Source organism: Acipenser ruthenus, chromosome 19 (genome assembly GCF_902713425.1).
Source record: "Acipenser ruthenus chromosome 19, fAciRut3.2 maternal haplotype, whole genome shotgun sequence".
NCBI lineage: Eukaryota > Metazoa > Chordata > Actinopteri > Acipenseriformes > Acipenseridae > Acipenser > Acipenser ruthenus.
Window position 1 is genome coordinate 15,739,797 of NC_081207.1, and position 144,179 is coordinate 15,883,975.

Below are 144,179 nucleotides of genomic sequence, written 5' to 3' on the forward strand. Positions count from 1 at the left end.
AAAAACAAATAAGCTAAATGCTCCGTGTCTGTCTGTGTAGTTTGAAATTTGAATGTGCCCCACCTGATTGCTCTGCGACGCTCAGCCAATAGGCAGGGACGGGACGTTGAAAAGAATTGTGGGAAATGTCGTTTTAAGACCTTGAAATATACCTTTGCTTCTATGCCTCGATCCCTCCAGTACTTAAGAACATTATAATGTAATATCATTTACGGATGAGGAGGCCATTCATCTCATCAGTGCTTTTCTTCTACCTAGTAGCTGGTTGATCAAAGTCAGATTGTAAAGGAAACCCATGGTGTCCCCTCATCCCTCTCTGTGTAAAGAAGTGTCTTCTGCCCTCTGTCCTACGTCTGACTCCACTTAGTTTCCATCTGTGTTCCTGGTGTCTGTGGTTCACTTAAAGTATGGGTTGGGCTAACTTTATCAACTCCTTGAAAAAATGTAAAGACTTCCTTCAAGTCCTCCCTAATGGGGTGTGGGTTTGGGGGTGTCAAGAGGAAGCAGTCAAATGGTGGATTGCCAACCAATTTATTTATTATTTTGCTAATAAATATATATCTATATCTATATATATATATATATATATATATATATATATATATATATATATATATATATATATATATATACACACTACCAGTCAAAAGTTTTAGAACACCTCAATTTTTCTAGTTTTTATTGAAATTTACGCAGTTTAATGTATCAATGTACTCTGAAATTAAAGCATAGAACAAATAAACAATTGGAGATAAAAAAGAAATCACGGAATCGTTTTGTTTAACAAAATTTAATCTAAATTTTTGACTCATCAAAGTAGCCACCTTTTGCAGATATAACAGCCGAACACACTAGTGGCATTCTTTCTACAATGGAAATCAAATATTGTTAGGAAAGTTCTTCCCAACACTGTTGCAGAAGTTCCCACAAATGTGTTGCACTTGTAGGTTGCTTTGCTTTCACCCTTCTGTCCAGTTCAGCCCAAACCAGCTCGATGGGGTTTGAGTCTGGAGACTGTGCTGGCCATTCCATGATTTGAAGCCTACCGTCTTGTTCTTTTCTTCTAAGGTAGTTCTGACATAGCCTGGAGGTATGTTTTGGGTCATTATCTTGCTGTAGGATGAACCCCTGACCAACTAGGCGTATACCAGAGGGTATTGCATGGTGCTGCAAAATGCTGTGGTAGCAGTTTTGGTTCAGGGTGCCAGCCACTCTGTGCAAGTCGCCGACTCTTTATCCAGCAAAAGAGCCCCAGACCATCACGCTTCCTCCTCCATGTTTGACAGTTGGTGTCACACACCGAGGAACCATCCTTTCGCCTACTCGACGGCGTACAAAAACCCTGCGTGATGAACCGAAGATTTCAAATTTTGATTAATCGGTCCATAAGACCTTCTTCCAGTCTTCAGTAGTTCACTGGCGGTGCTTCATGGCCCAGGCAAGCCTCTTTTTCTTATTTTGCCATCTTAGCAATGGCTTTCTTACTGCCACTCGACCTGTCAAACCTGCAGCTCGAAGTCTTCTCTTCACAGCTGAAACTGAGACTTGCTTACTTCGACCAGTGTTAAGCTGTGCTTGAAGCTGTTGTCCTGTGAGCCGCCTATCACGCAAGCTGTTGACTCTCAGAAACTTGTCTTCTGATTCTGTTGTGGCTTTGGGTCTGCCAGACCTCTTCCTGTCAGAGTTTCCTCCAGTTTCCAAGTGCCTTTTGATGGTGTAGGAAACTGTACTCACTGACACCTTGGCTTTCTTTGCAATTTCTCTAAAGGAAAGACCTACACTTTTAAGGGTTATAATGGTTTGTCTGTCTTCCTTTGTTAATTGCCTTTTTCTCGCCATTATGAGAGCAATATACTACTTCCTGCAGTACAATACTGTCCAAATAATGCGTAAGAGGGTGTAGTAACACAGTCTGTTCCAATACTGTTTTTATAGAGACGGAGGGTTTGTAAGTAATCAACAAAAGTTGGGACACCTGTAGGAATTGTTAGCATCAACTTTCAAGGCTTAATTTACTTCCATTGCTGCAGAACAGCTGTAAGTTGTTAACCCATTACTTGTTCCCTGAAAAAGGCCTTTTTGTATAACTCTGAAATGTACATTATTTTTCAGTTTTTGGTAACCTAAACTTTTTTTTTTAACCTCTGGCAGTTTACCACTTACCTTTGTACCATTTCAGGTTATTCACTGGACTTGAACTGCTTAAATTTCAATAAAAACTGGAAAAATGGGGGTGTTCTAAAACCTTTGACCGGTAGAAAAATATATATATATATATATATATATATATATATATATATATATATATATATATTGTATTCAAAAGCAAATTTATAAACACCAAATACCCACTGATAAAACACTGACACCCAGAGCTATCACAGGTTGATGATCAGCGTTTTTATGTGCTCTGCAAATATTCAGTGTTGCGTCTATCTTTGCAGTGACCATGGTAGAAATAAAAAAGCAGCAAATAAATAAATAAAAATAATTCTGCATTGCTAGTAAATGGATAACATTAGGGGTGCAACTGCATTTTGAGAGTTCAAATACTGCAGTGACTGATGATCACAAGAGACTCCTGTTCACACAGAGCAAGCAGCCAAATTGTTCTCTAGAATTACTTGCAGCATGGGTGGGTCAGCCTCTACATCAGCTGAGCTCTGGTATCCAAACACCAAGATCATTTTCTTTACTATGCGAGGATATGGGGCATCCCTGACGTGGGACTTGATCCCTCATTTATAATGTCCTTGGGAGTGAAATCCAATGCTGGGCTTGTGAGTCACCACCTAGCTAGCCACAAAGCTCTTGCTGATAAAGCTAGCAACTATGCTACAGCAGCTTTGCCAGTCTATGGGATTATTCTTGACTCCATCCCTGTTACACTTAAGGAATATTTTAGGTTGGTTTTTGCAGAGGAGAAAGTGTCCAAGATTGGCAATCTGATGTACACCTATTGCAGCAGGTGCAAGATGTTCGCAAACGACTCTGCCCATGTACTGAGTGAGACACATCATTCTGAGAGCCTGCTGCACCATCAACTGACCTTGGTGAAGAAATCTATTCTGAAAGATGAACAGGTCCACCACAGAGCAGTGAAGCACTGGGCGAATGGGGCAGCTCTGCATGTGGGCATGTTGATTCACATAGTTAGGCTGGAGAGCAGAGACAGGGCCCCAGTGGCTGCATGGGTCTCGACTTACCAAACTGAGTACCAGGACATTATTCAGAAGTACAGACAACACAAACTCAGTGTGATCGATGTAATGTTGTTGCCTATTCTCTATTTGCACGAGATACATTTTCTCTTCAAGGACACAGAAACTGCAATTTCAGTACATTTAGTAAACCCTGACTTTTCAATGAATAATTACATGAACATGTTTTTTGGAGTGCAGCCATTCATCAAGGTAAACACAATATTTGAGGAAACGTCGAGAAACCTGGGTGTACTGGTCAAAGAAAAAGAAAAATTCAAGTTGGGATAGAGTAGTGAGTCAAAGTAAATGAGCTTGGAGCCTGCCAATTGCTTAATAAGCAAGCCAAACCTCAGGTTTTATTTCTGTGTCTTGTATCTGTTTGTAATCCTTCAGAATGATTCTTCTTGCAATTACTCAAATACTGGAGTTCAGGAACTGCTCACCAGTTCTACTTGCCTGCCATAGACACATGTAACATAGGCTAGATGAACCAAATTGTCTTTAGGTCCTTAGGTCAAAAACAAGTGGGCATTCTGAATTGTATTTACAGTTTTGAATAACATGCATGAAAACTGTTTTTATATTAAAATGGGTGCTTGGCAAACCTGTCTAAAGTTAATGTAATACTTGGGTATATACTAAGTACAGTAAATACTGGCCAAGACTGTGCATTCAGGTTAATGACCTGCAAACTACAGGATTAATATAATCCCTTTCTAATAGCACAATTTTATTCAACAACAACAACATCTTGAGCTTTTATAGCACCTTTCACAGCCAATGCCGCCCCAAACACCTGAAAACATTCATTGAAAAGTAAGTCCTAAAAATGACAGGAATTTGTAAAAAAGTAACCATTTAGTCAAGATTTAAACTGTCCACTGAAGCAGAGTTCTCAATACAGAAGGTGGGTGGTATTTTACAGTCTGGAGGAATTAAACAGGAAAACCCCGCCCCCTTCAACTGTGGATGGAGAGTAAACCAAGGTCAGAGTAGCAAGATGACCAAAATAAAAAGTTATTTTTTTTTTTTTTTAAATGAGTTAATAAAATTTATATAATTTAGCCAGCAGATGAATGAATTGTTCAATTATTTTTGCAGAATAACCCTTTTTTCAACTTTGCTTTTTTATGATGTTTGCACAATCTTAACTGTTCTGCGCTTCCATTTGCTGTGTAGTTTTCATTTATAACAAAACTATTACATATATACACACACATACATACACACATATATACACACATACACACACACATATATATATATATACACACATACATACACACATACATATACATACATACACATACATATATATATACACATACATATATATATTATATAAATAAATATACACATACACACACACATATACACATATACATACATATATATACAGCTCTGGAAAAAATTAAGAGACCACTGCAAAATTATCAGTTTCTCTGGTTTTACTATTTATAGGTATGTGTTTGGGTAAAATGAACATTTTTGTTTTATTCTATAAACTACTGACAACATTTCTCCCAAATTCCAAATAAAAATGTTGTCATTTAGAGCATTTATTTGCAGAAAATGACAACTGGTCAAAATAACAAAAAAGATGCAGTGTTGTCAGACCTCGAATAATGCAGAGAAAATAAGTTCATATTCATTTTTAAACAACACAATACTAATGTTTTAACTTAGGAAGAGTTCAGAAATCAATATTTGGTGGAATAACCCTGATTTTCAAGCACAGCTTTCATGCGTCTTGGCATTGTCTCCACCAGTCTTTCACATTGATGTTGGGTGACTTTATGCAACTCCTGGCGCAAAACTTCAAGCAGCTCGGCTTTGTTTGATGGCTTGTGACCATCCATCTTCCTCTTGATCACATTCCAGAGGTTTTCAATGAGGTTCAGGTCTGGAGATTGGGCTGGCCATGACAGGGTCTTGATCTGGTGGTCCTCCATCCACACCTTGATTGACCTGGCTGTGTGGCATGGAGCATTGTCCTGCTGGAAAAACCAATCCTCAGAGTTGGGGAACATTGTCAGAGCAGACGGAAGCAAGTTTTCTTCCAGGACAACCTTGTACTTGGCTTGATTCATGCGTCCTTCACAAAGACAAATCTGCCCGATTCCAGCCTTGCTGAAGCACCCCCAGATGAGTCCAGTTTTCAGCTTTGCCCAACACCTGGTCGTCTAATGGTTAGACGGAGACCTGGAGAGGCCTACAAGCCACAGTGTCTCGCACCCATTGTGAAATGTGGTGGAGGATCGGTGATGATCTGGGGCTGCTTCAGCAAGGCTGGAATCGGGCAGCTTTGGCATGAATCAAGCCAAGTACAAGGTTGTCCTGGAAGAAAACTTGCTTGTTTTAAAAACTTTGTTCATTTTACCCAAACACATACCTATAAATAGTAAAACCAGAGAAACTGATAATTTTGCAGTGGTCTCTTAATTTTTTCCAGAGCTGTATATTATATATATATATATATATATATATATATATATATATATATATATATATATAGTAAATGAACCACACCACTCACAGTTCTTTGCCCCTTTAAAAATGGACCCAGACACAGGAAATTGATTTTTCATGCACCAATGTGATATTTTTAATTCACAAAACACAAAATCTAAATAAACAAAACAAACACCTAGCTCCCATACGAGCACTAACTAAACACACAGGAACCTCAACTATACGGCAGGATGGCTAAGCCATTTACCTGCTACACAAAAACACTCCATTCTTTCAACTTACATTTTTGTCCTTTTAATGACTGCTTAGAAGCAGAGCACCACTTCTGCCTCTTTCTCCTCAGCAGCCCTGAGTAGACTGACTGCTTCATTTTTATAACCTGCACCTGGTCCTAATTTACAATTACCGCCAAGGTGCAGGGGATAATTAAACAATAAAACAATTAACAAAACTAAATTAAACAATAACGCATTCTCACATTTTTTTTTCCTGCAGGGAGGATTAACGCCCTCCCTGCTGTGTTACATTATATATTTGTTTCGAACTTTACTATATATATATATATATATATATATATATATATATATATATATATGTATTTGGCAAAAAAAAGGATCGCACATAGTACATTTCTACTAAGAAAAAAAAAAAACATTTAGCTTATTTTATACATGTTGGTATTACTGTTTCAGAAAACTGGTAGAATTCACGTTCATAGAAAATAATCCCAACTGGATATGGCCATTCTTATATGTGACCCGCTTAAACAGTTCTGCAATTTGAAAAAGGAAAGTTTAGTTCTGATGCAGTTGTGGGAGTCAGCCAGCCACTTTGGGTTGCAACTGATGTGTGGATTGATAATGTACTAACAGTTTCTTCAAATACATTTAGAAAAGTGTCAACAACAAGATAACGCTTCACACATCAGGAGTTGCAAACTTTGCGAAATACAAGTTAGGCTGAATAGTAAAATATATCTATGCAGTTCAATGTGATAGGCAGGATTAATTTCAAATTGAAGGAATATACTGTACCAGGAGGGACCACTTTATACACATTGGTATTACTGTGTCAGTGTGACAGAGATTGAATGGTGCTTGGTGTTAGATCTCCCTCTCGACCTGTGAGGGCACTGTGTAACGGGAACAGAGTGCCCTTAACTAAATGGCACGACAATTTATTCCGTAGGGTAGATGGAAGTTGGTCATTTAGGAAAGGGGCGCAGCTAAGGTATCCAGACTCAATGACCCAGACGGTAAATGGTGTGGCATCTGAGGGTTGGAGGAGCGGATGCGCTCGTTAACCTAGGGGTCATGAGCGAGGATATAAATAGGGGTCATAGCTGACGTGATCTGTTCCTTGGTAAATGGTTAGTGTTGAAAACCTACAAGGAGTCTGTGTGCTGTATTGTGAACCGTGAGTTTTGTCTTGTGTTTGTTAGTGTTTTGTTAACTGTCGTCTGTTTTTTAATAGACTACAAGTTGTACAATACGGAGCTTTAGCGAAAGCCAGCATAAACCTGGACATCTCACAAAGAACTGTATTACACCACTTGCACATACTCACTATCACTAAGAACTGTGTTTTGTGTTTAGTGTTGGTGTGTAAAACTGGACTTTTGGTTACGAGTCAAACCCGGGGAATTACAAATACCAAGTGATACACGCCGCTGTATCACTCCATCATTATTATTTACAGGTGTTTGCCATAAGGCTCTGGACATTGTTAATTAAATCAATAAACACCTTTGCACCTGGAAATCATTGTCTGTCTGTTTTGTATCCGCTCTGCACTGCACTCACCTGTATTCACTCATCACTTTGCCACAGTCAGATAAAGTAAACTGGTAGAATTCACATATGTAGAAAATTACCCCCAACCGGATATGGTAATTCTTATATGCAACCCGCTTAAACAATTATGCAATTTGAGAAAGGAAAGTTTAGTTCTGATGCAGTTGTGGGAGTCAGCCAGCCACTTTGGGTTGCAACTGATGTGTGGATTGATAATGTACTAACAGTTTCTTCAAATACATTTAGAAAAGTGTCAACAACAAGATAACGCTTCACACATCAGGAGTTGCAAACTTTGCGAAATACAAGTTAGGCTGAATAGTAAAATATATCTATGCAGTTCAACGTGATAGGCAGGATTAATTTCAAATTGAAGGAATATACTGTACCAGGAGGGACCAGATGATGTGCTAAATTTTTCATTTATTTTTGTAGAATAAGCATTTAAATTATTTTGTAACTTTATGATGTTTGTAATTCTGCTGAGTGGTTCTGGGTTCTGTTGACCTAATACTGAGTTTTTTTTTTCTTTTTTTCAATATATTTCTTTACTGTCTGGGACTGAACATATTTCCACATTCCATTCAAATCGTGACAAAATGGCCTTTCAGTTTGGCTGGTCACTCCTTCTCACCCTCTGTATATATTCAGAGTAAACTGGGGTAAAGACAAATATAGACAAATGAGTTTGTCTATATTTCAGGAACCAGATTGTGAACATCAGGAAAAGACAAGGGAAATACTAAAGAAATTAATCAAATCGTATTTGAAGCTGTTTGCTTTCATGTATTTGTATACAAGCTATTAACTATGGTGAAGACATTTTACAGCAGCAGTATGGAGTAGTGGTTAGGGCTCTGGACTCTTGACTGGAGGGTTGTGGGTTCAATCCCAGGTGGGGGACACTGCTGCTGTACCCTTGAGCAAGGTACTTTACCTAGATTGCTCCAGTAAAAACCCAGCTGTATAAATGGGTAATTGTATGTAAAAATAATATGTAAAAAATAATATAATTGTATGTAAAAATAATGTGATATCTTGTAACAATTGTAAGTCGCCCTGGATAAGGGTGTCTGCTAAGAAATCAGCTGTGTGGTCCAGTGGTTAAAGAAAAGGGCTTGTAACCAGGAGGTCCCCTGTTTAAATCCCAGCTCAGCCACTGACTCATTGTGTGACCCTGAGCAAGTCACTTAACCTCCTTGTGCTCTGTCTTTCGGGTGAGACGTAGTTGTAAGTGACTCTGCAGCTGATGCATAGCTCACACACCCTAGTCTCTGTAAATCGCCTTGGATAAAGGCGTCTGCTAAATAAACAAATAATAATAATAATAATATTACAGGGCATGGCACAATCTTAACTGCTGTGTGCTTCCATTCACTGTGTACAGCTATGGCCAAAAGTTTAGCATCACCTAGAATTGTAAGATTGAGACATAATAATAATAATAATAAAAACTACATGAACATAATTTAGATCTTTTATTTAACATCATGTAATCAAAGAAACTACAAAATGATATTACAAAAGTCTACTGGAAGCCATAATAGTAGTACAGTATTTTATGTTAGATTTTTAAAAAAAAAATTGTCTGTTTTTCGTTAAGTACATGGAAAACTACAAAGCAGTATGTAATTCAGTAAGTTAACAAAACAATATTCAGCAGGTTTCATTCGATTTTATGAAGCAACATTTTTGGCCATAGCTGTAGGTTTCATTTATAACAAACAGAATATATCATACAGGTATCATACATGTAAAGGAAAAAAAAAAAAAACGATTTAGCTTACTTTATACACATTGGTATTACTGTGTCAGTGTGACAGAGATTGAATGGTGCTTGGTGTTAGATCTCCCTCTCGACCTGTGAGGGCACTGTGTAATGGGAACAGAGTGCCCTTAACTAAATGGCACGACAATTTATTCCGTAGGGTAGGTGGAAGTTGGTCATTTAGGAAAGGGGCGCAGCTAAGGTATCCAGACTCAATGACCCAGACGGTAAATGGTGTGGCATCTGAGGGTTGGAGGAGCGGATGCGCTCGTTAACCTAGGGGTCATGAGCGAGGATATAAATAGGGGTCATAGCTGACGTGATCTGTTCCTTGGTAAATGGTTAGTGTTGAAAACCTACAAGGAGTCTGTGTGCTGTATTGTGAACCGTGAGTTTTGTCTTGTGTTTGTTAGTGTTTTGTTAACTGTCGTCTGTTTTTTAATAGACTAAAAGTTGTACAATACGGAGCTTTAGCGAAAGCCAGCATAAACCTGGACATCTCACGAAGAACTGTATTACACCACTTGCACATACTCACTATCACTAAGAACTGTGTTTTGTGTTTAGTGTTGGTGTGTAAAACTGGACTTTTGGTTACGAGTCAAACCCGGGGAATTACAAATACCAAGTGATACACGCCGCTGTATCACTCCATCATTATTATTTACAGGTGTTTGCCATAAGGCTCTGGACATTGTTAATTAAATCAATAAACACCTTTGCACCTGGAAATCATTGTCTGTCTGTTTTGTATCCGCTCTGCACTGCACTCACCTGTATTCACTCATCACTTTGCCACAGTCAGATAAAGTAAACTGGTAGAATTCACATATGTAGAAAATTACCCCCAACCGGATATATGCATATATGCAACCGGATATATGCAACCCGCTTAAACAATTATGCAATTTGAGAAAGGAAAGTTTAGTTCTGATGCAGTTGTGGGAGTCAGCCAGCCACTTTGGGTTGCAACTGATGTGTGGATTGATAATGTACTAACAGTTTCTTCAAATACATTTAGAAAAGTGTCAACAACAAGATAACGCTTCACACATCAGGAGTTGCAAACTTTGCGAAATACAAGTTAGGCTGAATAGTAAAATATATCTATGCAGTTCAACGTGATAGGCAGGATTAATTTCAAATTGAAGGAATATACTGTACCAGGAGGGACCAGATGATGTGCTAAATTTTTCATTTATTTTTGTAGAATAAGCATTTAAATTATTTTGTAACTTTATGATGTTTGTAATTCTGCTGAGTGGTTCTGGGTTCTGTTGACCTAATACTGAGGTTTTTTTTCTTTTTTTCAATATATTTCTTTACTGTCTGGGACTGAACATAATTCCACATTCCATTCAAATCGTGACAAAATGGCCTTTCAGTTTGGCTGGTCACTCCTTCTCACCCTCTGTATATATTCAGAGTAAATTGGGGGTAAAGACAAATAACAGTTTCTTCAAATACATTTAAAAAAGTGTCAGCAACAAGATAACACTTCATACATCAGGAGTTGCAAACATTGCGAAATACAAGTTATGCTGAAAAAACTTTACAATGCATTAGTAAGACCTCATCTAGAATATTGTGTTCAGTTCTGGTGACCTCGCTACAAAAACGATGTTGCTGCTCTAGAAAGGGTGCAAAGAAGAGCGAACAGAATTATCCTGGGTTTAAAAGGCACGTTGTATGCAGACAGGCTAAAAGAATTGAATCTATTCAGTCTTGAACAAAGAAGACTACGCGGTGATCTGATTCAAGCATTCAAAATTCTAAAAGGTATTGACAATGTCGACCCAGTGGACTTTTTTGACCTGAAAAAAGAAACAAGGACCAGGGGTCACAAATGGACATTAGATAAAGGGACATTCAGAACAGAAAATAGGAGGCACTTTTTTACACAGAGAATTGTGAGGTTCTGGAACCAACTCCCCAGTAATTTTGTTGAAGCCGACACCCTGGGATCCTTCAAGAAACTGCTTGATGAGATTCTGGGATCAATAAGCTACTAACAACCAAGCGAGCAAGATGGGCCGAATGGCCTCCTCTCGTTTGTAAACTTTGTTATTTTCTTATGTTCTTATGTGACGCTACCAGCAATGGTAGCGCACAGAGGATGGTACAAGACTGTATAACACTCAAAATAAAACACAATACAACAAACTATAAATCAAAGGTGCCGTGAAAACGGCAGGCCTTGCAGCAGCCCCGATCACAGTGATCGCTGTGTTTTTATACTGACGCTCCACTGAGACACGCCCACCTGCCTGCTGGAACAGTCGATTGCTTTCAGCTGCTGCTCCACGCAGACAGGTAATCGTCCCCCGGCGGAGCACCACAGCACACAGCAGTTAAACAATTAAATCAATTTATTTACAACATGAACCCAAAAATACAATAAAACTACATATTTCCAATGTGTAGGGCTTCCGCCCTGCCACAATCATACATAGTACATTTTCTGTAAAGAAAAAAAAAACGATTTAGCTGACTTTATGCACATTGGTATTACTGTGTCAGATAAAGGAAACTGGTAGAATTCATGGTTGTAGAAAATTACCGACAAACTGGATTTGGTAATGCTTATATGCAACCCGCTTAAACAATTCTGGAATTTGAAAAAAATTGAAAGTTTAGTTCTGATGCAGTTGTGGGAGTCAGCCAGCTACTTCGGGTTGCAACTGATGTGTGGATTGATAATGTACTAACAGTTTCTTCAAATACATTTTAAAAAGTGTCAACAACAAGATAACGCTACACACATCACAAGTTGCAAACATTGCGAAATACAAGTTAGGCTGAATAGTCTGTGAAAAAAATATATTTACGAAGTTCAACGTGGCAGGCAGGATTCAGTTCAAATTGATGGAATATACAAGCCGGGACCAGCTGATGCATCAAAATGTTTTTGTTCTAAGTGCTGGCTTCTTCACCCAGCCAACATATACTATGCACAAGACTGCTGTTTTTGTAGTATCCCCAATTAAAGATAACATTCTGTGAATTGTGTGCTTTAGCACTACAGTAGGCCTTCCCCTGACCTCAATATATCAGCTGTCTAAACTCCTTCCTGTTTCATATGAGTCTTTAGTCTACATGCCTGCTTGTCACAATCTCTTCACTTTGTACAGTATAGAAGGATTTGGTTTCAAGTTGATGCTGTGCAAGTACAGAAAAGGTAAGAATTCAACAAATTGAAATGTTTAGTTTATTTTATTTTGTACATACAATTATTTTGTCTTGGACAGATAATAGTTAATCCGATTAGAATGTTTAAAATGTATTGATGGCTAATTAGTTTACATAGGAACATAAGAAAATGTTTGAACAAGAGGAAGTAATTCAGCCCATCAGCGCTCGTTCGCTTTCTAGTAACTGATTGATCTCAGAACTTTGTCAAGTTGGGTCTTAAAGGATCCAAGTGTTTCTGCGTCAACAACATGACTAGGTAGCCCATGTTTTATACACCACTCTGCAAAGTGTCTCCTTCCCTTTGTCTTAAGTCTAGTCCACATTTCCACCTGGTTTCTGTACTGCGCTTAAAGTAATGGTTTGGGTTAACTAGGTCAGCTCCTTTTAAGATCTGAAAGGTTTTAATCATGTATTTAAATCATGTACATGGTTTAAATAGATAAACACATTTGAAATATTTATTTTTGCTTTATTATTTTAGAAAATTAAGTTATTTTTGTCTGAATGTGGCACACAACATTTTCAGAATATTTCACACAAAGGTTTGAGGTATTGTTACAAAAACTGTAAAAATTCAAACTCTTTAATGAGAAGAAAGTTTTATATAAAGGCATGTTTAAGAAGATGATTGGGACACAAGTGTTCAAGTTATCATATTGACAAACTTTGGAAATACCAGTTTAAAGGTACCCTAGAAAAATGTAACAATTTAAAATGAAATGGTGTTTTTATTGGTTAATACAGGGGTTCCCAAACTGTGGTCCGCGGCGACACAGTCCCAGGCGAAAAGCAGGCGTTGGCGGCAGCTGTAACTGTAGAAAAATAAAGTGTAGCAAGGCAGTATTAGCGGGCTATCAATCAAAGCAGAAATTCACAAATCAGAGCTTCCAGATTGCCTACCTGTAGGCTGGATGTAGAGCGAGAGCGCTCTGCTGGTCATGTGATCGCTCTGCTGGCAGATGTAAAAAGTGTGTTTAGTGTGTTAATAAAATTACAATATGTAGAAGCCGTTACCAAAGAATACGTTTTGCAAAGTATAAAGAAAAAAGGCAGCTACAGGAGTTTGAATGCATTTGTACCGCGGGCTCAGTTTCGAGGTGGTGGAATGTTTTTTTTTTCTTTGATAGAAACGTTTTCATACTAACTTTTGTACTTGACAACATTCATTTAAAAATCCAATTGATGCCTGGGTGAATACGTGTTTGTGATTAATTACCTATTAACATTTTAAATATTGAGTACTTTGATGTATGTTTCAATATTTAGTAAATCAAGTTATTAATCAAACTGTTAAATCTTACATACCGGTAATTTATTTATTAAAATATAATACATTTTATTGATTACTGGCTCGTTCACAGTCGTCTTAAAATAACTCTAGAATATATCTTGTTGGATAATAATAATAATAATAATAATAATAATAATAATAATAATAATAATAATAATAATAATAATAACTGTTTTTTTTGACTGATTCAAATTTCGCTGCAGATGGATTTAGTTTCAGAAATGTTCTTTTGATTAAGTGGCGCAGCTGCGCTCCGCGAATTTTTTTTTTTTTTTTTTGGGAGGGGGGAATGTTGCCAGCCAACTGAATGTGATTTTGCAAGTTGTATGGTTGTACAGAGGAGTGGCGATAAAAGTAACTTATGCAAGGCTGTTTTCTTCTGTATTGTGCGCATTCGTGTTTTTTTGTGCATGACAGTTCAGCGTGAGAGGTAACGGTTTGAAGTTTTAGTTACACAGTGTTCAGAAATTAGGATTTAAGAATTATGTTTTGTGCACGTTGTACTGGTTTTACTCACAAGTGATTCCTGTTCAGGTATTTATGAATGGGAATAATAAGAGACATGCACTTCTTTCTTGTTTGATGACCAAGAAAAATAACTGCATTTAAAAAAAAATCAAGTATAAAGGTACCTAATATAAAGGTTTGATAAAAACGTCTGTTTAGTTTTTGCAAAATATTTTATTTACTAAAATTAAAGTGTTTCAAAAATGATTTCCACTCAGTGCATATTGTAGCGATCCTGGTTCCCGCAAGCAGGCGCATCACGCAGGGTGAGGCAATTCACACACACAGGCGGAGGGTGGGCTCGAACCCGAACCTGGGACCTCTCGTACTAAAGCATAGCGCCGATACCGCTGTACGAAAGAGCCGGCTCCCTTCCCCCGTGCATGCTACAATTTTCATCTTTCACAATATTTATTCAAATGAATAAAGGACAGTTTAGAATAGGTTTATTTATAATGTTACATGTTTAAACATATACCATGTTTTAATTTGATTATAAAGAGTTTCTATAATAAAGTGCAGATTTATCATTTAAACATAAAATAAATTATTGGACCAACACAAGTTAAAAACATAAGCTATCAAAGCACACAGGTCCCTTCATCAGGTAAAGGGGTGTAATAAAGTGCAGATTTATCATTTAAACATAAAATAAATTATTGGACCAACAAAAGTTAAAAATATAAGCTTTCAAAGCACACAGGTCCCTTCATCAGGTAAAGGGGTTTAATAAAAAACTAGTTGTGATGTAACAGGGGAGATCTGGACTGACTGTCTGGCACATCCGTATTACTGCAGGTAGAGGGCAGCAGTCTCTTGGGATCCGCCTGTCGTCCATGGCGATGACACGGAGAGGTGGGGAAGAGTGTGTGTGTGCTTTCCCTCTCTCTGAGTGGCAGAGGGGCGGGCCTTGGGAGACTGCTCGGCCCATAAAATCTGGCTTGGTTATGTGCTCGGGTGGCCGTGTTGGGGGAAGTACAGTGTTGCTGGCAGAGGAGGCCGGTGTGAAATAAGGAGCAGGCGAGCCCGACTGAGGGGACAGACTTACGTAAAAATAATTTACAAAATAAAAGAAATAATTACCTACCCGAGGGGACGTGTATAGATATACGGGGAACCCTGGCCAACCCCAGTGTATAAGCACAGCGGATTGTAGGACAGAGACCCGTGCTGACCGGCTTAGCGGCAGTGGGGGCATTGCATAAGCAGCACGTTTGTTTGTAGTTTTATTACTGTGTTTTATTTTCCCTTTTTCTTTCGCCTTCTGTTTTCATTATTACTTTTGAGCACTTGAAGGTGCACGGAGTTGGATACCTGTGTTGGTAACCCCGTGGTCCTGGTTTACTGTCGGCAGTATCCAGACCACGGGCAACAGCGCCCTCTGCGGGCTAAAGTAAATAAAACAATTAATAAGAAAAATAAATAAATCTGGGCACCTGAGCGGTGTTTCCAAATAAAATCTTCTGTCTCCCGTGTCAGTGAATTCCCCCACCCTTCCACAGGTGATGATTCATTTAACGATTGAGGAGCAATTAGCTTAGTCTGTGATTTCAATGTTTTACTTGTGCCGTGTGTACAGTCTGTTTTGACAACAAGTTTTGTTTTGGGCCAAGCATAAGTCTTGTAGAGAATCCCCTTTATACTTTCACTTAAAAAGATATACCTTTTATTGCTTTATTGATCTAGTATTTGTTGACAAAAGATTTTGATTTTCGGAGACTGTGTGTATAGAAATGTTTGAATATAACAACATTGTCATGAATAACAAGCTGGCAGAATAAGAAGCCAACCAACCTCAGTTCAGTTTTCAGACACCGATTCAAAAATAACACTTTATGCCAGATAGATTAGTCATTTTGTCTTTTTTTTTCTCGCAGGCTTTCCTATTCACAATGGCTTGTTCACTGAGCTCCACGTATTCATTAGATCCTTCTACAGTGAAGTACCTAGAGATGGGCCATTTAATGCGTGTTTACAAGTACCCAGAGACGGGCCATTTAATGAGTGTTTACAAGCCAAAGAAAGTGCTAAGGACTGTAATGACTGTCAAGGTGATCATGGAGACCAGATGGATTGTATGGCTATCTAAAGCAAACAAGTTTGAAGGAGTGGGTAAGTCAACATTTTAAATCTATATTCTAAGCAAGCACTTGTCCCATGCCATTTACAGTTTAAAAGGGTATTGTAGCGTTCACATTGTATGGAACATATTACCTTTTGACATAAATGGTAATTGCCTTACATTGGACAACATGTTCCTTAAACTAATAGGTTCGGCTTTGAGAAATATGCATTTTAATGTACTAATTGAAATACCTCTGCATCTAGACTACTTAATAATGCAGTGCGGAGGTAGTTTAGGAGGTGACTGGAGCTATCGTAATCACTCTACTAGTGGCTGATGAGTTAATAATACTGACATCATCACAAGACACACACTTCCCTCTCGACTACAGAGCTTGCTCTTTTAGTTGAATGGTAAGATGTTCATCTTTGAAGCCTATGGTTTGAGGTTTGTGTCCAGCACCTACCTTTCCATTCAATTCAGTGGGCTGAGATGCCAATTCATTACACTATATTTGATTTCTTATTAAAGTGGATATCAGAGAAATTCAAGAAATCCGACGGGGGAAGAATTCAAAGGACTTTAACTGTTTAAAACAAGAGCTGTCTGTGGCAGATGGGAATTGCTTCACGATATTGTATGGATCTGAGTTTGTTCTCAAGACCTTAAGCCTTTCAGGTAAGACATATTATCTTATTATCTTATTAGTATTAGATCGCAGGCTGTTCTATAGTTTCTCAGTTCCTAAGGTTCCATGATTTTATAATAAACTTCAAGAACAACTGAAACTTACTGTCGTGATGCCTTTAAAGGAGTTCAAACAAAATAAATGTTTTTCTGATTTGATTAAATAGTTTATATTGGTTGTGTTTTTTGAATTTAATTTTTTTATTTTATTTTAATTGTTGTGTAATATATGCCACCTTGAAAGGAGATTTTGATCTCAATGGGACTTTTCTGATTAAATAAAGGTTAAATACATACATAAATAAGAATGTTTCTTCTACTTTTACAGATGTGTCCTTTATAAAAGTTTATCACTGTAAAAGCATAGCAAAGTGGAATAAAGCATAGTGAAAGTATGGTAAAGCTTATGTAAGCATTGTAAAGCCCAAAAAGCCACGGTAAAGCATATTAAAAATGACAGTGCAAATTAACAGTGTAAAACTTTTCTAAGGGTTCATTCAAAACATTTTACACAAAAAGTGTACGAAAATAGTATAACAGTAGTTAAAGCAAGTCCGAGGCCTTGTGTGTATTTAGAAACTGTAGCTGTTGCTGGATGTGTAGGGCAAAGCTGTAACCCTTCTGACTATAACCAGCGTTTGTTTTGATCTTCACAGTTGATACAAAGGAGACTGCAGAAAAGTGGATAACTGCTTTGGAAAAACTGAAGGAGGAGACTTTGAGGGAACCTACACCTCAAATTGTAAAAAGGTATATAGTTCTGTATTGCTGTATTTAAAAAAAAAATCAGTGTTTAAACTGGGCCATTATTGGGACAAAAAAATCTTACGTTTTCACGTTTTGTGGGATGTTTTCTCTAACATTATTTCTCTACATTTTTTTCCAGATGGCTGAAAAAACAGATGTATTCAATAGACACTTACAGTACCAGGTTAAGATTTTTTTTTTCTTTCAGTGCCACTGATTTTAGATTATAGGAGTTATTCATTTATTCTCTTTTTTAATGTACCGTTTAACCTAAGACAGGGCTGTCTAACTAGAGACTCTTGAGCCATAAGTGGAGGAGAAGACAAAGGGGGACATGTATCAAGATTGAGCAACGCAGAGTGTAAAGTAGCGCTCTGCCACAGCACACAATTTACCCCATCCTGAATGTATTAACTGGCCCAAAATGAATGAGCAACGGCATAAGCTGCCACATTTAAATGTGAACATTCCACTGCGCCGGTGTTCTGAACCTCAAAATGGGCTCCGGTAACACAGGCTAACAAACTAATCTGAAAAATAGTGCCTCCCTTCCAAATGAGCTACCTCAATTGAACAATATCAAGGTCATTTGGAGAGGCAATGACCCGTGTTAACTAAGTGTCTTGACTTTATATTATATTATTATTATATGACAGATACAACCAAATATACATAATGAAAAGGATACAATGAACCAAGTTTATTATACGACCAATACAAACAATTGTAATGAAAAGGATATAATGAACCAAGTTTATTATACGACCAATACAAACAATTATACATAATGAAATAGATGGTATCGAGCTATAATTTCATCCTCAGGGAGATCAGAAAGAGTAATGCAGACCCTATAATCCCCTCTTCTCTCAGTACTCTCCCTCTGTCCCTGGGTTGTTCAGGAAGGTTACTCTCCGTCATAAGAAATGCCCCTGAAAATTCACGATATCACAGATTCATGTATTTGACTGCCTACCATGAAATATATGCAATTTATTTCCCTTACAGTATTTTACATGAGTGTACTCTTCACCTCACCTGTTGATTTCATAATTTTATCAAGTAGAATCAGCGCTACAGTTGCTGTACACGGTCTGACTCAATGCCATAGGCTGAATACACGGTCATTTTAAACGGTATGTCAACATAAGTTTTAATGGTTTACAAAACTAAAGGCTAACTGTTTCAGCCTTGGTTTTTGGCTGATGTTCTTGATGAACTATCAATAATAACACATTTTAGGCAACTTACAGTAGAATATAATTTAAATAGAAAATGTGGTTGTTTGGTTTTTTGAAAATCGGTCTTAATTGTGGACCCTTTTGGGCTGGCACTGCTGTTCTGCCACTTCATAAATCTCATTTTAATATCATAGACTTCATTTACAAATGAGCCCCACCTACAGTTTGCACATGCATATAATTAAGGTTTCTGCTAAGAAATAAATAATAATAATAATAATAATACACCCCTTAAAATGCATGGCTAATGAACAACATAGCGCATTTTGGCAGTGCTAACACAGCCTTAACTTGCCAAAAGTGTCATGATACATACAGGGCAATTTTAAGGGCATCGTAAACTGGGCGTTATGGCCTTAGCATCGTCGCAAACGCTTGATACATGTCCCCCAAAGCCTTCTGGTAATCTAATGCAGGGGTAGGCAACCCTGGTCCTGGAGGCCCATCATCCTGCAGGTTTTGTAGGTATCTCTTAATCATCAATCGCCAAATACCTGGAACACATCGTAATTCTGTCCAATTAAGACAATCATTGAATCAGTTAAGGCTTGGGTAAAACAAAAACCAGAAGTGTCTGTGGCACTCCAGGACCAGGGTTACCTATCCCTGATCTAATGAGTTGATACACTGTTTTGTCCCTCCTTGTTTAACACGGTAGATGGTCTCAGATTAAATGGTCTAAAAGAAAGCTTCAAACTGAAACACAAGCACTGTCTTAGTTGGAGATGATACGGACGAGGGGAAATTTAGACATTCATGGGGGTTCTATGTGGGTCAATTTACATAAGAACATAAGAAAGTTTACAAACGAGAGGAGGCCATTCGGCCCATCTTGCTTGTTTGGTTGTTAGTAGCTTATTGATCCCAGAATCTCATCAAGCAGTTTCTTGAAGGATCTCAGGGTGTCAGCTTCAAAAACATTACTGGGGAGTTGGTTCCAGACCCTCACAATTCTCTGTGTAAAAAAAGTGCCTCCTATTTTCTGTTCTGAATGTCCCTTTATCTAATCTCCATTTGTGACCCCTGGTCCTTGTTTATTTTTTCAGGTTGAAAAAGTCCCCTGGGTCGACATTGTCAATACCTTTTAGAATTTTGAATGCTTGAATCAGATCACCGCGTAGTCTTCTTTGTTCAAGACTGAATAGATTCAATTCTTTTAGCCTGTCTGCATATGACATGCCTTTTAAACCCAGAATAATTCTGGTCGCTCTTCTTTGCACTCTTTCTAGAGCAGCAATATCCTTTTTGTAGCGAGGTGACCAGAACTGAACACAATATTCTAGATGAGGTCTTACTAATGCATTGTAAAGTTTTAACATTACTTCTCTTCCCTTGTATATCTCTTGTGGGTTTACAGTTCTGTTTAAAACCACTTACCATGATCTGTGTTGTGCCCTTGTGTGGCAATGTGCCCCGCCCCTGTGTGCATTTGTGTGTTATGTGTTGTGTGTTGCGTGCGTGTTAATGTTGGTGTATAGATTGGTACACGGGATATAAACGGGTCTGTGTTTCACGTGTATTTAAAAAGTGTAGATTTGTATTTAGGCACGAGGAGGGCACAAATCACTTCACGTGCTGGTTAAATGTAATATGTGAGCACGGGGTTGCACAGAATTAATTCACGTGCTGGGATTCAAGTGAATAATTAATTAGTAATTGAATCCCAGCACAACAGTATATATAGAGACACGTAGCACTCAGTGGGGGTTGGGTGTTCGGAAGAGGAGAACGGGTGAGAGAGAAAGGAGTTAAAATAAGTGATAATAATAATTATAAGTGTTTTGTACTCACCGTGTTTGTTTGTCTCCGTGCACCGTTTGTTAAGTGTTTAGTCGTTTTTTCTGTCTGTTTATTTTGGCGTCAAGTGCCGTGTCCTGTTTTGTATTCCATTGTTCAAACCTTTTATTTGTTAATAAACGCTGAGTGTCACCATTGTACTCGGCTCATCACAACAAACGTCTGTGTTTGAATTCCTTTCTGGTCTGACGCAACCCACTCTGGCCGTCTTTGTGACACCTTGTTATAGTATTAAAGCAGCTGTTTGAGAATACCTTTGCTGTAAAAACTATGCTAAAGTTAAACACGAAGAGCAAGTGAGCTGCTTAAATGTCTAATTAAAATAATTTGTGTCCTTTTTTGATCCCAGCTATGTCTAAAGACAACACGTGTCTGCCCTCCACGTTAATAAATATAGTTTGTGAACTGGATGTCATAAGCCAGCTCGATTGCCCAAAACAGCACAACAACATCCAAGTTGATGCCCTCTCAGAACTGACCAAATAAAATTGCAAATTAACGTACTGATTGTGTTTTATTCGTCTGCATCATTAATATTTAACACAACAGTAAATCCAACACAATTTACAAGAAAGGAGAGAATCTCTGACAGCACGATTCTCCTCAGATTGCTGCTGTCCAATTGAAACTGGCGGCTGAGGTAATCATCCCAGTTTTGCGGGTTGGATTTTGTATAACCACAGATACTCTAACATGGGTTGTGCTTGTTTTGGGCTTGTTTAGAAAGGCAGTGATGCTTTGTTTTCTCGTGAGTCTTGGCAGCACTGGTAACCTTCCCCGTGTGTCTCACGGGCAGCCTGATTCCTGAACACCTCATTTTGTTGTTGATAAGATTTTGTGCAGGATACAGCAGGCAGTGGCAATTTTGGGAACGTACTAATGCACTTCAGTCCATTTCATCAGTATCTGCCACCTCCCTTTCAAGTGCCCAATAGCGTTGTGTTGAATGCTTCCTCAGCAGCTGTCAGCCATTCAGAATGTATTGCCTGAATGAAAGGGATATAACGGTTTTTAGCCATGGTGATTTGCAATACCTGTTGGTCAGTTTCATTTTATACTCATTTTCATTTTTAATTAATGAGTTGTAAGATCAATTAGTTGAAACAGTATTCACTTCTAACGACATGACATCACGCTAATGACATTTGAAAAACAATTTGGGCAAGAGCAGTAAAACACTATTATTAACCAACCAGGCACAAGGTATTTTGCTTTATTACAGCAGCTTAGATTCACTCGTGTACCAGTTATCTGTGCATAGAAACCGCATTTTCACAAAATGCCACTAGTAATCTTGTCACAAAGACGGCCGGAGTGGGTTGCGTCAGACCAGAAAGGAATTCAAACACAGACAGAGACGGTGGTGATGATGAGCTGAGTGCAATGGCTGCACTCAGCGTTTATTAACAAATAAAAGGGTTCAAAACAGCACAAAAACACAGGACACGGCACTGGAGCCAAAATAAACAGACATACAAAACGACTAACACTAAACAAACGGTGCACGGACAGACAAACACGGTGAGAACAAACAAAACACTTATTATATTTACGCTTACGATTTTACTCCTTCTCTCTCACCCGTTCTCCACTCTCTGAACACCTAACCACGAGTGACTAAAAATGTGCCTATTTATACTGTTGTGCTGGGATTCAATTACTAATTAATTATTTCCTTGAATCCCAGCACGTGAATTAATTCTGTGCAACCCCGTGCTCACATATTACATTAAACCAGCACGTGAAGTGTTATGTGCCCTCCTCGTGCCTACATACAAATCTACACTTTTTAAATACACGTGAAACACAGACCCGTTTATATCCCGTGTACCAATGACTATACACCAACATTAACACACGCAACATACAACACATACACAGAACACACAAATGCACACAGGGGCGGGGCACTTTGCCACAAATCTTCAAAAACAGCATGAGTACTTTACGCATAGCTAATTTACATATCAACCCCCACCTTTCCCATTAATTTGCATGACCTCGGGTGAAAAGCCCGGTTTACTCAAGTTAAATAAACTGAGCGAACGGAAACCCAAATAAACATTTTACACAAGATATTTTTCTTGTGTAAATGTCTCGAGTTAAAAAAAAAAAACTCACATGGAAACCCCATGGTTGATAAATGAGGTAAATCCAGGGTTGTCTTATGTCATGTGATTCTGAAAGTTACGACAGGTGTCTTTTTTCCCTCTTGCAGCATCACCTTGAAGGAGTTTAAAGCCATTCTGACTGAAGCAAACTTTAAAGTGCCCAGTATGAAGTTTCTAAAGGTACAATTTAGCTATAACAATGGATGGGACATCAACGGATTATGGATTTGGACTCTAGTGTGGACTTGGACACAGAATCAGACTGTTCATAAAATAACAACTTAAAAAATGTTACTTGTTAGGCCATAACCACTCATGCAGTCACAAGGTTCCGCCATCTTCAGGTAGCATAGATGGAATAAGGTTTCTCTTATAAAGGTTTACCACTGTATTTGTGCATGGTATTCCCATGCTTTTTCCATGGTTACAATGTACTATGCATTTACCATACCATTTAGTTTACCATAGTTTGCCATGTTTTTTAATATGCTTTACTATACCTATCTTGACTTCACAATGCTTACTTATGCGTTACCATGCTTTCACAATGCATTTTTGCACTTTGCTATGATTTTACTATGGGGAAACTTTCATAAGGGTATGTCTGATTATGTCTGACTGATAATATTTTTCACTTGAAGGATTTGGAAGCATCCAAGTGTCTAAATCTTGAGACGCTGCACAATGCATACAACAAGCTGATGTACGAGAGCCAGAAACAAGTAATTCCCTTTCTTTTCTTACTTTAGGTATACTAACATAGTATCAGTTATGTAGAAATGGCATTGATGTTTTGAAATTGAAATAACGGTCCATATTTACTGAACGCCTAGGTAGAATGACCATATTTGGGCTTGAATATGACCACTTTGTGTTTAGCACTTGTAGTTTGGCAACCTTACATCAAAAATTAAAACCCAATATATCTATAGTAAGGCCTTTAGTAGCTGTTTGCAATGATATAACGTATTTTATCGTGGAATGTATTATATGTTTTTTTTATATATTTATTATTTGTTTATTTAGTAGATGCCTTTATCCAAGACAACTTACAGAGACTAGGGTGTGTGAACTATGCATCAGCTGCAGAGTCACTTACAAGTGCGTCTCACCCGAAAGATGGAGCACAAGGAGGTTAAGTGACTTGCTCAGGGTCACACAATGAGTCAGTGGCTGAGGTGGGATTTAAACAGGGGACCTCCTGGTTATAAGCCCATTTCTTTAACCACTGGACCACAGAGCCTCCTATATATAAACAGCACGACCTAAAAAAATAATTGAAAAATGTATAATAATAAATAATATTTTTTAAAACTTGATTTCGACCCCTTTCCATGTTAGATTTCAAATAAAAAATCTGATTTCAAATATCTTCTACTATTGAGGAGCTACAAGATTGTATCCGAGCCATGGTCTGTATGCCAAAATTCCCCAAAACGTCCCTATTTTCAGAACTGTCAGCTATTTTATGAAAGTAGTACAGACTAAGCAAAATATCACAAAGTACATTGCCAAATGTTATGTAAAACCTTTTATCATGGTAATGTATGAAAAAAACAAGAGGAAATTAAGTTGTTTTTTATTAGAAGTAGTTTCTATTTAAAGTTTTGTAATTTATTACCTGTCAATTTATTAACTGTCAAAAATGAACTGTGGGACAAATTAACAGTATAACTAAACATTTATAGAAACTATTTTATATAGCATCTTACCATACCTGCAAAGAAAATAAAAAAAACAATACCTACTGTCTCAGGTGTTTCATCGACAAGCCCAGCTAACTTATCTTGGCTGTCCATTCCTTTTCAACCCAGTCCATCTGCTGCTGTCTTTTTTGACTATGTATTAGTGCTGCGATGTTTATCAGCACCCGGAGACTGCCAAATTTAGAAGCAAGGCCATTCACGAATCATACATAACGTTTTTCCCGTTGCATTCAGGAGTGAAGCATGCAACAAACGTCTTATGTTCTATTTGAGCTGTTCGGGAACAAAGCCAGCAGTTCTTATGCTTCTTTAGGTAGCCAGGAACGTGTAACATATGGAACGATGAGGGAGGATGACTTCATTTGGCTGTTGGCTCGTATAGCAGTACATCGTCATCTATACCTATTCCCACTAGCTGCAGGCAAAGATTTTCTCTAAAATGAAGATGAGAATATTTTTTGCATCTTTCAAAACCAGCTGTTCCCTAATTTTTTTGTGCGACTCTTGGAAGAGAAGGAAACTGTTGGTGACCGCTATGTCAATGAAGTGGTTTATTAGTGGTTTGATAAAGTTTTAAGGAATGTTTTATTATGGGCTGTTTTAAACCCTTTTCAGCTGTTTGAGAGAGGATATATTAGTTTATTCTAATTTTTCAATGCCTTTTACTGTAAACTATGTTCATACTGTCCTTACAAAAAGAGTCCTTAAAACATTCCTTAAAGATATGAGTAGCCTGATAATACATGAAGTTCAGCGACTGTCATATGACTTTGTGATATGAACCCTATCAAGCACCCATGGTTGACTTATGAATCCCAATGTAACTAATAGTGTATTGTTACTACACTTCAGGTGCTATGTGCCTGCCTGCCATGTGTTTATCTTCCTCTATTACTGCTTGATTATTGTTTTTGATTTATTATTTTCAGATTCTTGAAGAAAAGGACTTTTTACTTTATAGAAGGTAAGGAATGTTTATGTTCTGATGCACATCCCTTTCCCACTTTCCAGTTCCAAAGAGTTAACACACCGAGGACCCCAAAAGACTGCCAGTAGTCAGCAACATTATACATGAAAGTTTTTTTTTTTTTTTTTTAAGAATGTACTTTAATAAATCACATGTAGACTGGAAATGCAGTTACTACTATAATGGTTTGATTGATGTTAAGCAAAAAAGGTGTCCTTGAGTGGCTCACTTGGTAAAGGCACAGCTGTGTGTTGTGAAGGGTGATTAACACAGTCAGGGGAGCGCAAGTTTGTGCCTTAGTGAGCGCAAGTGGACACCTGCAAGACTGGCCTTTGTCATCCATAGCCCGGTAGTGGACAGACGTCTGCTGTCCATCTCCTGTCTTGGTCTTGAGATCAGAGGACTCCCACCCACCTTCAGTTCTCCTGAGCTGTTATGGGGGACCGTAGTTAGACATTTTAAATTGGAGATAAAATCGGGCCACCAGAACTGTAACAGTGTATCAATTTCAACACTGCCAACACACTTTATTATTGGTTTTCTTTTTATTATTTACAATCACTTTGAGACCTATTTTATCTTTTTATCCTATATCTGCCTTTACCTGGCTTTGAGCTTGTCTGAGGAATCCTAAGTGCTGGGACTGAATAGCCTTCCTCATTCCATCCAAATCACATGACAGTGTGCCCTTTTGATTCTGCAAGACCCACTAAAAATGACATGTGAAGCTACACACTCTTTAACGATGTGCAAATAAAAAAAAGTAATTTGTGGTCTGCTCTCTCTTAGAAAATCGCCTGGATTTTCAGTTGTAGATCTTGAACATTTTCAGAAATTTCTCCTCTGTGAACAAAAGGTATATTTCTTTATTGTATAATACATAGGACTTTAAGAATGATAATAGGCTTCAGTGTAGGGGTTGTATTATATTTGCAAGGGCTTTGAGAAGCTTTGGCATATGTTGCACTATACATTTAAATGGTCATGATTAGACAAAAGCATTTATTTTATATGCTAAGCTATATATCTATTTATGAAGTAGAACATTCTTTTTACAGGTCAGCTCAGCCTCAGAAAATGAAAAAAAAAAACAGCTCATAGGTCTTGAAAACAGCATTCTGTTGTTATAGAGGTGAAGGTTTCTAGGTGTAGCTGAAATGAAATTAACATTAATAGTCATTATAATTTACTATACCATATCAGGAATTACAACAAATTGAAACAAACACTCATGCCCATGTAAAAGTTTATTAAAGCATAACAAAGTGTAATAAAGCACTGTAAAGTACAGGTAATCATTGCAGACATGACAAACCACGGTAAACTATGGGAAAAACATAGATTAGCCATGGGGAAACAATAGGAAGGATATTGTGCAAAAATACTGTGGTAAACCTATTAAAAAATGCTACCATTCTGATTTATTTTTTAAAGGATGACAGTGCTGCAGACTTGCAGTGGGTGAAGGAGTTGATGCAAATGTTTATTGATGGTAACAGCAAGGAGAAAAGAAAAGATCCTGAATTCACTGACACCCAGGTACATTAGTTCAGCACAGGCTTATGAGCATAACATTGAACAAAAACTATTTTTGATATGTATATGGTATAAAGAAGTGATGCTAAAGGCCTAATTCAATTAACTTTTAGCTGGGGAAAAGGTTTAGGGTTAGGACCGTCCGTTTTGCTCTCTCTGCAATGGCACGTGTATAGAAACCCTTAAAGAGTAAGTAGCGTGGTCCCGAAAAATATTGCGTTATACATCCGCCCCCACGTGCTACTACAACTGTTTATATAACGTACTGTGGCAGGATGGCTTGCAGTTGTGAGGTGTGGTGATGTCACAGACCAGAAACACAGACACACAGCAGCTGCGGGTTAAAACCGAGACGCGAAAGCGCTCGGTTTCTTTATTAAATAATAATGAAAATAAAAGAGTTAAACAAAACACACACACAAAACAAACGGGCTCAAGGGCCAAACAAAACAGTAAACAAACACAAACGGGACGAAATGGACAAACAAGTATCGTGCTGAACGAATAGCAATTGTTATGTTTAGCTTCTCCTCTCTATCTCCCCGTACCTCCTCTCTGTACACCCAACCCCGACTGAGTGCCAATGTGCGTCTTTTATGCAGTTGTACCGAGACTCGATTGCTAATCAATCATTCAATTAGAATCTTGGTACAACTGCATTAATTACGTGTCCTTCCCCGTGCTCACATAGTATTACATTTTAATCAGCATGTGAAGTGATGTGCAACCCTCATGGCTAAATACAAATATACATTTTATCACACATGCTGCACAGACCCATTTATATCCCGTGTACCAATGACTGTACACCAACATTTAACACACTACATGCAACATATAAACAAACAATACGCACAAGGCGGGGTTACACTGCCACACGTACCTGTCATTTTTCTTTTCATTGTTAACATCTTGGCAACTTTTACACTTATAACTTTAAAGTCTGTTTCAAAATGGCCACTCTAGCACACTGGGGTTTGTAATCTGTCACTGAAGGAAGAGTGATAAAACAACAAGTGCTCTGGCTTTTCTGTTCCGTTCCACATCATGGATCGTTATCGCTGTGTTACCTGTTTGACAATGTGGGCAATAATCATTTCACTATCAGTGCACTGGAGCGGACATTTTGAAAAATGCTTTGAAACTGACTTTAAAGTTATAAGTGTAAAAAGTCATGATGTTAATTAACAATGAAAAGAAAAATTACAGGTACATTATTTAAACAGTGTAACGCTATATTTTTCATTACCCCGCTACTTACTCTTTAATGGGTGAATGAACCTAACGCATTCCACAGGATGGTTCTCAGCACAGCAACTTCGCATTTCCATGAGGCAGATGGTCTTAAAGAGCCAGGCAGCATTAGCAGACAAATCGTGATGGGTGCTGTTTACACATAACTCTCACAGGGAGGGGCTAACCCAACCCTCCCAAAGTGATCTAAAACTACCAACATCTACAGTTCACTGATAGAGGCACTAGCCAAAACATTTGTCTGCTTCACTTATTCTTGCAGTTTTATTGTAGCGTTCTGATTAAGAGTTTTGAAGTTAAGGATGAAGATTTCCTAACAGGCTTTTTCCCCCCAGCTAATTGTCAATTGGCTTAGGTCCCATATAGTAATGATTTCTAAAGTTAACTTAGCAGAGTATTTCAGCTTTCTGTTGCTATAATCAGCATGTCAATCAACCTGTGTTTCAGTTCCTCAATTATCTGTTCTCAAAAGAAAACTCCATCTGGGACACAAAGGTCACTGAGTATCGGGAAGAAGACATGTGTTATCCTCTTTGTGATTATTGGATTAACTCTTCCCATAACACGTGAGGCACTTTTCTTAATTGTTTTATTTTTATATACTGCTTGGCTTATGATGAAATGTCAGGTTTAGTATGAGGAAGAAGAATGGCTTTACTACAAAAGTGTTTTGAAACCTGATGATCATAATTTAGATCAGGGGTGTCAAACTCCAGTCCTCTAGGGTCACAGGGCCTTCTGGTTTTCATTCCAACTTAAGCTCTCACATAATTGATCTAATTACTTGTTCAATTGGACATTTCATATTTTTCAAGGTCTTTTACAGTTGATGCTTTAAAAAATGCACTTGATTCAAGGTACACAACCCATGAAACATTTTGATACCTGGAGAGAAGTGTTACATGTGTTCAATTAATCAAATCATTAGACCATTTAAGTAATTGAGAGCTTAGGTGGAACGAAAACCAGAAGACACTGCGGCCCTCCATGAACTGAGTCTGACACCCCTGATTTAGATCTTTTATTTAATCATGTAAAAAAAATACAAAATGATATGGCAAAAGCCTACTGGAAGTACAACAATAGTAGTACAACATTTCATGTTAGTTTTTTTAAATGCCACATTTTTCATTTTTTGTCAGTTTTTTGATAAGTATATGGGAAAACTACAAAGCAGTATGTAATTCAATATGTTAACGTAACGTTATTCAGCAGGTTTCATCCGACTTTATGAAGCAAAATGTGTTCATTCTATAGGTTGATGCAAAACCTTTGGCCATAGCTGTACATTAGCTTCCTTTACATTTTAGAGCTGACTTTAAGATCTTGCTCTTGACCTATAAGGTCAGCTGAACCTCCTGGAACCCCACATCTTGTGTTCTCAGGATGCAGGTTTGCTGCTACTTCCCAAGTTAAAAATGTATACTAGGCGTGATGGCATATTCTCCTACCTACTCTGTTGAGTTAGGACATATTCCTTACTACCCTAGGTCAGGCAATCCAACTGTCCCCACTTCTAACTAGCTGATTAACAATTCATTTTTTAATGCTGTAAAATGACTAGTCTTACTGTATTGAGGATAGGTGCTGTACTGTATATGATTTTTTTTTTTTATTGTAACCATTGAGTGTGGTTTGGGAGGCAGGAGCAGAGGTTCCTCCCTAGTTCACCCAGCACCATTTATCAATTAACCTCCCTATTTAAGCCCTGGGTCGAACACTCATTCTCTGTCTTGTATTTTGCAATATCACAATCTCATCACGCCGCGCAATCTCATCATGTCTGCTCAAGTTTGCACGGTCGCTGCACTCGCTCCTATTATGTTCTCACTCCTCCTACACAAGCAGCCGGTCTGCCTTCTGCCTCACTCCGTACACCTGCTCCCCTTGCGCAACTGGTTGGTCCTCCTTCACTACCTTCTGCAAGCGAAATCAGGTCTTCCCTTCTCCCATCAACCAGGAAATCATTATATAATTTTTTTTTTTAAATCTTCCAGTATTGATTGTCACTAATTAACCTATGTGTTTTTATTATTATTTGTTTATTTAGCCAACAACTTTATCTAAGGCAACTTACAGAGACTAGGGTGTGTGAACTATGCATCACCTGCAGAGTCACTTACAACAACATCTTACCTGAAAGATAAGGAGGTTAAGTGACTTGCTCAGGGTCACACAATGAGTCAATGGTTGAGCCATGATTTGAACTGGGGACCTCCTGGTTACAAGCCCTTTTCTTTAACCACTGGACCACCACGCCTCTTCACTTTACTAACACTTGTTTCTTTTTTTTTTTTTTTTTGCATTGGTGGCGCAGATGTGGCGAACCTGGGGTTCTCTTCTGGGGGCAAGTGAAGTTAGCTTCCCAACCTTAGGCCCAGCCGAGCTGGCCTCAACCTCCGAGAGGAAGGTTCTCTGAGAGCCAGAGGAGACCCCCAGGCCAAATCTCTTAACAATCTCGCTATCATTCCAGGTTCCCCCTGGGGGCAGCATACTAACAACTAGCTTTCATCTATGCCAGTGTTCCTCTGTGGCCCCTTCTTTGCATGTTCATTTCCTTCTCTCTTTCAGAATTCCTGTCACCCCAAGTGTCTCTGTCTTGTAGGTCTGGCCGTGCCGATCTCCCTAAGCGTAGGTGTTCCTTGTTAGTCAGGGCGACTTCTAGTCTTTTCAAATGTATCCGCTATCCTTCTCTTCATTTTCCCCTTGTGGAAAGTAACACTTGCTTCCCAGCCTTAGGAGGCCGATCAGTTCGGTCTCATCTCCGTGAGGGCGGCTCTCTGCGAGCCAAGGGGAAAAGCATGTCATCTTCCTAAAGTCACAAGCACATAATTCCTATTTCAAGTCCCAGGGCTTACTCCTCGCTGGCCTTGCTCCTGTCCCATAAATTGTTATAGAAATGCCAATTTAAAGTCCTTGACCTAGACAAAATATATTTTCAATATAGAACAATTGGCATAAGAGGACAATTACAGAATAAAAATGAATAAATAGAGAGTAACACAATGTATTTGCAGGTACCTGACTGGAAATCAGATAAGCAGTAATTCCTCTGCAGAAGCCTACATTAGGTGTCTCAGAATGGGATGCAGGTGCATTGAGCGTATGTAAACTTCTTGCCTAAAACTAAAGTAATGGCATTATTTTCACCCTAACTTCAAACATTCAAAGATTTAACCCATGAAATGCTGATGTGTGAGGTACAGGTTGTTATAGAGCATATAAGATAACACATTGTGTCAAAGAGAACCCAAAAAAATAATGAAGAATAAGCATTACTTTGAAGCAAATGCATATATTGTATAGTCTTCTGGGGTATTTAGTTATTGGTTCAAGCATATGCATCTGGGAATTTGGAATTCAAAGTACTCTCCCTTTTAAAAGTTTCAAACAGTAAAAGCATAGCAAAGTGTAATAAAGCATAGTGAAAGCATGGTAAAGCATAGCTAAACGTCATAAAGGGCAGCAAGGTATGGTTAAGCATATTAATAAACATGGCAAACCAGGGTAAACTATGGTAATGCATAATGTAACCATTGAATAAACATGGTACAACTGCAAAAATACCATGCAAAAATACTGTGGCAAGCTTTTATAATAGAGCTCATGTAGCACAGTCATATTGTCTGCTTTACTGAGAATGTGATGAACTGTAATTGCAGACCCAGAAAATTAAGAACATGCATGTATTTATTATATTTATATATATTTTTATATTTTTTATTTTGAGGTAAGCAATAATAGTTTTCTTCTAATACATACTTTTTTTTTTTTTTTTAAATAACTAGAAACTGAAATGGCTGCAAATGTTTCACAGAATACCAAATTAATTGAACTAATGGCAAATTTCAAAAAGCCAAGAAAACCACATTTCTGTTTTTGTTTTATGTCATTTATCTCACTGGGAAGGATTTGGGTTCAAATTAAAAAAAAATAGTTTTGCTAAAGTGCTAAAAGTATCTTTCCGTTTCCATCTATTTTTGCATGTTAATGAAAATATTATTTTTCAGTGGATTGTTATGATGGCGACTTGAAGCCCAACATCACTCATGGGAAAACGTTCACATCCAAAATAACATTTGATGAGGTAGTAGAAGCAATCAATGATCATGCATTTGAAGTCTCAGAGTAAGTACAGTAACTACAAGTCATATATATATATATATATATATATATATATATATATATATATATATATATATATATATATATATATATTAACATATTGACTTTATACTTCATACACAACAATTTACAGTAGTCTAATATAGATTGACCAATATGCAAGTTTAACATCACTTTTATGGGTAAACCAATTACTTATCTCTCATTGGCAACTTTGTAGTAGATCATTACATTTTGAATATTCTATTTAGATTCACTCTCTTTGAAACTGAACTAACTCAAGTGAAAGTTAAAACAGGGAAAATAAACAATGTACAGAAGGATTTTGTATGGCAGAGTCCCTCAGTGGATCCCCCAGTAAAGGCACAGGTTTACTGGCTGTGCCAAGTTGCTGATCTCCATTGGGGATTCCACAATGAGCCTTGCATTAGCTCTGGAGTTCCCATGGTTTAGGAGGCAAAACAGTTTGTAAAGCTCCGGTTTGTAAAGAGGCAGTTGGCTTGGTTGTGGTATCAGAGGATACCCACTGACCTTCAAGTCTTAGCTAATGTGGGTGATGGAACACTATTGGACATTCTAAAACTGAGGAGAAAAACTGGTGGTAGTGAGAGGTAATAAATGTTCATTAATAGATAAAAGATATAAAATCGTTCTAAAGAAAACGTTTTCATTTCATAATTGCATTCTGCTCTCCAGATTTCCTGTGATTCTGTCCATAGAAGAGCATTGTTCTACAGAACAGCAGGGGTACATGGCTAAAAGGTTCAAAGAAGTGTTTAAGGATAAATTATTAACTGAACAAGCTGAAGTATTTGAGACCCAACTGCCATCACCGATGCAACTGAAACGGAAGATCATTATAAAGGTGTGTCTGTTAAAAAGACCCTGATAATGTCAGACAGCCTTATCTGGAATGTCTTTGTACCACATAGTTTATCTCAGACAGCCTGTATCAGATGGAAATTGCATCACAATAAAATTAGCTACACTGTTTAATCATTATTATCTGTATTTAATTATACATTATAAAAAAAATATATATATAGGGTGCTTGTGACCGAGCTGTTGTTGCAGTGACGTGTGAGTAGTGATGTCACGGACCAGGAAATAACAGTAAACAAAAGGCAATGGATGGAATGGTGGAACTGAGCACTACGGCGCTCAGCGTTTTATTAAATAATAAAACAAAACAAAAGGTTTAAACCAACAAAAACAAAACAACAAACTCAAAGACGCGTTGGCCAAACAAATAAACAATAACGAAACAAGTATAGTTTCTATATAGCAATTGTTTCTTTCTCTACGCTGTCTCCGCTCTCCCATACTCTCCTCTGTACACCCCCCTTTGCGCAGATAGCTGCAGGCTTTTTATATTCTGGCCGAGGGGTTAACTAGCTATTAATTAATTATTACCCCTTGGCCACAGTCTGCACGAGTTTAGTAAGGATGCGTGACTGTCAGCTAGTTAAATAAATCACAAGCTGATCAGTCACGCATCCTCATGAGGTTTTTAAACACAAAACAATAACAAATAACAAAATCAGCTTTTGCCGTAATAAACATAATTCATAATAAATAAATAAACAAAGGGGCGGGACACTCCGCCACAGTGCTATATAAGATACAATCTTGAGTTTCACCCACTCAGGACCAGAGCGGACGGTAAGCCCACTTGTGGTACAGCACCCTATATGATATTCTATATATGATTAAAATGTAGTATTTAAATTATGTTATTAATGTTAAAATCAACATATAGCTTCTTTTTTTTTAGCACAAGACAAATGGACTGAAACAAACAACAAGGAAAGAAGGACATCTACAAATTTGGGACCCACTGGATGAGGTATAACGGTCTAAATGCAAGACTTAATGTTCTGGGACTATCCACACTTTGAATAGAACCTGTTGTATAGAGAATTATGTTTCCGTTTGGAGGCTGAATAACATTTTTTTTTATCTGATAGTGGCTTTAATATGCACATAGAGCCAGCAATAATTCCAGTGAATCTTATTTTATATGAATTCCTGTAATTTTGTAGGTCTCATATTTTCCTGTATAAAATAGGCACACGTTATGGTAAAAGTGTATTTGATACATATATATATATATATATATATATATATATATATTATTTATATATATAAATTTATATGGTATTTGTGTCAAAGCTAATTATGAATGTATCTGTTGTTCCTTAAAGATATTGAATTGCTGCACTTCCAGAGGTAAAGGAACGCAGAGAGGCTCAAAATATGTGATTGAAAACAATGATTGGTTACAAAGGAGAGCCTGTTTATGAGGCTTTTGAATTCCTTAATTGTTCTTCAAAGAAAGCTCTCAGTAACCAAACTGTGCTTATGCAATAACGGGAGAGTTTTCAATGTCCATGGAGTCTTCATGCGACTTCCATAAGTGGAGTGCAGGAATGGCAGTACAGCTATCTTCACCCATTGCTTTACATTTGCTGTTGTCCGTCTCTAAGCAATATATAATATGATCATGATTGTTTTGCTATTTTATAATGTAGGAACAATTCAATAATTGATAATTTAATGTTTATCTGGGTTGATTAGTTCTCTTACTAATAATATTTAATTGACGTGTTACAAAGGTCAAGGATTTACTATGAACACACATTCACATGCAGAGACAAGGAATTTTTAATCAATAGTAGTATTTTATTAAGTACACAAATAATAAACAGATATCAGATAAGTTAGAAAGTAAATCTCTTAGTCTCTAAGCACAAAACACAATTCAAACTCTCACTGCCTTAACTTGACTAGCAGGCAATTGAAATATGACACCGCCTGTCTCCTCACACACAAACAGCAGCTTCAACAGCAAGCAGGCTGTGACATAGCTAGTACCTTGCTCACACACACACACACACACACACACACACACACAGGAAATCACAGCCTCAGACTGAAACGATGCAGACAATCTTAGAATATATCACGTTAAGCTTATTAATGGTATATAGATTAAGGATATGGCAAGTTTCCTTTTAAAGAAATTCTTCATACAACAATATGAGGTGGATTACTTATAGTTACTTCAAGTTTCACTAAAAGTTAATTCAGTTAGTTTAGTTCCATGAAAGGAAAATACAACTGGAATTATACTCAACGGTTCCTTGAAGCTTATACTTTTGGTCCGCTGGTTTCAAAACTCAATCTGTTGAAGTGTCCAGTACAAAAACTCTCCTCTCCACAACAAAGTCTTCAATCCTACATTGGATCAAACTCGGCAACAAAGCTTTCAATTCTCGATAGAATCAACAAACAGTTGCAACAAAGTCTTCTTTCCTCAGTATAGGATCCACAAAGCGCCTGTCCACTCTGTCCTCTTTGCTGAATCTTTAGTTACGCCGGTAGCAGGGCACAGTTTTTTTTGGATACTGTGGTTTTAGGTGTACAACAGACCCAGACTGGTTTGTCTGATAACAGTCGCTGTAAGTTTTACGGCAGTCCTCCAGCCGGGCCTCAGTCTCGTTGCTTGTGGTAGTTGACTCGCTTGCAGCTTGCTTCCTCGTCTTGGGTCCTTTTTCAGGCAGAGTCCCATCTTGGTTCTGCTTTTAGGCAGAGTCCCGGAGTTGCAGCTTTGCTTAGCAGAGTGATAGCACCTTGTTTAGCATTCAATGTGGAGTGCAAAATGATCAGTTTTGCTTGGATATTTATAGTCTTTTTCACTCTGCTAAATAGCCACTTTCATGAGGTAATTTGTGTATCTTGCCTTTTTTAACCCTTTGCGGTCCATTTATTAATTGCGTGTCAGGCACGTCAGGTCTAATTAATTTTCACACGCGCAGTTAATTTTAGTCGCGCTGTTTAAAAGTAATTTTTTCCACAGTCAAACGGGTTTAAGTAGCCCTGCATATCAACAAAGCACTCACTAGGCATCTCCAGCCCCGCCCCACCCTTTCGTTTGCTATAGCGTTCACCTATGTAAGAAATAAATAATAATAATAATAATAGTCGTACATACCGATCGATCATCTCCGGATCACTCGTTTTATCACCAAACTCCTCAATAATGCGATGCAAGTCATTATTTTATTACTATAACATCTCAAAAAAGCTCTGCAAATGTCCGTGTTTTCTGTGCGCTGATTCAGTCAGCCAACTTGTTTACTTACGACCGCCCCCGTTATCTGATACCTGATACCATGTATGACTAATCATGAGATACACCTTTTTTTTTGACTTGTCTCGGCTCCTGTCGCTCCCACTCGGCAATTGAATAGTTTTCTCGGCTTTTTCCAGAGAAAAAACGACTAGACACCCATTTATTGCTTTGCTATAATGATGTCGGACCCAGTCCGACAATGGACCGCAAAGGGTTAAACTCACAGTCCTTTGATGTTTTAATGTCCTTTTTCACTGGGACATCGCTAGTTTATGTCTTCCTTGCATCAAAATTATTCTTGTTGGACGTGTGAATTATCTGTACATAATTCAACTGTCCACTCCACCTAATCCAGTTCAGGAGCCGGTCCACTAATCAGTAGGTCACATAGTTCAGCCTGTCTGCAGACCAGAGGCCCCCATCCCAAGTCACACCAGTTTGCCCAGTTTCTCAAAACACAGTTTCATTAATGAATCCAGTTATATATTTTAATACACGTTCATGTATTATCATATTCAGGGAATATGTCCCACAATATCCACACATCATGAGTCAGTTGGAGAATACATACATCTCAAATTTTACTTGGGAACATTCGCTAGGAGAAAGAAAATGTATCTTATAAACATTGCAGTGTATCTAGATCATGCTCTTTCCTAAAACATTGCTGGGTTTCAGTTCCTACAATACAACACTCAGAGCTCCAACATTGTTGCAAAGGGGAACATGATCTGGATTCACTACCATCCTTATAAGATGATCTGGATTCACTATGGTCCTTATGAGATGTTCTGTGTTTACTATGATCCTTATAAAACAATCTAGGTTCGCTATGATCCTTATAATATGATCTGGATTCACTATGATCCTTATCAAACGGCCTGGATTCACTACGATCCTTATCAAACGGCCTGGATTCACTACGATCCTTATAAGATGATCTGGATTCACTATGATCCTTATAAGATGATCTGGATTCACTATGATCCTTATCAAACGGTCTGGATTCACTACGATCCTTATAAGATGATCTGGATTCACTATGATCCTTATCAAATGGTCTGGATTTACTGCAATCCGTATAAGACAATCTGGATTCACTAAGATCCTTATAAAAATACATTTTCTTTTTTTCCTGGCCGCCGCTCCCGAGGACAATTTGAGAAATGTATTCCCCTGTTTTATGACCCATGATGAGGGAATAAAAAATCTGAAAAGAATCAGGATTATTTTGAAAAATGTATGGCTGTGATACAACCAATATAGGATACAGCAAAGCTCAAGTAATGTGTTACTTTAAGATGTAGCTAGTCTGTCTCTCTTTCTTCCTTTGATACAAGTTAATCTTAGTCTTATTTCTTTCTCAGAAATGGCACTGTCATTTCTGCCTGAATACAGATGACAAGTTTTATTACTCTCAAGAAATCGAGGAGGACAGTGCTGAGGTATGTTTTTAAGTTTAAAGACTACAATTAAATAAAAACATAAACCAAAGAGACTGATTTTCACACAAGGGGTCCTATTTGTAAATATTTCAGAACTGTTTTAAGGAATATTTTTTAAGGATCTGTGAGAGGGTGTGGGTGATTCACTGAAACACAGGAGTCAGAAGGTTTTCGTTGAAACGCCACTTTGGTGCACTGATTTATTTTGGGCACAGAAGGGCACCTTTGTGCCATGGATTCAATAGTGACAGCAGCAATTATTTTATTGTACACATTTCCAAGGGGTTTACCAACAATGGTAGTAAGGGCACAGGTGTTGCAAAATAATATTCAAAACAACAATAAAAGTGTGGAAATAAAACACAGCTCATTGCTACCCCTAACTTTGGAAACCGTTAATAAGAGTCAGCTTAGTTCCCTCAATTTATTACTGCTTTACAACCGGTGGCCTGCTCGGACAGTACTGAACAGAATGCAAGTAAACCAGGAATCAGACTGAAATTGCTCTGAATACAATACTAAGGAAGGGTGAAATCTAGTAGTGCCAAAGATTGGTCAGTAATTCAACGACATCTCCAGGGAGGATCTTGTATTTCACATTACACTGGGTTGGGTATGGTTTAAAATCGGAACCCTGCTATGCATACACCATTACGGGCATCTGCTAAAAGGTCTATATGAAATACGCATCTCTCTATCTCTACTCTTCTTCAATCCACCACCCTCTCTCCCTCGTTATCCACCAAGAACCTCTCGACCCCTCACTCTCCTACTCTCAGCACATCTCTACTCTGGCACACTCTATCGCTTCTTCCTCAGCAACATATGCAGAATTCGCCCCTTCCTCACGACTACTCCATGCAGCTCCTAGTTCAAGCCCTGGAACTGTTTCGCTTTGACTACTGCAACTCCCTCCATGCTTCCTCTATCCGTCCGCACCAGCTCATCCAAAACTACTATTCTGCGCCATTCCCGCCACTGGTTCCCCATCGCCATTCACATCCAATTTAAAACTCTTGTACTCGCCTAGCACTGTCTCCTCCTTTCTATTATTACTAGGGCCACGATTCTGTCGCGATCACGAAAAATCACGACAAAACGCGAAATTTTCATTTTTAGGGAGGGTATTGCGAAAACCCTACATAATGTAATAATTAAACATTTAGTCCTATAAAATAATGCTCACTTGTTATGACATATTATTTCTGGGTGCATTTCGTTTTTATTATATGCTTCCTGCCGCTAAGCTCTGGTTAAAGGGAAGTGAAACACTGAAAAAAACAACAACAACAAAAAAAACCCGCCTTTTTAAACTGCAACTATGGCAGCTAGACGTGCATCAACATCCCGCATTTCAGCTAAGCAACGCGAAAAAGATTTTCCTTCTGGTGAGTTTCACTCATCGGATGATATATTATTTTGTTCGGTGTGTAACGAAGCAGTAGACCACAATAGAAAGGACTCTTGTGTCAAGCATCTTAAAAGCGAGAAACACCTGAAAAGAAAACGGCTGCAGTTTGTGCAGAGTGATTATTATGAGACTGGGAAAAAGCAAGTTACTGTTTCAAGTTTGTTCACTGCTCAGACCAAAGCTGGCGAAGTTAGAGACTTGGCTAGATTTCAGCTGACAGAAGCACTGATAAAAGTAGATATCCCGCTAGAAAAGGTAGATAACCCTAGCTTTAAAATATTTTTGGAACAAAACATGAAAACTATGGGAGTCGTACCATCAGCCAACTGGCTGAGGAAACAATATGCGCCCAAAGTTTTTCAAGCTCAGAGGTGAACTTTTCGAGTTTGTTAAAGATGGATGGCTGTCTATATTGGTAGATGAAATGACAGACAACGAAGATCGCTTTGTACTGAATATCGTAGTTTACAAAATCAATCACAAGAATAACTGTCCAGCAGTCAAACTTCTACAATCTGTGTTCCTAGAAAAAACAGACGGAGCAACAATAGCGCAGTCAATTGTCAAACTCTCTGCGAGTACAGTATTGAATGGGAACGAATTGCTGCATGTTTCTGATAATGCTGCAAATATGAATAAATGTTACGAGTCAGTTATCAAAGGCATGGCTGTGAACTCTATTCATGTCACATGTACAGCGCATTTCTATGCACTTATCGGAAACATTTGGCAGACCAAGTTTACCTTTGCCAACCAAACAGTTGCATCAGTGAAAAATTTTTTCAAACAATCAACTGCGGTCAAGTTGCGTTACCGAAAGTACGTGTCAGAAAAAAACAGGAAAGCCACTTGAAAAGGTACCAGGACCTCCAGAGCCAATTGTTACCCGCTGAAAACATGGTTTGATGCGGTCCAATACATCAATAAAAACACAGAGCTTTTAACTGCTTTTCTAGAAATAGAAATGGAAAGTTCTGCTTCCACGATGTGTCAAGATACAGCGGAATTATTAAAATCCAAGTCTGTTCAATGTGAAGTCCGCTACATTGCCGACAACTGTCATCAAATCTGTAGCAGAATTCTGAAAAGTGAGTCTCCCAGTCAGTGTGTAACGATGTAATGGATCTCCTTTCTTTTTTTACTAACCAACTACAAACTTTACCCTTGAATACCGGTAATGCAAAACAATCGTTGGAGCTTTCTGTGCAGAAAATTAAACAGTACTTTGCATTAGATAAGAAACCATCTGATCCTGCTCCCAAGTTCTGCCAGCCTGCTGCTGGGTTTTTTAAAGCTGTCAGGCTTTTGAACCCCGAACCTTGTCAACTTACTGGACAGAAACGACTCGCTTTTGGTTTCCTTACCTGGATATACCAAGGATGCTGTGAAAGAAATGGGAGGATATCGAGCTGCGGCTTTGGAAGTGCCCCAGGACACCAATTCATTGATCTTTTGGTCTTCAATGAAGGATCGTTTCCCTTGCCTACACCAAATGGCTGCACAGTGTCTAGCTGTACCCTGCAATACTTGCGATGTGAAAATAAGTTTTTCAGTTTATGGAATTGTGCATTCTCAGCTGAGACACAGCCTAAAGCCAACAAACATCGCCAAACTAGCAAAAGTGTATATGAACAAATAAATCGAACGGCCTTGTGAATAGTTCCAGTTAAAAACAATACGTTGAACATTGTTCTTTCTTTTCTTTTTTAACAATCAAGTTTTCAACAGCGCATTAGAACAACCAGTTAGGTAAGTACTACACTTATTGATTTAAATTTGAATACACTAGTTATCTTTGTATTCTTTCATATTTTCATATGCATTTGCGGCTGTGCTGTTTTGATGGTATCAGTGTGCAAAGAATGTTAAATGCTGCCTTATTTTATTTTTTTTCCTCTGTCCTGCTCTTATACGCTCTGTACACTATACACTTCGCATTTATTTATACAGTGTTCAACACTAAAATTAGAGTTTGGTAGTAAAAAAAAACAGTTACAAAGAGTACAATGAAAAAATGCGAAAAATTTGCTTTTCCTGAAACGAAATTGCTTTAAGGAAACGCGATAAAATCGGGGCCCTGATTATTACAGACTATTATTTCTCCCTACACCCCCTCTGCTACCGGCATCTAATTAGCTGTACCCCCCTCCCTCCGCTCCCCGGCTTCCAGAGCCCGCTCCATCTCCACCCGTGCCCCTTAGAGGTGGAACAACCTACCCACGGATATCAGGACTGCTCAGTCCCTGACCACCACGCGACACCTCCTCAAGACACACCTGTTCAAACAGTATCTGTAAACCTCGCAACCCCTCGACTATACTGGACTATATGGCACCCAATTGTATGAGTACTTGCATCACCTTGTAGTTACACTTAACTGTGCCACACTGCTGTATTCTACTACTGCTCTCAATTATAAGTATTTTCTGTATCTTGTACTTGATTTTACTTAAAGGTAACCGTATTTACATTTTTTGTAATTGCTCTTAATTGAAATCATTCTTATCCATTTATTGTACTTACTACTTGCTCTTAATGGAATTTACTCGTATAAGCATTGTTTTATTATAAGTTTAAATGCTCTTAGTCAATCACTCTCAAATGTAATTATTTACTGTATTTTTCTTCTTTTGTTGAATTTGCTCCTACTTACTACTGACTTTATTGTATTTTATAACTACTCTTATCTATAATGTGATATTTTGTAACAACTGTAAGTGGCCCTAGATAAGGGCGTCTACTAAGAAATAAGTAATAATGTAAAGGCATCTGGTTTGTTTAAGGAGCTGGAATCAGCGGAGATGCACCTCTCAGAGATTTGGTTTCATGGGAAGATGGAGAACAGACAGGCTGCTGAGCGATGTCTTCAGCAGTACTGTGCAGAAACGGGTGGAATGGAGGGGACCTTCTTAGTTCGCGAGAGCAACACTTTCGCGCAGGATTACATAATAGTCTTTTGGTACAGCTTTCCTCTTCCATACTGTAGAGTTGCATGCACAGTATGTAGCATGTATACTTTTAATATATCTGCTCAAGTTAGTCTAACAACTTATTTAGAAAATCAACCAATGCACATGTTCTGTTTAATCAGGAGGTTCAAAATCAATTGCAATATACAGAACTGTATCGAAAAGCTTACTGAAACCTTACATTAATGACACTGTATTGATACACGTTTGAACTATTTTACAAATAAATTAAATGATACAACATAAAAGTAGACAATCCTAATAATAATAATAATATAAAAAACATTGAATACATATGAAACGGGAGACAGAAGATTGTATTTGCAAACACCGCACAGGTGTCCAGATTTATTTATTTTTATTTATTTTAGCCCGCAGAGGGCGCTGTTGTCCATGGCCTGTATACTGCCGACAGTAAAACAGGACCATGGGGTTACCAACACAGGTATACCATTCTGTGCACCTACAAGTGCTCAAAAATAATAATGAAAACAGAAGGCGAAAGAAAAAGATAAAATAAAACACAGTAATAAAACTACAAACAAACGTGCTGCTTATGCAGTGCCCCCACTGCTGCTAAGCCCGTCAGCACAGGTCTCCGTCCTACACTCAGTTGTCCCTATACAATGGGGTTGGCCAGGGTTCCCTGTATGTCTACACATGTCCCCTCGGGTACGTAATTATTTATTTTACTTTGTAAATTCGTTTTAAGGACTCCTGATCCTTGTTTCACTCTGGCCTCTTCTGCCAGCGACACTGTATTTCCCCGAACACGGCCACCCGAGTGCACAACCAAGGGCAGTTCTTATGGGCCGAGCAGTCTCCCAAAGCCCGCTCCTCAGCCACTCAGAGAGAGGGAAAGCACACACACCCTCTTCCCCACCTCTCCGTGTCATCGCCATGACCGACAGGCGGATCGTACGAGACTGCTGCCCTCTAACTGCAGTCCCACGCATGCGCCAGATAGTCAGTCCAGATCTCCCGTTACAACATATTTCTGAATTGTTAAGGAACAGAAGCATTAACATTTAACTGTTATATGTTAGACACACTCCACACAAACTGTCAAGGAAAAAGTGGCGTGTTATATTTCCACGTTGTGTATTTTTGTTTCTGTTTGTCTAGGAAATCAGGGAAATGTAATCAAATCAGAATTAGATCCAACGAGGTTGGCGGCACTAAGAACTACTTTCTGACTGATAGTCATCGCTTCGGAAGCCTGCACAGTTTAATACAACACTACAAGAAGCGTCCATTGAAATTTAAGCAGTACTTGACTGATGCTGTGCCCAACCTGAACCTCCATGAGTACCAAAGGTCAGTCTACAAAGTCTTGGTGCCAAATACTGGCCAATCAAAATGTGTTTTAAATTAAATGAGCATGTTTGTTCAAATAGAGTAAAATATTAACAAATCAATATATCAATGAAAAAAGTGGGGTCTGTGCAGTTGATTGAAATGGAGGATCTAAATAGCGGCACTAAAGATACTGTTAGATGTTTGATTTTCATCACCTCAGTTCATACATTTGAAATATATCAGTGGCTGTACTTAGTTCCAACCCCATTAAGTCCAGTTTTATTACAATGAATCTTGTCCTTGTTACTGCACTGGTTAGATTGTTAACATTCTGCTTTCAGATGGTTCTACAGCAGCCTGTGTCGAGAGGAAGCAGAAGAAAAGCTGTTCAAGGTACCGAGGGATGGAGCTTTCCTGATCCGAGGGAGAGAAGAGCCGGGTTCGTTCGCCATTACTTTCAAGTAAGGATTTTCTATGACGAGGAACACACACTTACACACATATTGTTTTTTTGGTAAAAAAGTTGGGCAGGTATGGATGTCTCTGTCCTGTTAAATTAGATCCCCTTAGGAAAGGCAAACGGTGTGCTAAGAAGGACCTTGATAGGCTGAACAGCAGCTTCTATTATATTTGTTTGTTCTAATTCAATTAACAGGAAACTCAATTTAAAAGAAATGTATTTCTGTTTTTCCCATAGGGCTGAAGGGAAAGTGAAGCACTGTAAGATACAGAGGGAAGGCAGGATTTATATTATAGGAACATCTGCCGAGTTTGAGAGCCTGGTGGAGCTTGTTAATTATTATAGAAAGACCCCACTCTACCGGAAAATGAGACTGCGCTACCCTGTCACTGAGGAGCTTCTGCAGCGCTGCAGCACGGTATGCAACATTCTTTCTTGTATGAAGCAGCATGCTTTCCTATATGAAGCTAGTGTGTCTTTTCTGTGGGAGGTTGTCAGGTTGAAAGTTTGGTAGATTCTCCGTCTTCTACTAGTCCCCAGTCCTAGTAATAAAACCAACAGAATATAGATGTATTTTGTAATGAGATGGGTGTAGACAACATTTTTTTTAACAAAAACAAAGCAGCCACGCTGTCACAATGAATTGCATTCACTTAATTTGTTCTAGCACCTGTAACTTGATTGTGTCCAGCCTAACAACACATCACTGCTGGTGAAGCTGCTGGTTGCACAGTGTGCACGAGAGACTACCAGCAGAGCTGTGAGCAGCACTCTAAAAGGCTTCTGTTTTTTAATGCTTCATGTTTAATCCATTCATCGGCATTGGAGACGTCATTCAAAAACCTACAAGATGGCTACCATATAGCCCCCTCATGCCTAATTAAGCTGTTTTGTGTGTATTTTCCAAACATTGTTTGCCTTCTTTCCAGGTTTCAACTTTTGTTGACGTCTATGGTACTAAGTATGTGGATCCCTCCGAAATAGAAGCTTCAGTGGTAAGCTTTTTGAACCACTCAAATATGTTAAAAATGTAGCCATTCTGAAATCATAAACATAATACTTCTGGAATGTGTAAAGCACAGTGTACATGTCTGTCATGATGTATTAGAAAGGGTTTAGGCCTATGTGAAGCAATACAAAATAGCTGCACATTTTTACATAAAAAGTGTTAGCGGGGTTCTGAAACATATAGCGTTATACGTCCCTATGTGTTGCTACAACTGTTTAAATAACGTACCTGTAATTTTTATTTTCATTGTTAATATCCTGACAACTTTTTACATTTATAACTTTAAAGTCTGTTTCAAAATGGCCGCTCTAGTGCACTGGGGTTTGAGATCTGTCCTCTAAATCAGTGGTGCGCAAAGTGGGGATTGGAGCGCACAGAGAGTCAGTTAGGAGGCGTGACTATGACTAAAGGGGCAGTTCTGTACATGTTTTTAAAGGATAGAACATTTTAAATAAATACATAAATGACAGCTAGTTAGTCCAAGTTCTTACCTTTCAAATGAGCCATTGACAATCACTCTAGGACTTGTAGAACTGGAGAAATTATGTTTTAAGTGGCGAGTGTGAGTGAAATTGCAGTGAACAGAGACGAAATGACAGCTACCATGTATGGGGCGACAAGTGAAAAAAAAAAAAAAAGGCACTAATGTTTTAACAGGCGTTTCTTTCCCAGATTTAACGTAAATCACGTAGTTTTTCCTAGATTAAACCAAAAAAGGCCAGGTTTAGCTAAATACATAAATATTAACAATCACATTCTTAAAAGTCAGAGTGTGGCAGCTCTGCAGCAATGCCAAATCAAACGGGTCAATGAGCGTGGGCTTGCATGTTAGCTTGAGATATACCAGTAGCTGGGAATATATATATATATATATATATATATATATATATATATATATATATATATATATACACATTTCCTATAGTAAGTATTCACCCCCCCTTGCACGTTTTCACAGTTTACCAGAAGCCCTTACCCAGTGCGACTTAACTCTTGCAGTTGTCACAAAAAATACACGTTTCAAGAATCACAGAATGCCAGCATTGTGCTCAACTTCAAGATGGAATTGTAGCTGTAGGAAATTGTACCCAGGATTTAATTTTGAACAGAACACGATAGTATTGCAATCTGTGTTTTGAACTATGAAAACGACCACTGAAAAATTGCTGGATTTCAAATAAGACGAGCTGTTGTTGAATGCGGTTCTGAAATGAGTGGACTTGCAAGTCTTTTTTTCATACAACACTGGATTTTTAATTTGATGTACAACCGACGGTGAGTCTAAGATTTGGTGTAAATTTATACACGTAGCTTGTGTAAGTGTGGGTATTTATTAAGGACTTCGATGTATCGTTAATCAGTGAAATAGGTTTTATTTAACCCGAAATAAATTCTACCGTCCCATGCAACAACAGTTCAACCTTGTTTACATTGCCATCTTGTGTGTCTGTCTCCACTCTCGACCACAACAGCAAAGCAGGAAGTAACATCCTGTCAAATAATGCAGTAAGTAAACAACATTACTTTTTAGACTAAGTCTCCCTAGCAAAAGCAAGGCTTATGCAGTATTACAAAAATAAGTTACAGAGTCTCTTAAATTATACAAATAAAACATAATAAATGTAGTTCATCTATTACCATAAACTCGCTTTGCTGCTATACTTTGTTCTGCTTACACTAGGATAAACAATTGATAAGTCTATTATTTTTTATTACAGGTTTGTAGTTTGTTATTATTTTGTTTTTTAATGCAGCCCTTGCTTTGTAAAAGAGAGGTAGTGCGTAGCTGGTCTCTGGCCTGCAGTTCTACACTCTGGATCACTCCTCAGCTCGGCTCACAGAATCAACGGGCGACGAACGTTCTAACATTTAACTGAAGTGTGCAACTAACCACACATGCGCAAAGAAAAGTCCAAATATCTCGGTAATTACTTGATCGATTTTGTTGGTTCCACAAAAAGGCACTCCTCGTTAACAAATTTTTACGCCATTCTGTATCTTTAAAACTACCGAACGGATTTTCACAGTCTATTCCAAAAAAAAAAATCTCTGTGACACAGACACCAAGCATGCCAAATGGCGTCTCTGAAACGGCCGAGAAAACATACCTCTCAAAATCGGGTTTAAACAAGAAACTGTCTCACTCTTACTATAACGGCATCATCGTGCCCTTATAATATATATATATATATATATATATATATATATACGGTGCCTTGCAAAAGTATTCAGACCCCTGACCAATTCTCTCATATTACTGAATTACAAATGGTACATTGAAATTTCGTTCTGTTTGATATTTTATTTTAAAACACTGAAACTCAAAATCAATTATTGTAGGGTGACATTGGTTTTATGTTGGGAAATATTTTTAAGAAAAATAAAAAACTGAAATATCTTGCTTGCATAAGTGTTCAACCCCCACACATTAATATTTGGTAGAGCCACCTTTCGCTGCAATAACAGCTTTAAGTCTTTTGGGGTAAGTATGTACCAGCTTTGCACACAGTGTCGGAGTGATTTTGGCCCATTCTTCTTGCAGATTTGCTCTAGGTTGTTCAGGTTGGTTGGACAACGCTTGTGGACCGCAATTTTCAAATAGTGCGACAGATTCTCAATGGGATTGAGATCAGGACTTTGACTGGGCCACTGTAGGACATTCACCTTTTTGTTCTTGAGCCACTCCAAAGTTGCTTTGGCCTTGTGCTTAGGATCATTGTCCTGCTGAAAAGGCGAATTTCCTCCCAAGCTTCTGTTTTTTAGCAGACTGAAGCAGGTTCTCTTGCAGTATTTCCCTGTATTTTGCTCCATCCATTCTTCCTTCAATTTTAACAAGATGCCCAGTCCCTGCTGATGAGAAGCATCCCCACAGCATGATGCTGCCACCACCATACTTCACTGTAGGGATGATGTGTCTTGAGGCATGGGCAGTGTTAGGTTTGCACCACAGATAGCGCTATCTCTAGCTCTATCTTGGTCTCATCTGACCACAAAACCTTTTCCCACATCGCAGCTGGGTCACTCTCATGCTTTCTGGCAAACTCCAGACGTGCTTTCAGATGGTACTTTTTGAGTAACGGCTTCTTTCTTGCCACCCTCCCATACAAGCCAGTGTTATGCAGAGCTCTTGATGTGGTTGACTGGTGCACCATTACTCCACTCCCAGCCACTGAACTCTGTAGCTCCTTCAAAGTAATTGTTGGCCTCTCTGTGGCTTCTCTTACAAGTCTCCTTCTTGTTTGAACGCTGAGTTTTGAGGGACAGCCTTTTCTTGGCAGTGCCTGGGTGGTGTGATGCAGCTTCCACTTCCTGATTATTGATCCAACTGTGCTCACTGGGATATCGAAACACTTGGATATTATTTTGTACCCTTTCCCTAATCTATGCATTTGTATTACTTTATCTCTAACTTCTGTAGAGTACTCTTTGGTCTTCGTTTTCCTTCAGATTCACAGCCTGACCAATGATCCTTCAACAGTGGGGTTTTTTATCCAGAAAATGTGACAGCAACTTTAATGGTTCACAGGCGGAGGCCAATGGTAAGGTAATTGTGTCCTCGTTAGGGCAATTTTATCAGTGTAAACTGGGAGCTTCCACAGCACAGGGGTTGAATACTTATGCAAGCAAGATATTTCAGTTTTGTACTTTTCTTAAAAATATTTCCCAACATAAAACCAATGTCACCTTACAATAATTGATTTTGAGTTTCAGTGTTTTAAAATAAAATATCAAACAGAATGAAATTTCAATGTACCATTTGTAATTCAGTAATATGAGAGAATTGGTCAGGGGTCTGAATACTTTTGCAAGGCACTGTATATATATATATATATATATATATATATATATATATATATATATATAAATAAAAGGCTGAATTGAGGAGCTGTAAAACTTACATAAGATCATCCTGCAGAAAACTGAAAATGGAGATATTCCTTTTTTTACCTGTGTTGCCACAATTAATTGTGGAACACCTGTGCAGCATAATAAGCCTTTTAATTAATAGCCTAAGCTTATTAATTGTAGTTGTGATTGAAATTTTAATAATATTAATGATGATAACAATAAATAAAAAATGGCGTCAATCTTCTATATAGTCAAGATAGTCAATTCCACCTTTTCTTCCGTCCCTGTCAAAGCAGTGCATCATGGGAATCCAGAGTTCCAGTAGCGACTTATCCCCTCTCTGTATAATGTAAAATCTGCCTCATTTCCTATTCAAAGCCTTCTCTTTTTAAAACGATTGTATTTTTAAACACGATTTACGATGTATGTAACATTCTTAACACCCTACACAAACCTGATGGTGAAACAAGCCAATAATCACGTTTGTATTTAATTCTATAAAATCGGAAAATGACTTTGTTTTTTTTTTAAATTTATTTCTCTGCTCACAGAGCTAAAACAAAAAAAAACTGTCAGCACTTTGGCGATAAAAACTTGTCTCTCGCCAAGATAAGCACCAACTAAGATGTAGCTTTACAGTAAACTAATGTGACTCATCTGCATCTCCATCCATTTGTGTTTCTTTCCATCTGATGATGTAAATATCCTTCTGCCTGGTGTTGATGGCTGAAATGTAATGCTGGCTCCAGGGATCAGCTTATTTTGCCTCCCTAGCGCATCAGCACACACAGCGGCTGTGATGCTGGCTCTGGGGATCAACCTAAATGCAGTCTCCCCAGCGCATCAACATCACAACCGTCTGGATTGAGCTAAGTAGTGTACATCTCTGGGGTCTTCAAGTGGGCACCTTCCATCCTCGGTGTTTCATCCACGACACCTCAGGAGGGCTCAACGATGATTCTGGCATCCCACCATCACACCCCTCCGTCCCGTACTCGACTCAGCCCAGCTTACTTTCCCGTACATCAGCGTTGCTTTCTTTCTATTGTGCTTGAGATCCCCAGCCAGAATCTTTCTGTCTCAACCACAGCCAGTTGCTGCTCCTTTCTGCTGCTTCAGATAAGTTCTTCACTGTGCGACTCAACTCTTGACCACTGAACCCGACATCTCTGAGAAACCGGGTTGTAGAGTGTGCGACAAATCCTCGACAACCCACCTCCACTGGGTAAACCCAGACTCTCCATCCTCACTGTTCCACTTCTGCAGCTAGTTGAGCATACCGAAATTTCTTCCTCTCATACGCCTCTTCCACATCATCCTCCCATGGCACTGTTTACTCTACCAGATGAACAAGGCGTGCTGATCCAGACCACAAGACAATGTCTGGTCGAAGGTTAGTGGTGGCAATCTCGGGTGGAAAAATAAGCCGTTGACCAACATCTGCCAGCATTTTCCAGTCTCTAGCAGTTTCCAGTTGTCCTGGGCGAGGCTTGGTTTTAACACCTTTTCTTGGCGGTTGCTCTCCTGGATGGAGGAATATTGTCTTTTCTGTGTAATGCTTTGATGGAACTGGTGGCAACTTATTGGTCATGTTACGCTTGTCTTCCAATGCTAAGGCCAAACATCGCAGCACCTGGTCATGGCGCCAAGTAAACTGTCCTTGGCTAAGAGCCACCTTACATCCTGTCAAAATGTGCCTTAATGTTGCAGGTGCTGAACACAAAGGACATGAGGGATCCTCTCCTACTCAGAGGTTTAGGTTCTGTGGTGATGGGAGAATATCATATGTTGTCCTGATGAGGAAACTGATCCTGCTCTGTTCCATTGTCCATAGGTCTTGCCAGCCTTGTGTTGTTCCACAGTCTCCCATCTCATCCTTTCTCCCTGCTTGGCTTGGGAAACCGCTTTTCCACACCTCATCCTCTCCTCCTGCTTTTGCACCTTGTTGACTACCATCTTCCCCCGTTGAGCTGGGGTTGCCTTGTGCCATGTAGAAGGAGCTGAACTGAGACCAAGACCCCCCTCTTCCATGCTGAACTTGCCCCATAATATCAGATTCGAAGGGCAGCCTTTGCATCTTCCATGGCTTTCTTTGCCGCCCACTTCCATTTTTTAACACAGGTGCTGCCTCCCTTACGCATTTGTTGCATAAATCTACTAATGTCATTTCCAGTCAGACCATGGTGCACTTAAACTCCTCACTTAAAGCAGAGACTGGTAGCTGCAGTATTCCTTTACCATAAAGTCCCACTCTGCTGAGGCAGCGTGGAACTCCCAACCATTTCCTGACGTATGAACTGATTAAAGCTTCCAGCTTCTCAACTGTTCGATATCATCAAAAAGACATAAAAAACAGGTCTCTAGTCGTTTTTTCTCAGAAAAAAGATGAAAAAAACATTCAATGGCCGAGTGAGACCGACAGGAGCCGAGAGAAACCAAAAAAAAGGGGCGGATCTAAGCAATACACTTAGCTCCTGGCACCACAGAGATAACACAGACATAAGAACATAAGAAAGTTTACAAACGAGAGGAGACCATTCAGCCCATCTTGCTCGTTTGGTTGTTAGTAGCTTATTGATCCCAGAATCTCATCAAGCAGCTTCTTGAAGGATCCCAGGGTGTCAGCTTCAACAACATTACTGCGGAGTTGGTTCCAGACCCTCACAATTCTCTGTGTAAAAAAGTGACTCCTATTTTCTGTTCTGAATGCCCCTTTATCAAACTCCATTTGTGACCCCTGGTCCTTGTTTCTTTTTTCAGGTCAAAAAAGTCCCCAGATTCAGATCACCACGTAGTCTTCTTTGTTCAAGACTGAATAGATTCAATTCTTTTAGCCTGTCTGCATACGACATGCCTTTTAAACCCAGGATAATTCTGGTCGCTCTTCTTTGCACTCTTTCTAGAGCAGCAATATCCTTTTTGTAACGAGGTGACCACAATATTCTAGGTGAGGTCTTACTAATGCATTGTAAAGTTTTAAGAGTAATTTGCCATGTCTCTGCCCAGTTCTGAATGCTGTCTAGATCATTTTGAATGACCTTTGCTGCTGCAACAGTGTTTGCCACTCCTCCTATTTTTGTGTCGTCTGCAAATTTAACAAATTTGTTTACCATACCAGAATCTAAATCATTAATGTAGATTAGGAATAGCAGAGGACCTAATACTGATCCCTGTGGTACACCACTGGTTACCTCGCTCTATTTTGAGGTTTCTCCTCTAATCAGTACTTTCTGTTTTCTACATGTTAACCACTCCCTAATCCATGTGCATGCATTTCCTTGAATCCCTACTGCGTTCAGTTTGAGAATTAATCTTTTATGCGGGACTTTGTCGAAAGCTTTCTGGAAATCTAAATAAACCATGTTGTATGCTTTGCAATTATCCATTGTCGATGTTGCATCCTCAAAAAAATCAAGCAGGTTAGTTAGACACGATCTCCCTTTCCTAAAACCATGCTGACTGTCTCCCAGGATATTATTACCATATAGGTAATTTTCCATTTTAGATCTTATTATAGTTTCCATAAGTTTACATATAATAGAAGTCAGGCTTATTGGTCTGTAGTTACCTGGTTCGGTTTTGTCTCCCTTTTTGTGGATCGGTATAATGTTTGCAATTAACATAAACAAACAAGATAGCTGCTTTTGCATCCAGCGCTCAAAGAATATCACATACATTTGCAGAGCTTTTTGGGATGTTATAGTAATAAAATAATGACTTGGATCGCATTATTGAGGAGTTTGGTGATAAAACGAGTGATCAGGAGATGATTTATTGGTATGCACTACTATGAAGAGGTATGTGAAAAATACAGTGAACAAGGGGTGGGGTGGGGCTGGAGATGCAGTACTGAGTGTCCTGTTGATAAGCAGCGCCCTTTAAACCTGTTTTACTGTGAAAAAAAATACTATTAAACAGCGCATCTAAAATAAACTGCACGTGTGAAAATAAATTGGATCTGATGCGCCTGAGACGCGCTGAATAAATGGACCGCAAAGGGTTAATGTTCAACCTTTTATCTACTACTTTACCTTTATTTATAGAGATACTCCTTGATTTGGTGGGCTTGAATTGCATTCGTGCCCATTCAATGTTATTGGTTAATTTGCCCAGTAACTGATTAGTGCAGGCTACTGTTGTAGTCATGGTTGTCATGTCATCCATGTATACTCGAATTGGTGGTAGTCGCATTCAGAAACCAAGCGCTTTTCTCCCACTACCCATTTTGATGCCCTAATAATAACTTCCATTCCCATGGTAAAAGCCAGTGGAGAAATGGTGCATCCTGCCATTATTCCAACTTCTAGGCATTGCCATGTAGTGCTGAATTCTGAAGTTGAAAAACTAAATTGCAAATCTCCAAAGTAGGCTTACACTAAATTTGTTATTGTTATCGGTACACTGAAAAAAATTAAATGCTGCCCAAAGAAGTTCATGTGGCACTGAACCATATGCATTAGCCAAATCCAAGAATGTCACAAGGAGCTCCTTCCTCTCCTTTTTAGCTGATTTAATTTGTTGCCAGATCTCGCTGAAGTGTTCTAACATCCTGGGAAACCTGGAATGCCCGCTTTTTGTACTGAAGTGTCAATGAAGCAATTCTTTAATAGGTAAGTTGACAATCTCTGAGCAATAATGCTGAAGAAACACTTGCCTTCTTCGTTTAATAGGAAAATAGGACAAAACTGACTGATGCTTGTAGAATCTTTATCTTTTGGTATAAAGACTCCACCTGCTCGACGCCATGCTCTTGGTACAACCTGTTTTTCCCATGCCACTTTCATCAATTTCCACAGGACTGTAGAACCAGAAGTACTCTTGTATACTGTGTACGGAACTCCATTAGGCCCTGGAGATGGTGACACCCTTGTTTTTTTTACAGCTTGCTCTACTTCTTTCCACTTATGCACAGTCCTCCATTTGGTATTCTGGTGGATTGATAGGTGGGATGTCTGAAGGAATTGACACAGACTCCTGCCTTTTTGAATCTGTATGTGTTTCCTCCAAATATCTCTCCAGCTCAAACTTAGATGATTTTTGTTTGCCATTTTTCTCACTGGTGAAAAACTTCTTTACAAATTTGAATGTATCTTTATAAAAGTTAGTTCTCGCATGCTCTGCGCAATGTTGCAAGCTTATCTTTTATGACCCTTTATAAGAGATTGAGTCCCTCCTTCTGACTTTGTTCTGCTCTACTCCATTACTTCCTCAGCTGCCTCCTTTATCTAATTAAGCGTTCAATCTCCTGCTGCCGTCTAGACTTTCCAGGAATAGTTTGTACTTTTTCCTTCCTTTTTTCAGCTCCAAACCTCTCGCTTCCAAATGCGTACATGATGTCCCCAAATGTATCCAGCTTCTTTTCAATTGTTCCAATTAACCTTTTCACCGCAAAACAGAAATCTGTGTTTACTGTGTCCCACGCAGTTTTCTCACAATCTTGGCCATTTAACTCCAGGCTTGTGCCCGTTGAGGTTCTTTTCTCTCTACGCTGGTTCATCTGACCAGGTTCACAAGGATCATTAGGTTCATTGCTAGTTGTCCATGCAAGTCATCCTCACGTCTATGACAGGGGTGCTTATATCCTGCAAACTGTGGTTTGCTTCCTGTCAATGGATTTCATTCGACTGACTTGACTAACTTCGTAAGAAGTACTGATCAATGCGAAGCCCTTGTCCCTTCTCCCTCAAGCATTTATTTCTCCCTTGATGGATCTTAAAACCCCTGACCATTGTCGCCTTGCTCCAGCCGTTAAATATATCTAGGTAAATCGTATTTAAAAATGCAATCGTTTTAAAAAGAGAAGGCTTGGAATAGGAAATGAGGCAGGCTTTACATTATATAGATAGGGGAAAAGTCGCTACCAGAACTCTTTGGATTCCCATGATGCAACGCTTAGGCACAGACAGAAGTTCCAATGTTAAATCAGCAGAGTTGACCATCTTTGTCTATAGAAGATCTTTGGCAGCGTATAACCCGAGATTGTTTAAGCATGTTAACAGATGGCTTAAAGGTCCCTTATGCTGCGTACGCGGCGTAGTGGTGTGCAGTTTGATTCTTTTTTCTGACTCGATTCGTTTGATTCAGTTCAGTTTGGTGAACCGGTTCAACAGATGTGTTCTTTTGATTCACAGATTCACTTAAGCAAAATAATTCTGTCTTGGCTGAATCACTGGGCTATTTGAACTGAATCACTGGGCTATTTTAACTGAAAAATGTCCAAAAAGGATCATTGATTGTCTGGGTAGTTGCAGTTTGAAGTGATCTCACTCATTTTTTGCGATAGGTTTTAGAGTAAAGTGTCTAATATACTGAAATCCTGTAGTAATGTACACTGTCTGGTAAAATTACAAATTATTTCAAACAAATCAAACCAGTTAAGCCCAAAGAAAAAGACTACCATGAACTATTATATATATACAACTCAATGTAACCGATGTAGTTATATAAAAAATAAAAAAAAATAAAAACAAAAAGTAAAACGTTAGTACAACATCAGTAGTCGAGATTATGAAACTGACACCATTGTGGCTCCAACATAGAGTCAGCAACATGTACTAAACTAAACAGAAGAGGCGGAGGGGTAGCGCTATACATAAGAAATAGCCTTGAAGCCCAGGTGTTAAATCAGGACAAAGAAAACAATGCAGAATCAATATGGGTCAGAATAATGGACACAAATTCAAAGGGCATAATAATAGGAGCATGCTATAGACCGCCAAATTCAGACGCTGAGCAAAATAATCTGTTGTACAATGACATTCGAAATGCGTGTAGAAAAGGAGAAGCCATACTAATGGGGGATTTCAACTTCCCCTGTATAAAATGGGAAAACCCAATGGGGGGCACGACGGACGAAATTGAAATGGTGGAAATGACAAATGACTGCTTCCTAACGCAATTTGTCAAGGCACCGACTAGAGGGGAGGCATGCCTTGACTTAGTCTTTTCAAATAATGAAGACAGAATAACTAAAACAGAGGTCAGAGAGCCATTGGCAAACTCAGACCACAACATGGTCTCATTTGAAATATTTTTTAAAACCCCAAAAGTAATGACTAAAGCTAAGGTTTACAATTTTAGAAAAGCAAACTACGAAGGTATGAAACAGAGACTAATAGAAGTAGATTGGAGTAAAATAGAGAAAACATCCACAGAAAAAGGGTGGCTGTTTTTTAAAAATGTAGTACTAGAGGCACAAAACAATTACATGCCAAAAGTAGACAAATCTAAATCTAAAACAAAATGGCCAAAATGGTTTAATAGATCAATTAAAAAAAATATTCAGCGAAAAAAGGCACTTTACAGAGCGTTTAAAAGGGACCAAAAACAAAGCACACAGAAAGAGTACTTGGAACTGCAAACACAAGTCAAAAAGGAAGTTAGAAAGGCCAAGAGAGAGATAGAAATCAATATTGCTGAGGGGGATAAAACCAATTCCAAAATGTTTTTCCAATATTATAACAGCAAGAGAACATTCAAAGAGGAGGTTAAATGTCTAAGAGACACAAATGGCAAAATCATAGATGAAGAAAAAAAAATAGCAAATATATTAAATGATTACTTTTCACAGGTTTTTACAAAGGAGGACACGGACAACATGCCCAACATGTCGACCTGTTCCTATCCAGTTTTAAATAACTTTAGCATAACAGAGGAAGAAGTGTTAAAGGGACTAGGAGCTCCTAAAATAAACAAATCCCCTGGGCCGGATGAGATCCTCCCAATAGTACTCAAAGAAATGAAAGAAGTTATTTACAAACCGCTAACCAAGATCATGCAACAGTCTCTTGACACAGGGGTTGTACCAACAGACTGGAAAATAGCAAATGTAATACCAATCCACAAAAAGGGAGACAAAACCGAACCAGGTAACTACAGACCAATAAGCCTGACTTCTATTATATGTAAACTTATGGAAACTATAATAAGATCCAAAATGGAAAATTACCTATATGGTAACAATATCCTGGGAGACAGCCAGCATGGTTTTAGGAAAGGGAGATCGTGTCTAACTAACCTACTTGACTTTTTTGAGGATGCAACATTGAAAATGGATAACTGCAAAGCATACGACATGGTTTATTTAGATTTCCAGAAAGCTTTTGACAAAGTCCCGCATAAAAGATTAATTCTCAAACTGAACGCAGTAGGGATTCAAGGAAATGCATGCACATGGATTAGGGAGTGGTTAACATGTAGAAAACAGAAAGTACTGATTAGAGGAGAAACCTCAAAATGGAGCAAGGTAACCAGTGGTGTACCACAGGGATCAGTATTAGGTCCTCTGCTATTCCTAATCTACATTAATGATTTAGACTCTGATATAGTAAGCAAACTCGTTAAATTTGCAGACGACACAAAAATAGGAGGAGTGGCAGACACTGTTGAAGCAGCAAAGGTCATTCAAAATGATCTAGACAGCATTCAAAATTGGGCAGACACATGGCAAATGAAATTTAATAGAGAAAAGTGTAAAGTATTGCATGCGGGCAATAAAAATGTGCATTATAAATATCATATGGGAGATAGTGAAATTGAAGAAGGGAACTATGAAAAAGACCTAGGAGTTTATGTTGACTCAGAAATGTCTTCATCTAGACAATGTGGGGAAGCTATAAAAAAGGCTAACAAGATGCTCGGATATATTGTGAGAAGTGTTGAATTTAAATCAAGGGAAGTAATGTTAAAACTCTACAATGCATTAGTAAGACCTCACCTAGAATATTGTTTTCAGTTCTGGTCACCTCGTTACAAAAAGGATATTGCTGCTCTAGAAAGAGTGCAAAGAAGAGCAACCAGATTTCCATTACACGAGAGTAGATGTTAAAACTTCATGCTGATTTGAACTCGGCTCTCGCCAAGATAAGCACCAACTAAGACGTAGCTTTACAGTAAACTAATGTGATCCATATGTGTCTCCCTCCATTTACGTTTCCTTCCATATGATGATGTAGATATCCTTCTGTCTGGTGTTAATGGCTGAAGTGTAATGCTGGCTCCAGGGATCAGCTTATTTTGCCTCCCTGGCGCATCAGCACACACAACGGCTGCGATGCTGGCTCCGGGGATCAACCAAAGTGCGGCCTCCCCAGCGCATCAGCATGACAACCGTCTGGATTGAGCTAAGTAGGGTACATCTCTGGGGTTTTCAAGTGGGCACCTTCCATCCTCAGTGTTTCGTCGACTAGCCCACGACACCTCAAGAGGGCTCGACGGTGATTCTGGCGTCCCAGCATCACCCCCCTCCGTCCCCCACTCAACTCAGCCCAGCTTACTTACCTGTCCCCAGCCAGAATCTTTCCGTCTCAACCACAGCCAGTTGCTGCTCCTCTCTGCTGCTTCAGATAAGTTCTTCACTGTGCGACGCAACTCTTGGCCACTGAATCCGACGTCTCTGAGAAACCGGGTTGTAGAGTGTGCCACAAATCCTCGACAACCCACTTCCACTGGGTAAACCCGAACTCTCCATCCTCGCTGTTCCGCTTCAGTGGCTAGTTGAGCATACCGCAGTTTCTTCCTCTCATACGCCTCATCTACAGCATCCTCCCATGGCACTGTTAACTCTACCAGGTGAACAAGGCGTGCTGATCCAGACCACAAGACAATATCTGGTCGAAGGTTAGTGGTGGCAATCTCAGGTGGAAAAATAAGCCGTTGACCAACATCTGCCAGCATATTCCAGTCTCTAGCAGCTTCCAGTTGTCCTGGGCGAGGATTGGTTTTAACACCTTTTCTTGGTGGTTGCTCTCCTGGGCGGAGGAATGTTGTCTTTTGTGTGTACTGTTTTGATGGAACAGGTGGCAACTTATTGGTCATGTTACGCTTGTCTTCCAATGCTAAGGCCAAACATCGCAGCACCTGGTCATGGCGCCAAGTAAACCGTCCTTGGCTAACAGCCACCTTACATCCTGTCAAAATGTGCCTTAATGTTGCAGCTGATGAACACAAAGGACATGAGGGATCCTCTCCTACCCAGAGGTTTAGGTTCTGTGGTGATGGGAGAACATCATATGTTGACCTGATGAGGAAACTGATCCTGCTCTGTTCCATTGACCATAGGTCTTGCCAGCCAATCTTGCGTTGTTCCACACTCTCCCATCTCATCCATTCTCCCTGTTTGGCCTGGGAAATGGCCTTTATACACCTCATCCTCTCCTCCTGCTTTTGCACCTCGTTGACTACCAGCTTCCTCCTTTGACCTGGGGTCGCCTTGTGCCATGTAGGAGGAGTTGAACTGAAACCAAGACCCCCTCTTCCATGCTGAACTTGCCCCATGATATCACCAATTCGAAGGGCATCCTTTGCATCTTCCACAGCTTTCTTTGCCGCCCACTTTCTTCCAGTTTTCAACACAGGTGCTGCCTCCCTTACGCATTTATCGCGTGACTCTACTAATGTCATTTCCAGTCTGACCTTGGCGCACTTAAACTCCTCGGTTAGAGCAGAGACTGGTAGCTGCAGTATTCCTTTACCATAAAGTCCCACTCTGCTGAGGCAGCGTGGAACTCCCAACCATTTCCTGATGTATGAACTGATTAAAGCTTCCAGCTTCTCTACTGTTGTCAAAGAAACCTCGTACACAGTCAGTGGCCACAGCAACCTCGGCAGTAGACCAAACTGAAAGCACCAGAGTTTTAGTTTACCTGGTAGAGCGCAGCTGTCTATGCTCTTCAACCCTTCCAATGCTTGTTGTCTAACTTCTCCCACACGAACTGTGTCCTTTAGATCCCCGTCGTACCATCTCCCAAGACTCTTCACTGGCTTCTCAGACACTGTTGGTATTGCCTCACCATTAATGAAGAATGTTTTATCTACTACTTTGCCTTTAATTATAGAGATGCTCCTTGATTTAGTGGGCTTGAATTGCATTCGTGCCCATTCAATGTTATTGGTTAATTTGCCCAATAATCGATTAGTGCAGGCTACTGTTGTAGTCATGGTTGTCATGTCATCCATGTATGCTCGAATTGGTGGTAGTCGCATTCCAGAAGCCAAGCGCTCTCCTCCTACTACCCATTTTGATGCCCTAATGATTACTTCCATTGCCATGGTAAAAGCCAGTGGAGAAATGGTGCATCCTGCCATTATTCCAACCTCTAGGCATTGCCATGTAGTGCTGAATTCTGAAGTTGAAAAACTGAATTGCAAATCTCCAAAATAGGCTTTCACTAAATTTGTTATTGTCATCGGTACACTGAAAAAATCAAATGCTGCCCAAAGTAGTTCATATGGCACTGAACCATATGCATTAGCCAAATCCAGGAATGTCACATGGAGCTCCTTCCTCTCCTTTTTAGCTGATTGAATTTGTTGCCAGATCACATTGATGTGTTCTAAGCAACCTGGGAAACCTGGAATGCCCGCTTTTTGTATTGAAGTGTCAATGAAGCAGTTCTTTAATAGGTAAGCTGACAATCTCTGAGCAGTAATGCTGAAGAAAATCTTGCCTTCTACGTTTAATAGGGAAATGGGACGAAACTGACTGATGCTTGTAGAATCTTTTCCTTTAGGTATAAAGACTCCACCTGCTCGGCGCCATGCTCTTGGTACAACCTGTTTTTCCCATGCCACTTTCATCAATTTCCACAGAATTCGTAGAACTCCTGAAGCACTCTTGTACACTCTGTACGGAACTCCATTAGGCCCTGGAGATGATGAAGCCCTTGCTTTTTTCACAGCTTGCTCTATTTCTTTCCACTTAGGTGCACAGTCCTCCATTTGGTATTCTGGTGGATTGATAGGTGGGATGTCTGACGGAACTGACATAGGCTCCTGCCTTTTTGAATCTGTATGTGTTTCCTCCAAATATCTCTCCAGCTCAACCTTAGATGCTTTTAGTGTGCCATTCTTCTCACTGGTGAATAACTTCTTTACAAATTTGAATGGGTCTTTATAAAAGTTCGCTCTCGCACGCTCCTTCTTTTTGTAGCGTTTCCGTAGGCGCTCAGCTCTGCGCAATGTTGCAAGCTTATCTTTTATGACCCTTTGTAAGAGATTGAGTCCCTCCTTCTGACTTTGTTCTGCTCTTCTCCATTGGTTCCTCAGCTGTCTCCTTTCTCTAACTAAGCGTTCAATCTCCTGCTGCCGTCTAGACTTTCCAGGAATAGTTTGTACTTTTTCCTTCCTTTTTTCAACTCCAAACCTCTCACTTCCATATGCGTAGATGATGTCCCCAAATTTATCCAGCTTCTTTTCAACTGTTCCACTTAATCTTTCCAATGCAACGCAGAGATCTGTGTTTACTGTGTCCCATGCAGTTTTCTCACAAGCTCTTGGCCATTTAACTCCAGGCTTGTGCCCGTTGAGGTTCTTTTCTCTCTTATGCTGGTTTGTCTGACCGGGTTCACAAGGATCATTAGGTTCATCACTAACTGTGTCCATGCAAGTCCTCCTCACATCTATGACAGGGGTGCTGATATCCTGCGAACTGTGGTTTGCTTCCTGTCGCTGGATTTCATTCGACTGACTTGACTGACTTCGTAAGAAGTACTGATCAATGCGAGGCCCTTGTCCCTTCTCCCTCAAGCATTTCATTCTCCCTTGATGAATCTTCAAACCCCTGACCGTTGTCGCCTTGCTCCAGCCGCAGACACAAACCTGGAGTTCCATGTCTTTGTTAACTGCAGATCTTGAACTAGTCTTTTGTGAAGTACTCTCCATACTCATATCCGTTTCCGTTCCTAAGTCGTTAACCGTGTTGTCCAACGTTGAGTCATCTTCCGCCCCCGCTCTCGCAGACTCTAGGGGTATTTTTCTCTTTAATTTCTTAGAAGCCTTGGGCGGGTGTCTCCAGCATCCTGTAAACACAGAGCTGGATACTGCCGACAAGGGTAGCTAACCCTTACCAGCCCCAATGGGGTCTCTTTCCTCCTGTCAGCTGTCTCTCCAGGCTGTCACAAGGTCTTTCCCTTGTTGCCAGCTGCACTATTCACAGCAGTCACTGGACGTATCCAGATCTTCATGATTTCCATTACACGAGAGTAGATGTTAAAACTTCATGCTGATTTGAACTCGGCTCTCGCCAAGATAAGCACCAACTAAGACGTAGCTTTACAGTAAACTAATGTGATCCATATGTGTCTCCCTCCATTTACGTTTCCTTCCATATGATGATGTAGATATCCTTCTGTCTGGTGTTAATGGCTGAAGTGTAATGCTGGCTCCAGGGATCAGCTTATTTTGCCTCCCTGGCGCATCAGCACACACAACGGCTGCGATGCTGGCTCCGGGGATCAACCAAAGTGCGGCCTCCCCAGCGCATCAGCATGACAACCGTCTGGATTGAGCTAAGTAGGGTACATCTCTGGGGTTTTCAAGTGGGCACCTTCCATCCTCAGTGTTTCGTCGACTAGCCCACGACACCTCAAGAGGGCTCGACGGTGATTCTGGCGTCCCAGCATCACCCCCCTCCGTCCCCCACTCAACTCAGCCCAGCTTACTTACCTGTCCCCAGCCAGAATTATCCCGGGTTTAAAAGGCATGTCGTATGCAGACAGGCTAAAAGAATTGAATCTATTTAGTCTTGAACAAAGAAGACTACGCGGCGATCTGATTCAAACATTCAAAATCCTAAAAGGTATAGACAATGTCAACCCGGGGGACTTCTTTGACTTGAAAAAAGAAAAAAGGACCAGGGGTCATAAATGGAGATTAGATAAAGGGGCATTCAGAACAGAAAATAGGAGGCATTTTTTTACATAGAGAATTGTGAGGGTCTGGAACCAACTCCCCAGTAATGTTGTTGAAGCTGACACCCTGGGATCCTTCAAGAAGCTGCTTGATGAGATTCTGGGATCAATAAGCTACTAACAACCAAACGAGCAAGATGGGCTGAATGGCCTCCTCTCGTTTGTGAACTTTCTTATGTTCTTATGTTCTAAACTATAGAGCATTTGGAGCCAACGTGGCAGATTTGGGATTAAGTTTCATAACTTTCTCAACAATACGATCTAAACCCACCCGGTTACGATGAATCAGAAAGAATAGCAAAAGCAAGACAACCCTGACTATGAAATTTGCAGCGCTCAGAACTATGGGGTGCCATGTGTAAAAAAAAGTGTATGTCTTTTTTCCCAGATGTAACTTAAATGTTGTGTTTTTTCCCCAGATTTATAAATGTTGTGAAAATAAATAATTTTTTTTTTAAAATGTGTACATTCAGATATAATTTATAAATCTAGTTACGTGATTTGATTGGCTCTTGTAATGTTCACATTTGCATATTTAGAAATTAGCATAACAATAGCCAATCAAATCACCTGAAAGCACAAAACAGGCGGGGCTCATTTGCATACAAACTCCTGATTTAGCTGGCCAGTTAAATATTTAGCTAAATGTTAAATCTTGTTAAGATATTTAAGATTTATTTAAATATTTAGCTAAATGGTAAATCATGATAAGAAATTTAATATTTAGTTAACCATTTAGCTAAATGTTAAATCTTGTTAAGAGTTTTTAAGAGATTAAGAGATTAAGAGATGTCGTGGAAGCGACATCGTGGGAGCAGTAAGAGTGGACAAGTACAACGCAGTTAGAAGCAGAAAGGAGGGATTACATCTTTAAATTTGGAGTAGCTTTAATCAGAAAACATTGCAGCTTAAAGCCTTGCAGCTGCATGTATTTTTCTGATAACAAGCTGAAACTCGGAGCAGCTGATTCAAATCCCGCAGAGTTCTGGGACACAGGGGGAGGGGCGGAGCCCGCAGCACAAACACAAACAAAGGCAGCCAGACTTCCCAGTGACAACGTGTGGAAGCGGCATCGTGGGAGAAGTACGAGTGGACAAGTACAACGCAGTTAGAAGCAGTTTGAAAGCAGGTTGACAGCTGCAGAATCTAAACTAAACTTAAAAAAAATGTCTTCAAGCCAGTAATCTGTGACAACTGCATGATGTGGGAAATCCGAGAAAACCCAACAGAGCTCAACCAAGTTTGTGTAAAGTGCCGCACGATCCAGGACTTGCTTCAGCAATTAAGCCTGCTAGAAAAGGAGCTGGAGGAAATGAGACAGCAACAGGAGCTTGAGGAGCTGACACACCCACAATTCATGGAAGTCTGCACCCCTAGCAGACTGAAAGCCACCAGGGAGATGGAAGAGAGTCGAAACAGCTGGGTTCAGATAGGCAGAAGCAGGGAAAAAAAGAAACTTTGTCAAACACAACCACCAGAAATCCAGACATCTAACAAATTTGAGCCACTTCAACATTTAGATGACCAAAACCAACATCAAGAGAATGAAGGACTCCATATTGAGAAACACAGCAAGTTCAGTTCGCAGTTCGGACCCCCTTACTACAACAGTGTGCTGCCTTCCAGGAGCCTCAGTCAAGCACATCACTGAGAATGTGGACAGGCTCCTAGAACGAACAGGAGACGACCCGGTAGTAGTCGTCCACATCGGTACAAACAACATTGGAAGAGACAGGCCAAGATCCCTGCAAAACAAATTCAGAGAGCTAGGAAGTAAATTAAAAGACCAGACCAAAACTGTGGTATTTTCTGGGATACTGCCGGCGCCTAGCAAAGGACCATATGGACAGCTGGAAATACAAAATCAAAATGCATGGCTGAAATCGTGGTACACACAGGAAGGCTTCACCTTTCTTGAACATTGGAGCACATTCTACAGCAAGGACTATCTATACAGGTGGGAAGGACTGCACTTTAACAGAAAGGGAACCAATCTACTCGGAGAAAGGATCCTTGAGGAGGTCCAGAAGCATTTAAACTAGAAAGGAAGGGGGGAGAAAACAAAAAACAGAAGGGAGACCACATCAAAACAAGGTTAACAACTCAGGCAAGACCACTATAAAATGTATTTATCTTAATGCTAGAAGTCTCAGAAACAAAATGTTAGAACTTGAAGCTACTGCACTAACAAGTAACTACGATATGATAGGTGTTACAGAAACTCGGTTGTCTGAGAGTGATGGAGACGAATATAATATTAGTGGGTACACACTGTATAGGAAAGACAGGCAGGACAGAAGAGGCGGAGGGGTAGCGCTATACATAAGAAATAGTCTTGAAGCCCAGGTGTTAAATCAGGACAAAAAAAACAATGCAGAATCAATATGGGTCAGAATAATGGACACAAATTCAAAGGGCATAATAATAGGAGCATGATATAGACCGCCAAATTCAGACGCTGAGCAAAATAATCTGTAATTCAATGACATTCGAAATGCGTGTAGAAAAGGAGAAGCCATGCTAATGGGGGATTTCAACTTCCCCTGTATAAAATGGGAAAACCCGATGGGGGGCACGACGGACGAAATTGAAATGGTGGAAATGACAAATGACTGCTTCTTAACGCAATTTGTCAAGGCACCGACTAGAGGGGAGGCATGCCTTGATTTAGTCTTTTCAAATAATGAAGACAGAATAACTAAAACAGAGTTCAGAGAGCCATTGGCAAACTCAGACCACAACATGGTCTCATTTGAAATATTTTTTAAAACCCAAAAAGTAATGACTAAAGTTAAGGTTTACAATTTTAGAAAAGCAAACTATGAAGGTATGAAATGGAGACTAACAGAAGTAGATTGGAGTAAAACAGAAAAAACATCCACAGAAAAAGGATGGCTGTTTTTTAAAAATGTAGTACTAGAGGCACAAAACAATTACATGCCAAAAGTAGACAAATCTAAATCTAAAACAAAATGGCCAAAATGGTTTAATAGATCAATTAAAAAAAATATTCAGCGAAAAAAGGCACTTTACAGAGCGTTTAAAAGGGACCAAAAACAAAGCACACAGAAAGAGTACTTGGAACTGCAAACACAAGTCAAAAAGGAAGTTAGAAAGGCCAAGAGAGAGATAGAAATCAATATTGCTAAGGGGGCTAAAACCAATTCCAAAATATTTTTCCAATATTATAACAGCAAGAGAACATTCAAAGAGGAGGTTAAATGTCTAAGAGACACAAATGGCAAAATCATAGATGAAAAAAAAAAATAGCAAATATATTAAATGATTACTTTTCACAGGTTTTTACAAAGGAGGACACGGACAACATGCCCAACATGTTGACCTGTTCCTATCCAATTTTAAATAACTTTAGCATAACAGAGGCAGAAGTGTTAAAGGGACTAGGAGCTCTTAAAATAAACAAATCCCCTGGGCCAGATGAGATCCTCCCAATAGTACTCAAAGAAATGAAAGAAGTTATTTACAAACCACTAACCAATATCATGCAACAGTCTCTTGACACAGGGGTTGTACCGACAGACTGGAAAATAGCAAACGTAATACCAATCCACAAAAAGGGAGACAAAACCGAACCAGGTAACTACAGACCAATAAGCCTGACTTCTATTATATGTAAACTTATGGAAACTATAATAAGATCCAAAATGGAAAATTACCTATATGGTAACAATATCCTGGGAGACAGCCAGCATGGTTTTAGGAAAGGGAGATCGTGTCTAACTAACCTACTTGACTTTTTTGAGGATGCAACATTGAAAATGGATAATTGCAAAGCATACAACATGGTTTATTTAGATTTCCAGAAAGCTTTTGACAAAGTCCCGCATAAAAGATTAATTCTCAAACTGAACGCAGTAGGGATTCAAGGAAATGCATGCACATGGATTAGGGAGTGGTTAACAGGTAGAAAACAGAAAGTACTGATTAGAGGAGAAACCTCAAAATGGAGTGAGGTAACCAGTGGTGGTCCTCTGCTATTCCTAATCTACATTAATCTACATTAATGATTTAGATTCTGGTATAATAAGCAAACTCGTTAAATTTGCAGACAACACAAAAATAGGAGTGGCAAACACTGTTGAAGCAGCAAAGTTGATTCAAAATGATCTAGACAGCATTCAGAATTGGGCAGACACATGGCAAATGAAATTTAATAGAGGAAAGTGTAAAGTATTGCATGCGGGCAATAAAAATGTGCATTATAAATATCATATGGGAGATAGTGAAATTGAAGAAGGGAACTATGAAAAAGACCTCAGAAATGTCTTCATCTAGACAATGTGGGGAAGCTATAAAAAAGGCTAACAAGATGCTCGGATATATTGTGAGAAGTGTTGAATTTAAATCAAGGGAAGTAATGTTAAAACTCTACAATGCATTAGTAAGACCTCACCTAGAATATTGTTTTCAGTTCTGGTCACCTCGTTACAAAAAGGATATTGCTGCTCTAGAAAGAGTGCAAAGAAGAGCAACCAGAATTATCCCGGGTTTAAAAGGCATGTCGTATGCAGACAGGCTAAAAAAATTGAATCTATTTAGTCTTGAACAAAGAAGACTACGCGGCGATCTGATTCAAACATTCAAAATCCTAAAAGGTATAGACAATGTCAACCCGGGGGACTTCTTTGACTTGAAAAAAGAAAAAAGGACCAGGGGTCACAAATGGAGATTAGATAAAGGGGCATTCAGAACAGAAAATAGGAGGCACTTTTTTACACAGAGAATTGAGGGTCTGGAACCAACTCCCCAGTAATGTTGTTGAAGCTGACACCCTGGGATCCTTCAAGAAGCTGCTTGATGAGATTCTGGGATCATTAAGCTACTAACAACCAAATGAGCAAGATGGGCTGAATGGCCTCTTCTCGTTTGTAAACTTTCTTATGTTCTTATGTTCTTAAATATTTAGCTAAATGTTAAATCTTTTTTTTAGAAATTTAGCTGGCCAGTTAAATATTTAGCTAAATGTTAAATCTAGTTAAGTGATTTAAGATTTAGTTAACTATTTAGCTAAATGTCAAATCTTGTTAAGAGATTTAATACTGTATTTAGATAAATATTTAGCTCAATGTTAAATCTTGTAATTAGATTTATAAATTATATCTGAATGTACACATTAAAATTATATATAAGTATTATTTATTTAAGTGGGCGCTGCAACTTGAGTTGGAAATTTCAGAATGATCGGTAGATTCGAGATTAATTTCTGAGTCATTTCATGAGTTGTTGGGCTGGTAACTCGACTAATCATGTCATCAGCAGTGTGTTTGATACGGTGAATCAAATGAATTGATTCAAACGGAATTCTGAACCGATTCCTATGATTCACCGTAATGAACCATTCAAAAAGAACGAATTTTCACAAACTTGTCTTACCTAAACATAAACATTAACACATTATCCCTGTAAATTAAGCCATTCAGGGCTTTATAAATTAGCAACAACATCTTAAAATAAATTCTATACTCCACAGGGAGCCAGTGCAAATAGGCCAAAACAGGGGTAATATCTTGTTATTCATTTGAATTCAAATGTCATTAGATTTTTAATATTGTCACTGTTAATGGCATCCTTAGATCTCGGTGAAGGCAGTGTATGACTATCAGAAAAGCCAACCAGATGAGTTAAGTTTTGCGAGAGGAGCCATTATCCACAATGTAACCAAGGAAAGCCAACAATGGTAAGCATTTTTAATTTAAGACACCACATGTACTAGATATGACTGTAAAAATGTTAGATGGATTTTCTAAATATTTTTTAGTGCCACTCTTGCCAGTTTAAAAAAAAAAAAAAATGTTGTTTTGCACTGGTCGTACAGGAATAATATCTGGGGTACCACTGCACCTCAAACTGTTCATTAAAATCATTTGCACATCTTAAAGAGTGGGCAGGTATCTCGACAGGGATACCAACATATTTATCCAGCAAGCACTGTAAGCAGGATTACCACCACTGAGGTACACAACACCGGGACATCCCAACGGACAGGGGTTGTTAAAAATTTAAACCCTCTTTAGAAATCCTATATTCATCCAGAAGGAAACATTCATTACATTACTACTATTGTACTGACAAACAATTAAGAATGGTGTATATAAAGGTCAACCCCCAATCAATATACAGGACCCCTAATAGCCCAAATGGAAATATGCATTCATTTAAACCTGTGATTTAAAGGTGTAGACAAACACACACACATCTCGCACATAGTGTAACCAATACAAACGATTTATGTTTTGTCCTACATGACTTAGTCTTTTAATGGACAAAAGGAACACTTTATTATTATTTTTTATTTATTTATTGAATCCCATAAGTGTGCTGTTTTTCGGTAAAAGAGCTGTCACCTTCATGAGCCATAACTATAAAACACTCAATAGTACTAACTTTAGAAATACTTAAAGGAACTCAATAAATCCAGTGACAAATGTTTCGTCCAGCTTTTGTCTTCAATGTTGAACTGAGTTTCGATTAATGTAATTCTGTCACGGAGTGATGTGGTTACCAACCCCAGCTGGTACAGTGTGAAGGATCTCTTCATGGTCCCTTTTCCATGCTTATGTTGCATGCACTAGACATTAGCAATGCAGTATTGATGCTTCTAAAGATGGCTTGTGAATGGTGTATATGGACCAAATAATGTTTAACATTGAAGACATTGAAAAAGACTTCTAGTTGAATCGTTTGTATTGCTACCTTTCAAGATAGTAACAAAACCAATGTGTGTGTGTCTGTGTGTACCAAGATTACAGGGCACATATCTAACAACTGTAGTGGATTTATAGCTATGGCCAAAAGTTGTGCACCACCTAGAAATTTAGTATTGAGACATCATTTAAAATGAAACAAACATTATTTAGATATTTTATTTAATATCATGTAATCAAAGAAACTACAAAATTATATTGCAAAAGTCTACCGGAAGCCATAATAGTAGTACAGTATTTCATGCTAGATTTCAAAATGTCACATTTTTCAATTTTTGTCAGTTTTTCATTAAGTATATGGAAAACTACAAAGTGGTATGCAATTCAATATGTTAACATAACATTATTCAGCAGGTTTCATTCGACTTTATGAAGCAAACTTCTATAGAGTTAATTCTATAGGGTGCCGCAAAACTTTTGGCCGCAGCTGTAACCAAGCCAACGTCATGACATGTTGTCCATGAAAAGAAGAATCACTTTATCTTCCAGACGAATGATGGCTTTGCTTCCTCCCCTTGCTTCTGCAGGTGGAGAGGAGACTATGAAGGGAAAGTCCAGCATTTTTTCCCATCCAACTATGTGGAGGAAATCACTAAGGAGGAGCTGAGGAAACTGGAGGTAGTTGACTGAAAACAAAATTAAACTTATGCTTTTATCAAGCATCTCGATATGAGAATTTAAAATAATGCCATTAAAAAAAAACAAAAAAAAAAAAACGAAATAGACATATTGTGTCCTTTTCGTATCACATTTTTTCATGAAATTACATTACGCCAACAATGAAGCAGGCAAAAATTCTATAGATCTTACTTGTTTTGCACTTCCATTAGCTAGATAGATTTCATATGTGCAGGTTTGAAAGAAACACATTATAGCAAACAAACACGATTTTCAAACGATTTCTAGTGCTACATTAAGGCCATTAAAGTTTTCATACTTTGACATTAAAAAATCAGTTACACTTGCACTTCCTAGGTCATTTCACCTTAGCTTGTCAAAGCAATAGTGAAGCAGATGGTTGGTTATTGCCAGGAAAGCAGCCGTTGGCTGAAAGGGTGGAGACAATTTCACCCTACAGGTGGAATGACCAAGGAAGTGCAACGCTATCCGAAACCAAGACTTACATCTATGTAGCGAGTATAGAACCAGATACCATGCTTTAAAAAAATGAGACCTACATAACAGGTAAGATTTGTAGCTGAAATCCAGTTATTGAAGTGTTTAGTGATTGACAGGAAAGGTGTAAATAAGTATTTTTATTTTTTAAAGGTGTTGAAGAATAATCCTCTCAAAGGGATGTGCAAAGGCGTGGTGGACCTTTCCAAATGCAGTTTTTGTAAGAAAGCCTCTTTCTCTTGCTGTACAGAAATGCTTGCCAGACACATTGACAGGTTTTCAATAATAATAAATGGATATGCATAGAGTCAGCTGTCACTAAGATATACACAGACAAAAAACTAATCTTATTGTAACACAGGGTTTGGACTTTGAAGAGACAGTACACATGTTAATGGAGAATTTTGAATCTATTAGCAGTACTGTGTAATTTGGAACAGTATTCACCATTGAGTCTATTTCTTATGTGATTTACTTTATTACAACTGCTTTAATTGTTTGTGTTTTGCACTTGAGGTTGATTTTAATATAAAAAAGTATATAATTGTGAGAGGAAAATAGAGACATCTTCTTTGAATATATTTTACTGATTGTTTTACTTACAGCAATTCTACCAGGAATGAAAAATGGCAAGGAATTTGTATTCATGCTGCAGCAGGACGACGCCCCATCTTTTGAAATAGCTGCATCCTCACTGGATTATCTTTATGAATGGGAAAGCATTGTGAACAAATGGGCAGTGAGTTCACACTCCAGAATACTCAACACAAGGGTACAAAAAATATTTTACTGCTATTGCAAAAAAAAAAAAGAAAAATCATATTCATGTTTATTTAAAGGGTACATCAGCACTACATGAAAAATAAAACAAATTATCCCACCTTGCTGTTCCGAATGTATTTCCGTATGCGCCCAAACATCTGCATAATGCCACACTGCTATGTCCAAAATCACTTTTTCTCGAGCATCTCTTCTGAGCCAAAAAACATGACTTCCGCACGTAACCTCGCATGTACTCTGAAACTCACCAGCGCATGCCCACTGAAGCGTTGTATAAGCTGTATCACCTCCGTGTGGAAACACACTAGTCTGTGTGACAAACATGGTCTGTCTAATTTTCCATAAGGATGGAACTTCTACCTACTTTTGTTTTGTGTAGTAGACATCTTTCACACTGTACATGTTTCATTTGCATGTTGTATTTTGATGTATTATTATGATTAATGTTGCATTCAATAAAAAAAATAAAATGTCTTTGCTGTGCAAGTGGTTGTGGGGAAAAGAAAACCCAAGACAGAGTTGTTCTCACCCACAATTATAGCAGCACTGTGTTATTTCAATATACGTCCCCAAAGTCTGAGCTATAGCTCCAGCTGATTCGGAATGTTTGCAGAATGGACACGTATCAAATAAACCAGCAAATGAGATTCGAAAACAGTGTATTTCCTTTCGGAATGAGGTCTTTGAGGATGATTCCGACCTAAAAAAAAATATATATTTCATTTTTTCATCCTTCGTATTTGGTTTTCGTTTGCATTTCCTGACACAACACATGCACAACTGTCTACACACTGTTGAGTGGGAAAGTCGAATTCGGCCACAAATTCCATCTCCCTATCAGTTACTGAACAATCTGATGTTGAAATATTGTCAGGCATAATTTATGTTGCTGAGTAAAATGTGAATTTAAACTGTTAATGACACAACTTCGATAAGTGGAACGTTCTGTTTTTCTGTCCGTTTGTAGATTTTTGCTTGACATCGTAACTGGATCTGTTTGGGTGTTTTTGTTATCAGACACCATGGGGTACACAGAAATCACAAAAACACCCAAACAGAGTGGTTTTGGGTTCTGTTGCACCAATATTGAGTTGCTATAGATATATATTTTTTTCTAAATCTGCTTTTACTAGCCTTGGAACTTGTTTTGCGCTTGTCTTGAAAATCTTAAATGCCAGGACTGAACAGCCTTCCTCATTTTGTTTAAATCCATGTGACAAGCTCAAAGCCAGGTTAAGGCATATTAAAAAATATATATATATATATAACTTCATATTGTAGTTATTATATTGCTTATTCTTTAACACCTTCTAACTATAGCCATATATGATGTTGCATTCTCTGATATGTATTTTGATTAAAAACTTTTACCCACTATAGTTATCTGAAAGGGATAAAAGGAAGAAGGATAAAATTGTTCACGATGATATGCTTGCACTTGTCATCTACTGCAAATCCAAAAGTGGCGAAAAAAAAAAATTTGGTAAGTGTATGGTTTTATTTTTGTAAGCTGTTATGTATCTTAGTTGTTTGAAGTTTTATGATTTGATGATTTGCTCAACACAAATGAATGCAGTAGTGTAGTGGTACAAAAAGTGGGTAAACAAACCTTTTTGGTGTTGCAGGCTGGGCAGTGGCATAATAGGGATGTAAGCGTATGCAGAGATGCTGTTAGTACAGGATCTCCAATCCTGGTCCTGGAGGGCCAGTGTCCCTAAATTACTTAATTGGACTTTAAATTAGCAGCTTAATTGGTCCAATTAATTAGCATACAGTTAGAACAAAAACCAGGAGGGACACTAGCCCTCCGGGACCAGGATTGGAGAACCCTGCATTAGTAGATTACATGCATGTTAATTGCAGTGTTTTTTGCAGAATTGTAACCTCCTCCCCCCTGTTTTGCCCCTGCCAAAATATCAAATCAAACTCCCTATTTAAACCCCATCTCACACCCTTATTCTCTGCCTGCCTTTTTAGTTTGGTCTTGCTTTTCGTTATGCTCCATGCACAGTCCCAATTCTATACCCCCATTTCTTCCATATAGGTGCTGCAACCTCAGCAGCCAAAGTAAGTGTCTGCTTTATCAGAAAAATGGGGCTCTGGTCTTCCACCACAAACCTTCTTACTATTTTTCTCATTTTCTTTTTCCACTGCTCATTCTGTGACTCCCTAGGACAAATTCGATCGCAAAAAATTAGCCCTTTCCTATGATGGTAGATGATAAGGGATGATGGGTCTGAAATTGGTTAAAACCTGAACACCCTCATAAGTAGCAGAAACTTATTTTGGTATTGTGTTTGTTGGTATGTGGAGGACACTGTTAATAATCTCTCTGTCAACAAAGATCAACATTATGAATTCACGGAAGTGCGTTCCTTTGATGAAGAATTGGCTCCTATCGATGAAGAAAAATTTGTTGAGTATAACAGCAAGGCACTCAGCAGAATCTACCCTTCACGTGAAAGGATGGACTCCTCGAACTACAACCCATTGCCTTACTGGCTGTGTGGATGTCAGTTGGTGGCCCTCAACTTTCAAACTCCAGGTGAGTTTTTTAACTATAGATTATCAACTAAGAGATGCGGTCATGTACTGACGAAGGCACCAGCCGAAATGTTTATCGACTTAACATTATAATTGTTTTCCCTTAAACTGAACACGTCTACATTGCTTCTGTGTGCAAATGGATCATTCTTTCCTCATGAAGCTCCTTGAAGTTTTTCCCTTCAAGCAAAATAAGTTTTTAAAATATATCCTTGACTTGATCTTGTGAATTGGTAATATAACTACCTTTACACAGTAGATTCAGGTAAATTAGATTCGTGTTGTTAAATCACTATTCAAGATCTTTCAGGGGGTGGGGGTGTTCTCAAGACATGCACCTCAAGTAGCTTTCCATGTTTACAGCTTTATGATCATGAAAGCTATTCTCAAAGGTTTAAACTTGTTTTCATCTGTATGTATTTGTTTTATTTTCTTCCTAGACAAATCAATGCATGTAAATAAGGCATTGTTTGATCTGAATGGAAAGTGTGGCTTCCTGCTGCAGCCTAAATGGTTAAAAAGTCCATTGAGTAAGCCTTTCATAGACAAAACTGTAGAGCAAACCATTGAAATACGGGTAAGAAACTTTAAAACATTTGGCCAGCGGTTCATTTTGTGTGTTTTTTTTCAAACTTTGAAAACGCAACTGAGTGCGTCCACTTTTGGACAATATATTTAAGTAGCTGATCTCACAGTAAACAATGTATTCCGTCTATGATAGTTTTAGTTCAGTGACCTGAACAGTGGCAGCTAATAAACTACAGTGCCTTGCAGAAGTATTCACCCCCCTTGGACTTTTCCACATTTTGTAGTTTTACAACCTGGAATTAAAATTGATTTAATTGGGATTTTTACCATTTGATTTACACAACATACTTAACACTTTGAAGGTGCAAAATATTTTTTATTGTGACACAAAAGTTAATTAAACAAATAAAAAGACATTTGTTGGTTGCATAAGTATTCACCCCCGAGTCAATACTTGGTAGAAGCACCTTTGGCAGCAATTACAGCTGTGAGTCTTTTTGGGTAAGTCTCTACCAGCTTTGCACATCTGGATCCTGCAATTTATGCCCATTCTTCTTGGCAAAATTGCTCAAGCTCTGTCAAGTTGGATGGGGACCGTAGGTGAAGAGCAATTTTCAAGTCTCAATCGGATTGAGGTCTGGGCTTTGACTGGGCCATTCTAAGACATTCAGGTTCTTGTTTTTAAACCACTCCAGTGTAGCTTTGGCTGTGTGTTTAGGGTCATTGTCCTGCTGGAAAGTGAACCTCCGCCCCAGTCCCAGGTCTCTTGCAGACTGAAACAGGTTTTCCTTTAGAATTTCCCTATATTTGGCTCCATCCATCTTGCTCTCAATCCTGACCAGTTTCCCAGTCCCTGCCAATGAAAAGCATCCCCATAACATGATGCTGCCACCACCATGCTTCACCGTGGGGATGGTGTTCTCAGGGTGATGAGCAGTGTTGGCTTTGCGCCACACATAGTGTTTTGATATGGGTTTTTTTCAGCAATGGCTTTCTTCTCACCACTCTTCCATAAAGTCAAGCTTTGTGGAGCGTCCGGGTTATAGTTGTCTCGTGGACGGTTTCTCCCATCTCAGCTGTGGATCTCTCCAGCTCCTTCAGAGTTACCATTGGCCTCTTGGTTGCTTCTCTGACTAATGCCTTCCTTACCTGGTCACTGAGTTTTGGTGGATGGCCTTCTCTAGGCAGAGTCACGGTTGTGCCATATTCTTTTCATTTTTTAATAATGGATTTAACGGTGCTCCGGGGGATGTTCAAAGTTTGGGATATTTTTTTTATAACCCAACCCTGATTGGTGCTTCTCCAGAACTTTATCCCAGACTTGTTTTGATAGCTCCTTGGTCTTCATGATGCTGTTTGTTTAGATATGCTCTCTAACAAACTCTGGGGTCTTCCAGAAACAGGTGTATTTAATCTGAGATCATGTGACACTTTAATTGCACACAGGTGGACTCCATTCAACTAATTATGTGACTTCTGAAGGCAATTGGTTGCACCAGAGCTTATTTAGGGGTGTCACAGCAAAAGGGGTGAATACTAATGCAATCAAGACTTTTCAGTTTTTTATTTGTAAATAATTTTGAAAAATATGTAGATTTTTTTCCCCACTTCGACATTATGGACTATTTTGTGTAGATCAGTGACAAAAAATCCTAATTAAATCAATTTTAATTCCAGGTTTTAACACTACAAAATGAGGAAAAGTCCAAGGGAGGTGAATACTTATGCAAGGCACTGTAATATTTCCCCAACCTCATTTCACAGCATTGTTATTGCATGCAGTAAAGTTATTAAGTGGGTCTATGTATCACCCCTGGTGGAAATCCCCAGCTGGATTAATACAGAGTTATAGTGGTAGTATTTAGACCTACCACTGTTCAGTTTATTAGACTCTTATGTTTTGTACTTATTTTTTTCATGATGAATATTTGACTCAAGGTTCTTGGTGCTCGTCATCTTCCCAAACCCAGTAGGAACATTGTCAGCCCCTTTGTTGAAGTGCAAGTCTACGGAGTACATGAGAACAACACACTTAAAACAATGGTTGTATGTAAGTATTTAGAACATTTCTAACACAAAACATAATCATTTTACCACCAGCCAACCCCTGTGGCAATTGTTGGTTTAGTCTCCCAATAGTTTTTGGAGAGCAGTGTACAGCTATGTCCAAAAGTTTAGCATCACCTAGGATTTTAGGATTGAGACATACTTTAAAAAAACAAAAAAAAAAACATAATTTAGTTATTTTATTTAACATAATTAAACAAAGAAACTACAACATGATATTGCAAAACTCTACCAGAAGCCATAATAGTAGTACAGTGTTTCACGTTAGATTGCGAACCTGCAACAGTCAGACCTGCATTCAGAGACCACTCAAGAGACACAGGTGGTCTCTTAAAAGAGGGCCCATAACTTATGAATTTACTATTTGTCTCTGACATGATTTCCTGTAATTATGTATGTCTTACATACACTGTAAAAGCCAGACGATGTAATATGAACAAAATGTAATTTAATAACATTAATTTCGATAATTCATTTACAAAACATTTTGTGAAAGTAATGAATGCTTGCCTGTCTCAGGTCACACAAAATGTTTTAAATCCTTTGCTAATTTCAATGCCTGTGTCTGCCTTTAGGTACGTGTTGCTTCATTGCATCCTGAAACCAACAGCAGCATAAGCATAAGATATTTTTCGAATACCGCACACATTGTTTTCATATTCTTATAAGTATGGCTTGAATTTTTCAGTGTTTGTTTTCCTTTTAACGGTTTGACTTCAAGTCTTAGCTGCTACATCCTAATTAAGAGAACATTCCGTTAAATTAGCGGGAAAGAACAACACAACATGAAACAGACACATTGGAAGCTACCTAGTTCCCAGGCAAGTGCGAGAACGAAATGCAAGGTAAAGTAGCATCTGGCGGAAGTGATTAATGTCGTTGCTTGCTCTTGTGTTCGAATAATGAAGGTGAAACAGAATCAGCAAGTCATTCAGGACATCAAGGTAAAAAGAAGCAACTTTGTTTAGTAATTAACAGTTTAATTAAGATATCAAAACACAGTCATGTTAACAAAAATAAAAACCTAAAACTTCAAGCCCTAGTTCTTTCCATTTCACAATGCTGTATTTGCATCTTTCTAGTGCCAAATTTGTCAGCAGTTTTTCTGGCACTTACTGTATTTGCAAGTTTAATAACTTTAATTCTGTCATCTTCCTTTACAAGAGAGCACTGTTGTTTTACTGATTACAGATAAAAGACCACTAAAATGGTTACTGTATTCTTTTGAATTTAGGATATACCATTTAAAAGCATATTTTTCTCATAAAAATAGCCCTGTATAAAAGAGTGCTTAATACAGGTTTGAGTCCGTTGCTGGGCAAGAGAATTCTGACAGGTGGTCGCTTAATACAGTTACATAAAAGCACAAATATCATTGGGAGGAATTTAAAGTGGTCACTTAGACCAGGTGGTTGCTAAATAAAGGTGGTCGCATGAGCAGGTTTGACTGTATATGGAAAACTATAAAGCAGCATGCAACTCAATAGGTTAACGTAACATTATTCAGCAGGTTTCATTCATCTTTATGAAGCAAAATTAGATAATTCTATAGGGTGATGCAAAACTGTGGGCCATAGCTGTACATATACTGGACCCTACTCATGTCACGGTATTAAAATAATAATAAAAAAATAAATGTATTTTGCTCCCTAATCTTCTTATGAAGCACACAGTGTTAACCATGTCCCAGCTGTGCTACTTTAATGAAAGTCCCCCAATTAATATTAATTGGCTTACCTTGTAAGCAAAAGACAAAACTAAATGAAACCCAATGTCTTCAGGAAAAACTATAGACTATATGCAGTCTCCTATTTCAATTCATCCTGAAGGTTACATTACTTAATGCAGTGATGTATGAATCCTTTATGAAGGATCAAACCGTCTATTCATAATTGCATCTTCTCTGCTTATCTTTACTGAAACCAACTGAAGAGTAGTGTGCTCTTGTATGATCATCATGACAACATTCTGCTAAACAATAATTATGCTTGTATGTCCCACAGCTGACAATGGACTCAACCCAGTGTGGCTAGACACACCACAGGCAGTCAAGTTTAATATCTACGTGCCTGAATTGGCTTTCCTCCACTTCTGTGTGTGTGTAGAAGATATGTTCAGTGACCCTCACTTTCTGGCTCAGGCCACTCTTCCTGTCAAAGGAATCAGGAGTGGTAAGTGTTAAGCTGGCCAGGCATCCAGTCTACTCAAGTAGACCCTACTGACACTAAGTTGTCCCGAGTTGTGGAGAGTTGCTACGGTAAGGGAACATAATTGAACATTCTAAATTGTGGAGAACAATGGGGTTAAATAAATGGGCACTCCAAATATACAACTATTGACCAGTAGGATTCCATGGCCCTCCACTCAGGGAGTACCTTAGTCGAAATCAGTATATTCACTCTTTTTTTGCATTCTTTCAATATCAACCTTTACTTCTTTTTAAAGGTTACAGATCAGTTCCCTTGAAAAATGGATACAGTGAAGATATTGAGTTGGCTTCCCTCCTGGTCCACGTCTCTGTGAATGAAAGTGGAGCAGGAAACTGATTGATCTGCACACAGGAAACAAATTACAGTATCTCAAATTCTTTTTTTTTTTTTTTGAGGCGCTACAACAAAGCATTTTGCTATTGTGTTCTGGTCTGCTGTGTAAATGTACAGCAAGACCTCCGACTGCATGCTTTCACTGTTTCAATCAGGGATAATAGATAGATACCTTGGAGTCACCCTGGACCCCTGCCTCTCTTATTCCCAGCACATCTCCACTCTGGCACGCACTTGCCGATTCTTCCTGAGCAACATCCGAAGAATCCGACCCTTCCTCACCAACTATGCTACCCAGCTCCTGGTCCAGGCCCTGGTACTCTCCCGCCTAGACTACTGCAACTCCCTCCTGGCTGGCCTCCCTGCGTCCGCCACCCGTCCGCTCCAGCTCATCCAGAACTCTGCTGCCCGCCTGGTGTTCTCTCTGCCTCGCTTCGCCCACGCTACTCCACTACTCCGCTCGCTCCACTGGCTCCCGATCACCGCTCGCATCCAGTTCAAGACTCTTGTACTAGCCTACAGATGCCTTGACCAGACTGCACCCAGCTACCTCCAGACCCTCATCTCTCCCTACACCCCCACTCGACCTCTCCGCTCCGCCTGCACTAGAAGACTGGCTCTACCTCCGCTACGCTCCCCTGCCTCCAGAGCCCGCTCCTTCTCCACCCTTGCTCCGCAGTGGTGGAATGACCTTCCTACAGATGTCAGGACTGCCCAGTCCCTGACCACCTTCCGGCGCCTCCTTAAGACTCACCTTTTCAAACAGCACCTGTAGAACTCCTCTGTTGTATCCTGGGACACTATCACCCTTCATTTAAATATGCTTTATTTTGCTCTTATCTGCCCCCTATTTTACTGCATTTAATCCTGTACTTCAGAATATTGTAATCTGCCAAGTGTTTAACCTGTAGTATTTTGTACTTAATCATATCCTGATGTAACTATCACTATTTAATCATATCCTGATGTAACTTCACTATTATCTGCTGTATTATTGAATTGTGGTTTGTCACACTTGAACAAAAGTTATTGTATTTCTTGCTCTTATTGTATTACTTGTATTGTAACACTTGAAATGTATTTGCTTACGATTGTAAGTCGCCCTGGATAAGGGCGTCTGCTAAGAAATAAATAATAATAATAATAATAGATAGATAGATAAATAGATAGATAGATAGATATAAAGTGCCCTCCGAAAGTATTGGGACAGCAAGGTCTAACCTGTTATTTTTGCTTTACAGTCAAGCAATTTGTATTGGTGATCATGAGAGTAATATGAATAATAAGTACAATAATGTTTTATTTTTGGGTAATTCCATGAATACATTTTATCTTATTAGAACAAAAACATACTTTGTGTTCAACCCACTTATTTGAATACATAAGTATTGGGACACATTCACTTTAAGTAACTTTCAGGGTGTAAAAGTCAGTATTTGGTTGCATATCCTTTTGAGGCAATAACTGCATGAAGTCTGCGACCCATTGAGCTCACCAAACTCTTTGTGTAATTATTTGAGATGCTTTGCCAAGCCTTTGCTGCAGCCATTTTGAGTTCTTGTCTATTCTTGGTGTGTTCTGACTTTTTTCTTCAGCATGTAAAATGCATGCTCAATTGGATTCAAATCTGGAGATTGACTTGGCCAGTCCAAGATTTTCCACTTATTTCTCCTTATGAACTCCTTGGTTGCATTGGCTGTATGTTTTGGGTCATTGTCATGCTGCATGGTGAAGCGCCGCCCAATAAGTATGCAAGCATTTTCTTCTACATAAGCAGACAAAAAGTTTCTCTAAACTTAATAATTAATTCTGCTGCTGCCATCATTAGTTAGATCATCAATAAAGATGAGTGAGCCAGTTCCAGAGGCAGCCATGCATGCCCAGGCCATGACATTACCTCCACCATGCTTCACAGGTGAGGTGGTGTTCTTTGGAGCATCTGCAGTTCCTTTCTTTCTCCACACTTTAACCTTTCCATCAATTTGGTAAAGGTTTATCTTTGTCTCATCTGTCCATAAAACTTTGTTCCAAAACTCTCCTGGCTCATTTTTGTACTTCGGAGCAAATTCTAAACTGGCTTTTCTGTTCTTGGTGCTGATTGAGTGGTTTACATCTTGCGGTGTAACCTTTGTACTTCTGCTGTGTCAGTCTTCTGCGAACTGTGGATTTGATACCTTCACCCCTGCACTCTGGAGGTTGTTGGTGATTTCATTGACAGTTGTGTTAGGGTTTTCATTGGCAGCTGATAATTTTTCTGTCATCAACTGCAGATGTTGTTCTTGGCCGACCGGGTCTTGGCTGATTGGTAATTATACCTGTGGTTTCTTTCTTCTTCAGTATATTCCAAATTGTTGATTTTGGTATGCCCAATTTCTGTGTTATGGTTATGATTGAGTTTTTCTTTTCATTCAGCTTCAAAATTGCCTGCTTTTCTTTAACAGAAAGTTCTTTGGTTTTCATATTGATTTTCGACTACAGACTCCAAACACTGATGTCAAAGCGAGACAGGTTGATAGGATGTTCACAGCTCTTTTATGAGTGCCTAATTACCCAACAAGAGACACCTGTCAGCCAATTGTCCCAATACTTTTGCTCCTTCAAAATAAAGAGGTTAACTATCAATTGTTTAATTGACCCAAGAGGGTGGAACTGAATTGACTTTATTAAAAATAAAGTCATGTTTTTTTTGTTTTTTTTTTCCAGGAGAAATGATTATTATTAGAGTTGATAGTGAAAATCCCAGTTTAGACTTCTGTCCCAATACTTTTGGAAGGCACTGTGTAATTTGGGCCTTATCAAGCACTATATTCTGCAATTTTGAATACTGACTTTGGATACGGTTTTAAATTTTGGAAACTTTTTTTTTTTTTTAAAGTTTTGGTTTTGCTAAATTGCATTGCCTTTTATGTTTTCCGCAGTTCTGTGCATGGGTAACATTTAGATTTCATTTTACTGTTTGGTCGTTAATGGGAAATGTTACATACTGCTACAGTACGTACCGGATTTAAAAGTATGTGCTGTATTACAGTTAACGTGTCATCTGTTTTTAGTTTTGGCAAGTGATATTTTCAGAATCATGTAGTTCTGAATTAAAATACTACTTCTGTTAAAAATATAGTACTGTACCAACAAAACCAATACGCTACATCTAAAAACACAATCCTTTCAGATATTGTGACAGGGTGTCTGGGTGGTGACGTCATGGCAGAAGCAGGAACTTAAAAACACTGACACCAAGTCTGCAGTTTCCAAATAATAAAGACGCGGCTCGCCGTTTTTATTAACAAAAATAAATAAAATATTCAAACAAAAACACTGTGCTCACAGAGCAAAATAAAAGGGTAAACAAAAATAATCACGAACACAAAATATAAACAAAACCCAGGTCAGGCTGAGCAATTGTCTTCACTGTTCCTAGATTGTTATTTTTTTAAGTTTCGTTTCGTTCTCCGTCTCTCTGCTCGCTCTCTCCTCTCTAACACCCACCCCGAGCTGGAGAGCTGCAGGCTTTTATATTCAGGTGACCATCTCCCGATTAGCAACAAAATTAATCACTTAATTCGGGAGATGGCCACCTTCTGCACGAGTTTATTAATTATTCCTGGCAGAGGACAAGCACCAATCTCGCCTCTGCCAGAACACGTTTTAAAAATAAACAAAGCCGCACGGCATTTCGCCGTCATATTTACAATAAATAAATCATAATACAAAACACATCACACGGTGCCTCGCCATCATAAATATAATAAATACACCATAATACAAAACAATAAATTGCACAGGGGCGGAGGGGAAGACCCTGTTCTAAAAATAAATAAACAAATGAATGTACAGGGCTCTCTACCGCCCTGCTACAGATATGTATTTTTTATATTGTCTGTTTTGTAAGGAACACAAAAAAGATAAACGGGTTGGAATGGGCCAAAATGAAATAATCAGGATATGCGTCACGTGTTTAATCGTCACTGAAGTCAACATTTTATAGGGCCGGATATGTGAGTGCTGACTGTATATCCTAAACAAAAACACATTGGAAATGTGAAAAAACGGCAAGTTATCAAAAGCGCCCAGCCATTTAAAGTAGAGATATCAAAAACACAAGCCAAGTTTCAAGAAACCATTGGGGCAACCTTGCCCAGCATAAAGCAAATAGGCAGAACTGTAAAACCGAGGTTGCCCCAATTGTTTCAACTAACTTGTATCAAAAACACAAGCTAAGTTAGAAGAAAGAATTGGGGCAATTGTTTCTACTAACTTGGCTTGTGTTTTTTATATCTCTATGCCCCGCTTGAGTAATGAAGATTGCCTGGTTGCTATCGGCATTGATTGAAGGAAGCCTGTCTGTGAGAGAAGTTGCCTGGAGGAGATGTTCTGCTTTAACAATCAGCAGACTAGTCCAGAGAAACCAGGAAACCGGCTCTGTAAGGGACAGGCCACGTCCTGGAAGGCAGAGGGTCACCACACCGGCCCAGGACCATTTTGCTGACTGTTGCATTGTTCAAGTCAACTGGCTGCAGCTACACAAGAAGAGCGGCGGAACATCCCACAGCAGTCTACCCAGAGGCTGATCAGGTCTATACATCAACGATGCCAGGATCATGTTAATGCTCAGGGAGGTCATACCTGATACTAACTTTGTAATGTTTTCATTTTGACAGTGTGTTACGTTTGTTTGTGTTTGCATTTGCTGTGATTGTGTTTGATATCTAGGTTTAAAATACCTGATTAAATCCATTAGACCAGAGTGTTGCGTTTGTTTTGTGTGTGTGTACATACATATATATATATATATATATATATATATATATATATATATATATATATATATATATATATATATATAATTAGTAGACAATCTGTGGCACTATTTGAAAATTGCGGTCCACAAGCGTTGTCCACCAACCTGAACAACCTGGAGCAAATCTGCCAAGAAGAACGGGCCAAAATCACTCCGACACTGTGCAAAGCTGGTACATACTTACCCCAAAAGACTTAAAGCTGTTATTATTATTATTTTTATTATTATTTATTTCTTAGCAGACGCCCTTATCCAGGGCGACTTACAATCGCAAGCAAATACAAATACATTCAAGTGTTACAATATAAGTCGTACAATAAGAACAAGAAATACAATAATTCTCAAGTGTGACAAACCACAATTCAATAATACAGCAGATAATAGTGAAAGTTACATCAGGATATGATTAAATAGTGATAGTTACATCAGGATATGATTAAGTACAAAATACTACAGATTAAACACTTGGCAGATTACAATATTCTGAGGTACAGGATTAAATGCAGTAAAATAGGGGGCAGATAAGAGCAAAATAAAGCATATTTAAATGAAGGGTGATAGTGTCCCAGGATACAACAGAGGAGTTCTACAGGTGCTGTTTGAAGAGGTGAGTCTTAAGGAGGCGCCGGAATGTGGTCAGGGACTGGGCAGTCCTGACATCTGTAGGAAGGTCGTTCCACCACTGCGGAGCAAGGGTGGAGAAGGAGCGGGCTCGGGAGGCAGCGGAGCGTAGCGGAGGTAGAGCCAGTCTTCTAGTGCAGATAAAACATAAAACCAATGTCACCTTACAATAATTGATTTTGAGTTTCAGTGTTTTAAATTAAAATATCAAACAGAACGAAATTTCAGTGTACCATTTGTAATTCAGTAATATGAGAGAATTGTTCAGGGGTCTGAATACTTTTGCAAGGCACTGTATATATATATATATATATATATATATATATATATATATATATATATATATATATATACATCTCAAAACGTGCCTCTGCACTTCAGCAGGTAAATTTCAAACAGTACCAGGTGCTCAATCACAACACGACAATGAATTAAAATAGGCTGCTTACCACCGATGACTTCACTAAATGGACTCTCCAGGAAAAGCATAAAAGGTGAGAGCACACTTGGTAGTTTCGCATTGTAACTTTATCCATGTATGTGAGACAGTTATTATGGTCCATACAGAGGTGTTAAAGTTTCGACACTACTAGCGTCTTCCTCAGAGCAATCTAGAGAAAATAGTATACACAGGCACCATATAAACTTTGATTCAATTAGCAAGAACACCATTGGTCATTTACACATAATTGGAAAGACTTTCCATATCAATCAATCAATCTTTATTTTATATAGCGCCTTTCATAGTGGACCACTATCACAAAGCGCTTTACAAGATGCAGTAATAACAAGAAAATCCATAATTCTTTAAATACAGAAAAATGCATAATACATGCTATACAGGGGGGGAAAATGAAAAATACATTAAATACAGTGGAAAGCGCATAATACATGAAATAGTAGCAGCAACACAGCATCTAATAGCAGACATCAGGCTTAAAGAGCATGGAAAGCAAGAGAGAACAGGTGGGTCTAGAGAGTTGAATATGGGTATTAGTGATCTAATTGTCTACAAAACCCAGTGTATACAGGTTTCAACAGGGTAAATATATTGAGATGACTCAATAATAATCAGTAAATACTTACATACTAAACGTACATTAAATATCAAATTTAAATCAAAAAAGGAAAAAACAATACAGAAAAAGGAATACAATAAAATTCAAAAAGTCCCTAATAATCCTGTTATAAGAAACAACATAATTACGGTGATTACTTCAAAAAGTGGTATTGAGAGGAACGGTAGTGCGAGGCAGGCATCCCCGGGCGATGCACGACAGGGCAGCGGCAGTCCCTCGGAAGGCGACGGCGGCAGCGGACCCTTGGGAGGCGATTGCAGGAGGAGAGGTGATTGCAGGAGAGGAGCCAGGACCAGCGGTGGTGCTGGGGTTGGCCCTCAGCCGCGGCGATCCGGCAGTTTTCCCCCTTGCTCAGCTCAGCAACCTATGCAGGGCACTGCGCACCACCATCCTCCTGTCCCGGTCCGTCCTGTCTTGAAGGGAGAGGCAGCAACTGCTCCTCTCCCTCGGGTGGTGGTGGAGGCAGAGGCAGCTCCTGCTGCTCTGCTCTTGGCGAAGGCAGTAGGGACTCTTCCCCTTCTGGCTGCGAAGGCGGCAGGGGCTCCTCCCCTTCTGGCTGCAGCGGGGGAACCAGCAGGCATGCTCCCTCTGCTGATGGCGGTGATGGAGGCAGAACCAGCAGGTACTCTCCCTCTGCTGGTGGAGGTGGGAGCGGCAAGTCGTCCTCCCAAAGCGGTGGAGGTAGAACCAGCAGGTACTCTTCCTCTGCTGGCGGAGGTGGGAGCGACACGTAGTCCTCCCACGGAGGTGGAGGTGGAACCAGCAGGTATTCTCTCTCTGCTGGCGGATACCTGGTCTGTGGACGTTCGGCCTTCCCCCTCTTGGGCTGCGGACGCGCCGACTCCCCCCTCTTGGGCTGCAGACGCGTCGACTCCCCCCTCTTGGGCTGTGGACGTTCGGGCTTCTCCCACTCAGGTGCAGGACGTTCGGGCTCCTCCCTCTCAGGCACAGGGCGTTCGGGCTCCTCCCTCTCAGGCGCAGGACGTGCCGGGTCTGGTCCACTGCCCAGAATCACTCTGCAGCTTCCCCCATCAGACCCTGGTTCCATGCCTCTTCATACTGGAGGTCCCCGTAAGGACAGTCCTCCCCGATGTGCCCAAACTCGCCACAGGCGCCACACAAGGGCAGCAGTGTGGAGTAGTGGTTAGGGCTCTGGACACTTGACTGGAGGGTTGTGGGTTCAATCCCAGGTGGGGGACACTGCTGCTTTACCCTTGAGCAAGGTACTTTATCTAGATTGCTCCAGTAAAAACCCAACTGCAAAAATAATGTGATATCTTGTAACAATTCTATCTAGTAAGTCGCCCTGGATAAGGGTGTCGGCTAAGAAATTAATAATAATAATAATAATAATAATAATAATAATAATAATAATAATAATAATAATAATAATAATAATGCTATGGGAGCCCCTTCCATCCTCCAAAAACAATCGCAATACATTTTTTTTTAAAAAATTTAAAAAATTTGCGGTACCCTGTCTGGCCCGAGTCTTCTGAAGGCGCTGTATCCCACCTCTTACACCACATGTGGCAGGCTGGTTGAGTCGTCTAACGTAACGGCAGGGAAAACACGCAGGCAGATGTTATTGGTGGTGCTGTGCGCTGTTTATTAAATCAAAAAAATAAATAAAAGGTTTTTACAAAAAGAAAACACCCAGAGCAAAATAAAACATGTAAACAAAACAAAATCACGAACACTAAAATAGGTCGGGCTGGGTAGATTGCCTTCACTGTTCCTATGTCTTTTTAGTTTCGCTTTCCTTTACTTTTGTTTCCTCCTCTTACTCTCAAGTCCCTAACACTTCTCAGTACTCCACCCAAGAGCGCAGAGAGCTGCAGGCTTATATGCAAGTGACCATCTCCCGATTAGCAACAAATGAATCACTTAATTCGGGAGATGGCCATCTTCTGCACAAGTTTTTTTTTTAATTCCTGTGGATGGGGCTACCCATCCACGCTACTAAATAAAATAAAGACACGACTACGTCGTCATATCTAAATACAAAACAATAACAAAACCTGCGGCACTTCACCATCATATATAAATAAATATAATACAAAACAAATACAAAATAACACAGGGGCAGAGGGGGAAACCCCATTCTGAAAAAGATTGAACAGAACCCTGTACAGGGCTCCTCGCCCTTACAATGTCATTAATTGATTTGGCTGATGCTTTTATCCAGAGCAATTGATATTTGTATAAGCCTACCCATATAAAAGAAAAAAAAAATCATGTTAAAATATATATATTTATCTACTGTACTTTCTGTGTTTCAACAATATTTGTTTTCTTGGATTTTTTTGAAGTTGTTTTTTTCTTTATAATGTGCACTATTTGCATTTGACTTGGTATTTGTATATTCTGAAATAGAAGCATTTTCATTTGTATTTGTATATTATGGAAAAGCTTCAAACAATTTCAATTTCAAATGCTTTTAAATACTTTTCTATAATAATGCAGATAAGAAAGTGAGAAAAATTGTCATTTAAGTATTGCTGGTAAAGTTTATCAACCTGAAAGATGCAAACTAAAGGACTCCACTTTACACAACTTCATGTGTATTAAACATTACAATCATTACTGCATCTGCTGTTATTGTTCAAACTGAGGTCTCGATTATTACATTCATTCCCCAATTGAACTAACAATTAGTTACTTCATGCAATGTTAGACATAACTTGAAATATCCAACTCTTTTTGCTGGTCCACAGACCCTGATCAGGACTAATGTTGTACTACTGTACCTGTTAACATTAGGTAGTCCAAGATTAGAGCGAATAGCCATTTAAGAGCTAAAAATCATTCAAAAACTCTGATTAGACAATTAGTTCAATTGAGGATTCAATGAAATAATTCAGAGCTCAGTTGGATCAAAAACAAGCAGTCAGTGGGACCCCAGGACCAAGATTGAGAAACACTGTTTTGTGTAACATGATTCTGATATTGGTACATACCTGGAAATTACTATTAACTACGTGACTATTGTGTTTATGTTGCCATTATATAAACTATACTCCTTCTATGTCACCTTGGTAAATGCCTGTGCCAAATTCATGACAATAAATTGCTCAATTAACAAATGTTATATGGCAAAGTATTTGAAATGCATTTAGCATTTGACATATTTGCATTTGTATTTAGTTTGGTTGTACAAACATGACATTTGCATTTGCATTGAGCAAATTCAAATTTTCAAATACATGCAGTCATTTACATTTAAATGTAAATGCATTTGACCCCATGTCTGTTTGTTTCACATTATGCTTATGGATACTCATACAATTATATTAAGGATTATACAGTGCCTTGCGAAAGTATTCGGCCCCCTTGAACTTTGCGACCTTTTGCCACATTTCAGGCTTCAAACATAAAGATATGAAACTGTGATTTTTTGTGAAGAATCAACAACAAGTGGGACACAATCATGAAGTGGAACGAAATTTATTGGATATTTCAAACTTTTTTAACAAATAAAAAACTGAAAAATTGGGCGTGCAAAATTATTCAGCCCCTTTACTTTCAGTGCAGCAAACTCTCTCCAGAAGTTCAGTGAGGATCTCTGAATGATCCAATGTTGACCTAAATGACTAATGATGATAAATAGAATCCACCTGTGTGTAATCAAGTCTCCGTATAAATGCACCTGCACTGTGATAGTCTCAGAGGTCCGTTTAAAGCGCAGAGAGCATCATGAAGAACAAGGAACACACCAGGCAGGTCCGAGATACTGTTGTGGAGAAGTTTAAAGCCGGATTTGGATACAAAAAGATTTCCCAAGCTTTAAACATCCCAAGGAGCACTGTGCAAGCAATAATATTGAAATGGAAGGAGTATCAGACCACTGCAAATCTACCAAGACCTGGCCGTCCCTCTAAACTTTCAGCTCATACAAGGAGAAGACTGATCAGAGATGCAGCCAAGAGGCCCATGATCACTCTGGATGAACTGCAGAGATCTACAGCTGAGGTGGGAGACTCTGTCCATAGGACAACAATCAGTCGTATACTGCACAAATCTGGCCTTTATGGAAGAGTGGCAAGAAGAAAGCCATTTCTTAAAGATATCCATAAAAAGTGTCGTTTACAGTTTGCCACAAGCCACCTGGGAGACACACCAAACATGTGGAAGAAGGTGCTCTGGTCAGATGAAACCAAAATCGAACTTTTTGGCAACAATGCAAAACGTTATGTTTGGCGTAAAAGCAACACAGCTCATCACCCTGAACACACCATCCCCACTGTCAAACATGGTGGTGGCAGCATCATGGTTTGGGCCTGCTTTTCTTCAGCAGGGACAGGGAAGATGGTTAAAATTGATGGGAAGATGGATGGAGCCAAATACAGGACCATTCTGGAAGAAAACCTGATGGAGTCTGCAAAAGACCTGAGACTGGGACGGAGATTTGTCTTTCAACAAGACAATGATCCAAAACATAAAGCAAAATCTACAATGGAATGGTTCACAAATAAACATATCCAGGTGTTAGAATGGCCAAGTCAAAGTCCAGACCTGAATCCAATCGAGAATCTGTGGAAAGAACTGAAAACTGCTGTTCACAAATGCTCTCCATCCAACCTCACTGAGCTCGAGCTGTTTTGCAAGGAGGAATGGGCAAAAATTTCAGTCTCTCGATGTGCAAAACTGATAGAGACATACCCCAAGCGACTTACAGCTGTAATCGCAGCAAAAGGTGGCGCTACAAAGTATTAACTTAAGGGGGCTGAATAATTTTGCACGCCCAATTTATCAGTTTTTTATTTGTTAAAAAAGTTTGAAATATCCAATAAATTTCGTTCCATTTCATGATTGTGTCCCACTTGTTGTTGATTCTTCACAAAAAATTACAGTTTCATATCTTTATGTTTGAAGCCTGAAATGTGGCAAAAGGTCGCAAAGTTCAAGGGGGCCGAATACTTTCGCAAGGCACTGTAATTTCTTTCCTACAGGGGTTTATAGCCAGCCTGAAATACTAGAACCATCAGACAATGACATGAATACCACTTGAACTACCAAAAGGATATGGATCCCAACCACAATTTCAGCAATCTCCAGATCAATCACAGCACGTTGAGAGTTACTATAGCGCAACTGTCCATGTAGCATCTCCTGGCCAATCACAGCCCATTGAGAGTTATTATCGCACAAGTGTCCATGTAACATATTCAGAACGGAATCCGCCCATTCAGGAATACCATCGCACAACTATCCAAGTAAGATCTCCAGAGCGAGGCTCCCGAGTGGCGCATCCGGTAAAGGTGCTCCACGTGGAGTGTAGGATGTCTGGCTGCATGGTGAGTCCGCAGTGTGAAAAAAAAGTGGTCGGCTGACGGCACACGCTTCGGAGGACAGCGTGTGTTCGTCTTTGCCCTCCTGAGTCAGCGCAGGAGTGGTAGCAATGAGCTGAGCCTAAAAATAATTGGCCATTCCAAATTGGTAGAAAATAATAAAAATAATTGGCAAAGGCTCAGTTAAAAATAAATAAATAAAAAAAATAATAAAAAAAAGATCTCCAGAGTGAACACAGCACATTCAGGAATATCATCGCACAACTATCTGTAACACATTCCAGCAGGATCAGCATCGCAATAAACCACAGGCCAGAGCCCAACAGCAGCAGGAATAACATCATTGGGACCAACAACTAAACAGACAAACTCAACAACACAAACAGCCAGATTAGTATTACTTGGAGACGCGGCGCAAAACACAACAGCAGAAAGCACAACTTTATCAAGAACCAGAGCCTCAGAACTTTCTATTCCAGCACAACACCAATCATGCCCCAATACAACACTACACCAGTCATGCCCCAAAGTTTAAAACAGAACAGCAAGGAATTTACAAACCACAGCCAGACCGAAAAACAACAAATGCAGGAACATTGCCGAAATAACCCTGAACCAAAACAACGAAAACAATTACATCCCAACCATCAGGACCCACATATCCAAACACAAAGGCAACAACAACAGCTTCTATCAGAGGCAAAGAGACTTCGGGAGCATGAAAGCTACCATAAAAACTTAGAGGCAAAGCAACTTCAACAGCAGGAACATTACCAACAAAACGCTGTGGCAAAGCGACTTCGGGAACGTGAAACCTACAAACACCACACAGAACCAAAAAGAAACAGTAAAAAGACAAAGCATGCTGCAAATCCTGCTTTACAAACAACTGCAAAGAAAAGACAATACCATCAGAACCCAAACAAAAAACTTTGTACAGACCATATTATGCTGACAAATATATCCTTGTAAGAGCTAAAAGAAGACACAACTACAACATTTGCTAGAAAGTGAAACAATTAGTAAACACATACAAAAGGAAAAAGATTTTAAGACTCCAACGCCAAAAACAATACTATGTCACACTAGTGTGAAACGTAAAAGGCAGGTGTCATGCTTCAAAACTCATGACAGCAACATATCTTGTTCACCTTTCCATCAAGGTCTCTTTGAAAATGCAGAACAACCTACAACGTCTGTTTACTGCACTACAAAGCAGCACATGTGTCTTTCTTAAACAAATTCTCACACAGGACAATGTCTCCCAAAAAGCAGAGATGATACGTGGCCCAAGTCAACACACACCTCACACTGAGGCCTACTTTTGGGAAGCCACAAATAGCACTGTTCTATCATGCATTCCCATTGATGAAAAAGGCCAATGTCATATAGAAACCATTCCTGGTAGCAAACGAAAGCAATGCAACACAACCAAACCAGATGGGACTGTTACAAAGCGACACAATGCCAAGTTTACTGCTGTGCAGAAGAACAAAATTACTGTATACAACAGGAATGACCAATTATCTTCCATTATCATACACCAGGGACAGGGTGTTGATTCAGGACACTGTGTCTGTTCTTGCTGTGGGTGCTACTGGAAAATGGGTGCATGCAAATGATGCACTTATTGAAGTCAAACCATAAACGAAATGTATATGGCCTTTTATGAAACGATCTACTAGCTTTACAAATGCCTTAGCCTAAGTTCATAACACCACTATATCAAGGAGAATAATGTTTTTTTCCAGCATTAAAATGTGTTAGTACGCTACGCTTTAGCACAGACATGCATACAGTGGCTCTCAAAAGTATTCACCCCCCCTTGGACTTTTCCACATTTTATTGTGTTACAGCATGGAATCAAAATGGATTGAATTAGGAGTTTTTGCCACTGATCAACACAAAAAAGTCCATAATGTCAAAGTGAAAAATAAAATCTACAAAGTGTTCTAAATTAATTACAAATATAAAACAGAATATAATTGATTGCATAAGTATTCACCTCCTTTGCTATGACACACCTAAATAAGCTCTGGTGCAACCAATTGTCTTTAGAAGTCACATAATTAGTTGAATGGAGTCCACCTGTGTGCATTTAAGGTGTTTCACATGATTTCAGGTTAAATACACCTGTCTCTGGGAGGTCCCACAGTTGGTTAGTACATTTCCTAACAAAAACTACATCATCAAGATGAAGGAACATTCAAAGCAAATCCGGAATAAGGTTCTTCAAAAGCACCAATCAGGGGTAGGATATAAGAACATTTCCAAGGCATTGAATATCCCCCGGAGCACAGTAAAGTCCATTACTTAGAAATGGAGAGAATATAGCACAACTGTGAATCTGTCTAGAACAGGCCGTCCTCAAAAGCTGAGTATCCGGGTGAGAAGGGCACTAGTCAGGGAGGCCACCAAAAGGCCTATGGCATCTCTAAAGGAGTTACAGTCTTCCATGGCTGAGCTGGGAGACACTGTGCCTACGGCAACAATAGCCCGGGTGCTTCACAAAACTGGCCTTTAATGGGAGAGTGGCAAAAAGAAAGCCATTGTTGAAAAAAACTGACATCAAATCTCGGCTAGAGTTTGCCAGAAGGCATGTGGGAGACTCTGACACCAAGTGGAAGAAGATTCTATGGTCTGATCAGACCAAAATAGAGCTTTTTGGCCTCAACGCTGAGTGCTATGTTTGGCGCAAGCCTAACACTGCACATCATCCTAAGAACACCATACCTACCGTGAAGCATGGTGGTGGCAGCATCATGCTATGAGGATGCTTCTCTGCGTCAGGGCCAGGAAAGCTTGTGAAGATAGAGGGCAAAATGGATGCAGCAAAGTACAGAGAAATCCTGAAGGAAAACCTGCTGAAGTCTGCAAGAGACCTGGGATTTCGGAGAAGATTCATCTTCCAGTAGGACAATGACCCCACACATACAGCCAAAGCCACACTAGAGTGACTTAAAAACAAAAAGGTCAATGTCCTGGAGTGGCCCAGTCAAAGCCCGGACATCAATCCAATTGAGAATATGTGGAAAGAGTTGAAAATTGCTGTTCACCAAAGGTCCCGATCCAACTTGACGGAGCGTGAGCAATTTTGCAAAGATGAATGGGCAAAAATTGTAGTGTCCAGATGTGCAAAGCTGGTAGAGACTTATCCAAATAGACTCATGGCTGTAATTGCTGCCAAAAGTGCCTCTACCAAATATTGACTCAAGGGGGTGAATACTTATGGAATCAATTAATTTTCTGTTTTGTATTTGTAATTTAGAACAATTTGTAGATTTTATTTTTCACTTTGACATTATGGACTTTTTTTGTGTTGATCAGTGGCAAAAAAACTCCTAATTAAATCCATTTTAATTCCAGGTTGTAACACAATAAAATGTGGAAAAGTCCAAGGGGGGTGAATACTTTTGAGAGCCACTGTATATACCTTTTGAACCATTCATAACATTGTAGTTTTGTACCTACATAAATATAAATATATCAATACCTACCAAAATAGACTTCATGAGGGATCTTAGTATAAAGGCTATATATATATACATACGTTAAAGTTATGTGTGCAAAAGTATGTATGTTCAATGAAAGTTTGCAATATAAACCCTGTGTGGGAATCGAACCCAAGACATGCTTCTAATGCAGCACGCAGTACAGACGCCCTAGCTTTCACACCAGTTTGTACTTCCATTTCACAACATTTGCAAGTAGAATTGCAGTAAAGTTACAGTTTTTAGCAAGTAATGAGATGAACAAGATTTGGTAAATAATGACTATGTATTAACCTGATTGTATTGAAACTTTTCATCTGATTTTACAAACTATCATATAAGCTTGATCTATTCATTTAGTATATTGTAACACTTTTATGTTTAAGTAGTGCTCAGGGTAGGGTTGCCACCTTTTCCACAGACCAAACCCGGACATATTTCTCAGTCAGCCTTAGTCTATCAAAACTGCAGTATACTGTAATATAGTTTAACACAAGTAAGCGGGTTGGGGATTCCCAGTCCTTACATGAAATATGCCTTTACCGTTAACAGAATGCATTATGCTGCATGTATTATTTTACTGGACTAATATGAAATCACCGAAACATCATTTATAACATATTTCACTGGGCGTGAGCTTGGGGAAGGATAAGGCAGAAGAAGCAGCAAGGAGCAGTTAGTAGGACAGAATGTGGTTACTGACTGAGGGCGACGCTGCCGCGCATCCCAGGGGCAGAGGACCCAGCAACCGAAACGGGATAGAAAGATGGTCACTGACTGAGGGCGGCACTGCCGACACAACTCAGGGGTGAAGGACCCAGCGACCGAAGACAGGATAGAAAAGAGGTCACCGACTGGGGGCGACGCTGTCGCGCATCCCAGGGGCGGAGGACCCAGCAACCGAAAACACACATGAGGGTTATGACTTGGAAAGCCGCCCCTCGAGAGGAGATGAGAGAGGTACCCAGCATCTGAGGCTTCTGTAAGGGGCGCTCGTAAAACCCCTGATTGGCCGAGACGTCACGCTGCCTGGGACCTGAAAATAAGGACAAAGCATTGAGGTTAGTATAGGACTCGGCACGGGTGACCACGTCCTGAAGAAAGGCAGAATAGAAGAGAGCCTCGAGTGAGATAAGATGAGCGCAGGAGCTGCGACAGGACAGAGTTTGGCCGGGGGTCCACTCTGACTCACGCGGTGAGAACCCCCCTGAAGGTAAGGGAGGCGGCTGCCTAGCCCTGAGGTCGGGGAAGTGAGCCTCACTTGCCCCCCAAAGGATGGACCCCCGGCACCTCACGAAAACTCCCACACCGTGAGACAAACAAAAGACAGCACATGCCAACGCATAACATAAACAAAAGACCAGAAGGACTAACAGGACGAACAGAGGGAGATTAGTAAATTTGTTAGTAGGATGTGACTATGTGTTGTAACCGGTTGGTATTAGTTACGTAATATGTGTAGGATAGCCAGAAGGTGTAGAACAGGGTGAACAGATGGACGCCACACAGGAAATGCAAAACTACAGTGACTTTTATTGTGCTGCTGCTCTTTCTGCGTTATCCACAACACAACATAAAGTGTCCCTGTAGTCTTGAGGGAGTAAATCATACACGTAATATAGTTCAGGATTGTCTCAGGTCCGTCGCTCACCATCCACTTAAACCTCCTGGCGTGGAACTGCAAGGTGAGTAGGTTCAGCTTTCTAGTGGGCACTCCCAACCCTTATAAACCACAGTTACTTTATTCCTGCTTTGCATAATAAAAGAAGGCTTACAGCTTTCCTTCCTCATAAACTGAACTGTGCTTCGTTGTTCAATTTAAAGTTTCCACCGTACGCCGTCTCCAACTACTTCAATAATTTTAATATTGTAGACTTTCGCCGTCTCTACAATCAACACGGAACTCTCCACCGTTCCTACGACCCCCCCTTCTCATTAGCTTCGCCAGTGAATTTAAACCTGCGTTAATTACCCAGTATGCATTGACTGGTCACGCTAATGATTATGGGTTCTGTAGTTCACTCTATCCCTTACTTCTCACAACGGGATTTAAAAACAACCAGCAACACATTCTTAATACATCCCATTTATACAGCGTTTTCGTTATGGTACAACCGTTCTTTTTACTTCATTTATTTTATTGTACCCTCTGTATACCTCATTCCTTCTACAGTGTATACCTGCCGCTCAGTGGAGAGGAAAAAAACCCTTGAGGCCGATTAGGGGAAAACCTCTGGTGGCCCCGGCAGACAGGAAGCCCCCACTCTAGGCATACTAGCAATTTTTAAAAAATAGGCAGCAACTATATGAGAGGAGAATGAATGAAAGAAAGAATCCACTGCAGAAGAGGGCCAGCTCCCCACATTCATGATCTGGCTGTGATTGATGTTGGCCCTTGCAGCAGAGGGGGCTGATTTGGAGGGGGGGGGACATGCTCTGGAGGCGAAGTAGGTTGAGATCCAGTGACGAGTGATCCGAGGAGTGGGGTAGAGTAGAGGAGGGAGGCATGTTCTGGAGGGTGGAGAGGTGGGTTGAGAACCAGTGATGAGTGATGATAGGAGCGAGAGGAATCAATGAACTGAGGGTCTAGGGGCTGGGTTAAGGTTTCTTGCTGGGTAGATACCTTGATGTTGAAAGAAGGGGCAGATAGGGGACTCTACTTGACAGCTGAATGAACTAACCATGCTGAAATTGATCCATCTTTCAGGTACGACCAAATGATGAAGTAAATTAGAAGCAGAAGAAACTGCGAGTTCTGAGGAGACTGAAGAAGGCTGAGATGCAGATGAGATACCTTGACGTTGAAAAGCATGGGCAGATAGGGGACTCTGCTTGACTGCTGAATGAAGTGACCACGCTGAAGTGGATCTATCGTGGAGGTACAGAACTGAATGATGGAGTAAAATTAGAAGTAGAAGAAACTGTGGATTCTGTGCTCCTGAGAAGACTGAAGAGGGCTCAGATGCAGATGATCTCCATAGGTAGATCCTTGTATGGGGCGAAGTGGCGCTTCCAAAGAGTAGAATGAGCAAACGGAGAATGTTCATTGATGTAGACAAGCGGGAAGGTGAGGCAGAAGGGATTGCTCTTAAGAATCCCACGGAGGGTCAGGCGAACTGCTGGTATGGAGAAAATGGGGGGAGAGAGAGAATCCCTACCGTGGACGATGAAAGCCAGGATCTGGTTTTGTTTGAAGGAATAGGATGAATCCGATTCTGGGCACAGAAGGCTGAAAACACTGACCAAGCTGTAGAATATGAAGCTCTCGAAGAAGGGCGAGGGCTGCAGACATGAAATGCGGAGCAGATTGAAGGAGGTTACTGAGAGTAGGATTCAGTCAAATAGCAGCTGGTGAAGCTGGGGAGTCTGGGGGGGGGGGGCACGCACCAGATGGGACCAGCTGACAGAACATGGATACTAAAAGTGGAGGCAGAAGGGGAGCTGGAACTCACAGTTGAGGTAGCAGCTAGAACTGAACGAACGTGTGTAAATCGACTGCTGGGGAAGCTCAGCACACTTTGTGCTCCATTTTCTGGAATGGAGGGCAGAGATGAGATGTTGACTATCCTATGTCAGTTAATACGGGATCGATCTGCGGTCTGCTACTGTCATGTCTGCTTGAAATGGAAAAAGTGAACTCACATTGAGAGACAGGGTTTCACAACTCCAGTTATTCTCCTAGTAGTGGAACTCCTTAACTCATAAACAAGACAGATTTCCAGTCTTACACCGCGTCTCTCACCATGTATTAATGCTGTAATATTTGAGAGGATGTGTGGACATGAATAGATTGCTGAGAAAGTCAAGCACCTCGTATTTTTGATTAGATGGGGATTAGCATTAGCCTTGACTGCGGAATGCTTCCACGATCTGCGTATTGGAGGAAGGCGAAAGCGTTGGAAGATCTGGAGTAGTGCAGGTACAGATTTAGACTGTAAACTAAAGCAACTTGCATGCTATAATAGTGAGAAGATCTGAAGAGGGAGCAGAGATCTGCTGCAATGAGGAGCAATTAACAGTAGAGGACGGGATCTGCTGAACGGTGCAGAGATCTGAGGAAGTAAACAAAGAAGTGCCGTCAATAATGAACGGTGGTCTGCTGTAGAGAGAGAGAGAGAGAGAGAGAGAGAGAGAGAGAGAGAGAGAGAGAGAGAGAGAGAGAGAGATCTGCTGAAGCAGTGATCTGTAATAGTGAATGGTGGATTGCCAGCGGTAGTGTGATGATCTGCTGTAGAGCGCAGAGATATGCTGAATGCGGAGGATATTGGTCTTTGAGTTAAAGTGATTTAGATGAAGCCAGAGATGAAGAATGTATAGAGCTGAGGCCGCTGTAGAACCTAAGAGGATGAAGAATCCGTTGCTCTGAGACTGTTGAAAAGCTATTGATTTGGTCGGGAGCAGTCCGTGTATTGTCTAATCGCAGGATAGGACACTTGACTGAAATGATGATAGTTGTAGTTTTCCGTTTCTGACTGGCAGCTCACGGTAACTTGAAGGTAGAATAAAGTGCCTTGGTGAAGTTTGTCGGTTTGAAGGAGAGGAGCCAGATGAGAAAGCTTGAATCCGTTGACTTGAGTGAAGCAGGGTAGAATCTATTAAGTCATTACGATTAAAATCCTTGTCTATGTAGAACATTTGCTTATTCCTTTAGATTTGAATAATAAATATTCTAGAAATGTTTTAGGACAGTTAGTCATGAATATAAATAAATTAACGCAGTATTTAGATGTCATGGTTCGGCGCGTTGAATTCGTCTCTGCCAGTTGTGAAAGCGCAGCAACAGGAAGCCGGAAGATTACAGTGCTGAGGCGCAGAGGAAGCAGAGCCTGATGAAGCTGCCTGGTCACCATGACAACTTACCACTCTCCGCAGTCACTCAATGAGGGCGTTGCCGTGGTAACCATGGTCTGTGAGGCGCCAGTGGAAAAGTTACAGTACAATAGTGTCGTTGGAGGATGTTGTGACCGGTCAAGTCACGAGCCGCCACTGGTTGAAAATGGAGTTTAGAATGGGCTGGATACGACTTTAAAAGGTTGAACGTAGCTGATGGAGGTCCAGGGCAGAATCTTCTGATGGAACGGTAATTGTGCTGGCTCTGTGGGAGCGTGGGAGCGGGGGAGCGGGGGAGGGGCGTCTGATTGCGGGCGAGGAGTAAAGAAAGATTCTGCAGACAAAACTTTGTGGTAGAATTAAATAGAGCTAAAGTAAGGCAATCGCAGACAACGGGAATGTCGATGTCTTGTCGAAGGAGCTTGAAAGTTTAACGGAGGACCAGACTTTCTGATAAAGTTGCAGACAAGTTGAGTAATGAAGCTGCGCTTTGGACAGCTATGATGCCAAGGTGGAGACTGGATGGAACAGGAAAGAGTAACGTTGGAGCTCTTGAAGCCGAAAAGAAAAGCTGAATGAAAAAGAAAGATCACCTGAGCAGGTAGGAAAAATGATTGATGATATCTTGGCAGCGATGTGCAGAGAAATGACCTGCAGTGAGCGAGACAACGAAGTTTAGATATTAGCGGTGAAGCACGAAACAACGGTGTCTGAGCGTTTGCTACAAAAATGAAACACTAGACAGAAAAGGTGCAGGTGATCAGGTCTTAAATAGTAAATAGATATTAATTAACGGGAGATTAGAAAATTGAAAGATTAGAAGATTAGAGGACCCCCAGCTCCACACCCCCGAACCTCGCTAGCTAACATTTAAAAATACAACAATTGCAAACAGCATCCATCTACCTGTAATTTTAGGCAACATGAACACTGAACTGAAATCTTTATGCACGTACCTTACATTTTGTCAATGCGTGCTGTTTTGCACAGCATAGTCCTTTTAGTACAGTCTCCTTGGCTTAGCTTAACCATTTAGCTGTCACTCGCTGAATTTGATTTTACAGGAAATATACAGATTCTAGTTACTGACGCTTCTAGAATAAAAGTTTATTTTTTATCCCTGTGTAAAGTTATGATACTCTTAGACCAAATATGCCATATACATTGTTTTAATTTTGAGTCTATTTAACAAAAGCTGTTAAAACGTTAACATACGAACAACATAGAAATACTGTATATAATTCATATTAGTATTGTATTTTGTAACAAGGTATTAAAAATGTATTTTTTCTTAATAACATCTACCGGTAAGAACGTTTTCTTAAAAGGAAAAAAGAAACTTGGTCAAAGTGCGCTTGCTCACCGGTGGTGCACAGGAGAGGTCACAAATTCCAAGTATCTGGCACAGCATAAATGATATCTTTCTAATTCCTGTGACTGGAGGAAAAGAAGAACGCTCTGCGGTTGCAAATACCGCCAGTATGTAGCCTGCTGGGGTCACGTGACTGCAACCCCTCTGTGAGAAAGCTACCCCGTGTTTTCCCACTGGTCCCAAAACCCTTCTGATTTATAGTGACATCGATGGTTGCAACTTTCCCTTTGTAAAATAGTTTCAATGGGAAACGATAAAAGCAATATGAACTAAATATACTTACCAATGGGGCAGCTTGTCCGAGCCTGTCTCGGTAGTGAGCATGTACCTGGAAAGGAAAAATAAATAAATAAAAAACAAAGTTAAGCAGTGATTAAAGTGCTGGTTATAATTATTGTTTCTGAGAAAAGAGTATTTTTCTTAAAGTATAGTAACATACCTGTTATTCAGTTTTGATATGGAAGTCTTGTCGAGATTTTGTGATTTTGCTGTGCACTGTTTGGTGGAGGGGGCCGGTCATCATGCAAGTCTCTGTGTACATGGACAGATGGAAGAGCGCGCGCATGCCAATGTAAAGTATAGGGAAATGTAGAATGGGGGCATAGTTAAATATACGGATTGTTAAAATGAACACAAGACTAAAATATAATTAGTATTAGTAAAATGTATTATATATTGAAAATGTTATTCTATATTACTTAGTGTATCGTGTGTGTGTGTGTATATATATATATATATATATATATATATATATATATATATATATATATATATATATATATATATATATATTTGTATTGTGTCTTCTACCTGTGTTAATGGTTTAAACCTGAGGGAGGAGTTAGGTCTCTCAGGTATATAAGGTAACCCCCGTAAACAACAACACACATTCTCCCCATTCACTAACAGCATGACTCGTCCTGTTCCCCTTACAATACATGTAACATATATAAAAGACAGATTAAACAAATTGAACAGACAGCAAGTCCTGCAACAAAGCAATTGTACGGGTCGTTACAATATCTTTTTTAATTTGAAAAATATATGAAAACATGATGAACTTTATGTACAAAATTCTTCACTAATATACAATTGAACAAGGACTGTATTTATTTTCATACAGTATTAACTGTCAGTGTTTATATGATAGTGAAAAAGAAATAAATATCAATATAGAAAAAGAAATAAATAAATGTCTATGTATTAATTTATGTATTCATTTATTTCAATATTTATTAATGTTTTACTTTTACCAAATATGTAGGCTATCCTTCAGCATAGCTAATTCTCAGAAATGTATGTTCCTTTTTATCCAGTGGGGACCACATATAGTTACTCTCAAAATACGGCTTATTTCAACTGATCGTGTAGCACTGACAGTTAACACAATACGCTTGCAAACTGAAGATTTTAGGTTCAAATCCCATGTATATTTCTATTTATATAGAAAGTTTTTTTTTGCAGGCAAATGTTCCAATTTAAAACAGAAATGCATTATTTAATATATGTGATATATACGTCACAACAAGTGTGTTCTCTAGTATATTTCCATGTTGACATTTATTGTCATTAAAATCGGATGCCCTGTAATATACATATGCATGGATAAAAATGCCTGTGGTCTTCAATTTGTTTTGTTTTTTTTGTGTGTTTTTTTTTTGTGTTTTTTTTTTTTTTTTTTGCCTGCAATGCTTGCGACTAGTCCATTTTAAAATATCAATAAATAATTTAATATAAATGATACAGATGTCAACATAAATGTGTTCCCTAGTATATTTCCATGTTGACAAAGTAAGTTAATTGTCATTAAACTCAGATGTCCTGTAATATACATATGCATGGATGAAAGTGCCTGGGGTCTGCAAAAAAATAAGTTGGAAGAAAAAGGGAGATGGACATTTTTACCTTACTTTGGCGACTTATTTATCTTACTGTATGTAAGATAAATAAGTATCTTACTGTTCCTCTCGATATATCGAGAGGAACAGTAAGATACTTATTTATCTTTGTGGCAAAGTGCCCCGCCCCTGTGTGCATTTGTGTGATCTATGTGTATGTATGCGTGCGTATGTTAATGTTGGTGTATAGATTGGTACACGGGATATAAACGGGTCTGTGTTTCACGTGTGTTTAAATTGTATATTTGTATTTAGGCACGGGATTGCACATCACGCACGTGCATTTAAAATATAATATGTGAACACGGGGTTTCACGTAATTAATTCACGTGCTGGGATTCAAGTGAATAATTAATTAGTAATTGAATCCCAGCACAACAGTATATATAGATGCACATTTTCACTCAGTGGTGGTTGGGTGTTCGGAAGAGGAGAACGGGTGAGAGAGAGAGGAGAAACTAGAACGTAAAATCATTAAACGTAAAGATAATAGTGTTTGTTCTCACCGTGTTTGTTTGTCTCCGTGCACCGTTTGTTAAGTGTCAGTCGTTTTGTCTGTGTATTTATTTTGGCGTGTAGTGCCGTGTCCTGTTTTGTGTACCGTTTAAAACCTTTTTATTTGTTAATAAACGCTGAGTGCAGCCATTGCAGTCAGCTCATCATCAACCACTGTCTTTGTTTTGAATTCCTGTCTGGTCTGACGCCACCCACTCTGGCCGTCTTTGTGACACGTGGTGTCATCGTGGGATAGCCGCGCCTCCAAGCGTCAGACCAGGAGGGGTTTTGTTTAAAAAAAAAAAAAAAAAAAAAAAAAAAAGTCAATGGCAGAAGACGCCATCAAACTGCGGGGCTGGTTCCTGGAGAATGCTGGGCTGGAGGCCCAGTCTCTGCCCATAATCGTCCGGGCCCTGTGGATGATGGACAGTGAGAGATGGGAGGCATATCAGCAGGAACACACCCCAAACACCTTGGAGGAGGGTGTGGAGTTTGTCCTCAACTACCTGGAGGCAACCATAAATGGAACAGCAGCCCAGGTAGCAGGACCACCAGCAGAGGAGTACCTGCTGTCCCCATCTCCACCAGCAGAGGGTGAGTACCTGCTGTCCCCATCTCCACCAGCAGAGGGTGAATGCCTGCTGGTTTTGCCTCCACAGCCCAAATGGGAGGAGCCTGAGCATCCACAGCCCAAAGGGGAGGAGCCCAAGCGGAAGGAGCCCGAACGTCCTACGCCTGAGTGGGAGGAGCCCGAACGTCCTACGCCTGAGTGGGAGGAGCCCGAACGTCCTACGCCTGAGTGGGAGGAGCCCGAACGTCCTACGCCTGAGTGGGAGGAGCCCGAACGTCCTACGCCTGAGTGGGAGGAGCCCGAACGTCCTACGCCTGAGTGGGAGGAGCCCGAACGTCCACAGCCCAACAGGGAGGAGTCGGGGCGTCCACAGCCCAACAGGGAGGAGTCGGGGCGTCCACAGCCCAACAGGGAGGAGTCGGGGCGTCCACAGCCCAACAGGGAGGAGTCGGGGCGTCCACAGCCCAACAGGGAGGAGTCGGGGCGTCCACAGCCCAAAAGGGAGGAGTCGGGGCGTCCACAGCCCAAAAGGGAGGAGTCGGGGCGTCCACAGCCCAAAGGGAGGCAAGTCGGGGCTTCCACAGCCCTGGGACCCAAGCCACCAGCAGAGGGAAAATGCCTGCTGGTTCAGCCCCAAGAGCCAGAAGGGGAGGAGTTACAGGCTCAACCCCCTGAAAATTTTTGGGGGGGAGAAGGGCAGGATGCTGGTGTCCCCCAGCAGCCTCTCGCTATGCTGCTGAAGGCAGCACGGCGTGCACATGCCCAGCCGCCACAGCAGAGGGAGCCAGCACCGCCAGGAGCAGAGGAGCTGGAGCTGCCTCTACCTCCACCACCTCCAGGAGCAGAGGAGCAGGAGCTGCTTCTGCCTCCACCACCTCCAGGAGCAGAGGAGCAGGAGCTGCCTCTGCCTCCGCCACCACCACCGCAAGGAGCAGAGGAGCAGGAGCTGCCTCTGCCTCCGCCACCACCACCGCCAGGAGCAGAGGAGCTGGAGCTGCCTCTGCCTCCACCACCGCCAGGAGCAGAGGAGCTGGAGCTGCCTCTGCCTCCACCACCGCCCGGAGCAGAGGAGCAGGAGCTGCCTCTGCTGCCCGTACCTCCGCAGGGAGTACGGTGGCCGGAGCCCCAGAAAGGGGAGCTGCCGGCCACGAAGAAGGGGGAGGAGGTCTGGAGACCACTTTCCCCAGCAGCAGTTTCACTGCAGGAGTTCTTGTGGCCGGAGCCCCACAGGAGGGAGCTGCCGGCTACGAAGAAGGGGGAGGTCGGGGGACCACCTGCCCCCGCAGCTTTTTCGCTGCAGGACAGGACCAGCATGCTGTCAGCCGTGCCACTACCGGCAGGGGTGCTGACAGCATTGCCAGCCAAGGGCCCACTGAAGCCTCCCTTCCCAGCCCGAGACTTTGTCCTGGACTACTGGGTTTTTAAGGGGGGAGGTGGCCGTTGAGGCCATGTGTGCTGCGCACAAGGGGGGGTATATGTGGCAAAGTGCCCCGCCCCTGTGTGCATTTGTGTGATCTATGTGTATGTATGCGTGCGTATGTTAATGTTGGTGTATAGATTGGTACACGGGATATAAACGGGTCTGTGTTTCACGTGTGTTTAAATTGTATATTTGTATTTAGGCACGGGATTGCACATCACGCACGTGCATTTAAAATATAATATGTGAACACGGGGTTTCACGTAATTAATTCACGTGCTGGGATTCAAGTGAATAATTAATTAGTAATTGAATCCCAGCACAACAGTATATATAGATGCACATTTTCACTCAGTGGTGGTTGGGTGTTCGGAAGAGGAGAACGGGTGAGAGAGAGAGGAGAAACTAGAACGTAAAATCATTAAACGTAAAGATAATAGTGTTTGTTCTCACCGTGTTTGTTTGTCTCCGTGCACCGTTTGTTAAGTGTCAGTCGTTTTGTCTGTGTATTTATTTTGGCGTGTAGTGCTGTGTCCTGTTTTGTGTACCGTTTAAAACCTTTTTATTTGTTAATAAACGCTGAGTGCAGCCATTGCACTCAGCTCATCATCAACCACTGTCTTTGTTTTGAATTCCTGTCTGGTCTGACGCCACCCACTCTGGCCGTCTTTGTGACAATCTTACATACAGTAAGATAAATAAGATAAACTAAACTAATAATCGCTTTTACAAAGCTGCTGTCAGCCACAGTTCACAGGTCAACATTCTCTTCTCTTTAGCTCTTTCTCTCTAGCTCTTTCTCTCTTTAGCTCTTTTTCTCTTCAACACTTTAGATGAAAGGGGGTGGGGCCCCAGCCTGACCACTAGATGGAAAAGAACAGGTTGAGTTCTCCCGTTCACTCCAGCGCGCTGACCACGCCCCGACCTGCGGCGTTCACTCTTCCGGGATGTTAACAAGCAGTCAGCGCGCCGACCTTGCCCATCTTACCAGCCTGCCTCAGGACCCGCCGTTACACAGCCCTCCCACTAAGTCCTCATCATCCCAAGAGGCTCTTTTAATCCAGGAAACGGCGGGGTCTCCACCTTGGCCTCTGTGGCCTTGGTCCAATTGCTCTGGGTGAGGTAGCTGGTGGACAAACGGGTCCCACTGATGGCGTTGCTCCAGGGGGCGATCCGCAAGGCTGCTCCACCGGTATCTCTGCGGGCAGGGGCGAGCAAGTCAATCCTGGTGCAGCACCACTTTCTGGCCATGGTTTGGAAACTTCACCTGGTATATTACTTCCCCTAGTGGCTCCAGCACCCGGCATGGCCCCACCCAAGCACTGTCCAGCTTGGGGCAGCCAGACCAGCTCGCCGGCTCGAAATGGCCTTCCTTTTGCCCGAGTATCATAGTTATGCTTCTGGCAGCGGCATCCGCGTTGGTGTTGCGGACCCCGGCCCAATGTTGTACTGTGAAGTTAAAGGGCTACAGCTGCTCGATCCATCGAGCAACTTGTCCCTCTGGCTCCTGGAAAGTCAGTAGCCACTGCAGAGCGCGGTGGTCAGTCCGGACAGTGAACGGAAGACCGCAGAGGTAGTGACGGAACTGATGCCTCCCTGCCACCATAGCCAACAACTCCCGGCAAGTCATGCAGTAGCAGGTTTCCGCCTTGGTTAAACCCCAACTGTAGTAGGCCAGTACCCGCTCTCCTTTTATTATTATTATTATTTATTTCTTGGCAGACGCCCTTATCCAGGGTGACTTACAATTGTTACAAGATATCACATTATTTTTACATACAATTACCCATTTATACAGTTGGGTTTTTACTGGAGCAATCTAGGTAAAGTACCTTGCTCAAGGGTACAGCAGCAGTGTCCCCCACCGGGGATTGAACCCACGACCCTCCGGTCAAGAGTCCAGAACCCTAACCACTATTCCACACTGCTGCTCCTTCTGGTCCCTGTTAGGAGAGGACCATCCTGATCACCAGGTTGCTTACATCAGTGTCAACAATGGCAATCCTGGGTCAGGGGGGAAAGAGTACTGGGGTGTTGGTCAAGGCAGCCTGACAGTCTGGGCTCCAGTAGAACAACTCGCCCTTTTTAAGGAGGCGGTTCAAGGGAGCTGCCTTGTCTGCAAAGTTTGCCACGAACCACAGATAGTAAGAGGCCTATCCCAGGAAGACCCTCACTTGTCGTTGGTTAGCAGGGGTAGGCCAGTCCCCCACAGCGCTGATCTTGTCCGCCTCGGTGCCGATGCCCTGACCCCCCATCCGTTGTCTGAAGAAGGTGACCTCCTTCCTCAAATACCGACACTTATCTGAGTTCAGCTTCAGACCCACTACCTCCAGGTGTTGGAGGGATGCGAAGGCCTCTTCAAAGCTGGGTCCATACACCAGCAGGTCGGCCAGGTAGACAATGCAGCGCTGCTGGGGGATGCCAGTTAGGGCGCGCTCCATAAGCTGCTCAAAAGTAGCAGGAGTGTTGCAAAGTCCAAACACCATCACCCGGAACTGCCATAGACCCTGCCCAGTGTAAAAGGTGGTCTTTGGTTGAGATTCAGGGGTGAGGGCTACCTGCCACTCCTTAGGTCCAAGGATGTGAACCACGAGGAACCAGTCACTAAGTCCAGGGATTCGTCTATGCAGGGAAGCGGGGTAAGAGTCCTTTCTAGTGACCTCGTTCAACTGCCAGTAGTCCACGCAGAACCTCCATTCTCCGTTCTTTTTAGGGACCATGACTACCGGGGCCATCCACAGACTTTCAGAAGGCTCCACCAGACCCGCATCCAGCATTCCCCGCAAGATTTTCTCCGCCTCCAGCTGATGAGCCAGTGGAACACGGCGGGGTCTCAGTTTAATCGGTACTGCGTCCCCCGTGTCGATTTTGTGCTGGACTAAGCGTGTTCAGCCCGCTCCCTCGGCCTAAGCAGCGAAGCTGTGATCGTATCTCAACAACAGCTTCCGCAGCTGGCCTTGTTGTTCCGGGCAAAGCCCTTCGCAATTACGCTGCCAGACTGCGATTGTTGTGTCGTAAGCAGTTTCCTACATACTTTGTGATCGAGGAGAGACCCTTGGCCACTGGCTCAGGGACCTGGAGGAAGTGGTGGTGGTTGGCAGAGAGCACTGTTCACGCAGCTACTCTGGTCGAGGTGGATGGATACGGCCCCCTCCCTGTTTCCGACGAGTCCAGAACAGGAGTGGTGTTGAGCTGCAGTTGATGACTGACTAAGTGATCTGGGGAAGGGGATTTCTGTACTTGCTGTCTCCCCGGGGCAGACACTGGTGCCCTGGGTTCGGCCAGGGCAAGAGCTAGTTCTCCAGGGATATGGAGTACCCCCCCCAGACAGGTCGATCTGGGCGCCAATACGGCGGAGGAAATCCAGTCCAAGAATGCATGGGTCTAGAACTGGGGCAATCCACCCCCATCGGTACCAGCTCCCACGTCACCATCCTCAACTGGGCAGTGGTCGCCTCCACTGGAGCCAGCCCCTAATGGCTTTGTTGTAGGATGTCCGGCCAGACAAGGGTGACCATTGAGCCTGTATCAACCAGGGCGGAGCAGGGCACTCCCTCGATACAGATCGGAACATGACAGTGGTCGTCCATCGAAGTCCTCTCGACCACCATTACCGAGTTGACCGGCTCCGCTGCGACAGGGATATGTGGCAGGATCCATCTTCGTCTGTTCAAGCGGACCCCTGGGAATTTTTCCGGCATTGGGCAGGGGCCCTTAGCTCCCTCAGGGTGGTGCTTCATCAGGCATTTGGCGCGGCCAGGCAGTCCACAGCCCCAGCAAAGAAGAGGTTACTGTGGACTGGCTCCCAGGTCAAGGGCCGCTACCGCTCTGAGAAGCGCGACTACTGGGGACGAATGGCCCCATCACAAGCTGTGTCGTCCGGACTGCTAGTCGGCGTCGTCCCTCCGCGCCCTGTCACTCCGTAGCCCAGACCACCTCCCTCTCATACACTAGCTCCACGGCCTCCTGGAGGCTCTGGGGCCGGAGCAGACGTACCTGCGCCCTTAGTTCTCTGGTCCCAATAGCCTCCACAAACTGGTCCCTGTCCAGCTTCTCCTGTACGTTGGAAGGCATGTGTACAAATGCGCGCCGGGTTAGTATCTTTATGGTAGCTGCCAGCTTGCGGAGGGACTCCCCTGCCCTCCTAGTACAACCATGGAGTTCATTGCGCAGCAGCCCTGGCTGTTGGCAACTGCCAAACCGACTCCAGAGGGCCTCACTCAGCACCGCGTAGTCAACCTGCTGCTCTGGGGTGAGGGTCAGTAGGCAGGACAGAGCGTCGTCTTCCAGACACCCAGCAAGTTGAAGGGTCTTTTCCTCCTCGGTCCATCCTTCAAGTTGGGCCACCAGGTTGAACTGGGTGTGGAAAGCGTTCCAGTCGACCTTTCCATTGAAGTGGGGGTCTTCAATGGAAAGGTCTACTGGAATGCTTTCTACACCCAGTGTGGTGTCGGGACGGCCGCTGCCTCCATTTCCTCCTCTAGCAGACAGCCCGCACTCGAACTCCCATTCGGCCACTGGTCTCTGGTTCCATCTTGAACACCCACAACATCCCACTGCTGACACCAATGTAGCGGTGTCAAGAAGGACGTAAGACAAGGTTTCAAGGCTAAACTTTTTATTTGTTTTATGACTTAATGAGTGTGTGTCACATTGCTGGTATTTAGGTAAAAGCAGCTACATTGCCTTAAAATCGCCTGACTATTTTATTATTATTATTATTATTATTATTATTTATTTCTTAGCAGACGCCCTTATCCAGGGCGACTTACAATCGCAAGCAAATACAAATACATTCAAGTGTTACAATACAAGTCATACAATAAGAGCAAGAAATACAATAATTTTTATCAAGTGTGACAAACCACAATTCAATAATACAGCAGATAATAGTGAAGTTACATCAGGATATGATTAAATAGTGATAGTTACATCAGGATATGATTAAATACAAAATACTACAGGTTAAACACTTGGCAGATTACAATATTCTGAAGTACAGGATTAAATGTAGTAAATTAGGGGGCAGATAAGAGCAAAATAAAGCATATTTAAATGAAGGGTGATAGTGTCCCAGGATACAACAGAGGAGTTCTACAGGTGCTGTTTGAAGAGGTGAGTCTTAAGGAGGCGCCGGAATGTGGTCAGGGACTGGGCAGTCCTGACATCTGTAGGAAGGTCGTTCCACCACTGCGGAGCAAGGGTGGAGAAGGAGCGGGCTCGGGAGGCAGGGGAGCATAGCGGAGGTAGAGCCAGTCTTCTAGTGCAGGCGGAGCGGAGAGGTCGAGTGGGGGTGTAGGGAGAGATGAGGGTCTGGAGGTAGCTAGGTGCAGTCTGGTCAAGGCATCTGTAGGATAGTACAAGAGTCTTGAACTGGATGCGAGCGGTGATCGGGAGCCAGTGGAGCGAGCGGAGTAGTGGAGTAGCGTGGGCGAAGCGAGGCAGAGAGAACACCAGGCGGGCAGCAGAGTTCTGGATGAGCTGGAGCGGACGGGTGGCGGACGCAGGGAGGCCAGCCAGGAGGGAGTTGCAGTAGTCTAGGCGGGAGAGTACCAGGGCCTGGACCAGGAGCTGGGTAGCATAGTTGGTGAGGAAGGGTCGGATTCTTCGGATGTTGCTCAGGAAGAATCGCAAGTGCGTGCCAGAGTGGAGATGTGCTGGGAATAAGAGAGGCAGGGGTCCAGGGTGACTCCAAGGTTCTTAGCGGAGGAAGAGGGAGAGAGTGTGGTAGATTCCAGAGGAACAGAGATAGAGAGATCAGAGGAGGGGGAGGAGGAGGGAAAGAAAAGGAGGTCAGATTTAGAGAGGTTGAGTTTGAGGTGATGCGAGTGCATCCAGGAGGAAATAGCAGACAGACAGGTAGAGATACGGGAGGAGATGGTGGAGTCAGAGGTGGGGAAGGAGAGGAAAATCTGAGCATCATCAGCATAGAAATGGTATGAGAAACCATAGGATGCGATGAGGGGGCCCAGGGAGCGGGTGTAGAGAGAGAACAGGAGAGGACCCAAGACTGACCCTTGGGGGACTCCAGTTAAGAGAGGGTGAGGTGTGGAGGTTGCTCCACGCCAGGTTACCTGGTAAGTGCGGTTGGAGTGGTAGGAGGAGAACCAGGCCAGAGCAGTGCCAGAGATCCCCAGGTCAGCAAGAGATGATAGTAGAATAGAGTGATCAACAGTGTCAAAGGCAGCAGAGAGGTTGAGGAGAATTAGGACAGAGGAGAGAGAGGCAGCTCGGGCACACTTAAGTGAGTTGGTGACAGACAGGAGGGCGGTTTCAGTGGAGTTAGCAGAGCGGAAGCCAGATTGGAGAGGGTCAAGCAGAGTGTGGTTGGACAGGAAAGCAGAGAGCTGGCGGTGTACAGTCCGCTCGAGGGTTTTGGAGAGGAAGGGTAGGAGGGAGACAGGACGGTAGCTCTGGAGGGAGGTGGGGTCGAGGGTAGGTTTTTTGATAGAGGCTTTTTTTAAGGCAGAGGGAAAGATGCCAGAAAGTAGAGAGGTGTTGAGGAGGGAGGAGATGAAGGGGAGTAGAGCAGGAGCAGCAGCTTGAAAGAGGTGAGTGGGGAGGGGATCCAAGGCACACGTGGTGGGTTTGTGACCCTGGAGCAGGGAGGAGAGGTCAGAGTCTGAGAGGGGCAAGAAGGTGGAGAGGGAGGGCGAGTTAGTAGGGGATGTAGTGGGTGTAGGAGTTGGAGCAGGAGGGGGTGCGGGGGAGGGAGAGGTGTTAAAGAGTTTGCGGATATCTGAGATTTTAGAAGAGAAGAAGGAGGCAAAGTCGTCAGGGGAGATAGAGGAGGGAGGAGGAGGGGGGAGGGTTTAGGAGGGAGGAGAAGGTAGAGAATAGTTTACGTGGGTTGTTAGTGGAGGCTTGGATTACAGATTGGAAATAAGCACATTTAGCAGAGGAGAGAGTAGAGGAGAAGGAGGAGAGGAGAGTGCGGTAAAGGTCTAGGGCAGCAGGGAGTTTGGTTCTCTTCCATTTCTTTTCAGCAGATCGCAGTGTGATTCTTGCCGAGCGGAGCACAGAGGAGAGCCAGGGATGGGGATGGGAGGGGCGAGCAGGTCGGGAGGTGAGGGGACAGAGGGAGTCGAGGGAGGAGGTGAGTGAGGAGAAGAGGGTGGAGGTAGCAGAGTCTACAGGGAGTTGTGAAAAGGAGTCGATAGGAGGGAGGTGAGAGAGAGCAGTGGAGGCAAGGACAGAGGGGGAGAGAGAGCGGAGGTTACGGCGAGAGGTGACAGTGGGGGTAGGAGGAGCAGGGAGAGGGGGGAGAGACAGAGAAAAATAGATGAAATAGTGATCAGAGAGGTCCAGGGGGGTGACAGAGAGGTTGGAGGGGCAGCAGGCCCTGGAGAAGGTGAGGTCCAGTTGACGGCCAGCTTTGTGGGTAGGAGGGGACGGAGAGAGACAGAAGTCGATTTTGCTTTAATTTGGTATACGTATGATATATCACTTATCTTTACTAATGTATTTTTGTTGTGTAGCTTCACCTTGTATATTTTGTTTCAGTCATCTTATCCTGGTGATCTGTTAAGTTTAAAGCACTCCTGTGGTCCCAATACAGATCTCAAACATGTATAATCTCCAAGTACAGCTGGTACACCAGGGCGTAACCATTAACCTGCCCCACCCAGTTTATTATTAAAGCAACATTGAAGTTACCTTATTTATTTAATAATATTAACTCAAATTAAGATTTGGTTAATTACTGGACAGCATGGAAAGATACTTTAGGTACAGTAGAGAAAAATCCTATTTACATAATGGAACTAGACTGGATTTTCTCACATGGGAGAAAATAGATGGTACTTCCTTCAATTGCTCACTAGATGGCACTGTTGTAATCTATGGCCCTATTCACAAAATGTATTTGGTCATGATGATGATACTCACAAATATATTTCCTTTTCTTTGGTTAATTTTTTTCTCAATTTGTCCCCACATTTTTCTACCCAATGTGAAATACATATCCCCTCATCACTACAACACACTTAACAATCAGGAAAACTCAATGAATCCCTCCCTGCTGTCAAGCCTATCGCCTGTCTGTCAGCCACGAACCTCAGCAATGGATGTTACCAAGCGACTGAACCCTGGAGACAGGGCCCAGCCTGGTAAGTCACTGTTGGGACTAGTGGTGTACTTGGCCGTTGCTGAAGCACAATGATGAAACTAACTAGCCCCAGCTCACTGTATCCAATGCAAGGTCAATGCAACAGTCCCTGTGGGTCCCAAGTCAATTCAACGCAACATTCCCTGTGGGTCCCAAGCCAATTCAACGCAACATTCCCTGTGGGTCCCAAGCAAATTCAACGCAACATTCCCTGTGGGTCACAAGCCAATTCAACGCAACATTCCCTGTGGGTCCCAAGCCAATTCAAACCACTTTACATAGGGGTGGCGAAACTTAGCCCTTCACCCCTGGTCTTTGTTCCAACCTTGTTCTAAATTGTTTAATTGAACCAATTAAACCTCCATCCAGACCCTTAAGTAGTTACTGTAACTATATAATTGTACCTGTTTAACCTGGAGATTGGACACTCCTGCACTTATGGCTCACCTTGCACTCCAAACAGCTTCTTTAAGGGGAGACACAGGGGACCGCAAGATGTTTTTTTTTTTTGTATGATGTTTTTATGAATAAAAAAAAATTGTTGTATGGATGGAACTATTCAGTCAGGGCAACTTTCATGAGGGAATAAAAACAACTGACACTGTAATGTTGTGACTCCAGTTCACAGTTCCTCTTTCAGTGTTTAATACAGCTAGTGCTACAGTATATGTGTAACAGTTGTGCACAATACCAGTTCTGAAGTGTGCGTCTGTTTATTTTGTCTGTGCATCATTCTACTACTGACATGCGTCGCAGCAGTGTACAGTGATGAAGGCCCTATATTCCAAACTATTGACTGCTTATAGTTTTAGCTTAAAGTTATGTAGTTGTTTATATACAAGGGTGGAACACTCAGGAAAATGTCAAAGCAATACAGAAGATATTTGATGAACGTGTTAAAGTAAAAAAAAAAAAAAATCACATTGTTTGATCCACTTGCTTGGTAGAACTAGTACCACTGCAGTGTACCAAAAATTAATTAGATCATTGGGAGCATCGACGAAACTAGTTAAGATTAGTGTTGATCGCAGTGAATTAAAAACCAGACCCTTGTGATCGCAAGAAATGTGCAAGGTGATGTTACACTTTCAGATGCTTTTCTAATATCAATACTGTGCATTTACAGTGTTCTTATTATTATTTTACTTCCTCTGCTTACTATAACTTCTTGTGCTTTACAATGCTTTCACACATTACATTGTGCTGTGTTATGTAACTTATTTTTCATCTTTGTGTTTCACTTGGTAGACTGTTTGTGTTTATTTTAAAGAATATGAATATTGTTTCAGCTTTGTATCTTTAAAATACAGGTGATCCATAACAATACAGCTATAGACTCAACTGTGCTGAGTCTACAGATATGAAGGAATGGAACAAATGGTGAATTGTCACTAAAATGTCACTAAATTGTAAAGAAATCTTAGCATATTTCATTTTCGAAATTCTCCATGCAAATTATGCATATTATTAATTGCAGTTTTCATGGGATCTGTTTTTTACATATTAAAATACTACACAACCGTACTATGAACATTGAAAGTTAAAATACCAGCCTTTTTCAAGTAGGCTATAAATCACTGCATGTACACAGAGCACAATGTAGGGGGTTGTTGATTGTCCTGCAAATGTACACTATTTTAGAGCATACGCATTGTGTAGATCAGTGGATTCCATTTACCTTTTATATCACAGATAATATTAGTTTAAGTCCTGTCAATGTTAAAATACAGAGAAAAAATGCTGATATAATGTAAATCATCTTTATAAAAGAGGGGATTACAGTGCACAGAAAACATTTCTTCAAACCATCTGAAATTATATTTTCAAGACACTGGTCTATGGGTTAGTTCCCATGATCAGACTAATCTGGCCAACTGTATCAGATCATCTAAACTCATTAACTGGATGTTCTGATAAGTATGCTGAAATTGGTACTAATTTTGTTTAGTTCCTGGGGATTATTTAGCCTTGAATTAACTCCTCAAAGTGGACTAAACCACTGGTACACTGCAATTGAGCCATTCTGTCCTGTGTATATATATTGTATTAAAAACAAATATTGTGAATACCCAGTAAGCAAGAAAGATAATCATATATGAAGCCATCTAATTGTGTTAATTGCTCCCCTATGAAGGTCTATGGCTTTCTATATTTGGTATGATCCAGAGGAACCCTTTGCTTCATTAATTTGGTAATTGCAACCCAAGGGATCCACTGATGCAAAAACAGCTCAAAGTAATTACATTTCGGATCCAAGTTACCTTTGTTGACGTAGATGCAGACTCCCTTTAGATTGTGACTTGTAATTAGTCTAAACTGCTGCACTCAGTGTGGACCAGGCTGTTGTACGTGCAGACCTGGCCTTTGTGGCTTCATGGTTTCATCATATTTACGTCTAGGAAACTTCCTGAGTTATGTAAGCCCAAGAGCATCACTCACACAGGCTTCTCAGGATAAACTCTGATGTTCTATATGGTAAACGGCTTCCCTAAAAAAAACATCAAACACATATTTTCCATCTACTAATTCAAAAATGATTGTTAGCTTTGCTTCAGTGGTCATTTGTTCTCTCCTTCTTCAGATCATTTATTGAGCAAGCCATCTCACAAGTACCCTAAACTGTTATCCATTTTTGTTTTGTGATAATGATTGAAGAAGGGGAATTTGTACGAATAAACCACCTTTTATCCTGACTGTAATCGTCAATTACATACAAACATTTTTAATGAGTAAGCACCCCAAATATTATCCATTTACTAACAAAACAAAACAAAAAAACATTCATTCTCTTTTTCAAGTCCTTGCCCAGTTCTTGCCATACACTACGCTTTGAGGTCAAAGATCCACAGACTGGCCACATACATTGTGCTACCTTAACACATACTACATATACAGCTGGTTATACACCCCACATTACCAAATTAACATTAGGTTTGGTGGTGCAAGATTAGTGCTAATGATGGGAAATCCAACTGAGTGGTATTCCGTTTTACTTTGACCCATGTATTTTAAACATTTTAATAGATTATTCCAAGTGTGGGAAAGAAAATATGAGGTCAAATGGCAACTAAAACACGGCTGAGAGATGACCTTAATTTAGAACAACACGTGTTCTAAAACCACTGTTTACTGATGAAACACTTCAAGGGGACGCGTGAGTCCTGCTCTTAAAAAGTTCAGTCTTTCAGTCGACTACAATGATTATTTCAGACAAACAATGGTAAATAAACAAATAACTTGAGAAAAAGTCATAGTTTAATAGTTACAATGTATTATTACCCAGTAATGTCATTATCCCTGAATTATAACATGGCTGGTATCATAGACCTCAATTATCACTAATCTTGAACTACTTTAATCAAAGTTACATTATACCATATGCCAGTGATAAATCGGCTACATCTCTTACAGCAACTAGGGTCAACACAATGTTATTCTATACTGAAGCCATCTCTAGCAGTGAGTCCGGCTGCTGTCTTGAACGGTTGCCAAGGTAGCGAGTAAGTAAACTCTGGGGCTCTGTGTCTCCATGGAGATGCTGATGATGTCAGTAAGTCTGGGTCAGGAAGCGGTAGTTACTTCAAGTTCAACTTTTTTATTTTTATCTTGCGTGTGTGGTGTTTACAGTAAAAGAAGAACTACCATGCTTCCACTTGGAAAGCAAACATGCACAGATAATATTTAAAAAAAAAAAGTTTTTTCTCTTGTATGCTTTGAATTTTCTGGCATTCAGTACTGTACCACAGTGCCAACTATTGACCACAATTTACTGTGTCGTTAATGAGAACTTGCATATTATACTACTTTGACATTTCCCTATCATCCCAAAAAATTGATTGGGGATGAGTAGTAAACAATCTGCCTATAAGCAATCTATAAGGTACTACTCATTCATGAGGCAGAGCATTGCCCCAAAAAACCACTAGCTATAGAATGATGACAAAATATAAAACATGTCTCAAATGATTGGGCTGCAGCATTTCTCTTATAGATCTTGGTGAAACCTCAACGATATGAAGATCATATGTACTTTATTCTGATTATGTATACTTATGAACACTTGGTTATATATGGTAGAAGCCTCAATAGTGGCCTTTTTATTTGTTCAAAATTAATTATTGATTTTAAAAGCAAAACATACAAATAAGATGATCATCAAGACTTAATTGATTGCTAACTATGCTGGATTACTGGTTTAAATTAGTCTCAAACTCCATTTTTACATTGCTTTGTAGTGGTAGAGAGCTGAGGAAAACAGTTTATACTCTATTTCGGTCTACTCTGAAATACACATAATAAACACTAGGTGGCAGTGTTGCACTAAAGCAGGCTTCACTTCTTATTAAAGAGTCATTGAGCGATATGAATGTTAATAAGAGGGATGAAGAGAGAATGCTCAAAGTTTGAGATAAATGCCAGGGGAAAACTACATTTTTGTTGACTAAATAAAAAAAAAAATTCCCCCACAGAAAACACTTCCAAACACATTTGTATGATCACACAAGGTGAGAAAAATATAACGGGAGTACCTGAACTCATACTTCACTTTGTACACTAGGTAATATTTTAATTTTTCACTAGGTAATATTTTAATTTTTTTTTTTTTTTTTTGTAGTTGGGCTTGCTAACTATTCTGATCTCGCTTACTAGCACATAGCCAGGGGGTTTCTGATACGACAATAAAAGACACTGCCAGATGGTTTATCATGGAAGCACTTGCATCATAAGTACTATGTGTGTTTGAGTGCGTGTTGTAGGGGGAATTCATTTGCATATTCTGCGATCTGGCATTGCTACATTTTTAAAAAACCCACACAGAGCAGGTGTAACAACTTGCAATGAACCCTCCTCCTTGGTGATACAGTGAATGATTCAATGGCTAGAACAAGGAAATGTATGTAATAATAGCTTTCTTAGAAAAGTACTTGGCTTAGGAAATATTACAAAGTTTTAATTGACTTTTACAAGAAGGGGGTGGGTTGAAGTAGCAATAGCACTGCAAATTGCTCAGTCAAAATGAGTTTGGATTGGTATTCTGTACTCATTGTTTTTCACAGGTCTACTGAAAATTTTCATCACAAACTATAAGAAACTGCCCCTACATTTTTAGAAATCACTGCTTTAGGACTAAATATTCCAAGACCCCTTTCCAATTATACTAGAGACCTGTACGGGTATAGTGTGTGTGTGTGTGTGTGTGTTTGTTTTTTAGTCAACTCTTGCGATTCCCACACATTGCCAGGTGGCTTGCTTGGCATTCAGACTTTCCTTCATAGGCTTCAGGAGCTGAATCTCTCAGCTGACATGCAGACACAGGTAGGGCCAGCCCTCCCCCAGCGATGCCAAAAGCGAGAAGGTAGGGCTTACAGCATGGCACAGAGACAACATGGGGAGGTAGGTTTAAAACAGCAAGGGACTTGCCGATGAGATTTAGCCAAAAATGAAATAAATACTATGAAAGTTGTTTCACCTTCTTACAAATCCAAACACTTCATTCCACCATCATCATCTTCCAATGGGTACCTGAAGCTGCACAGCAGGGGTGAGTCACTTTGCAGTTTGATGCAGCTGGTACACTTAACACAGACAGGGGCAGCCAGGGGCTAAGCTTGATAACAGCAGTTTGTAAATCATAAGGTCTCCAGTATAAGACATAGCTGCAGTTTGTAAAATCTTTGACAGCCTATGGTTGGTATTTCTTTAAAACCACTATAAGAATGCTTGCATCATGATAAAAAATGAACCAATGTAAGTCCGTATATATATATATATATATATATATATATATATATACACACACACACACACACACAGTGCCTTGCAAAAGTATTCAGACCCCTGACCAATTCTCTCATATTACTGAATTACAAATGGTACATTGAAATTTCGTTCTGTTTGATATTTTATTTTAAAACACTGAAACTCAAAATCAATTATTGTAAGGTGACATTGATTTTATGTTGGGAAATATTTTTAAGAAAAATAAGAAACTTAAATATCTTGCTTAATTATAATTAACATATATATATATATATATATATATATATATATATATATATATAATATATATATAAAAAAGACAAGGTGCACCGCTGAAACATACTCACTTACATTTTATTTTGCTCGAAATTATTTCACATCTTAATATTTTTTCTTTTTTTTTTTACAACAGCTACAGAACAGTAAACCAACCGTAAAAGCAACTGTGCTGAAGAGGAAAACAATGTTGGCAATTATTTTTTTCATTTTACACTACTCCACTGTCATGCAGCTCAAGTCTTGATGCAGAGAAAACCTGGCACTCTAATCAAATTAAGACTTAACCAATTAAAATAAAATAAAATAAAAAAATAAATAAAAAAAACAGTCATGTGTGTTTGTGTGTGTGGAGAGGGGGTTGCATAATCTACCTAGCAACAAGACATGAGATTTAACAACAGAAGGAGACGGCCCTCCTTTTGGAAATAATTTCCTATACATCAATATTTGCACACTGCTTCCATTAACGTTGCACCGTTTAAACAGAAACAATATATTAGAAACAGAAACCTGCACACGCTAGAGGTTTGGCAATTATAGGGCTAAGAGTCACGCTTAACTTAATCCCCAGCATGTCACCACCTCATAAAACAGACCTCTACATGCAAATAGCATAAAACTACCCGTGGGTAGTGCACTGTCTGATGGGTGTACGTTTCTTTACAGTTCACACAGTAAATACCGCAAAAAAAGGGTGTGGTAGGTTCAGTTTTCAGAGATAATGTAGCACTGAAATAACCATGCTAAAATAATAAAATAAACAAATGAAAGATTATCTGTACATCGCTGGCTCAAATGGAAAAAGGTTTGAAATGTTTTTTTTTTTTTTTGTGTGTTTTTTTGTTTTTTTTACTTTTAGTAGCGTTTGTATAAAATCCTGACAGAATGGGACAGTTGACACTTCTCTACCAGGTTTCAGTTTGCGTTATGCCTACCTGAAATATACTGCCCCTTTTTTCATTCTTAAAAGAAAAAATAAAACCTACTTTAACATGCAAAAAAAAAAGCTCTACAAAGAAAAAAAAAACAGCAGTGCACTTTAAAAATGGATCAGAACATTTTTTTTAAGTGAATGTATGTGTAGAACTGAAAACATTACCAATAATAATAATAATAATAATAATAATAATAATAATAATAATAATAATAATAATAATAATAATAGCAACAACAACAACAACAATAATAATACTAATAATATAAAACAAAGATTAAAAATGCAAACAAAAGCAACATTGGTCTTTGTGAAATTATAAAAAGCACCCTTTGTTTGGGCTTCTTTTAGAGACCCTTTTATTTATTTATTTTTTTATACAAGGGTTTTTTTATTAGTTTTCTTTTTAATTTCTCAAGTCTGGCACAGGGATAAAAAAAAAAACAACAAAAAAAAAACAACCAGCCAAACAAACAAAAGGCCTAATAGTAATAATAACAATAATAATACTAATAATAATAACAATAACAATAATAATAATACTAATACTAATACTAATAATAATAATAATAATAATAATAATAATAATAATAATAATAATAATAATATATTTTTAAACCATAACCAAAAAAAAAGACATGTAGCAGTTGTTGCGGGCATAAGTTTCAATAGAAATACAAATTAGCCAGTTAGGATACCTGCAAGCTAGTTTTTACAGTACTACATAGCCAACAAACTAACAAACAAACAAACATAAAGGGAATTAAAGAATTAAACCATTTATAAATAAAATTCAGGTCCCAGACCTGACCATTGTGAACAATCCTCTTAAATATGTAAGTTACATATAACGTTATGTACAAAAACAAAAACAAAGCAAAACAAACAAACAAACAAACAAAAGCCTCTCTCTGAAACGGAGGCTAGCATTCGGTGTCAGTGGATGGTCTTTTTCTTTCCAATGGCATTCTGTATGGATTTGTCTTTATTTTATAAAGCAAAAGAAAAAAGCAGAGCCATTTGAAGAAAAAATAATAGTCTGTTTCAAGTCTGCAATCATTTCATACATACAGCATCATTAAAACACAAAGGCGATTAAAATCCGCAGTTCTGTTTTTTCCTTTTCGTCACATGGTCCGCTAACCGCTAAAAAGTCTTTCAGTTTCAAATCGCAAAGCCTATGGGTGCCGAGCTAGGCCGGCAGTCACAACGTGGGTCATGGAATGAGGGGGACGCTGGGCAGAGGGGGCTTCTTTCACAGTACCCAAACTTCCTGCTCTACAAAAAAGATGAGCTGAACAGATCTCACTAAAAAGAGGTTTTGTTTTAGAGATTTATTTTTCTTTCATCGTCTCTGCAGAAAGTTTACCAGGCTTCAGTATAACGAACATCCACTTCCTTGAGGTTAGGCAACTTGGCCTGCGAAAAAAAGGCACAATTTATATACATTATTATTATTATTATTATTATTATTATTATTATTATTATTATTATTATTATTTGTTATTATTTTCTTAGCAGACACCATTATCCAGGACGACTTACAGTCGTAAACAAAAATACATTTCAAGAAAATACATCTACATATAAAGATATTAAAGACAGCATGGTGCAGTGTGTAAAACAGCATTGTGGTTCTAGAACAGGGGTGGCCCTTCTGGACACCCCTGTTCTAGAATATATAACAGAGTTTATTGATTTATTTATTTTTTGTTTAAAGGTTTCTTACCTTGAGATCTTCGTATGTGTCAGCAGACAGCTTAGTACTATTCATGTTGAGGCTACACAAGCTTTTCATAGCTGGAAAATCAAGAATTCAAATTAGCATACAACAAAACTGAGAAGAATAGTAATGAAGTAACTACTGATGCATCCGAATTTTAATAAGAACCTCTTGATAAGAGGATTATGCCTGATTTAGGTGTTGTACAGCGAGAGGGGCTTGAAGGCTTCTACTGAACAAATTGCCCACATAATACATTTACTATGACTGGCTTATTTACTTGAGATTTGCCATTGGGGAAAATACAAGCCACCGTTTTTGTCTCTTTGAAGTGATGTTAGAAAAGGAGGACTGTCTCCTTTTAAAATACATTTTAAACTACAATATATTTTTTACAAAAAAGGTTTTTCTTACAGCTTAGCGTAAGAAGTCCAGCGTCAGTGACTGGGGTCTCACACAGGTTGAGAACTTGCAGAGAAGTAAGGTGCTCAGAGAGGAGCCGCAATCCAGCATCTCCAAACTAAATGACAATGGGAGAAGTAATCAGAGATGGAGTTAAAACAGAGGGCTTCTTCATGGGGGAGAAAAGGACAGCAGAGGTGAATGGCAAGTAATCACAGGGCTAGGACAGAATGCACAGCAACTCAGGAGATGAGGTCACTAAAAGTTTGAATTGTAGCAGGTAGTGAATCCATTTGAAAGAGACAGGATTAGAGAAGATGTATATATGAATGAGTCATATCCGACAGGTAGAGCAATACACCTGGAAGGGTGGCGTGTTACAAAAGACTGGGTTTGAAAGCAATTCTGTGGTATATTGAAGTGTATACGGTCCACAGGGGCAGATGAAACAACAATGGAGTAATCCTGACAGATACCGAGAGGATGAAAATACAGAGCTGCATAATAGAGGATCTTCATGTTCTTATTATTATACACGATTGCAACTGTTCTGAGTTGTTCTTATTGTACTGAAACACAGGGTTTTTTATGTTTTGATAAGTCTGTGTGCAGGTGCTTTTAGCAGAGTGCAGGAGCAGCTCTTCAGTTCTAGATGCCTGCTACAGATGCATGTCAGCTAGATCAGCCACAGTGTCTTCATAGAAGTAAACGCCAGTCCCGGCTATAGATCTGACACTTTGGAGCAAGCTGTGCAGTATTGGGCTCTTACTAATATAAAAACACTTTGGCTGATATAGCAGGCAACTCGAACTGAAGAGCACACCTTAAAACAGACTTTCTAAACAGTAAAAACACAGCATTTGAGTCGTTGCAATAAGAAGCACACAGCTTGGAAACGTCACTTGAAGCTGCTTATGCTTTAAGGATGTTGGGATCAGAGGCTATTTAAGGTGTTTGTTTCTTAAATCTTATACAGAGTGAACACTTTGTTTCCTACTCTAATACTGTCTTAAAGAGTAAGTCATTTAAAATGACATTTTATTAGTGCGTTACTGTACCTTTAGCTTTTTCTGATTTGTAATAATTCTGTGTTAAGCTGTTTTGACTAGTCATTGAGGGCCTATCTATATGTAAATGTAGGCTAGATCAACCAAAGTGTCTTTATAGTGCTTTCCAGTGTCCGGCAGTGTACTGCCTGCAAAACAGTACGAAATGTGGTCAACAGTGCTTGAGCACTAGATGGTGCTAGCTCTTGCTTCTGCAAAGATACTATAGCAGCCAAATAGAACTAAAGAGTGGTCCTGAACTCGAGTGAAATTTAAAAACAGTAATTGCAATAAGAACCACTCACAATTATTGCAAACAAGATAAGGCGACAGTAATAAAAAAAAAAAAAACACTAAGAAAACTACATTTAAAGCCACTTAATCATTAAGTGACACTACTAAAAGAAGCATACCATTTTTTGAATAGAACTCTTAATCAGCGTCTCTGTGTTTGAGTGAAAACGTTCATTACAGAATTGAAAAGGTTTATTTTGGTATTACTATATATTCTTCCATTGAGTGTTTCTATGGCTAGCTGAAGTTTAAGGCTACAACTCATTATTCATTACGATGATGGGCGGCGAGTCAACATAAAGTAGGAAAAATGAGATGCAGTCGGCTTGGAAGATAGAAGGAGGACAGCAGGGTAGGGGAATCAGGAGAGCAGAGGGGTCCTGACCTGGGTTGACCACAGGTTGAGCTGTTTGAGTGAGGGCAGCTTGATAAGCTGCTCCGCACAGGCACTGGTGACGTTGGTGAAGGCCAGGCTGAGGTTCTCCAGGTTACCGAAGGAGCCTGAGCTCAGCAGACGAGCCAGGTCCGCATCCTAGAGACACAGGGAAAATAAACAGTATTGCTTAGCACTCATTTAAGGTCCTCTGTCTTATGCACACCTGATGTGATTGCCTTGTCACTAAGAGAAAGGGGTCTCTTATTGATCTAAACACCCCTCAACATTTACTGGAATGCAACTAGTGTTTATCTCTCCCATTGATAATTCATTGTCCCTCTTATTAATATAACTAATTACACTAAATACATTGGAAGAAAATATATGTTAGGGTGAAAACATTTTCCCAAACCACCTTTAGGAGATAAGGTACTTTTAGTGTCTGACAGTGTATTCAAACACAACATTTCCTAATAGATGTTAGCCAGCACTGTGGGGCAATGGTTGAGAAAACCTCATCTACAGATACATATAGAGACAGAAAAACGTGTCCCAGCTATTGTTAGCTACCCTAAATAGTTACCTGAAGTTAAAAGGGTGAAATACTTACTGTTGACTTGGATGGCAGAGTAAGCCTTGTGGGACCACCCTTTCTTTGCTGTGGGGAAACAAAAAGGAAACATTTTAAAACGGAGAAAACGACACAGGTAGCATCTTAAAATCGGCTTACATCTACAAAACAGTGGAGCACTAAATGTTTTGTAAAAAATGTTTCCATTATTTGATCGAGACTTATCAGACAGTACGAACCGGTTCGTTCTCCCCTTATGTTTTTATTTTATCTTAACGTTAGTGTTGAAGCAGAGAGAGAGTGGAGGCTGAGTGTTTCCTTACCAGCTCCTTGAGTTCTCTCTGGCGGTCGCACAGCTGCTCGTACATCCTCTTCCCCACCTCCGTGCTCTCCAGCGTGGAGATGATCTGCAGCTGTGTGTCATTGTTCTCAATGATGTTATATTCCAGCATCAAGCACAGGATCTGGAACACACATAAAAAGGAATGTGTCATTGTGGGGCTGTGGGGAGAGGTTGATGGACCACAGGGGTGGAAATAAGACTCCTATTACAGAGCAGTTTCACCCATTCCAGGTTTTAACATGAGCTTGGTTAGCCACAGTGTATAGTAACAACCTCAAGTGTGTTTTATTAAACTTTTAATAAGTAAAACCAGGAATGAATCAAACTGCTACGCAGTCTTATTTCCATCAGTGGACCATGTTACAATACAGTTACATCCATAACTTCAAAAACATTAACCTACAGTACAGCCTGCCGGGATAAGCTAGAACAGATCCTAATGTATTAGTGGATCCTGGAAGATCATGACTGGGGATAAACTTACAAGAAACTGCAGGAAGGATTTGATCAACCTACACCATATAGGGATAAGCCACAGCATGCGGGAATCCCCCTGGCTTGCAATCCCTATCCGTAGTTATCCTGGGAAAAATAAGTGGCTAATGCAATTCAAGGGAATTTTCTGGTTCTGTAAAATGCTCTAAAAAATCCAGCTGTAACTCATCAGGGTACAGGACGAGCAAGTCAACCCCTTTGTTTTTTCCATGAGGTTCAATTCCACCGATGGTCCATAGGTGAAGGCTAAATATATGAGATATTCGGCACATCTGTAGTTACCATGCCTCCTTTCATCTACTCTTTACCGCATGCTTCCCTTCATTATAACAAAGTCTTTCAAGTACAGCTTTCAACTAGCTTAAAGGCTTAACCAACACATGACCCAATTATAAAGAGCACATATTTTAGGATTGCCTTTGTTATTTTCTCAATCCAAGAGTAATCCACAATTTGGAGTCCTATGTTTTGGCATATATTCTTACTCAGCAAATGGCCTGGTGTCTGCCTAGTTTACCATACGGTAGTTGACCAGAAAGGTAAGTGCTACCGTACATAAATGGTCAGTTACCAAAGTAATGGCTTCTTGTGACTGGAAACTGATAAGCAGTGCCTGTCCTCTGATTTCATTCACACGCTATGGGGGTTTCCAAGCTGCACTGCTCGCTCTAATAGACATACCTCCACCATGGTCTGACTGCCCCTCAATGCCAGGAGCATGCAGGGTCCCAGCTTGTTCTCAGCCAACGAAAGCAGGAACTTCTTTGTCTTGTAGCAGGAACCCATCAAAATGTGAACCTGGAATCAAGTGGGAAGGAATTATTTGCGACACGGCCAACCATCTACATCGTTTTAAGCATGTTTCAATTCAGACTTACTGCAAAGTCCTTCAGAATAAAAAATGGGCATTTATTTTGCTTTGAACCCTGACAAGTTTTGAATTCATTGATGCATGAAGCGGCCTGTGAATGCACGGCACACCCTGAAGCTTGATAACATCAGGACAGAGCACGTGAGGCTGTGGTTTCTGAAAGCTCTCTGATGGAGGAGCTGTAGCGGGGCTGCTCAGGGTCAGCACTGTGTTTTTTTCTGTTTTTGCCACACGTTTCAGTCAATAAGTTGTCTTCCAGCACAGAACTGAGGGGATTAATACCATGCATATGAAATCATGGTAAAAGTAGGTCAATTAAGTCTCTGCTCACCAAGACTCTACTCTGGGGTTTTAGGGCAGGTGAAGTCGATTCACTTGAATTGAATTACTAAAAGGACATGGTTTGAATAAACACTTGAAGTGCTAAAGTTCAGTGTTTTTAGAGCATCAAAATGCAACAGAGCTAAAGGTGTTTTTTTTTTTTTGTATTCACTGTTTAACCAAGTGATCTGAAAGCAAGCTCTTTCAAATTAGCCCTGGGACAAATACTCAAAACAACCAAAAATTTACTTGTTGTATACTATCTTGAAATGTATTTGTGGCAACAATGACCATGTTGAAATCTGTTCATATAACATAATTTGTAAACCAATGCAGGAAGTGTTTCTATCCTTTTTTTTCTACGTAATTTGATGGGGCACTTTTTTGCAATTTTTTAAAGCATACTGAAACATGGAAAAAAAAAAAAAAAAACCACACATTGGTCCCAGCACTAGTTCAAACACATTTCACATAACTGAAAACAGAAGACCGACTTTGTATAAATAAGTCAAGAACTCAAATCCTGACCCCTTAATTAGCTCTTCCTAAAACTACAGAAAAAAATATATATATACACTACCGGTCAAGTTTTAGAACACCCCCATTTTTCCAGTTTTTATTGAAATTTAAGCAGTTCAAGTCCAGTGAATAACCTGAAATGGTACAAAGGTAAGTGGTAAACTGCCAGAGGTTAAAAAAAAAGTTTAGGTTACCAAAAACTGAAAAATAATGTACATTTCAGAGTTGTACAAAAAGGCCTTTTTCAGGGAACAAGTAATGGGTTAACAACTTACAGCTGTTCTGCAGCAATGGAAGTAAATTAAGCCTTGAAAGTTGATGCTAACAATTCCTACAGGTGTCCCAACTTTTGTTGATTACTTACAAACCCTCTGTCTGTATAAAAGCAGTGTTGGAACAGACTGTGTTACTACACCCTCTTAAGCATTATTTGGACAGTATTGTACTGCAGGAAGTAGTATATTGCTCTCATAATGGCGAGAAAAAGGCAATTAACAAAGGAAGACAGACAGACCATTATAACCCTTAAAAGTGTAGGTCTTTCCTTTAGAGAAATTGCAAAGAAAGCCAAGGTGTCAGTGAGTACAGTTTCCTACCCCATGAAAAGGCACTTGGAAACTGGAGGAAACTCTGACAGGAAGAGGTCTGGCAGACCCAAAGCCACAACAGAATCAGAAGACAAGTTTCTGAGAGTCAACAGCTTGCGTGATAGGCGGCTCACAGGACAACAGCTTCAAGCACAGCTTAACACTGGTCGAAGTAAGCAAGTCTCAGTTTCAGCTGTGAAGAGAAGACTTCGAGCTGCAGGTTTGACAGGTCGAGTGGCAGTAAGAAAGCCATTGCTAAAATGGCAAAATAAGAAAAAGAGGCTTGCCTGGGCCATGAAGCACCACCAGTGGACTACTGAAGACTGGAAGAAGGTCTTATGGACCGATGAATCAAAATTTGAAATCTTCGGTTCATCACGCAGGGTTTTTGTACGCCGTCGAGTAGGCGAAAGGATGGTTCCTCGGTGTGTGACACCAACTGTCAAACATGGAGGAGGAAGCGTGATGGTCTGGGGCTCTTTTGCTGGATCCAGAGTCGGCGACTTGCACAGAGTGAGTGGCACCCTGAACCAAAACTGCTACCACAGCATTTTGCAGCTCCATGCAATACCCTCTGGTATATGCCTAGTTGGTCAGGGGTTCATCCTACAGCAAGATAATGACCCAAAACATACCTCCAGGCTATGTCAGAACTACCTTAGAAGAAAAGAACAAGACGGTAGGCTTCAAATCATGGAAAGGCCAGCACAGTCTCCAGACTTAAACCCCATCGAGCTGGTTTGGGCTGAACTGGACAGAAGGGTGAAAGCAAAGCAACCTACAAGTGCAACACATTTGTGGGAACTTCTGCAACAGTGTTGGGAAGAACTTTCCGAACAATATTTGATTTCCATTGTAGAAAGAATGCCACGAGTGTGTTCGGCTGTTATATCTGCAAAAGGTGGCTACTTTGATGAGTCAAAAATTTAGATTAAATTTTGTTAAACAAAACAATTCCATGATTTATTTTTTATCTCCAATTGTTTATTTGTTCATGCTTTAATTTCAGAGTACACTGAGACATTAAACTGCGTAAATTTCAATAAAAACTGGAAAAATGGAGGTGTTCTTAAACTTTTGACCGGTAGTGTGTGTATATATTATATATATATATATATATATATATAAAATAATATATATATATTATTATTTATTTCTTAGCAGACGCCCTTATCCAGGGCGACTTACAATTGTTACAACATATCACATTATTTCACATATCACATTATTTTTATATACAATTACCCATTTATACAGTTGGGTTATTACTGGAGCAATCTAGGTAAAGTACCTTGCTCAAGGGTACAACAGCAGTGTCCCCCACTGGGGATTGAACCCACAACCCTCCGGTCAAGAGTCCAGAGCCCTAACCACTACTCCACACTGCTGCCATATATATATATAGAACAAAAAATACTGAAGATTACTATTTTCCTCAAAATATAATACAAATTCAGATCAAAATATGACACATGAATAACCAAAAGGCATTTCCTATTAAGACGGATCATTCTACTTATCATAGTACACCAATGGCTTGGTATGAATCTAATGTGGTGTATGTCTGATGTCCGTTGATTATGGGATGTTAGTGGAGGACGTGACGCTAGGCAGAAGACTAGAGACTCACATTATTGCAGACACGTACCATACTGGCAAAGAGCTCCCCGTCATCATCACACGCAACTCCCCCGGGGCTGTAGAGCTGGAACCAGCCGTCTTTGCCAGCACGGACACTCAGCAAGCATGAGTGGACCTGAATGGGAACATGAACAAGCTCTGGGTCAGCCAAGCTGAAAACAACTCAACAAGAAGTGTTTGATGGATTCCCTGGTGCTGTAAAACACTCTAAAACAATTTAGCAATGGCTTATCCTAGCAGGTATAAGTTGATCAAATCAAAAGAGAAAGTAAGATGTTTGTTTCAGTGTCTTCTACTGAAACATACATTTAAAAAATAGGACACAGATATACAGAGTTCTTTCTTTCTGTGTTTATATTTGAGTAGTGCACATGTTGTAATACAGCACTTTAGAGTACCAAAATTATCTTGAGCAGACTCATTATGACCTGTTAATTGTAAACAGGTTGGCAGTATACAGTAGGAAGAACCATTGCTGCTTGCATGCGATAATATTCAATGTGTTGTTTGTGACCAGCTCATACAATGCCTGAACGGATTGGACTTACAGCTGATCAAAAGATGCATCTTTTAACTACAGTTTCTGTGGCGTTTCAACCCACATCAGCTCAATACAAATTACTCCCAAAAGTGAGTGATTTATACCATATTTTATGAGCTTAATTTAATAAAACCTTAGATTTTCAGAATCATATTTTTAGTTATCCTAGACCAGCAAGCGGGTGAATTTAATAAATCATCAATAATTGGAAACCCCTACCCTTAACGCTTGTTAAAGCACTGCACCCTGATTAATGGAGCAAGCACTGCCGCTGAAACGCACAGCTCTCACCATCCTGGATACATATACAGTGCCTTGCAAAAGTATTCTCTCATATTACTGAATTACAAATGGTACACTGAAATTTCATTCTGTTTGATATTTTATTTTAAAACACTGGTGTTAGGCCCTGGTGTGCTAGTATACCATAAATGACAACATATAGCACTGCAACCTCATTAGAATTAGACAAACAGGTCACTGACATATTGTTACTCTCCTAACTATTCGCGGTTCCTGGTCTGCTCCAAATTTGTCAGAAGGCTGAAGATGACTGAGCACGGATGCATGAGTACTGGTGCTGACAGCACCCTCGACCTTTCCAGCTGGGTACATTGAAAAAGCTGGATATAGAATCTTATTGTACTTACTGAAATATTATTGTGTATTATTATTATTATATCAGTCTGTCAATGTGCTTTCACCAAAGCTCAGGAGCTGCTCTCCAGTTTTAGGAACCTATTTAGGCACAGGACTGTATTTAAGAAATAAAATATTTAGATCAGTGTGTAAATATATTTAGATAGGACTTAGTTTATGAGAAAGGGGATGTTTTTATGCATACTGTGCGTCACACATGGGAAGTCATCGCTACCACACATCGCTGAGGAAATGCTTATGGCTTTAACAAGTAAACCGCTTCTAGCTAATGCCTTGACCGATGATGTTGTTCTATTTAAAAGGTCACTGCTCACCTCCTGTCTGGGATCCTCAGCAAACCTCTGAATTACATATTTTAATTCCCTGGAAATAAGAAAAACATACAAAAAAAACACATCAGTTTATGTTTACATAAATATTGCAAGCCATTTTCATAATTTATAAAACACGGTAAATCCCCTCAGTTATTTTTTAAAAACAGTACTTAGTCTTTATTTTTTTTAAATCCCATTTGTTTTAATTATTTATGAAGGATAATTATGGTCAAGAGATGAAGGAAGACAGAGGGAGAGAGGGATAAAGGGATAAAAAGGATAGTCATTCCATGATAGTATAAAAAACTATTTTATAAGTACTTACTTTGTGAATTTTTCATGTGCAAGAGCCCTTTAAAGAAAAAAAAAAAAAAAATTTTAAAATGAAAGAATCACACAATGTTCAAATGTTCAAAGGCAAATATAGATGAAGTGTTAACTATTACAATTCAATTAAAACACATTACAATTGCTGCCACATTACACAAACATGTCCTAATGTTTAATAGTCAGCTGGTTCAAAAAGATCCAGAAGTGATGCTAGCAAGCGATCTACGTCATACAAATTAGCCTTTAGGGATTTTTAATATGACAAAAAGGCTATTTCATTTTTTAATCAACAAAGTCCAACAGCAGCAGCAGCATACAAAAACTACAAATAACTTAGTAACAACGGCTGAATTTCTTTCTGGGTTGAGAATTACAGTATGGCCCATTTTCACATTTTAAAACCACAAAATGTTTTAGCTAAATGTGCCTGGCATAAGAAAGCATTTATTACCAGTAAATAATGTAACACATTAACGATTATGCAGCAATTACAAAGCACTACATTGCAAAGAGGTATTTAGGCTGACAGTGTGTTCGTGGCTCAGGTGTATTCAAGTAGCCTCAGTAATTAAGAGTAAGGTCACAAATAATTAGTGTAATGCTTAAGAGAAGCAATTAAGGGACTTTGTTTTGTTAAAACATTTCTGTGAATGTCACTGCAGCACAGGCCTCTGGAGTCCTATTTGTCAAGCAGGACGTCATTCTGCGTTTTCTGGGTCTCCTGGCCTGCCCTACTTAACAGAGGCCTTGCAATGGGAGGTTACAATTATACACAAGGCTCGTTCAAGAACAAAACAATACACAACACAACAAACAACAGGAAGTGACAGGTCGTAAACAGTGTAATTAGAGGTGGTAATGGTCACCTTGGGGAGGTACATTTTCCAGACTCTGAAAGTTATCACCTGTGAGGTGTCGGGCTGTGCATTAAACAAACATTCAGTTTGTGTTCTCTCTTTCTGCATGATATTAGTTTGTTAAATATTACTCCTCAGTACCACAAGGAATAGCCAGGACCAGGTGACCCCCACTGCCACCGCATTCAAGCAGTAGGAAAACAAAGAGAACGAAGAGTAATTTCAGCAAAGTGCTCCCCCATGGTTGCAATACCTTAGTGTATAACCACACTGGTGCTTCACAATGCCACTGGCCTAGTTCCCATGGTTACCCAGCCTCTGTTTCACCTTTCATAAAAGTCCATAGTATTCACAGAAATTAACTTGTCTTTGCCACACTCATGTGCATCGAATGCTTTTCAGGTCAACCTGTGCAAACTTTACTTCCAACATGAGCATCATTTTTAAACAACGTCCCAGAATCTCATCAAGCAGCTTCTTGAGGGATCCCAGGGTGTCGGCTTCAATAACATTACTGGGGAGTTGGTTCCAGACCCTCACAATTCTCTGTGTAAAAAAGTGCCTCCTATTTTCTGTTCTGAATGCCCCTTTATCCAATCTCCATTTGTGACCCTTGGTCCTTGTTTCTTTTTTCAGGTTGAGAAAGTCCCCTGGGTCAACATTGTCAATACCTTTTAGAATTTTTAATGCTTGACTCAGATCACCGCGTAGTCTTCTTTGTTCAAAACCTAATAGATGCAGTTGTTTTAGCCTGTCTGCATACGACATGCCTTTTAAACCCGGGATAATTCTGGTCGCTCTTCTTTGCACTCTTTCTAGAGCAGCAATATCCTGGTCACCTCGTTACAAAAAGAACTGAACACAATATTCTAGATGAGGTCTTACTAATGCATTGTAAAGTTTTAACATTACTTCCCTTGATTTAAATTGCATAAGTAGGCTTGCATACGGTAAATTACGATACACATGTGGCAACATACAAGTTAATTTCTGCAAATACACCCTATAGTATACCCATTAAAGGTGAAACAACTTAGTAAAGGTTTCATTTTGGACCATCACTTTCCATCATATAAACCCTTGTCCTTTCCCATTTGGTATTTCAATAAAAGAAACCTCTTCTTTGCAAGACTAGATTCACAGCGTTTCCCTGTTAGAATGGCACACACTTTGCACCAGCAGCTGATAAGAACCGCTGCTCTCGAGCCAACTTTTAAGTGTTAAGTTAACATGAAATCAAACACACAGGCTTGTAAGATCATTTGTGGACCATATATCAAATCAAACAAGGTACAAGATTCACAGAAACATACAAATCCACACGCGGTTTAGAACGCAGTTGTGACTGTACTGTAGGTGGCTGGGCAGCTGCTGAACCAGTTCTCTGAACAGCGTTTTCCAGTGAAGTTCAATATCACTACCAGTGTCTTGCCAGGAAATGCATAAGCAAGCAGGGTTCCAAGCTAAATACCACAACTACTTGTAAAAGTTAAGTTGCAGCCAATTCTGCCTTTTATCATGTGGAACACTGTATAAACACTTGACTTACTCTTTAGGAAAGGGAATAGGTTGCAGCAGGCTGGCCAAAGCTGGTCTCCAGTCATCATAGTCAGACCTGTAAGAGAAGGAAGACACACCAAACCATTTTAATGTTTTTGGTATATGGAAAACTACAAAGCAGTATGTAATTCAATATGTAAGAGAAGGAACACACACCAAACCATTTTAATGTTTTTGGTATATGGAAAACTACAAAGCAGTATGTAATTCAATATGTTAACGTAACATTATTCAGCAGGTTTCAATCAACTTTATGAAGCAAAATTAGTTAATTCTCTAGGGTGATGCAAAACATGTTGTACAGTACAACCGCTGAACTGTCCTGGCAGGGGGGATTAGCCTGTATGGTACTGAAGCCAATGATATATTTTCAATCAACATTTAGTTAAATAAGAAGCATTTTAACAGTATAGCAAATCTTACTTTGAGGTCATTTCCATCTGATACAAAAGACATAAATCTCAGGGTCTACTATGTTTTTAGAATAAAATGAAGCACTCCAATTATGAGTATGTAGTAAATTACATATACACATTTATCAGTTAAAAACGAAAATCAGAAACCGTAATTATGTCTCATGAACCTCCAGAGAAGTTGTTTCACCTTTAATAGAACTGCCCTAGGTTATAGCACCTCCTTTAACAACTTTGGTATTTATTTTAGCACTATGCAATGTGATCACTGTTTAAAAAGATGATATTGTTTAAAATGGCATTCACATAAAATAAATGTATCAGGGATGGAAAAAAGATTCCTATTGCATAGTAGTTTCATCCATTCTAGGTTTTAATATGAGTTTAATTAGCCACAGTGTATAAGTAACAAGCTCAGTTGTGTTGTTGTAAATTCTTTGTGAAACCAGGAATGTATCAAACTGCTATGCAATGGCAAATGACCAAAATTGCCTACATAAGATTCAATACACATGGAAAAAACAGACAATTCATTTTTGCAAATACACACTATGGTAGTTCTATTAAAAGGTGAAACAACTCAATAAACATTTCATTTTTGGCGATCATTTGAAGGCCAATCTTATAGACCTTTGTCCTTTGGTCCACTTGTGCTGGAATGACCCCGGTAACAGAAGTATTCATGTACTCCTAACCAATGAAAAAAGCTGGCTGGGAACTCACAGCATTTTGAGGATCTCGACGTAGCAGACGAGCACACGGTCGGCCTGGGGGCTCAGCTCGATGCTCATAGTGCTGCAGGCCGGGCTCACCAGCAGGCAGTCGATCAGGCTGGGCTCACTCTCGCTGCCCCCCGCCGGCCCTTTCAGCTTCTGATTGACCACGTTGTTGCGCTCCAGGTCCACGTGGACCTCGCTGGAGTTGACGATCTTGATGCGGGTCTCAATGGGCGAGGTGACCTCCTGGGACACTAGGTCAGGGTTGGTCCTCATGAGACGCAGTGGCAGTGGTTTGCGCTCGCACGGCTGTTGGCACCCGTTACGAATCTCTTTGAGACTGGGAGAGTTGTCTCGGCTAGGGGGAGGTTGAGAACAGGGATGAAGATACAGTATACAAATGCTGACTGGAGCTTGAGGCTTGAAAAACTGCTGCCTCTAGGGTTGAAAAAGTACCAGGCGCAGAGGAATAAAGGGTTAACTGCTCACTAGAGGTTACTTTTTCTACGCAAGAGGAACAGTTTTTTACCATGAAGTCAATACAGTGCTCCCTCGATATTACATTATAATGTGCTAATTTGGTTAATTTACTGTTAGGCCATGTTGACAGTAAATTATCCTAGATCTTTCTTTATAGGGCCCCTTCAGTAATGAACTGTTTTCAACATTTCATGTTTTTGTTATGTGGAAGTCAGATTGAGAAACAAAGAGGCAGCACTGTTACTGTTTTAATAAACTCGTATTCAAAATTATTCATCCAAAGAAATATGCAAAGCTGTGGCTGATTGACCATTTTGTTAATTGTGGGCGGAGTCACTGTTGACTTCAACTATAGACTATAATTTGCTGGGCAACAGAACCAGCTCTTTCTGGTCATGTGACCCTGCGTTAGCCAATTGGAATGTAAATTTGTATCTAAGAGTTTAATAGTACAGAGTATAATTTTAAAACACGATAGATTCTATAAACAACTGGAATGAAAATAAAAAAATGATTTAAGAAAATCTTACTGTATTTTCCAGTTTAATTAATGGGAGCTCTAGGGCTTTAAAATCGGACTTGCAAAATGACATCTTATTGTGGCTTGTTACAGTGCAATGTTTAAGATATTATGACATAAGGGAAATTACTCCTTCAGAGTAATCAGTGGAAATAATGACAAAGTAGGAATAATGCAATCCTTCTAGTGGGACTTCATGTTAAAGAACTCCCTTAGGGGAACAATGACATAAAGTGTATAAATATATATGATATACATTTACGCAAGACGGGATGGCATGAGACCACTTTATATTTCCAGGCAATGTACAGTAACACAAACAAAAAATACTGTAATCCATAGTGATATCGATGGTACAGTGAAGTTTCTTACATAGGCTTGTAGCAATCAATGTACATGTACAAGTTCAAAGAGATTCAGACCACCATCTCTAAATCTATATGTAGTTTCTCAACCCATCAAAGCTGCAATGTTTTCTAAAACTGTTTCTGGTGAATCTAGGATATGCTACACTGTTCTTTGCTCAGGAAGTCCAGAACGGGGCTTGAAACTCACACAAGTCCTGCACCCATTCCTGGGTTTCAGAACTACCCTTATTTAGGTAAATTATTGAAATAACTAGGTGCCATGAGTTTGAAGAATTAGGCCCCTGGTAAATGTGTATCGATCACACTTACAGCAGCATGAATAACTCAAACATGGTGTCTGTAGGTTTACTAAAAGGAGTTGTCCTTGCAGCTTTAGGGAAGAACAATGACATTTAACATCAAACTCCTGTCCATATAAACAATGCACTTAACTGTAGGTAGCTCTGAAACCAAAGTCTACTTTTAGCTTCAAGCCACGGCAGAATTAGCCAAAAGAATAGCTACTTTTATTCAGTATTGGGAGGGCATACATGCAATAGACACAGAATATTGGTGCCAAAAGGAAGTATTTATAGAAAACATTACAACCATCCAGACAAAAAAGGAAGGAACGAGAACGACACACTGAAACTTGGTTGTTTTTTTCCGATCTGAAACTAAACATAGATATTTCTGTTATTTCAACAATTGATGCTCATCCCTTTTCCCCAGCCCTTTTGTGGAGTCTAAAGTAGGTTCTTCTCCCACACACTCCTTTAAAACACATACAAGCGCTTGGACTGCATATTCAACATCGATCTAACGATGCTTATGAGTTCTAAAGATTGCACAGACAGCACTGCAGGAACCACCCACTGCTTCCTGGAAATGTTCTCTATCACAGCACAGTATTTGAAATTTGCACTGTTGTTTTTAGGAACCTTGAGGTGGTGTCACACTGACCTGTTGATAAATTCTTCGTAGCAGGAATAAATGGCGGCTAAGCAGACGGCCACAAGGTTTGGCAGGACCCTGGGATGAGGACATTGTCCAGTTGGTCCGTGCATGCTGGAAAACAGCCACATATAATATTAATGCAGATAAACACATGTGTCTGTCGTTTAGAGGTTACTGGTGGAGGTTTAAGGAATATTCGCTAAATTAAAATGGCATCAGTATAAAACAACCACTAGGGATGTGCATTGGTAATTTCTTCCTCCTAAAGTTTTATTTGCAATGGAAAACCTTCAATGGGGAACAATGACAGTGCACAGGCGCGGGTGCACAATCCTTCCCGTATAAGCTTCAGTGCAGTGTAACAAATATGTTTCCCCACCTTACTTCCCAACAATTAGCCATGGCGAGTCTTCAGAAGAGCAGTGAAGGTTAGTAAGTCTGTTAAATGGTGATGTGAGCAGAAACAACTATATAGAAATCACACACACATCATGGGATACTAAAATTAAATAACAATTAAAAAAAAAAGAAAAAAAAAAAAAAGATGATTGTTTGTATTCCCATGTAGGAGTTGGAGAAATGATGTTGATAGTAATGATGAAGACAGAATACATACGGCCAACTGCTTAATTCTGAAATGAAAACCACAGAACTACAGCAGCTCACCTCTGAATGAATTTTTTCACCACCTCCATTCCACCGTTTAACTCGTTCAGTGCCAGTATGTACTCCTGAGTAAAGAGCCGCAACCGAGGGCATTTCCCGAAATCCTGAGGGCAAAACAGAAAAGATGCCCTTTTTCATCCAAACCAAACAGTTCGCCTACAGCTGACCTCACCTCCTTGTCTTTCTTCTAAAAAGATACTTCGGCTGACCTTGCCTACGATAGCTCTCTCTGGAAGTCAACTAGGGCTGAAGAACTGCTCTTGAACACAGGTCAAAAGCACCTTAAACACTATTTGAGTCACTGAAGTTCGGTCCACTAAGAATAATTCAAAATGTCATAAAAATGTAAGGGGTAAAAAAAAGAAGATAATGAAGCACCTTACTCTTTAGTATTATTCGTAAAGCATATAAATGAAATTTAATCTCTTTAGTGGCAGAACTCCACAACGGAGGACAGGCACACCATTACACATGAGAAAGCTGAAGGAACTACTCACCATATTGTGTTTGAGGATTCTCTGTACCACAGGTGTGAACACTTCTATCACCACCATAGACCTGGGGCGTTCCCTGCAGTGCTAGAACAAAGAGCAGAGACACCAGCAATGAACAAGCCCTCTCGTACCGTCACACTGGGGTTATGATCCAAGGGGAGGAAGCCTTCTCATTGGGAAAAAAAAAAATGGTTTATAGCACAGCGTGGAACCATTTCACACCAATAACTAACTGTACTGGAGGAATTAAATATAACAAATAAGTGATTTACATGGAAACACACACACACAAAGAAAAGTGTTATTGGACAGGCACACTAATTGATAAGGTGTCAGATTTAAATCCTTTTTGATTGTCAAAGCATATACATTTATTGAGATTAACAATGCACATGATAAAGTGCATCAGTGCTCAGTACAAACTAAACTGCAGTTAAAAACTGAAAAATGCATCTTAAATCCATTCTGGTTATAAAATCAGGCTCAACATCATCACCTGTGCTACCTTAAGATAGAACAACATCACGAATATATCAAACAATTATCAAATGCAAAAGGCACAACAAATTAATGACTGTTTATTATTAGGTATTAATAATAATAATAATAATAATAATAATAATAATAATAATAATAATAATAATAATAAGAATAATAATAATAATAATCCTTAATAGGAGATTCTGACAGACAGCTGACAGACTGTAAAGGATACAGTTGGATATTTAAAAAACAGATTGTTAAATATGCAATACTAATACTATACAAAGAAACACAAAAACGAAACATGATCACTTCAATAGCAAACGTTTCAACGTCTTCTCGTCAATGTCTGTTTTGATTGTGTGAGCTCTCTTTTAGTATTTCTAAATGTAACACTATTGAGGTTCTTTATACAGTTGTAATAAGCAAAACAGTCACAAAACTACCAATAAGCAATCTAGAATGCAGAATAGAATAGCAAAAGAGATGGCAGCGGAATGTTTAATAATTTAATAAACAGTTTACAAACATATGCACAAATGTAATTGTGACATACAAACAGAGCCTGATACGTCATTTAATATCTCTCTCTAAGCCGTTCTCCAGAGGACATGGAAACTTGCAAAGTGTGCCACACATACATACGACCACCTCCACTGTATCCCTGTTACTGGAGATTTATTTTAAAACCTTGTTTACCAATATTGATAACATGAGGCAGAAAAGCTTGAGAAATTAAGTTATTTGCTGAGTGGGCTCTCGGTTTTACTGGAGCAGAAACTACGTTATTCACAGTGTTCAAGTTACCTTGCAGAAGAATTCACAGAGGTCTGGAGGTGGGTGGTTGTTTTCCAGCAGGGGTGCGATTGCCTACAAGAGACCACAATGAAACTTACAATGGAGTGGTTATGTCCTCTTGAATTTGCATTATTCATTGATAGCAAAAGAATAACAATTTTTTACTGGCCTTTGATCCACCCCTCCCGTTGACTTTACTGGCCTTTGATCCACCCCTCCCATTGACAACTGAAGCTACCAACAGTCCCCTAAATTAACCAAAGGAGCAAACTTACCTCTATAATGTTTTCATGTTCCAGTGTACTTAGATTTGTATTCTTAAAATAAAATAAAATAAAATTCAGTTAAAAAAAAAACAAAAAAAACCTCACGCCTTACAAGCAATCAATCTGAAAAACGCAAAGCCTTATCACATGAGAAACATACAAAATACATAGTTTCCAATATCCACAGTGGACTGTTTACAGACAGGTTAACTGAGTTTATGTAACTATGGTCTGCAAGGTTACAGTACAATACCATTCGAATTAGTATTATAAACCACATGGTCTCAGCCAATCAGGATCCACGTAGAGCAGTTATTGTCCTACATAGATGCCCTCTAAAAGCTGACTTTAGAATCTTCAAACTGAAAAGAACATGTTTTTGGTGTAATATAGCTTTGGACAAAAGTTTTGCATTACCTAGAATTCTAGGACTGAGAAAAAAAAATTAAATAAATTATATGAACATAATTTAGATATTTTATTTAACATCACAATCAAATAAAAACTGCAAAATGATATTGCAAAAGTCTATAGGAAGCCATAATAGTAGTACAATATTTCATGTTATATTTCAAAATGCTGTCAGTTTTTCGTCAAGTATATGGAAAACTACAAAGCAGTATGTAATTCAGTATGTTAACATAACATTATTCAGCAGGTTTCATTTGACTTCATGAAGCAAAATGAGTTAAATATAGGGTGAGGCAAAACTTTTGGTCATAGCTGTAGCATTAATACCCTCAATAGCAGCCATTACCTGCAGATGAATTGACCTTCAGCTCGGGACACCTAACTGTTGCTGCAGTCAATTATCTAGCAGGTAAAAGACTCAAAAAATAGCCAGCACAGAGCCTTAAGGAGCTGCATGGAATTAGTTACAGCTTAAAACTGCACTGGAAGCAAATCAGCACATGCAGAACAGTGTAATGGTCCAATTATTGTTGTTTGCGTCACATACAGTGTGACTAGCCAAATGTAAAACATTTCAGGCTCCCCTCAGTGGTTAGAGGTCTGTAGGAAAAAAATTAATAAAATCAAAAGTAAGACATTCCAGTTGCCCAGTGAAGCACTGAATCTGCCAGTCGCGCTTCACCACTACCTTTGCAAGCTAACAAAATAATTCCAGAAACTTACAGTAGATCTCAAAAGTGGAGTGGTACTATATAACAGAAAAAAAGGCTTACTGTTATAACAGGGCAGATGCCCTACAAAAATGTATCCACTATTACAAGAAAGTGTTTTTTAACTTTAAAAAGTATACCATAAGTTCTATGCACCGGATGACATCTATACCCAGGATAAGATGTGCTGGAATTTTGTCTGCACCTACAGCTATGGTCAAAAGTTTTGTATCACATAGAATTTTAGGATTGAGACATTATTTAAAAAAAAATAATATGTAATCAAAGAAACTACAAACTATATCGCAAAAGTCTACCGGAAGCCATAATAGTAGTACAGTATTTTATGTTAGATTTCGAAATGTCACATTTCTCAATTTTGGTCGGTTTTTCATTAAGTATATGGAAAACTACAAAGCGGTATGTAATTCAACATGTTAAAGTAACATTATTTCAGCAGGTTTAATTCGACAATTCGACTCAGCAGGCAAGGGTTGCTCTGTTTCATATATCCTAAGCCACCAGCAGTGTTGAGCATTCCTTAGCAACAAGGAGCTTGCGTGTGCTTCCCCTCACCTCTGAGAGCAGTTTGGAGACTATCTCCAGGGGAGCCTGGTGGATAGAGTCGTCCTGCAGAGGAGAGGAGAGCGCCATGTCCACCAGGGTCCGGATCTCCTTCAGAACCACCTCCCAGCGACTCGGGTTACTCAGAACCTTCCTGTACTTGTAGATCTTTTTCTAAGAAGAGAATGTCTGAATGTCAGACCCATGGGATACCACACCAAGAAACACCCATCTTGCTGTTCATTTTACTTAATGTATTTATGTACAGTTTTAAAACACGTGGAGGTTATACATACGGTATGTTAGAATCTGAATTCATTTCACTTCTACTTATTTCAACAGTTCCAGCCTTCCTAAATGTTATCCTATAAAAACACAAATATTAGACTAGAATGTAAAGCTGTGCATGGGTGTTCACTGTGTGACACTAGTCACCGGTCAGTGATATTTGTGATTTTCAGGGTTTTTTGCATAGCGGTCTTGTAGGAACTGCTGCTGACAATCAGCCCTGTATAAACTGTAGCATGACATTGAGAGCGCTTGTCATGATCTGCTACAGTAGTGTGTGTCTCTCTCTCTCTCTCTCTACTGTCTTCCCTGATAACAGGATTGTCAGGTTGTCAGAATGTATAATACAATGCTAACTGGCACTGTCAAAATAGTGAAAATAGGTCCCACCATAAGAGTTAAAATAATAAAACTAGAAATAAATCTGCTTAATTGCCTCCATTATTGAGGTTTTACCTTTGCTCCTTTTGTACGGATACTAAAACACATCTTTTTAAAAGACAAATATTACCTTCCACTGCAGTGAGTGAAACCATTGATCCCGGAGATAACTGTTGGCAGCCTGAAAGACAGAAGGCAACGTGGAGCAGTTGAGTAGAAGGAACCTCACTTTTACAAACACTGACAGGTCAACAAAACACATTACTTGAAAGCTAAAACAGGGTTCCTGGATACTGTAAAATACATAGGAGAGCAGGCTCTGGGAATTGTACCAGTTCAACAGAGCTCTCCTGGCTTATTATTTGTTTTCATCTTAGCATTTTAAAGCTATAGACATTTGATTAATACAGTACACATAAAATCAGACATTTCAGACTTCTGAACAACCTCCATTCCCGATGTGTTTGTAACTTTGAGATTCTATTTGTACAAAATTCAAATGTTTCCTTTAAATACAAAACATGGCAAAATCCAATACATTATAACACATTATTTGGACACTTTGTGCGATTTAAAAAAATACCCTAATGTGAAGAAAGCAAATACACACATAGAGATAAAAGGGAGAGAATTTAGACACAATGTATGGCACATTTTTATACACAAGATTAACACTGGAAGGTACTTTTACATGCATTTCAGTTTCATAGTTATCAAAACTTTGAAAAGTGCAGTTCCTAATATAACACATCACATGCTGCTGATTGGTCCAGTAATTTACATAACTGCAGTACAGGAAATATGGGGTCGAAGATGAAACTAGAGCATAACGCCTGATCAGGTTAACGTGTTGCATTCTGCAGTGTATACCAAACACACGGGACTCGATCTTCTGTATCCAGATCATGCTTTCTCCTGCGACAATGCTGCTTTTATTCAGGAGGGACCATCAACTGGATACTAGGAGGTTCATGAGAAACTTAAATGTGGAGGCATACATTTCCAGCTGAATTATGACCCCGCTATGTGTGAATACAAATATCAAAACAAATCTGGATGACGTTGAAACAGTGGTGTGCAGAACACAGAACCGAGCAAAGATAAAATGCTTCTGTAACCCTTTAACTATGACAATAATAGGGCAGCAGTGTAGAGTAGTGGTTAGGGCTCTGGACTCTTGACCGGAGGGTCGTGGGTTCGATTCCAGGTGGGGGACACTGCTGCTGTACCCTTGAGCAAGGTACTTTACCTAGATTGCTCTAGTAAAAACCCAACTGTATAAATGGGTAATTGTATGTAAAAATAATGTGATATCTTGTAACAATTGTAAGTCGCCCTGGATAAGGGCGTCTGCTAAGAAATAAATCCACAATAAAACACATGCCTTTATTTCATGCTGTGGGCAGCAGGAATAGATAAAGTCCCTCTAGCCTGGCTCAGTATACAGACCTGGGTGAAATATTACTAAACCTCACTGCTTCTGTAACAGGTTGTGTGATTCACTGCAGTTATAGATTCTGTCCCGTCGGTGTGATGAGGTTACAACCTCCAAAATCAGAAATGCAGATGAGCCCAGCTCTTTTGCAGTGGTTGAGGCACTCGCTCAAACACTGCAATGTGTGGGGCTGCCGGTTCATGCCCAGCCTCCGCTCTGTTACATTTCTTACTAGGCATCCAATTTCTATCAGACAAGACAGCTGGTTCACTTGGACAAAAAGGATCACACCCACATGTGTACACCTACCACCCTCTCTGCAAGGTTTATCTTGTTTTGGAGATACAGCTGTTTCACTCCCCTGTATACCCCATGCAGACACTGGAAAGGGCAAAAGCCCTTCTTCAGCTGTTTAAAAAGAAATTAGACTTTTCTTTTTAAACAGCTGAAGGGCTTTTGCCCTTAACGTCCTATATTTTTGTTGTTTTTTAAAATCATAAAAACAAGATCAGCACTGACCTGCAGCAGTATAGTCCCTCCCGGGATAGTGAGCTGTAAACAGTATTTGGGTGCGTTTTCCCAGGACAGCAGCTGAACGTCCTCTATGGCGCTGTAAGAGATGGCGTTTTCCATATAACCGGTCGGCTGTGAAGAGAAAACAAACTTATCAGACCGGATGGAAAGGTACCAGGCTCGGCAGGTTTACAGAAGCAGTTGTCTTTTTGCTGCCCACACTTTTGCTATACATTAAATGGGGCTTATCTCTCCCCATAACAACTCCCAGCAGGGATTCTACATGGGCACGGTGACAGATGTCATCTCC

General features: G+C 40.0%; 2 protein-coding genes across 4 annotated transcripts in view; one reads left to right on the forward strand and one right to left on the reverse strand.

The window, feature by feature from the left end:
* The first annotated feature begins 12,132 nt into the window (after positions 1-12,132).
* LOC117424336 (1-phosphatidylinositol 4,5-bisphosphate phosphodiesterase gamma-2-like) lies at positions 12,133-83,774 on the forward strand. Its single transcript, XM_034040577.3, has 31 exons — positions 12,133-12,414; positions 16,104-16,338; positions 16,823-16,969; positions 17,635-17,728; positions 17,865-17,909; positions 22,982-23,054; positions 23,516-23,596; positions 25,510-25,544; positions 26,337-26,403; positions 26,982-27,086; positions 28,785-28,903; positions 31,355-31,440; positions 32,348-32,465; positions 33,159-33,327; positions 34,237-34,308; positions 37,965-38,042; positions 42,237-42,412; positions 43,548-43,739; positions 44,063-44,182; positions 44,419-44,599; positions 45,111-45,176; positions 68,322-68,425; positions 69,980-70,070; positions 70,722-70,788; positions 71,174-71,340; positions 72,729-72,831; positions 73,693-73,893; positions 74,333-74,469; positions 76,359-76,470; positions 78,491-78,658; positions 78,933-83,774. Exons 2-31 carry the CDS (start codon positions 16,119-16,121, stop codon positions 79,031-79,033), a joined length of 3,495 nt encoding a protein of 1,164 aa, XP_033896468.3. The 5' UTR covers positions 12,133-12,414; positions 16,104-16,118; the 3' UTR covers positions 79,034-83,774.
* A 35,324-nt stretch (positions 83,775-119,098) lies between these two features.
* LOC117424112 (C-Maf-inducing protein) overlaps positions 119,099-144,179 on the reverse strand; it is a 78,283-nt gene continuing 53,202 nt past the window's right edge. For 2 of the 3 annotated variants that reach the window (XM_034040207.3, XM_034040204.3), the window contains exons 2-21: positions 143,876-144,001; positions 142,052-142,102; positions 141,265-141,426; positions 139,577-139,618; positions 139,311-139,373; positions 138,024-138,104; positions 137,527-137,630; positions 136,867-136,971; positions 134,564-134,914; positions 133,417-133,482; positions 131,006-131,032; positions 130,681-130,729; positions 129,155-129,280; positions 125,908-126,024; positions 124,712-124,852; positions 124,428-124,475; positions 123,827-123,973; positions 122,114-122,219; positions 121,706-121,776; positions 119,099-121,395 (exon numbers count right to left, since the gene is read on the reverse strand). In XM_034040207.3, the coding sequence (XP_033896098.2) occupies positions 121,342-121,395; positions 121,706-121,776; positions 122,114-122,219; positions 123,827-123,973; positions 124,428-124,475; positions 124,712-124,852; positions 125,908-126,024; positions 129,155-129,280; positions 130,681-130,729; positions 131,006-131,032; positions 133,417-133,482; positions 134,564-134,914; positions 136,867-136,971; positions 137,527-137,630; positions 138,024-138,104; positions 139,311-139,373; positions 139,577-139,618; positions 141,265-141,426; positions 142,052-142,102; positions 143,876-144,001 (2,037 nt within the window). In that variant the 3' untranslated portion in view covers positions 119,099-121,341. The remainder of the gene's footprint in view (positions 121,396-121,705; positions 121,777-122,113; positions 122,220-123,826; positions 123,974-124,427; positions 124,476-124,711; positions 124,853-125,907; positions 126,025-129,154; positions 129,281-130,680; positions 130,730-131,005; positions 131,033-133,416; positions 133,483-134,563; positions 134,915-136,866; positions 136,972-137,526; positions 137,631-138,023; positions 138,105-139,310; positions 139,374-139,576; positions 139,619-141,264; positions 141,427-142,051; positions 142,103-143,875; positions 144,002-144,179) is intronic. The other variant, XM_034040205.3, reaches the window with a different exon arrangement.

What these genes read in the sequence shown, in the direction of transcription:
- LOC117424336 (XM_034040577.3), top strand. Translation starts at nt 16,119, where the DNA reads ATGGCTTGTTCACTGAGCTCCACGTATTCATTAGATCCTTCTACAGTG. An exon ending in CAAGACCTTAAGCCTTTCAG is followed by an intron (nt 16,970 to 17,634) that starts GTAAGACATATT and finishes TGATCTTCACAG; the next exon opens with TTGATACAAAGGAGACTGCA. An exon ending in GGGATGCAGGTGCATTGAGC is followed by an intron (nt 31,441 to 32,347) that starts GTATGTAAACTT and finishes ATTATTTTTCAG; the next exon opens with TGGATTGTTATGATGGCGAC.